The sequence below is a fragment of the Colius striatus genome, chromosome 5, assembly GCF_028858725.1.
Source record: "Colius striatus isolate bColStr4 chromosome 5, bColStr4.1.hap1, whole genome shotgun sequence".
In the NCBI taxonomy this organism is placed as follows: domain Eukaryota; kingdom Metazoa; phylum Chordata; class Aves; order Coliiformes; family Coliidae; genus Colius; species Colius striatus.
The window spans coordinates 3,593,959-3,738,137 of NC_084763.1; the positions used below are offsets into that span (position 1 = coordinate 3,593,959).

General features: G+C 43.6%; 1 protein-coding gene across 2 annotated transcripts; it reads right to left on the bottom strand.

The window, feature by feature from the left end:
* Positions 1–21,829: 21,829 nt before the first annotated feature.
* On the bottom strand, positions 21,830–92,264 carry STAC (SH3 and cysteine rich domain). Of its 2 annotated transcripts, XR_009818778.1 has the most exons (12): positions 92,012–92,264; positions 66,624–66,900; positions 46,279–46,379; positions 43,472–43,553; positions 41,649–41,764; positions 36,837–36,918; positions 31,839–31,903; positions 30,859–30,947; positions 28,891–28,942; positions 28,636–28,773; positions 23,918–24,846; positions 21,830–22,411 (listed from the first exon to the last, which is right to left on the bottom strand). XR_009818778.1 is itself a non-coding variant. In XM_061996657.1 (11 exons), the coding sequence occupies exons 1-11, from the start codon at positions 92,117–92,119 to the stop codon at positions 24,748–24,750; spliced, it is 1,209 nt and encodes a 402-aa protein (XP_061852641.1). In that variant the 5' UTR covers positions 92,120–92,264; the 3' UTR covers positions 21,830–24,747. The 2 variants fall into 2 exon arrangements, 1 of the variants encoding a protein (XP_061852641.1); XM_061996657.1 differs by having other exon boundaries at positions 21,830–24,846.
* Positions 92,265–144,179: the final 51,915 nt, after the last annotated feature.

Consider the following 144,179-nt stretch of genomic DNA (forward strand, 5'->3'; position numbering starts at 1 on the left):
GAGAGCAGAAAATTGCTCAGGTGACCGGGCTGCAGAACCAGAAGGGTATATGTCAATGTGCAACGACACTAACAAGACATTGCTCTAACACTGAGCCTCTGTTTCACCCTCCCAGCCTTTCTGCATGGTCATGTGTAGCATTTCTGTTTCACTTATTCCTACCAGAGACTCAAATCAGACGTGTTTTTGTCTTGCAAGGCATCTGAAACCCTTGGGAGACACTGAACAAGGAGCTTCTTGGAGCTGTCCAGAGGGATTATTGAGCCATTGAGTCCACAGCACATCGTGGAAACCAATATCCAGTGAAAATAGTGGAGAAGGAGCAATAAAAGGTTGGTAACTCTCAGTATTTCTTTTACTGGATCTACCAAATTCTGGGTTAAGACAAAAGAAGAAACAATCATATGGATTCAGAGAAAACTCCACATTTCCATCTGTTGCTGTGATTCACTACTCAAGCCTGTTTAAGAAGAGGATGTTTCTACACAGCACATATTAGATGCTCCAATAACGGATCAAACACAGCTGCGTCAGTGTGGTCCTTTGCCTGGGTGAAATAGTCCTGTCAAGATTAGCTCAGGGTGGTATCATTTCAACCCAGAGCCAGGATGAAGCTAGGAGATTACCTCCACGCTCCTTTACTGCATTGTAAGGCTGTTGTGTTTGGCTCCAAGCACCTTCAGGCTGTAACCTCTCTTCCCAGCCCTGCTTGACTAAAGCTGGGCCCTGCTTTGAGCAAGGAAAGGCTCTGTCATTACTGCAGCTGCCTGTTGATGCTGATGACATGAGTAGTTGATTCAGTAGATGGTATTGTGAGTGGCACTGAGGTTTTGTCTGCTTTCAGCATGCCATCCATCAGCTGAGCACTGCATAAGCAATGCCCTGACACTAAATTTAGAGTTGCTGAGGATTTTGTTTCGACAACTTCATTTGTTTGGATGGCTCACAGAAAACATGTGCTTTCTCTCCTGCCAAGAAAACAACCATTCTGGTGGTTTGTGAACCTACACCTCTTTGGGAGGGGGAAAGGGCAGGATTAGACTGTGTTCTTGGGCAGAAATCCACAGTAAACATGAGACAGATAGAGATCTGCTTGGTGGACCCTATAGATGTTTGCCTGGCCTGGGGCTATTCAGAAAGACATCTGCCTCTTGCTGACTTGACTTCAAGATGGCAGAAAAGCTTCTAAAAACTGCATAATGGAAATACATAGCACCAGGCTCTAGAGCTGCAGCTTGTGGAGCAAAAGAGAGAGCAGGACCAGAACATGAGAGTCTTTCTTGTGGCTTGGGAGGGCGTTGAACTGGGATCCTCTGTCTTAGGAAGAGAACACTCAAGTTTCTCAGTGACCAAGATGTTCAGCTTTCCCTGTCTCTTTCTTTCTTCATTTGCTTTCCTTTGTTTCAGTAAGAGATGAAGAACAATATAAAGCCCCAGGCAGGCAAAACCCTTACACAATATCATCTAGCTGCAAGTGCCTCTGACCTTAAGGGTTTGCCCTCTTCAGTTTGGTTTCCTGTGGATTCAGTGTGTGATCACACTCTTGGAGCTCATGTCTGTAGACCTACAAAGTCCTTGCCAAGATCAGTCATACCTGGCAGGGGTGTATCTGTCTCAAAGACTGCAAGATTCATGAAAGTAAGTGTCTGGGTGCAAGAGAGTGGTGCATCCACAGGCCAAAGGCTTGTTTTACACAGGCACCAGAGTCACCAAGGGAAAGAGACACTGGAAACCCTGCTTCTGGGAATTACTTTTAGAGAGGAATTGTCCCCATTTAGACAGGAGAGGGGATTTGCTAATAACATGCTGCTTTTCTTCTGCATTTATTGATAATACTGACTGCAGTAGTTTGTTTTGGTGTTGCAAGGTGGCAAAGATGAAAGCACACATTCACAGTGCTGTCCAAAACCAAACACTAATAGCAAGGCAAGCACAGGCTAAGGGAATGCACAGCTCTCTGCAAAGGCCAGTTGGGTTTAATGGAGAGTTCAGGTTGTGTTTTGTGTCTCCCAGGAGCACTTTCCAAAGGAGCTCATGAACTGAGATTTGTGTATCACTGGGATCAGCTAGAATTCAAAAGCTTGGCAGCACCTTCTTTTATCTGTCCATTCACCAACCAGCTAATTTTACTTGTTCATTAAAACATAAGGTGATTTACTGCACTGTGGGTTGGTCTCTCTTTGACCTTTCAGGTCCTCAAAGATCACTACCAGCCTCTCTGGATGACAGAGCTGAACCAGGGAGTGTATGAGGCTCCTGATGGCTGGTACTGCAGAGAGAGCAGTTGTGCATTAAACAGGAGATTAATGTGGGTTCCCATAATCTGGATCAACACACAAGAATGTAAAGCTGGCTTTCTCTCTGAATGCTTTGCACATTATGAGCTGTCATTACTTTCTCCATCTGCCTGAATGACCCTCATGGGACTTGCAGCTCCCCATCCCTCCTTCCTGCCCTTCCCCTGCTCCCTGGCCAAGCGTCAGTTCCCAGCATTGTGCCTACAATGAATGCTTGTTACAAGCACTCAGGCCCAGCACCAGGGTGTGAAGGTGAGGACAGAGGAGGTTGTGTTTCACCCTTGGCACAGGTGGCAGATGGGCTGTGCCTCTGATGCCGTGCCCTTGCTCCTGCCTCCCTGGGGAGATGCGATGCAGCGGGTGCTGGAGCAGCAGAGTAGCTGGGAACATTGACATGGCTCCAGGGATGTCTGATCCAGCTGAGGCCCAGGACCCACAGGGAGAGGGCAATGGGGAAATAAGCTATGACTCCAACAGCCCTCTGCAGCAGTTCAAAAGCAGCAGAGTTTCCTTTTCACACAGCTGCAGACACAATGTATGCCTTTGCTTTTGCTAATAGTGAAACAACCAGAGAAACAAACAAACATTGGAGGTTTTACTGTTTCACAGAATCACAGAATGGTGAGGGCTGGAAGGACCTTGCAGAGCTCATCCAGCTCAGTCCCCTGCTAAAGCAGGTTCCCCTAGATCAGGGGGGCACAGAAATGTGTCCAGGTGGGTCTTGAAGCCCTCCAAGGAAGGAGCCTCCACACTCTCCCTGGGCAGCCTGTGCCAGGGCTCCCTCACCCTCCTAAGCAAAGAAGTTTTAAGAAGTTTCCCAGTTGAAAACAATCCCATTTTCCATTGGAAGAACACATAATTCCTACAATTTTCAGGCAGTTGTGCTGCTGCCTGCTATTTCTGACTTTCTTCCCATGATGTGCTGTGCACCCTGAGGATGTGCTTTCATCAGCTCCTTAATGTAGGTGAGTACATCTCTGTAAATTACACAGCCTTCTTGCAATTTGCCTTTTGGAAGTGCTCTGTAGTCTTTTTTAACTTGTGTCCATCAGCTGAAAAACTCCCTTAAATCTTTGTCCAATAGGTGATAATGAAGAGAACACATTTTTATGCAGCATGGACCTTCTGACTGTGGCACAGCATATTCTCTTGCCTTCCAGTGTTCTTGCAGTACATTGAACTGTCAATCATCAGATGACCTGAAGAGACAAAGGAGCTGAAGAAGATTCTGGTGCTTGAGTGAAAATAGCTACTTTTAGCCAACAGAGCTCTAATAATATTTCGTATCCTAAGAAAGATTACTGCAAAATGTGCTTAATGGCAAACTAAACAGCGTGTTCTTCATCTGCATCTGGCAAAACTGATGTTTATTCAGAAGGTACAACCTTGCACCAGCCCTGCCTTTGCCTGAAGATGTGCAAGAGCCACTAAAGGGTTAGGCAGAAGGCTAACTGCAAGGAGAATATTTGTCGGTGTTGGCTAGCTGGTGGCTACTGAGGGCTGCAGAAATCAGCTGAGAGCTGCTACCTGTGGGTGGATATTTGGGCTTTGGTAACAACAGGAAACAGCCAGAAGCTGCCAGTGAAATGTTGAGATATGGCATGGATGTGCAAGGGGCAGATTTTCAGAGGTATAGTAACTGGACTGCATTTCCAAACACCAACCTGAAGACGGTCTTCACCTCTGAGCTACCCAAGAAGGGCTTCTGTGGAACTGAGTTTGACAGTGAGTGAGGCAAATGTGAAGTGTTGAAACATCACTAACTGGGTGGTTGTTCTCAGCTCAAGTAGCAGTCAAAGTGTCTTACCACTAGTTATGAAGACTCATCCCATGTCTTCTATCTCCTATTGGGAGCTACCTTGAAGCAGCCATGTTTCTGTCAAGGTCATCTGACCACAGAGCACTCCAGACCCCATCTCCTGATGGGCACAGCATTTCCTGGGCATCTGCAGGACCCAAAGAACTTCTGCATCCCATGCACCTTCTGTTAGCCTGAAGTCAGCCTGATGTCCTCTTGACAGGCTCTGGAGACAACTTTCAAGTCACACTGCAGATCTGGTCAGTAAAAAGGAAGATCAGTAGCTTCAGTCTCCAGGTATGTCAGTAATTACACCCATGAGACATTGTTTTTGTCTTCTCAAAGTGCCATGTAAAATGTTTCTCACTCCTGTGCAGTATTTAATACAAAACTCACTGTTTGTACCCATCTCAGTGACCCCTTCGATTCCCAGAGCTGAAATACATCTTGCTGCTCTGGAAATGCTTGTTGATGTCAGCACAATGTTTTTGTATTGCAGGATACCTCTGAAGGCCCAGGGCTGTGGAAAGTCTGATTTCTGTGTTAAAACAAGAAGTCACTGAACCAAGTGACGTGAGAGTGCACATGGTGTTCTGCAGGAGTGGAAACAGGGAAGGAGAGCATTAGCTCACGTTTTGTGTCTTGTAGAGAGCTCTGCCTGTGGTTTCCTTCTTGTTTCTCATGTACCTGACTCATCTGTAAGTATAAAGTTAATTACTGTCTTTATATGGCCAAGCCTCAGATCAATCTCTCTGTTCCAGACCCATCTGCTTGTGTCCAAATGAAATCTCAGCCTGCATGTCTGGCATTTCCTCATGATGTGTCATCTCCAGCTCTAGTTCAAGAAAGCTAAAACTCAGCTGTTCATCCTTCATCACAATGCTCAGCTGTTAATCAACAATCTCTCCCTCTTTTCGCACAGCTCTGCTGTTCACTAGATTGCCCATTTCTTATATTTTCCCAAACACTTTGGGGCTTCTGCTTGTCCTTTGCCTCCTCACGTTTAGGAGATACTTCTTAGGCATCCAGAAAAGTGAACTCTAAGCTTTCTGTTGAATACCCCAATAAAACCCTTTTATACTTGGAAGCCCCCCAGAAAATCCATTAAAAAGAAATCTAAACTATGGCAATCAAAGCAAAATCAGAGTGGCCCAGACACGAGTCCTCCATCTGAAATCTATCCTCCAGATCCCAGTATAGGTTTGATATTCAGCACCCTTCCCTTGGCTGGGCAAGGGACCTATGTAGCTGTATTAGATCTGTGTCATGTGGTGTTTTCCCTTGCACAGGGCTCTGTGGCTACAGCTACAATTTGCAAAGATCAGTGTTTTCTAATGCCTTGATTTGCTTGTTGCTGTTACCATGGTGCTTTTATTTCGCAGGCAAGGAGCACTCTTAACAAGTGCACTGAAGTCAAGCTGGAATTAACTCCTGCTTTCTCCCTGTTTCTTTTCCTGCTCTTCCAGTGGGTACATGTGGAAAGAGCCAGCCAAGAGTGTTCCTTCCAACATGATGGGAAGTTGCTGAAGCTGGAAAAGGAGCACATAGAATGGCTCTTGTCAAGACATCCTGCCCCCTATCTCCTGGGGGAAGAAGAAGGATGAACCTTCCTGCACTGACCCAATCTTGATGACTTGTGGTGATGGAGAGGGAAGGCACTGCAGAGGTTTCAAGAACCATGTCCATGAGGCACAGCAGAAAAGGTGTGAGGCTGACCTGGAAAGTGGAGAGGTGAGTGCTGACTCAGGCTGGGAGGTAGACATGAGCCCCTGGCAGCCTGGGGACATCAAACTGTCCCCATGTGGCTTTTGGGCTTGGGGTGGTTCATGAGTCTATGGAAAGGTAATTGGATGACTTGGTTAAGAAATCTCTTCCCTCACCACTCCAGGCTCCAGAGCATTTATCCTTTCCAAAGGTTATTTTACTAAAGTACATACCTAAATATTTCCCTGCCAGTGAACTATGACCTCCCCAGTTAAGGATCTCAATAAGATGTAATGTTGTCATGCTAGCAGAGCTAAAATACCCACTGGTAAGCACACTGCAGCAGGTCTAAATCCTGCACCAGATGTTTCTCAATGCTGTATCCTATTCCCAGGAGCTGCCATTTTCAGGAGCAATGGCTGTTGATGTTTCTTGGGTTTCAGCTTAATTAGAGCTACCAGGGAGAAAAATGTGGGTGGATCTGGTGTCCAGAGCTGATTTGCTTGTAAGTGTATGAGGTCTACGTGTGGTTTCAATGCCTGGTCACAGCTGGCCTGGGGTTGCTCTGACTCCTGCCAGCAGATAGGAATACCAGTTGATTTCAATAGGGTCACATCAGGTTCAAACTGTGCTGGGAACACTGGGGACTGAGTGCCCAGATGCACGGTGGCAACTGAGAGGGCAAACCCAACCTCTCTCCAAAGGCCTGAATCAGGCAATGGGACAGATTCAGGAGGATCAGAGAAACCTTCTTCTTGGCAGGGTCACTGCTGCAGGGGGTAACTGCTAGGAAGGAGGCCGGGAGGTACCAGGGATGTTTGATCTCCTTGCATCCTCATAAATGTCACCCAACCTCTTCTCTGCAGCCCAGGGTGGAGGTGTGGTGTAAACCCTTTCCTCCCCAGGGAAAGTGTAAGAATTGGGTCACACAAGGACCCTTCTTTGCATGCCCTTAGCCCTCCTGCCTTCCTCAAGCACCAGCTGCTGAGTACTGCTGTCATCAGTCCTCGCTCATGCAGGACAGGAGTCACTGGGCTCGCTGGATTGTCAGGTCCCAAAACGGCCATTCCCACCTTATGCTCTCTGCAATCATAGAATCACAGAATCTTTTCACCTGGAAGAGACTTTTGAGATCATTGAGCCCAGCCTTTGTCCTGCACAGTGAGTGATTCATGTGCTTTTGTCCTGAGCAGCATGTGTTGTTCCCATTAAGTGATATTTACTCTGTTTTCTAATCAACCTTCTAAATCAGCAATTGTTATTCATTTCTGTGTTTAATCCAATCAATCTTCTAAATTCACTTCTGTGATACCTTGCCACAATATCCCAGCTCAAAAAAACCCCCCATCTCTAGGCAGAGCCTGACCATACACTTCATCTCTTGGCTCTGTGCTGCTGATCGCTGTCATCATCCTGAATTCACAGCTGGTTGATTGAGTTTCTGTCTAGGTGACAGTGTTCACGTCCAAAGCAACTTGAACTAACTTAGAATCACAGAATGGCAGGGTTGGAAGGGACCTTTAGAGATCACATAGTCCAACCCCCCTGCAGAAGCAGGTTCCACCTAGATCAGGTCACATAGGAATGTTTCCAGGCGCATCTTGAAGCCCTCCAAGGAAGGAGGCTCCAAAACCCCTCTGGGCAGCCTGTGCCAGGGCTCCCTCACTGAAACACTGAAACAGTTTTTTCTTATGTTTAAATGGAACTTCTTGTGTTCCAGTTTCATCCCATCACCCCTTGTCTTGTTGCTAGATACAATAGAAAAAAGTGCTGCCCCAACCTCCTGACACCCACCCTTTAGGATATTTGTAGGTGTTAATGAGATCCCCCCTTAGTCTTCTCTTCTCCAGACTAAACAGTCCCAGCTTCATATGAAAGATGCTCCAGTCCCCTGATCATCTTGGTGTCCCTGCACTGGCCTCTCTCCAGCACTTCCCTGTCCCTCTTGAGCTGAGGAGCCCAGAACTGGACACTGGACTCCAGATGAGGCCTCACCAGGGCAGAGTAGAGGGGGAGCAGAACCTCCCTCAACCTGCTGCCCACACTCTTCTTGATGCCCCCAGGCTGCCATTGGCTTCTTGGCCACAAGGGCACATTGCTGGCTCATGGTCAGTTTATTATCAACCAGCACTCCCAGGTCTCTTTCTGCAGAGCTGCTCTCCAGCAGGTCACCCCCAGCCTGTGCTGGTGCACTTGAACTAACTTTTACAGTAAGCTTTTGTGACGTGGTATTAGATGCCTTGAAAAATCTCTGTGTATCATGGCTCTCTTGCCATCATCCATACAATATTTGATACCCTTATATCTACTCTACTCAGTGTCCCATTCCCCTGGTGTCTTCCTTCCTTTCCTTCCATTTCTTTTTGAGACCTGCTTCGTGGTTATTGTGAGTGTGGGATTCTTTCCCCCTCGGTCCTGCCTCCCTCATGTGTTTGTTAGACAGTGAACTAACGACGATGACACGTCTCAGTGTATTGACTCGGCTAATGAATATGTTAATAGAAATGATTACATATACAGAACACGTTGCTAAGTCAGCCCCACATCTTGTAACACAGCCCTTAATTATGTAAATAATCACCCCACAAATAGTCCTGTTGGGTTCAACAGCAGTACATTGGCAAGAGAGGATTTCTTGTTAAGCATTCAGAATTGGACCCAGTGCACAAAATAATGAGCCTGTATGATGGTAATGATGCCAGTCAAGGCAAAAACAGGGAGAGGTAGATGGTAGAGGAAAAAGAAAAGCTCAATATTTATCCCATTAATGGTTAGGACAAGTCTGAGTCTCAAAATGAGGGCAGGGATTGACAGCATTTTACATCCTTCTCCTTGGGGGATCAGCCTCAGGTTTTCTTGGTCATTAATTCAAATAGCAGCAGTATCTCAGCTTCTATTATGGATAAAGCCACAAAAATACTTACTGTACAGGCTCCTGTTGTCAGTGTTGTCCCTGTGATCAGATGTCTATTCCAATTCCACATACTTACTGCTATCAGAAGCCCCAAATGAACAGAGTAGATAACCCAAGCCTCCCGTTAAGAAGCCGACACTGCAGCCCTTTCCCTTGCCAATTTGGTTTTATTGATAGCAGTCTCCATTCTGCAGCCCCTTTTCTTGGGCAAGATTCTTCTGGGAGGATGGAGATGGACCAGAGAATGACAACCCTGTAGAGTTTTCTCTTTAAGGTTTCACTGGAGTGGGGGATTGTGAAGTTACGTGATCCTCAGTTAATTTGCTGGGTTCGTCAGTGTCAGTCTGTGAGTAATGTGGTCTGTCATCTAGCCAAGGTAATGAGCTCTATGTGCAGGGAATGAGGGCTAAACTTTGAAATCCATGCTTTAAGCAGAGTGCAGGGTCAGTGTGAAAAGGAGCTGTGAGGATAGATGATTTCACTGGACTTCATTACTTCAAACAGCACGGAATGAATCGATCTCTGGTGAGAAAGACAACACTTCAAATGGGGCAGCCTGACAGGATCCAGGGCTCAGATGGGGCAGAGCAAGTGGCTTGGCTTGTTTTCTTTTACATGCTTGGTTCTCAAATGCTTGGTTCTTCTTTCAGGTGAAGTTCTGGTATGCCTTTTAAAGTAAATCTTCTCCAGCCCTGTGGTTGATAAAGGACCTCATTGCCCTCTCCTGGTTTCTGCCCACCATTACTGAAGGTCAGTTCTTCCCTTCCAATGAGCCAAGTGACTGCACTGTGGTGGGGCATGGCTCACAGCCCTGGACAGACAAGGTTCCTTTTCCTATTGGACTTGCTTGGCTTCCTCTATAGAGCTTTTAAGGTCCAGCAGGAATAAGATCCATTGAACTGAGGATATAGGACACAGTGCTGTGGTTTGAAACCAGCAGCCATGATCATAGAAGCACAGAATGGTAGGGGTTGGAAGGGACCTTTAGAGATCATCTAGTCCAATGATGCTTGAGAAGAGTCAATGCAAAAGCTTTACCAGGATTTGGCCTGAGCTGAACAATATGAAATTGAAAGGAAGGACAGTTAGTAGGATTATTCCAATAATAATTAGGATTATTAGGAGCCCCATAGTAAAGAAATCAATTCACACTGTACCAGAGATTGGCTTTTTTAAATCAAGCTGGTTTTGGATAACCATGATCAAAATTGTATCGTCAAGCAAAAGGTATGAAACTGATCATGGTACAGGTAATTAATCTCAGAGCAATTTGTCTCTAGATGTTTTAAAGCACACAGGTTTTCTCAGAAGGAGAAGAGGCTGCTAAGGTTGTGCTCCTCAGCAGGGCAGGGAGCTTGGCTCCCTGAAAGGATCCAGGAAACCAGACACTTGGAAGTTTCAAGGCAAGTTGCTGGTTTGGAATCTTTTTCAATGTCTTGGTCATTTGAGACACCACTTTATCTCCCTTGCTTTTCTAATTTCCTCTGGTCTCTCTCCCTTTCTCTTACATAAAAGCGAAGGAAAAGGGTCACAAAGGGCCCCAGCTCAGGTTTTCCAGGAGGTGGGTTGGGTTAACAGGAGAAATGAAAGAGCTTGTGCCTTGTTCATCCTCTTGGTAAAGAGCTGAAAATTAAATCACACATGTTCTTTGTTTTCAATAGCCAGACCCGAAATGATCGATTTCCATCGTGCCTGGCTTGTTTACTGCTGCACACACCACAATGTGTGGGGATCATGTTGCAGCCAGACTTTTCCTTGACACAGATGCATATCCCACACTTGCTGCTTCTTTACAGTGGAGAGATGGATGATCAGCTTTTGATGAATGGAAGGATGTCTTGTATTTCATGTAACCCTAACCTGCAGAGAGATTCTGCTCTGGATTTCAACAGGCTGGTTATTATTGCTGGAGGCTGCCAAGACGGTTGTTTGCTGTCAGAGTGACATATTTGTTTGGCTCACAGTGACAAGGGTGTGACTGACAGGGATGTGACTCTCATGTTTGGAAGTATAAAGTCAAAGTTCGTTAGCAGCAGGTCACTAGGGACAGGAGACTGTGCTGTGGAGAGGTCTTGTGTGGCAATTCAAGGAAATAAGTGTTGATGAGAGATGTAAATAGTTAAAGGTCCAATGTATGGCCAATAGAATGAATGGAGAGCCTAAAGAAAAATCATGTGTTGTAGCTAAGATGATAAGTTGGTGATTAACTACTGCATGCCAGCATGCAAAATGTTTGCCATTTGTGTGCAAACTTGGTGAAAGGCTGTTAATGGTCATGGTCCAACTGATCTCTGATTCACAGGATCTCAACAGTGTAGTTTCTGCTGAAGTGTTTTTGTCGATGCCCCATGAAATAGCTTCTAATATCCAGTGGGCTCATTTGTGTTATCTCTTACAACAAAGAGTATTTATGTGCAGAAAAGCAATCACTGGCTTCCCTTCCCTGGGCTCAGCATGGCTTCATGGTCTGCAACAGTCATCCCTCCTCCCTTGTAAGATTGAAAACCAAAGTGCTGGAAGGTGGCTCCTAGCTGCCCGTGTCATAGTTTACAGCAGCTATGTCTGCAGATCAGAGAGGCAGTGTGGGTTTTTCCCCCCCTTTGCACAAATGACAATGAATTCCAGCTGCTAAGGAAAAGCAAGTCAATTCTGTATTTCTTGTTTGAATATTTAGCAACATGTCTGTGAATATAGACATCAGTGTAGGTATTGCAAACTGGGCTAACATGATGAAGGAGACACAAGGTATGGCAAGCATGGTAGCTCACAAGCACCTTTTTTTTTGGTCTCAGTTGAGTTTCAAAGCATTCTGTCACTGTGAACCTGAAAGGAAACATCAGTCATTTCAAACGCTTCAGATAAAAGTCTGGTCATGATGTCAGAAACGTGTGGGTGTTTCAGGGAACCAACACAATGCAAAGGACAGACACTAAACCACGTTTTTAAGTATGTGGGACCTGCTTCCCCACTCCCATATGTTTGGTAGATCAATATTAGCTCCTCTACAGTCAATAGAGCTCACTGATGTAAAACTGCTGTGTGCATGTTCTTAATGATTCATAGTTTTGAAGCGGGGCCAGTTCTATAATTCAACCCTCGCAAAGGCAAACAACCTCCTGCCAATCTGCCCTTTCTCCTCTCATCCTGTTATTTGTTAGGTATCTGTAGCCCATTCCCTGGCTTACTATGGTATTAATATGTGGTATAATTATTCATAGGCAGATCTGCTGATAAGAAATCGAATCCTCTGGTAAACAACTGACTGCTTTTTTTCCATTACATCAACAACAAAGTCAAATGGGGTACTAGAAAAAAAAGTAGAAGGACAGATTCCCAGGATCATGTTAAAAGATTCCATTGTTATGTAGAGGAGGGGGGAAAAAATCTGCTTTCAAAGCACTGATCAAGAATGTTCTGAGTCATGTCCAGCACACACCAGCATGCCTGGAACATACAGACTCATACAGTTGATCACTAAAGTCTGTCAACCTTTAAAGAAATGGATAAGACTTCATGGTGTAGTTCTTTTAAAGAACTACATTCTTCCAGAAGAATGTTCTTTTAAAGAACATTCTTCTGGAAGAATGAGGGTCATACTTCTTTGTGCCTGTTTTCTTCAACTGAAATGTTAAGGCAGTGGTGGCTCTGTTAGCACGGGTCAGCTGTGTGGTCATTGGGGTAGGATGCTGGTACTATCCAAACATTAGTGTCACTCACATTGTGGTTATTCAGGGCACAGGTAAGTAGCAGTGACAGAAACATGTGCCTGCACTTGGCCCACAGCCACTGCTATTCTTCTTCTCCCCTGCAGACCCACATCTGCCTGGGTCAGCAACTGGGGCTCTGAAACGGTGGCTACTCCTCCAGATGCAGTCACAGGGATGGCCACCAAGGGAACCTGCCTGAGCCTGCTGGCTTTTACTCCATAAAGGAAAAGAGAGAGAGAGCACAAGTGGTTATTGGATTAGTTTCTGGGGCTTCTCTCCCACACTGCTTTTGCAACTACTTGCTAGTGCTCATCATCCAGGAGAGTGGGTTTGAGGGAAGCTCTTTGCATGTTACAAGACACGCTGAGCTGGCGTGTGTCTGCACACAGGGCTGCTGCTCAGTGCTGTTTGCTCATACGCCAGTCACCTTGGTATGGGTGCAATCCTCACAGACAGAGCATGTGTGGTTTACATTATTGTGATTCCTCTGGTTCTGTTAGAATGACACCTCCATGACAGCAAAACCTTCTCCTCCTTCCCTCCCCAGTGGCTGGCTGACTACTAGCCAGTTTGGAGGGTTGAGATTGACTGTGATAAGACAATTGAAAACTCTGACTAATGTTGCAAACACTGGGGCAACACTTCTTGGAAAAGTAAGTATCATTTTTAAGGCTTAAAGTAATTTCTACTCCTTGTTCCTGGATAGCACATTTGCTCCTCTTTGTTCCTTTGAAGTGCACTCCAATAACTTAGTAATGAAAGGCCTCTAGTAGCTTCAGTGCAGGGTGAAGGTTATTTTCCAAGTGACCTGTCTGGGATTGAAACTCTGCCACTCTTCTGGTGTATGGTCCAGCTGGTCAGTTACCCTTGCTCCTCAAAACATGGCCTTAATTTCTGGTCTGAATTTGTCTCATTCATCTTTGGCTCCTTGGTGGTTTTTTATGTCTTGGCTGGATGAACTTGTCACTGATCTTGCTTTTGCTCTCTGAAAGTAATAACACCAGGTGAACAAATTGCACAGAGACCATCCTTTCGACGACCTTCTGAGTAACTACCTGGCTAGAAGTCATTTCTGATGTGTCTGACATCTTTTTTGATGACTTTTCCAGCACCAGGTTTTTCAGCACCTAAATTGCAGCTAGTTCTGTAACTAGTGTTTGTCTTCTCTGTGTTGCCCACACGGGTAATACAATCTCCCTTACACCAGGCCACTGTTTTCCTCTTTTATGTAACCTAGGAGATATAGATATAGATAGATATATATATATGTATGTATATGTATATATACACATATAATTAAATCCCCTAAAGCATCCTGCTGAAGCTTCTTTTGTGTTGAGTGGGGAACCTGTAGAGTTTATATCCTTCTTCAGTGAGTTTCAGAATGTGACTGCCCTGATCTGAAGGGCTGTGGTTTCTCTGTCTTAGAGGACAAGCGTCAATCCATCTGGAAGAGATCTTGCCTCTGCAGGTGCCAGCACACAGTGTGTGTGACTGAGTCAGTTTACAAGTGGTCACCACCTTGTGAGTAGCTTCTGCCATGACTTTCCAGAAAGATTAGAGCTGCATTTGTCTAGTGCTTAGCTGAAACCTCAGCATCAGCAGTTCTTAATGCAGCTCCTATTGTACTGAACATACTCTGAAAGCTCCTCTCTCACCATCCTGACAGTTCTAGGTCTTCCCTGGTATCTTCAGCATAAACTCCAGGCTCTGATGTGTAGAACATAAAAAAGGCAAGGACACCAAGGAAAAATCTACAGTGGATATTTATGCATTGTAATTTGTTCCATATTAATTCCTATTGGTTTCTCCTTTCTCTCTTGCTTTTAATATCAGCAACTACATCCTTTATTGGAGAGCAAAGGAGAGTATTTAAGGAGTTGTTTCCACTCATTGCACTAGAGTTCTTCTGCAGACAGCTACAGGGAGATGATGCTGTTTTTGGGATAGCATCCTTTTGTCCAGGAGGTATCACCTCACACAGAGCTGATTTGGAAGCTCTTTCTCCCTTACTGAAAGCCTGTATGGCATCACTCTCCCTCTGGCTGCAGCATCTCATAAAGTGGCTTGATATGAACATCACTGGATGCAGTATGTTTTCCTTTAAGGAATAGATATTCAGGCATTCAACTTAAACATGCAATTATTAATGACTGTGTTTCATTCATGCATCTCTTGGAATTTCAGGTTTTCTCACAAGTGTCCCTTCCTTCTCTCCCTCAGGAAAATAAAGGCCATTGCTGGTGTTATTCTGCTCCCAGGTATTTCAAGGGTGATCAGTGTTGATGTGCTCTGGACACTCTCGCAGAGAAAGGCACGATCTTTTCCTCTGGCTTTTCTGTGGTACTGGTTTAACAAAAGCTGTCTGTCAAGCAGGAGGGTGTGTGGGTGAGCCAACACAGATGACTTTCCTGGGCACATCTTTTCTCAGAAGTGTTTCAGCAGCTGACCTGTGACTGTGGCAGAACAAAAGGGCAGGTGGCATGCCCAGTGCAAGGCTGGCAAGGCTGAGAATCACAGACAACACACGAGCTGCAGGGATTTAAGTTTGCGATGCTGTGGCAATTTTGGCATGAAAGCTTCTTATCTCTTACAGTAACAGCAGATTATTTTCCTGATGGGAGGATGCTGATGTTCTGGAAAAGCCATTATGAAGTTATTGTCTTCTTTTAATTTGATTGAAAGCCATCTATGCTTTTATAACATCAGCCTCTACATCTTACTGCTGGGGAATAAAAGAGGCCTGATAATTAACTTACCTACATGTGTTTATCTGCAGAGCCAGAACAGCAGCGAGGCATTTTAGAGGCCTGTTCCTTCTCTTTGTTTTCTCATCTCTCTCCATCCCCTCTTTGTTTTCCTTCAAGTTGCCAAATTTGCCATCTCTTCTGTCCCCCAAAAGGAGCAGCAGAGGTGGGTAAAGCACGCACTGTGCTCTGCACGTGCGTTTGCAGGCGTGGAAGGGTATGAAATACTGCAAGGAGCACACAGTCTTTTCCTTAAACCAAAGCAGATCTTACACAGAGATTTTATGAGTTGTAAGCAGAGCTTGAAATCATGTGGCATCAAGAAAGACACCACCTCACACCACCACCTCGCTGTGCTGAGACCCAAACCTCAGGGCAGCTGCTGCAGTTGCCCATCCTTGTAGAGCTGGCTGGTGGCCCTGGGCTCTTTATCAGAGGTGAGGCTGGAAAATACACAAGTCTCTGACCTTCAGGTCCCATCATACATGGGCTGGGTGGCAGAAGGCCTCATGCTTCACTTCTTTTAATGATTTCACACTTCCTGTAGGATTCTAGGAAGATAAAGCTTGTCCACAGCCCACTACCAGGGGCTGGGTGGCAGGCCACAAATTTAGACTGAGGCATCTCATTTGTATGCTCCAGCCTTATTTGTCTATTGTATTATTTATTCCTGTGGCTTTCCCCCCCTTTAATCTCAGATTTCAGAGGCTCAATTTTCTCTAGCCATCACTCTGTGATGTGATGTAGCATGAGTCATGCCCCGTATTCTGAGCAGCAGTAGCATCGTACCAGCTAACATATCTGAATAAAACATCAGTGGTGGAAAGCTGAACCTGCCCCCTTGCAGCAGAGCTAGTTTCCAGTTCCCTGCTATGTGAGAATCTAGTTTTTGTGAGATTTATTCTGGTTTTTGAGGTGTATTTGGAATACAAGTGATTACAACAGCGTTGGTATCTTAAAAAGCAGCAGAGTAACTCTTCACCCAAGCCAGTAGGATTGTGACTAGTATAATGTCCACTAAATGACAGCCCAGTGTGTGAACTTTAATCACAGCTGCTCTGGGTGCCACTGGTCTTTCAGGACTTTGAGCCAATTCATGCACAAACCTTGCATTGCAGCTATGACTGGGAGCTTATGATCAACTCCTCCAGCTTCCTTGGGATTGACGCTTACAATCAACGTGGCTCTGCATGCTGCAGCTAGCAGCTGAACAGGAGACCTGTGCCATAAAACTATTGCTCCAGCTATTGAACTTTGCTCAGAAGGCATCCAGCTTTTATTAAAATCAGCCTGTTTTTCAGCAGGAAGGAGAAAGCCATAACTGGATGCTTCCCACGTGTGGCAGAGGGCTCAGCTGTCAGCTCCAGGAGGTGAACTTTGCTCTTTCATTTCACTGGCTACCACAACGTGCAGGGTACCTCTCTGAAACCTTTGTTCTTGTTTAATAAAGGTGAGAGAGATGACTGAGAAGCTGCTGATCTATATTGAAGCAGTTACTCCAGGACAATCATCTGTACCAAGAGGCCCTGACCTTTAGCAGTTTGACGTCAGGACTCACTAGGAAATAGACATTCTGAGCACACAGAAGCTGAAAACTTAGGCCTGGGTGCCTCTGCCTGAGATGAAACACAGAACTCTGATGGAACATGATGCTAGGGCTTTCTTGAGGTTCCTATTCCCCTCGATGGGTACAAGAGGATCCTCTCTCATGTGACATTCCCTCAGGGTGGTCAGCCTTCTGTCTTGGTGCAGGGCTGAGGAGCACTCCTCAGTTCATTCCCTGCCCTGACCCATGTCCCTCTTGGATGGGATGACACCTAGCCTGCCATTTCACACTCCAACCCCTGACTCCTTCAGTTTAAAGCCCTCTTAATCAAGTTGGCCAGCCTGTTCCCAAAGATACCAGTGCCCTTCTGAGATAGATGTATTCCATCCTGCCCTTGCAATCAAATACTCCTCTAACAGTCGTCTCCACCTCCCAGCAGAACCATCATGTCTATATCAGCAGTGTCCCCAGAGATTAACTGGGGAGAAAACTTTGTCACAGACACGTGATGCAGTCACTGTCTGAAGCACTCTTCCTCTGGAGCCTCACAGGCTGCCTGATGCTTGGCTCCTGCTTTGTCTGTGTAGGACTGACAAGGCTAATGTAATTAGGAGCAAAGGCAGAGTCAAAGGTTTCCAGGTGAGTAATTAAAACCAATAAATGAGCTGTGATTGCCACTAGAAACCTTTTTCTCCATCCATTTACTGCTGCTTCTTTTACCTTACAGCTCATTTTCTGCTTTCCATCTTTGTCAGCTAGGATTCCTCGCTCAATTTTTCTTAATACCAGTCCAAATCTGGTGCCTATCATCTCCCACTTTCTTTTGAATAGAGAATCTGTCCCCATCTTACTCATTTCAATTAATTGCCCTGCTTAAATGATCTCTTCCAATCCTTGCTAACCACAAGGCAACTCTTATCTGCCATCTTGATAGGTGATTAATGACTTTCCACTCCTGGAACCAGTGTGAAAGAGAAATAAGACAACTCAGAAAAGACTTTGCTCTTAACCTCAATCATTTCAGGAAGGAAGGGGAGAAGGCTAATAGATGTTTCAGTCTTCTTCAAGGGACATCAGCTCTGTTGGTGCCTGGTGTTAATTACCTGAGAACTATTTAAATGAGTGAACACAACTTGAAAAGCCAAAGTCTTTTTCTCCTGTCAAGTTAGGCTGATGGCAGAAACAAGATTTCTCCTGTGCCTGCTGACACTGTTAACACCTTCTCCCCTCACAATCCAAACAAGCCAAAGAACAAGAGCAACACATTTTGTGGGTGTCATTTTTAGACCTATCCACGTGTGTCCTGGGAGTTAAATCTGACTCAGTCTACAGCGATTTACAGAGCACCAGCTGCTGCCAGGCCTCTGTGCTATGGTAACACTTTGAGCTCTAGTGGTACAAGATCCTCAGAGCACTTTACAGTCTTACCTCACTTTGTCCCATGTTTAATGGGTTTTTATCACCCTTGTCTGCTTATTCTCAGCTCTCAGTAGCTTGGATGAACTCACATCCAAGCACCACACAGCTGTTATTACGCCCTTGCACGCTGGTCACAGCAACTTAAATTGATCTACAAGGTCTTCCCGGTTCTCTTCATCTTCCCTAGGGCAAAACCAAACACATCCTGCCTGTCTGAGTGATATTCTGTCACATCAGGCTTTATTGCATGTGCTTGACTGCAATTGTGGCTTTTAAAATGCCCCCAAGTCTCCCTGAGCCATTCCTACCTTGGTGAGAGCTGCCTCCATTCCCAGCACCACTTGAATCCCATCAGGTGAGCATCATCTGCACCCTCCTTCTTACCACAACCTCCAGCCTGTGGTTAAGTACCTTATTTCCCAGCCTGCAGGTGGGTAGAGAGTCATCACAGCTCTGCAGCTGTGTGCTGGGAAAGAGGGACTTGTGGTGTCATACAAACTTGGAGATTCTCAGGAAGCAGATAATCTTTGGCTCTGTTTTCAGCTCCTGCTGGGGCTCCCACTGTTTAAAGGCAGCTCTGATCATGGCTTTGGTAATACCTAGGGCACTTTGGTCTTAGTCATTCATTTTGTTTCAGGCTTTATGGAACGTGGCTAGGGAGGTATCATGTGGGCTGGTTAGCAGGTGTCACAAATAAAGCAATGAACCCTGAAAGCAACATCTGTCTCATCCCACTCAGGCTCTCAGATGATAATTACATCACCTGGTCTTATCTCATTAGCTCTGACAGCGACTCCTTCCCTTGCTCCCAAAGCAATGTGGGGAAGGCACCCCATCTGTGTTTCAATTTCCACTAAGCAGGTGATGAATTTTCATCTTCTGTGGAGATACTCAGAGAATGCATTATATGAGGCTCAGCTCCAGCTGCTTTGGTCTTTCCTTGACTTGTCTGAGCCCAAAGCTGCTTAAAAAAGGGTGAAGTACTACTCAGAAGAGAGCAATATCTTTGAAAACTGGCTATGAAAGTGGTATTGCTCTGAAGGGCCAAGGGATATCCCCCTGGCTTCTAAGTTAAAACATGCAAAGACTACTGCCTGCTTGCAAAAATGACTCTTTGGGGCTGAGGACAACCTGGCTTAGCCTGGAGCTGGAACCACCCCACAGGAACGTGAGTAGAAATCACCATTCCTCTTCCCACCACCCCCCATGGATGTAGCAGGCAGAGGAACTTGTTCACACAGATGCTAGTGTAGACAAGAGGATTCTTGGATGAAGGGGTGAGCACAGTGCTATCAGATGGAGAACCACAGGTCTGCTCCAGCATCTAATCCCTCAAATGATGTGTTATGTTAATTGGGTGTCTGGAGGCAGTGGAGAGACCATCGTGCAGAGAAAAAGAATCAGCCAGGAAAGGATCAGCCAGGATGTATTTTTGTGTTAATATATGATACATATATCTCTAGACACGATTGTAGTGAGTTCCTTGAGCCACTGAGGAGCTGGGGACACACATGCTGACCCAAAGCAGCCCTACTGTAGTTTTTCTGGGCCTCTCTTCTGGAGACCCTGCCAAGTGTTCATTCCCCAGGCACACAACCATTTTCTATATAAAGAATTGGGTTAAAAATAACTCTGGTGTACCTCTTAGATACAGATGTTCTTTTTAGCCATGGAAAACTCACTGTTGTGATGACATATGTTCCCACTGGGGGAAATATTTCTTCTCCTGCTCTAGCAAATGTTGTGTGCAAAATCTGGATGGTAACTTGGGACTACATTTTTAATGCAGTGTCTCAAACATGAAGTGAAACAGTTCTGTGTGTCTGACCCTAGTTGTAGTGAAGTACAGAAGGAGGATGTATGGGAACATCACTCACACTCTTCCTTCCTTTATATTTTAAGCAGAACCTGACATACTTGGTGCTTAATCACCCTTGTGCTTATTTCCCCTGCTGTAATGAGCCATTTGACAAGCAGAATAGAAAATACACACTTGGTTTTGCTTTCTGTTGTGTGTGAATAAGCACAGTAACACCCACCCAGGTCTGATAGCCCAAGTTAATGCTGCTTGCTCTGGTGCTTCACAGCATCTCAGAACATTGTCCAGAAGAAACACTGTGTAAGTAGAAAATGTACCTCACACAAGTCTACCTCTCTAGGCACACGGTAAGTGCATGCTGCTGTTTCTATCAGAACTTATGGACAGTCAGTGGTTTTGCAGGCAGGGCTATGCTAATAGCCTTCCTGTTCAGGGTTTGAAATGAAAATGACCTTATTGGGATGAGTTCTATGTGATAGTAAAGTTATGTTAGTATTTAAATGCAAAATGTTCTGTTTAAGAAGCCACCCTCATCCACCAGCCAGCAAAGAGACATCCATAGCAAGAAAAAGGGAGGGGAAAACATGCACCACTTTCTCCTTACCAATAATAACCATGAGCAGTGATTTCAGAGTGTAACAAGCACAAGACACGTGGCAGCCAGGTATACCTGTTAGAGATACTTTATACCTGTACATCCAGAAATTAAGGCTAGGTCCTCAGTAGGTCAGATGCACCGTCGTACTGAAGCACACTTTACTCTCTTTTCCTGGGGAAAGGTGAAAGCAAAACAACTCACCAGCTTGGTTGCAGACATTTGGAGTTAGATCAGACAAATCACATCATGTTTTTTTTTGGGGGGATTGCTAACATTGACTAGCCTTTTGAAAGATAACAACTGAACTCTAGTCCCCGTGACACTCAAGGCTCCTTTTTAGCGTGGATTTAAATGGGACAAGATTGATATGGCTTGCTGCATTTCAGTGTCCTTTAGGGAGAGGGAAAAAAAGAGAGTGCTCAATAAATCAGACTTGTCTGCACATATTTAGAATAAATGAGCTGGGTTCATTTCCCAAAGACATCTGTCTAGAGCCATTTTAGACAACTTACGTGGTCTCTGGTGGCTTCTTTAGAAGGTCGTGGCACTTCCAGACCTCCAAGGTCACCACTGCTAGCTCTGCGTAGGTTCCTCTGATGCCACTGGCTGCTATATTTAGTCTTGATTAATTCTCAATAAATAATTGCAAAAAGAAGCCTGTAAGCAATGCTAAAGATACTCAATGTTTGCAGGAATGAGTGTCTTAGTTCCCTGGAGCAATGAGTACACAGCTGCACTGCAGCATCTGTCTCCAAAGGAAGCCACAAAAGGGCCAGGTACAGAGAAAGATGATAATAACCTGAGGTACTGTGTTATCTAAGGATGGGAGGGGATCATGAGTCAGGCAGCTCATCCTCAACCCTCACTGATCAACTGTTCCTAGCACTTTTGAAAACACTGTGTAGCCAGTTTAATGCTGTGATGAGATGCTGAATGGTTTAAAATACACCCTGATCTGCCCTAAACAAGCATTTGGGATGGCCCCACCACAAAACTTCACTCCAAGTCTACACCTGCTCCATAGGCTGAAGAGGAACTGCTTTGGAAATGGTTTGCTAAATGCAGCAAAGGCAAGCGCTGTGGACTTTTAAATGGAAATGCTCAGTAGCATCTGTTGCTGATGGGTTTTAAGTGAACATTCTTCAAGGTGGATAGCTGAAAAATGATAGCCTGATGCAAAGAAGCCAAGAGACACACACTTGTGTTGTCCTCCCAACCATCGCATATAGTCTTTATTAAGCAGAATATTGTATTAGATCTGAACAGCACTGGTCTCCTAGGATTCATTTGCTCTGAATGCATGTCAGGTAAAGTCCATTTCCATCTTCTGTCTGACTCTTAACTGCTTGTTGACGCAGTATCTATTGTGAACTGCATATGATAGGGAAAAAAAACCCCAAATGATGGGCTACTTGTTTCAATTCAGAGTAAGGCATCCGAAATGAACTTGAGGAAAACCACCTTAATCCAGCAAAGTGCTTCAACTTGAAGCATGCAAATAGCCAACGAATCACATGCTTGAAGTAAGACACACGTATGTGCTCCCTGCTAAATCAGGCATAAATCACACATTACATGTCAAACAGCAGCAAAAGCCCAGTGGAAAGAGAAAAGAAAACCCCCCCACCACGGAGAAAAGGTAACCACGAAAGCTTTGGTTCAGAAGCAATGCTTTCTCTGATGTAATGCAGTCCACATGAAGTCTGCTTCGTTTTGACTCAGTCACTTTATTATTTATTGCTCAGTATCAAAAGGAATCAGACTGACATTGATTAAAGGCCATTGTGAGTCGTAGGTCATCTTCATATAACTCTTTGAATAGTACGATGCACATTGTAGGGATAAACTGAAACTGCAGAAGACTGAAATGGGAGGGAATCACAGTATGATGCACTTGTGTAAACAACAGCACATATGTATAGATCAATACAGATTTCCTTTGCCCACCCCTACAGGTCTGATCAAATGTAGCAAGGATGTTAAACTCTTAACAAACACTTGAGGTTTTGCCTTTGAATGGGTGAATAGAAACACGAAACCACCCCAACACTCATCAACCAGAGCAGGTCAGTGTGTCTCTACTGCTTCTCCTCCCGATCTTTAAGGCTTGTCAGAACCCTCTCTCCTCCCACTGAGTTTATTGGTTACTTAGGAAAATGAGCTGAGGGAATGTTTGTTGTTTGAACTGAAAGAAAAGATATAAACCCCACTTATAAAGGGATGATATTCCCACAGGAGATATGAAATCATCCACTTTTGACCATCCAGGAGGACACCTGACATTAATGATTGGTACAGACCGCTTGCATCATGAAGGGCCACGTTCCAGCAGTGGACACCCCTGCAACTCCCTCCCTCTGCAACTGATGAGAGCTGCAAAATGCATCTCTGTGAGGTCAAAGACTGATCTGCCCTGGGAGCTCCTGGTAGAGCTGCACTTGATTCCGTAAGGCTTTGAGTAGGATCAGCTATTCAAACAGGGCAGCCCAACCCTTGAGGCCAGGGCTGTGCCACACAGATTCAAGCTGACTCAGAATATGGAAGTGAGACTGGTAGCCGGCTTTTTAGAACTACTGGCAACTTTACAAAGGCCAATGCTAGCCTGGCGGCATGGGAATTTCTTGTTGCATTACTGGGATTTAGGCCATCAGTTTGGGGTTAAACCCAGTAAAGACTGGCACTCGGTCTCAGGCTGGTCAAATAAGGCATGAGTTCAGCAGGGAGCTTCTGGGTAGGACTTGATCTCTATGTCATAATACATGCTAAGCTGTATAAGTTGATTTGGTGCAATTACATCCAATTACATACTTGGAAACTAAGTCCCCTGTCTTTAAACATCATTAAGGCCCCTGCTCTACAGCAGGATTGGCACTGGCTGGCTCCTAGTAATTTGGTCAAGATCCACAAGGTCTCACAGTCAGCTCTCCAGGTACCAAAAGGTTGCTATGCCCACAGTTTGTTTGAAGATGGAGGCTCGCACGGAGCTGCCTGCGCAGCCTCACTAGGATGGAGCAGATTGACGGGATGCTGGCGGTGGTTTACGCCGAGGGGGAATTCGTGTCAGTGTGTTTGCTGCTGAGTCTGCACAAGTTTTATTTAGCAAATAAATAATAGACAGTGCCTTTGGTGTGTGAACACAATGCTAAGACACTTAGTGCCTTTCTGTCCCAAGTTCTGCATCTTGGCAATCACAGACTCCACCTGTAGGTGCAGCCTGCCCTGCCCTAGCGTTTTCAGTCTTCAGAGGGGTTAACTGTTTTCTTCTTTTGTATAAATAGGATTAATAGATATAAAATCTTGTTAAGTGCAATTGACACAGAAAAATATAAAAAGGTTTCAAAGCCTGGGCCTCTCTCCCAGCATCTCACCCCTTTTCTGTATCACCAAGTAAAAGTGCAGGAAACAAAGAGGGACGCTTCCAAGCAGGCTCGTGAATCAGAGGGCCGGCTGTTTTTGTGAGCTATGACAGCAGCCATCACACCCAACACAGGCTGAGAGCTTTTGCTCCTGTACAGAGACAAGAAAGGACACACACACACACACACAGAGGTTTGCCACTCCTTCATGTGGGAAGGCTGCACAGAAAGGGAAAGCTGCCACCTTCCAGGGCACAGTGCGTTTCTCCAACGTGGTGTCTCCAAACAGCTTTTTGTTTTCAATGAGACAAACACCAGGACTAAACGTTTAAACTGACCCGTTGACGCTGGGGACAAAGCTGTAGAACCACAGCCACACTTTACCACAAGCATTGGACTGTAGTACGAGGACTGTTTGAATGGCATTTTTCCCTCCCCCTCCCCCCTAAATACACACCTCAAACAACGAAGCAGTCCAACGGTTTTCTAAGACACAAGGAGAGGACGTGAGTTGAGTCCTTCAGAACAAGCTGTCTGTCTCCATCAGGGTTGGAACAGTCATCTTGCACCTTAGAAACCAGCCCAGGCTATTTGTTGTTGTCATCCTTTTCTCCCCCCTTACCTTATTCCCGTATCCAAGGGCCTCTCATTTCCCTAGCGCTTTTCTTTCAAACATCCCACTTAGTCTAAATGTCTTTTTTTTTTCCCCCCCTCCTCTAGTTGCAGTTTTCTATTTCCCTGAACATCTGCAAGACAGCCCATCTGGGTTGACACAGTGTGAGATGAGGCAGACAGGCATCGCCGACAAAAGGGCTCCTACTGCAGCGAGTGGGCTGTTGGCATCAGATGTTTTCCAGGACGTCTATGGGGACAAAGCCTTTCTTCTTCCCGCTGTATACTTTGATAAAGCCGTCGTGTTCCTTCTCAGAAGTCACACAAATCTGAGTGCAAAGAAGGGATGGGAAACAATAAACTCTTTGCCGTGATCAAAGGCACAAAACCACTCCAGGCTGTTTATCAGGTGGGTTAGATATCCCACTAGTTAAAAGTAGAAGAATCCCTTTCAGACTCTCTCTGCTTTGATGAGAAACTCAAAGTCATAGATTTAGAGAATTACCTTTCCCCTGCCTCCTTGAAATGCCACATATACATGAGAGACATTAAAATCATTAAGACTTTTGTGGTGGAGCAAAGATTTTGCAGCTCGAATGGTGAGTTCAGCCTAAGTGTAACGCTTGTGTTTTGGTTGTCTGTGTAGGAGAGGAATGGGTGTCCTCTTATCATTCCATGAGCTTGCTGGCTCCCTTAACAGTTGGCAGTGAAAAGAAACAGTGATGCCAAGGTGGGTCACTTGTGGCAGCTGACCTGCATGCAAGCATGTTCCCTTTGCATGGTTAAGGAGCCCAGGTACTTTTCAGGTGAGCAGTGGGTTCTGTTATTTACAGGTGCCTGGTTTGGATCTGAGCCCTAGATGGAGGCCATCGTGGTGAAACCATTTGGTCTTTAACAGCAGGACAAATATTACTTCATGGCAAAGGTTTGCATTTCCTGAAGACCTTTCAGGTATTTCCACTTTAGGGCCCTTCTGGTAATGGCCAAGCCACTTGAAAGCCAAGTGACACAGGAACTTTGAGCACTTGAGGACAGAGCCACACAAAAGGAAGAAGTGTTTTCAAACCTCTGTGCCAAAGTACTACACATTTCCCACTCATCAAACCAGGTTAAAAACCAGCCAGAAAACTGATGGTCCTACTGAGACCGACTCATTCATTTCCCATGATGTCAGTGCTGGGTCTTTAAAGCCCTCTGTCTGGGGTAACTCTCACACAGGCTCTGTCTGATAGGTATTTGCAGTGTTTAAAGGTTTCTAAAGTATTTCTAGCTAAATCCATTTCAGCATGACTGCTATGGATTGTATGGTGACACCCATGGCTGGGTTCTGGGCCATCCCGTCCTCCTGGTGTTACATACAGAAAACTTATAGTAGCAACACTGATGCTGCCAGAGAGAAATGAAAGGTCATAAGAAGGAGGGGAAGCTGCTTCTTATTTGCACCACCAGTATTTGGAAATGGTCAGGTGCAAGTAAAGGTTTGGAAAGCAAAGGAACTCACTGATTTTATTACTTAAACTACCTGCTTAACACGAAACTGGATCCCTGGGGCAGAACGACTGAGCACATCAACAGAGATGACAAGCCATTATAACAGCTTCCTGACTAAAGATGTCTGCAAGATCTCCAGCTTTCTCCATGGGCCAAAGAACAGTCAGATCTCCAGTCTGCACTGCTTGCTAGCCCTGCTGCATTTCTTGCTTAACCTCTGATGCTGTGCACAGCAGATTGGGATAATGGAGTGCTTTTCCCTGATGTCTTCTGCTGTCAGCAGAAGGCTTTGTGGACTAAAGAAAGATTCTAAAGTTTCTGAACACTATTTTGCTTTACCTTTAGAGTGAGAAATGATGGCAGTTTTGGATTTGGTTTTGGATTCTGCTGCTGGTTTGGGTGCTTCTTGAAATCAGTGGGATGCTGTGCTACAGCCATAACTTTAGATCTTCCCTGGGCATGAGGCCGTTCTGTAAGAACTTCTCTGACTCTACACACTAATACATTGATCTGAACCCTCCAGCTCCATCTAATACACTAAACCTTGCACGTACTGCTCCCCCTCCCCTCACAACTGCAATGTTTTTTTCCTCCTCCTCCCTAAGCAAAGGGATGTGGCGGGGCAGAGCGAGCTTGGCCACAATATGCTGCACTTTCCTCATCCTGTGTGTCTCAGGAGGTGTCCTGGGGCTGGGGCTACTGGAGTAAACCTCAGATAAGAAACATCTCAGGCTATTTCTCAGTGATCTTGAGAAGTAGCTGAAAGCAAGTGAAGCCACTTCCCCATTCTTTCAATCTCATAGTGTTTAAAGACCCGCCTGGACACGTTCCTATGCCACCTGATCTAGGCGACCCTGCTTCTGCAGGGGGGTTGGACTGGGTGATCTCTAAAGGTCCCTTCCAACCCTACCATTCTGTGATTCTATGATTCTAAAGAACCCCAAAACAAATAACTGTTAGATCATGCCTGTTGTCTGAGCTCATCAACATCTGCCCTGATGACTTCTCATCCGTCACTCAGCTCAGAGCAGATGGGAGGGATGAACAATTAGGAAATGATCCATTAAGCTGCACAGTCATTAATCCTCTCCAGCTCTTCTAAGTGTCATAGTTTGAATTTAGGCTCAAGTGGCAAATTCTTTCTGTCCAGCAGTGATTTTGAACTTGCTCTAATTTTCTGCAGCTGCCTTTTGCTTCTCTTCTCTCACCCGTATATTTAACCCATCTGTCAGCCATAGGCTGGTTCTGATAAGTAGGAATTTGGTTATGAGGACCCTAGAGTTTCCAGAGCTGTCCTGGAGCCTGCAGACAGTGCCAGGTCAAGAGGTCTGAAAGCTCAAGCCTTCTGTTTGTCTGTAAGAATGACAGCAGAGGAACACTGTGAGTTTCCACATCTGCTGCTGGCCACGCACTGACCTTCTTGCCTGTGCGAGTTTTGTGGATGGAAATGATAAGTAGGTCAGTTTTCAGACCCATTCAGCCCTAGTGGAAATGATGCTAAAAAGGTTTTATATCAAAACTTGCATGGCATTCTGTGAATGACTGGGGATAGCCATCCCTGTTCAGCAAGGCTGACATCAGTGACAACCAGAGATAGCTGGAAAAAGGCCCTTTTTTCCCCCTTTAAGCCTATCTGTGAAGGGCAGCAGCTATAGCTGGGGAGCACACAGAGAACTGACACATCACTTGCTGCCCTGGGTTTGTGTTTTAAGTGTTTCAGTCCCAATTCATAAGTCCCAGGGATGCAACTGATTTTCAAAGGCAGCTGAGTCATCCTCTTAGAAGTTCATCTCCTTTTAGAGTACCCCAGGATGAAAAATGTGGGGACATAAAGCAGTTCCTAGGCAGTGAAGTGAAAAGCCAGGTAGCAACAAATCATCCAGACTGATCAGACAAGGGGCTGCTGATGTCCCTGTGCCTAAAAGTCACCTTTTTAAAAGAGTTTGTGTGACTGGGTGTTGGGGTGGGAGGGACGTTTATCCCCTGAGCTGTTGTGCCAAGGGAACAGCAAAGCTATCTGCTCTGATTCAGAGGTTGTGGCCATCACAATAGAGGTGCTTTTGGTAAAACAAGGCTAGTTTACATCAGTGATGTGTAAACTATATCCAAAATGGATCTGTAGCACTGACCCTTATGGAAAGTCCACAGTTGAATGAGGCAGAGAGTTTCTGAGTGCCTGTCTTGATGCAGACGTCGTGGTTTGGGGTTGTTTCTATTGCACAAGGTCCTTCTGGTGTGTCAGCCACTCCCCCCCAATTTAGGATCATCAGCAAACTTGCTGTTCCCTCAGCAAGGTCAGTAATGAACATATTGAACAGTGCTGGTCCCAGCACCGACCCCTGAGGGACTCTGCTAGACACAGGCCTCCAGCTAGACCCTGCCCCATTGATCACCACTCTCTACCTTCTTCCCTTCAACCAGTTAACAATCCACTTCACTACCTGATCATCCAGCCTGTCAGACAGTGCATAATGTCTCAAGCACCTTTCTGAATGTCTGAGAGACTGAACATTTAGGTTCTGTTACAGGTATGCACTTGCACAAGACCAACACTGCTTTTAACTGCCTGCTAGGCACTATCACTGTACAAAATACACCTGGTGAGGATCTGGCACAGGGGAGCTTACCTGATTCTCTTTCAGAGTTATCTGCCCCTGTTCCTTGCAGCCAATGAATGTCCTGACACACCTGTAAATCTTCTCATCTTGTTGCACTCTTTGAACAAAGTTAGCAGGAAAAAATCCAGTTCTGTCATCAATTTTCCCCTGTGGAGAAAACAAATGGTCAGAAAGAAGGTTGTTAACACTGGTAGCTTCAATACAGGCTCAGTGTGGGCAATCACATACTTCTCCCTTTAGAAAGGAAACATAATTAGCATGTACCTTCCACCAGTCTTCATTGGAGTCTTCCAGCAGGGTGATCATATCCCCTGGCCTGCAATTAGAAGAGGAACAGTAGTCAAGATGGCTCTTACTTGTTATGCTGCATCAGCTTCCACAATTACTTTCTAACAGGAAGGTGGTCCTTTGTTAGTGATTTAATCTGAGCACTCACTGCAGGTAGACTCAACAAGGCAGCAAAGCTTTCCTCAATCATAATCTAGGAAGACACACTCTGTATGTTGGGGCTAGATCTTTGAGACAGCATCTGTAAACTGGAGTTCTTGCCTCCTGTTTAATGAGAAACTGTTTAAAACACAGTCTCTATTTGTTACAGGCATTACCTTGTTACTACAAGACATTTCACATTGTTGGGACACACCACTTCATCATCTGTGTTTTCAAGCTGTGATTGTAGAAGGAAGGCAGCAGGAAAACAGTTCTATTTACCTGACAAAGGCAATTAGTCAGCAGGGCTGTAATTCTGCCCAGGAATGTCTTTTTTCCATTTGAATGGGACATATTTACCTTTAGACTGTGTGGTGCAGGGTTGTAATTGGTAAGTATCAGCATCCAGCTGACTAGCTCCAAAGCAGAGCTAGGAGAATTTGTCTGGGAATGCCAACAGCAAAATGTGCCGAGCTGATTTTGTGCAGGTAGTTGAACAGTTATTTGACCTCCTTCTCCTCACTAGTGGCACTTTATTATGTAATTATAATAGCACTGTGTTGTAGAAAGTAAATGGCAGCCTGTTTCCAAACAGATTGACCTCAGAAAGCTCTGTCTGTTGGATAACAGGCGTTCCTTTGATCTGCTTAAAATTCATGGTTGACCCATAATTGTTCAGCTACCCTTGTGTTCCCTGTTAGGCTCACTGTACTGCTGAGGTATCAGCACAAGAGCCTGCAAACCCATCTGGAGCAGGTGACTGGATCCAGTTTAATGGGATCTTTCAGAGCACACATAGAAGATGTTGAACTGTTCAGGGTGCAGCGGTGAGCTGCTTTGATCACTTTCCAAGTGGTTCTCATTGCTGCTGACAACTGGAGAAACAGGCATTTGGTCTTCTGACACTGAGGGATCTGAGCTGGAGTTTTCCAGCTCTCACAGGCAGGCACTATCAATAAGGCAGCAGGATAGGCTTTTCCTCAAGTGCTCCTCAAGGAAGAATTTAATGTTGCTGAGGTGAGGAAACATGTAATTCCTGCCTTACATCCCACCCATTAGTTCCAGAGCAAGGAGAAGGCACAGATGAGACCAGGAAAAAAGCTCTTGGTGAAGGAGATACTGATGAGAAGGGCAGTTCTCTAAGTTCTGTGGTATGGGCATGATTATTTTGATGTAGTAGGGGATGACTTCAAGAGAGCTGACAATTTTCATGACAAGAGCTCTTAGCAAGATCATGCAAAACATGAGTCAAACGAATTGCACCAAAAGAAAAGATGTCCTTTCACTTCTGTGGGCTTGGATTGGAACTTACAGTGCTACCAACTAATGCAGAACTGAGCAAGTGTTACAAGTTATAACGAATGAGGGTATTTTGCAAAGCTTAGGATGGATCTTTCCCATGTGAAAACACTGCTGGACGTTGTTTTCTTTTCTCAGACGTAACCTGAGCGTGGGTGAAAATCAAACAGGACTGATAAAATGTTCAGCATTTGCATGAGGGCTGGTCCTAGTTGAAAACTTCTGGTTGAAAAACACAAAGCAACTGAAGACTGAGTATTTTCTAGCTGAGAGCCTTCTTGCTCCTGAAGTGTCATCGATGTATTGGACATTTTTTACCTGTTGTGCCCTTGACAACAAGGTTGGTCACCGGCTTTTAAACCATGGGAATGTCTTTGGATACCTCTATAAAGAATGTTTAGCAGGAATATCAGAATGAACCCTTCCTCCCTTGAAGTCACATAAAGCCTTATGACCCTCAGTTGATTCGACCCAAACAAACTAACAAGTATTTTGGGGCTTTACCTCATCTCCAAGTCTTCATTTTCTTGTGGTACAAATTTGTACAAGGCAACATAGGTGTTCATTTGCAACGTGCTTTTATAAAAGGGTCCCTTTCAAGGAAAAAAAAGAGAGAGACAGTTACAATATCTGTCCTGTACAGGGATTTGTTTCACTTTTTCTAGAGACTGAGGAAGCAGGGCCTGATCTTCCAAGAAATAAGCCAGGATCATCTCATACCTTTCCCACTTTGGAGGACTATGTCCTAGATACACTGGGAGCCACTAAGGCAGTAATGATCTTCATGTAGAACTAAGATTCTCTGAACCCCAAGGTCAAATCCCAGGCTTCCAAACAACACAAGCAGAAACCTGCACAAGTTGGTCTTTTGGGTGAGATCTTTAAAATGAGTCTGTCTTTTGCCCTCTTGTGACCCTTGTGAGCCCAGTGGTGTATTACAGGCATTGTATAAGGTGTGTATTACACAGTTCTCTTTAGGGATGGAGAGCTGCACAGTGCAAAGGTCCAACAAACAAGGGGGGAAAATCAATTTATTAAGCAGAAAGCTGCTTGTGTTGGGCTTTTGCTGGGCTTCCCAGAGAGAAGGCTGGGTACTCTTCTCCCCCGGTAACCTGGAGGGGAAAAAAAGCACCTCAAATAACCCCCAAATAATTTTCCAACCCCAAATTTGTGATCTTTAGATTACTGCAGTTCTGCTGTAACGACACTACCTCCACACTGGATCTTTTGTGCTCACAATATCAACTTGTAACAAACACAAGGGCGTAAAACAGACCATAATGTGTAAACCAAAGAGTCACCCAGCCCTTCATATTGCTTCCAACTGTGGCCAGTGGCCTGGAAAGAACATGACAGTCAGATATCAATGCTTCTCCTGAACAGTGCCCCAGAAGACCTGCTTGAGGTCCTCAGCTGTTCTAAACCACAAGGCTGTGATGTGGCTTCCCATTCCCATTGCACCCTCGCAGGGTCTGTGTCCATACCGGGGAATGTATGCTTTTTGGTTCTTCTCCAAAGTGTTCTGTGCCATTTTCAGAGTATGTAAACACTGAAACAAAGCAAACACATGACATTTCAGGAGTAGTTTAAGACTCTTCACCTCAGCAGGATCAGGGTTATTTTGTTAATCTCTTTCCCATTGACTTTCTTTCATCCCCTGGGTCCTTCTGAGCCCTTCTACACCCCCCAATAAAACCATGTGTTCCACTGGCACATGGCACAAAACAACCTCTCCTGAGTTTACAATTATAGCAAATAAACCATTGTGGTTGGATGAATACACACAAGTACAGGGCTGGGAATAGAACCTATGTCCCTTAATTGCATTAGTATCTAAAGTCCAGCCTTTTCCTCGTGCTGGATGCTGTATTTTCAAGTGTAGGACAAGCAGTATGTCTGCTTAAAGGCACCTGCAAAACCTGATGACCACATATGAGCAATATTGCAGGATGTTTGTCTCAGAACTCCTTCTTTCCCCTCTTTGACCCTCCATCTCTAAATGGATCTCTGTCTCCAGTAATCTCTGCCTGTGAGCTCTCTCTGGTTTTATAGGAGGTAATTGCTTTCAAGGCAGGATGGGTTGTCTGAGACATGGGGCTGTACGTGTGACAATTTGCTTGTAAGGTACCAAATCAGAAACTTACACAACAAGACAGTGGTCACAGCACCTGACAACCCCTGATGTCTAATCAGTTACCCTCTGGTGTAACTGCTTCATGAGTCAACTGATGCCTGTCCTAAGCGACCTCCCTAGAAAAACCACAGTGGCTTTATCACACTGACTGAATTCCCTCGTCACATTCTCTTTCTGAACGTGATTTTAACACCAGCTAGAACCACCAGCACCTCCCACCATTTGCCTCTGCAAGTGTTTTGAGCACAAGCTGCGTTTTGTAGTCTCTAACAACTTGGAAAGCTCCCAAATGGCAGTGAGTAGCAGGCTGATTGAATGCCTTTTCTTTTTGCTTCTCTGTGATACAATTACAGAAAGAAGGTGCCAGGGAACACCAAACTGCTGAATTCCTCCCTCCCTCTGCTCTTTCACTTGCTCTACACTGTAAATGACCACCAAACTCAGAGCCTTTGAAGTTTTATGAGTGAAATAGTAAGGTTCCTTCAGAATAAAGACTTGTACATGGGAATAATTCAGTGTTACAGCAGAGGAAAGACAGCTAAAATGACAGCCCCCGTGTGCATGGGACAGATTTTGTGCAAAGTGACATGCAATCCATCAGCACACACAAAAACACATTCTCTGATACAATGTAAGGTATTATTGTACTCACAAAGCCCAACCTGTGAAGGTGAAGACAGCACGTGAGCTGATAGCACTTAACCTGGAGCTGCCCCACACTTGTGTCCAGGTGGTCTGAGTGCAGCTGACTCACTGTGCTCCTCAAGTTCTGCTGTAGTCACCTTCTACTATGGGGATATAGGTCTATCTGACATATAAAGGGGTGTAAAACACTGCCCTTGCAATCTGGCAGCATTGAAGTGCGACTGAAATTACTATACTTTGGGGTTTTTTTTGTGTCCAGAGAAAAAGGAGTTAGAGATGCAGATAGAAAAAGTTCTGGTGCTTAATGGTTTGGGTAATCAGGGGCATTTTAAGACTTACAAAATGTCATTCACCAGATGAAGCATTTCAGCATCATTTCTGACAGTGATTTCTGCTCTCTGACAGTTGAGTTAATACTGGGCAGCCTCGTGAGCTGTGGGGCTGACCCAGCAGGTGGGAAAGGAGCTGGAGTGCATCCTTGTGTTTGCTGAGAAGCCCTCACCAAACCTGTGTGTTTGCAGGGAGAATATTCTGTATTTGACTCAGGGGAAAAGTGCTCCAATCCCTGTTGATAACAGGCTCATCCATGTCGCTTAAAGTATATTGTAGCTTGTGGGGCTTCTGTTGCAGACAGCAATTCACTGCAGTGAATGGGTATAACTGGCTTAGGGGAGCCTGAAGGGCTGCAAATTAGGTATGCCATCTTACAGTTGTAAACTAGGAAGCTTTGCCTCATAGTATGTAGGCCAGGGACTGAATGAAAGGATCCTCCCTTGAAGTCCTTGTCATAGGAGTCTCTGGGAGCAACTACATGGACACACATGTGCTGAGTCCTTTCAGCCTTCCATAGGTTCTGTCTTTTCTGCTGTTTCTCTTTAAGCAGAGTCTCAGGTGTACAATTTCCTAACATTTTATTTGGAGAAGAGAGGTTGTTAATGGGAAAAGAAAAGGAAAGAGGAAAAAAAGAACTGGAACGGACCTAATTTATCAAGGCATTAACATGGAAGTGCCTGCTAAAGTGGCAGCTGAGCAAAAAGAACCCACGAATCACCCTGTAACAACACTCTCAATGTACTTGGTTAAAATTGTAATCCCTGTTTAGCTGGATATTAGTAGGAGGCACTTGAACCTGGAGGCCACAGAGGTGTGTAAGTTCACATCTCCATACAGCAGAAATACAGGGGGGGAAAAAAAGGAGTGGGGATTTTTCATAGAATCATAGACTGGTAGGGTTGGAAGGGACCTTTAGAGATCATCCAGTCCAACCCCCCTGCAGAAGCAGGGTCACCTAGATCAGGTCACATAGGAACATGTCCAGGTGGGTGTTGGAGACCTCCAAGGAAGGAGCCTCCACAATCCCTCTGGGCAGCCTGTGCCAGGGCTCCCTCACTGAAACACTGAAAGGGTTTTTTCTTATGTTTAAGTGGAACTTTGTGTGTTCCAGCTTCAGCCCATCAGCCCTCGTCCTGTTGCTGGCTACTATAGAAAAGAGGGATGTCCCAACCTCCTGACACCCACCCTTTAGATATTTATAAATGTTAATAAGATCTCCCCTCAGTCTCCTCTTCTCCAGACTAAACAGCCCCAGGTCCCGCAGCCTTTCCTCATAAGGAAGATGCTCCAGTCCCCTGATCATCTTGGTGTCCCTGCACTGGCCTCTCTCCAGCACTTCCCTGTCCCTCTTGAGCTGAGGAGCCCAGAACTGGACACAGGACTCCAGATGAGGCCTCAGCAGGGCAGAGTAGAGGGGGAGCAGAACCTCCCTTGACCTGCTGCCCACACTCTTCTTGATGCCCCCAGGCTGCCATTGGCTTCTTGCCCACGAGGGCACATTGCTGGTTCATGTTGAGCTTATTATCAACCAGCACTCCCAGTTGTCTCTCTGCAGAGCTGCTCTCCAGCAGGTCACTCCCAGCCTGTGCTGGTGCATGGGGTTGTTCCTTCCCAGCTGCAGGACTCTGCCCTTGTCCTTGTTGAACCTCATGAGGTTCCTCTCTGCCCAACTCTCCAGCCGGTTGAGATCCTGCTGAATGGCAGCACAGCCTGTGGGGAATCAGCCAGTGCTCCCAGTTTGGTGCCATCAGTGAACTTGCTGAGGGTACACTCTGTCCCCTCATTTTTAGAGCCTGGAAAGGGTTCTACCATTTCCATAGCTTGTGCAAACAGAGCATGTGGTTTATTAAAAATCTACCAAGGGGAATTTTTTCTTTGAGTGACTGATGCATAATTTATACCCTGAGCCTCTGAAGGATGGACTGTAAAAAAGCCAGTGCTGATCAAAGGAATCATTAATGTGCCGTGGAAGTTATTGGGAGGCTTGACACACGCTGAGTTTTCAAACTAATCTCTTTGACTAGAGTTCCTTGAATGCCTCTCAGTGCATTCAATGAATGCAGATCTCAGAGAGGGGGGGAAAAAAGTGTTTCTTTGGGTTTCTGGAATGAAACTACTAACTGACAATGACACAAAAAGTTATGTTAAAACTCAGAAAGGGCCAAATTAATCTCAGGTGGGCAGGACTTGTGAAGCAGGCTGAGTTCTTTATCTTCAATCAGGTCAGATCAATGTGCACATCCAAGACAGACAACCTATAAAAGGTTGTCAGGACAAAGCAGAGAACATAGATGGGATGTTCATAAGATGAGAGGAAGGAAATGACTGAGGAGAGTGAGGAGAAGAGATAAGACCAGGAGAGGAGTAAGGAGGGAGCATTATATGGGAATGGGCAGCTGAAGCTGACATGTCGTCTTCAAGACCCGCCTGGACATGTTCCTGTGTGACCTGATCTAGGTGACCCTGCTTCTGCAGGGGGGTTGGACTAGATAATCTCTAAAGGTCCCTTCCAACCCTACCATTCTATGATTCTATGAACTGCTAGCAGCATGTAAGGAGCACTGGGGGTGCTCTGAAGAAGAGAGCTGTGCTCACTCTGATTTGTTTAGGTAGTGTACACCTCATGGGAGACTGAGCACTGCAGCCTCCAGGTGCTGCTACAGAAGTTGCTCTGTTGGTTTGGGCCTGAAGTTTTTCTTAGTGCTCCAAATCCCTTGGTACTTATTGCTTCCCTCATCAGGACTGAACTCCAGAACACAAACAGCATCCCTCCACGGCTGAGCTTTCATTACTAAGCTCTGGGTTGGTATTGATGGTCTTGATACATCATACCAATGCTGTTAAAACAACACTCCTGTACTGCAAAGCAGACAAAGCAATCGGGCCACTAATATTACTGGGCACATACTATAGTTGTACTGAGAAGCTGCAATTATAATCAGGATTCATTGTGTTGGATGTTTTACAGACATATGGCCATTAATGGTTTGTTTCCTGTCCCAAGGAGGTCATGGGGTACAGAGACATGGACACAAGTCACACATATAGAAGAGAAAGTGTTATTTTTGTTCTACTGTGCCAGTGTGGAAGTGATTAGCCTACAGTCATGTTCATAGGAGATAAGGAATGGATCTGAACCTTACCCAGTGTCAGATCTGGACACAATGAATGAAGAAAACAGGTGGCTTGGATTTCATCTGAATGGTAAAAAGCATCCTCCAAATACTTGCACCAACTACATGCCCCACTCACTCACCTCCTGCTTTGAGAACCAGAATGCTGCTAAAACATGGACAGGCCACAAAACCCCCATCTGGAACAGGTTGTACCCAGGCCTGAACACCTGAAGATGCCGTCTGGCAGCACTCACCGCTGTTGCTGCGTTTCCTGCTGATGTCAAGGGTGCCTGCAGAGCTATCACCTTCCTCAGGAACTTCTGCCAGGTCAGCTGTCTGCAGGGACAGAAAGAGCAAATCAGATGGCTTCAGCCAGGAAAAGTGAACAGTGAGGTGAAACAAGACCAAGAAGAGCCCTTGGGAAGGCAGTGCTTGGGTGCTATCAGAGCAGAGCAAGTTGCACTGATGGGATTGCAGCAAACATTGCATCTAGTGATGCACAACAAATGCCTCCTTCACAGGGAGCACTGAAAGCCCCAAAAGAACTCCCAACCAAGTTTACAGCCTAGACTCACTAAAGATTTCTGCAGCATAAGGTGAAAGTTAAGGAACAAAAGACTGTGTTAAACAACGTGGTTCTTTGTCTATAAATAGAAGGGGTTTGGGGGAATGTGAATCCTGAAAGTACATTAAATAGTGAGCTACCAAGGAGACTGGACATTAAACTATTGGCTACTAATTTATTAATGCTGAATATGTTATTCAGTAAAATAACTTTAGTGTAAGGGTGACCTTAATTCTGTTAGCATGCTCTGAAAGAGGCAGCTGGAGCGTGATGGAGCTGGTGAAGTCAGCCTTTAAATATCTGCCCTCACTTTCTTTTTAAACAGTCATCAGGCTGGTATGGTTAGGGAAAAATGAAACCCAAATGTTGTTGTTGGGATTACTCTGATTTCTTACTTTGTACCATATTAAAGTCAATCATGATTAGGGACCCATTGTTCTTGGGTGCAAGAGAATGTGGGATGGCAATCTCGAGCCTCAGAAGTACACTCTGCATAAGGCACCAGATTCCTTGGTTGGGTAGTCAGCTTCTCCATGCATAGCCTGACCCGTGACTTCTCTTGAGTAAAACATCTTTGATAACCATAAGAACCCCAAACATTGAACTTGAGACAGGTTCTCTCTCTGACCTGAAAAACCCTTATAGGCTCCTAAGCTTTGTTTATGTCTCGTGAAGAGGATTTGAAGACACGTGGAAGGGTTTAACTTCATTATTCTATGACGTTTCACAATTGCACTGTACACATGGCTCCATCCACTGCTTGCCAGACCTTTGCCCACGTTACAGGAGGAAAAGCCAAATGAGAATCATGCACTGCTTTTGTTCAGGGAGCACAAATCCTGAATGGCATTATAGATTTTTATATGTGTTTTTCAGTTGATCACAAATCTCCTTCTAAAAAGTATTTAGACAAGTTGACTTCCCTTAGCTAGCACTTTCCTAGCTACCTCTCAATACTAGCAGACTCATGAATAAAGAGGTCAAAAGTAGATTTATACCACAGGTATTTTGTGCTTATCTGGTTTCCCTTGCTATTTTAAGAGCCTTCTATTTTTCTGTGCTCTTATGCCTTGTTTTTAGCCTCAGCCTCTTGCAGCAGGTCTTGCAACCTGCACAAATGGGTCACTCTTGCATGAGAAAGCAGTGCAATAGCAATGCCAACGTGGAGCATATCTAGATGTGGAGCATATCTAGGGGTTTCTAGTTGATGGGTGGAAAAGGAAGAGACTGACTTTGTTGAAATAGTAAGTCCTGGTTATTTTCCAGCTCATTACTACAGTCTGAACAGGCTTAGCTTCATCACTGTTGATAAGCTTTATACTTGGCTTCTGCATTTTTCATATGGGATGGGCAGTGTCTCTTTGGTATATACCTGCTGCAAAACCCCCTGAAGTGACCTCAGTTACCTGTTAATGATTTTTCAGTCAAGAGCTATGCTCTATTAGAAATGGTGCTGGTACAAAGCTGCTTTTGAGAGGAGCTGATCCATGAAGAACCAACAAGAACTGGAATCACATTTGCATCACCTCAAGTGACTTTCTGTATAAATGTGGGCTGCAGAAGTACATTTTGGAAGGAAGCAGTAGGTAGTGAGTCTGGAGCATATGGCCACTTTCTTTTAAGAGAAATGCAGAATCTAGGCTGAAAAACCACAGTGGGTGCATCCACACTGCTCAGTCATCTTAAACATACCTTGGCTAGTTCAGAGCAAGATGGGTAGCTCTGCTCTGCACAGAGACAGTCCTGGAAGCTTCATGGCTCTAGAGGCAAGGCACTTTTCCTAGGCTAGTTACCTTCACTTTTAACTATCTTCAGCAGGAGCAACTCTGCTGCCCTGACCCTTTGACAGCTTGGACACTGCCTGAGAGGTGAAGTAGGACCCCAGGTGTCACCATGGCCCTGGTGTTCCTGGTTTGGTGACATGGCAGAACCTTGAAGCACTCTCTAGGTCCTGAGCTGCTTGGAACCTCCCAGCTACATTGCTGCTTCTGCCTTGAGAGGATCAGAGGAGCACAGAAGTGAGCACCACCAGGCAAAGATCTCAGTCCTTGTGCCTTAACTGTACGTGTGCTGCCACCTCACATGCTATGATGCATTTTTACCTGGGCTCTAAGGGCTCTGTGCCATATCCTTGCTCTGGTCACTGGTCAGGGCCTGCTGCTGGGTCACATATCACAGTTGTAAAGCTCCTTGACCCCATCATTTGGGTCAGGGTTGTGTTTGTCCTTGCTTTTCCTCCTTGTCTCAACACACAGAAGTTATGGTTTCACATGTCTGTCTGCTCAACTCTCTAATGCTTTCTATTTTCTGTATGCTGACACGTGTTCTAGTCTCTCTCAGCCTCAATACCCTGGAGAAATTCTGGTAATGAACCTGTGTTCCTCATTCTACACCCACACCCCACCTAGTTATGATCAGCTCCCTAGGGCAAGCTGACACAGCATGCATGAGCTCTGTGCTTGAGCTGTCATTCATAATTCAACAGAACTCTTTTATTGATTTAGAAAGCAGTAACTACATTTGTAGAGTTTCTGTCTCAGAGTAAACTAAATAATTGAAAGAAACAACTGTGGTCTCAATGTGCCAGGTGGTTGAGTCTCTTTGGGTTTTAAAAAAGGGATGGAAATCACCCAATCCCTTTTAAGGCACAGACAAGGGTGGATAGAGGACGTGCCCTTTAATAACTCCCTTGCAGATTTTGCTTGGTTCTTGTTTAAATTGGTCTCTCTTCTTTCCTGACACAAATGGGCTTCTGTTGAGAGGCCACTTGTACCACCTGAGGCTTCAGTTCAGCCCTGTGAGTGAGCATACATATAAGCCTACCAAGCATAAACAGATCCTAGCACAACCCTTACATTAAACATGTAAATATTTCCTCTGAAATGTTTTTCAGAGAAGAAATCTGTTCCTATTGAACTGGGTATGGATTTAGCAAAGGCAGGGCTAAGGGTGCTGTCCTTCCTCTTGCCTTCCTCTCTCTGGTTCTTCTGCTGTGGTCTGGAAGAAAGTGACTTTTATGATAGGAGGGAGTGAATGACAGAGATTAACACGAAGGTGAAGAATGAGCCTGGATACAGCAAGCTGAGCACACATCTGCCTGTATTTGGGTCTTAGAAAGAGGAGCCCAAATCTGTGACGCCTTCCTCTCGAGTCTACACTGGGCAGGGTTGGAGGTGCTAGTCATAGAGTCATAGAATCACAGAATGGTGGGGTTGGAAAGGACCTTTAGAGATCATCCAGTCCAACCCCCCTGCAGAAGCAGGGTCACCTAGATCAGGTCACATAGGAACATGTCCAGGTGGGTCTTGAAGCCCTCCAAGGAAGGAGCCTCCACACCCTCCCTGGGCAGCCTGTGCCAGGGCTCCCTCACCTCACACTGAAAGAGTTTTTTCTTATATTTAAGTGGAACTTTTTGTGTTCCAGCTTCATCCCATCACCCCTTGTCCTGTTGCTGGCTACTATAGAAAAGAGGGATGTCCCAACCTCCTGACACTCACCCTTTAGATATCTATAAATGTTAATAAGATCCCCCCTCAGTCTCCTCTTCTCCAGACTAAACAGCCCCAGTTCCCTCAGCCTTTCCTCATAAGGAAGATGCTCCAGTCCCCTGATCATCTTGGTGGCCCTGTGCTGGCCGCTCTCCAGCACTTCCCTGTCCCTCTTGAGCTGAGGAGCCCAGAACTGGACACAGGACTCCAGGTGAGGCCTCACCAGGGCAGAGTAGAGGGGGAGCAGAACCTCCCTTGCCCTGCTGCCCACACTCTTCTTGATGCCCCCAGGCTGCCATTGGCTTCTTGACCACGAGGGCACATTGCTGGCTCATGGTCAGTTTATTATCAACCAGCACTCCCAGGTCTCTCTCTGCAGAGCTGCTCTTCAGCAGTTTGACCCCCAGCCTGTCCTGGTGCAGGGGGTTGTTCCTCCCCAGCTGCAGGACTCTGCACTTGTCCTTGTTGAACCTCATGAGGTTCCTCTCTGCCCAACTCTCCAGCCGGTCGAGATCCGGCTGAATGGCAGCACAGCCTGTGGGGAATCAGCCAGTGCTCCCAGTTTGGTGCCAGCAGGGAACTTGCTGAGTCCCCTCATCTGTCCCCTCATCTTCATTGTTGATGAAGATGTTGAACAAGACTGGCCCCAGAATTGATCCCTGTGGAACTCCACTGGCCACAGGCCTCCAACTTGACTCTGAGTTGCTGCTGCATCAAGGCAAGTCCATTGCAGCAGCAGTGCCTTAATTTTGGCTGGGCTTATACATTTAATCTAGGCCCTGAGGAATCAAACCCATCTCTCTCACTAGCATGAAGGCTAAAAGCCCACCATCAGCAACAGGCAATACACATCTACTCCAGCATGGCAGTTATGTATCTGTGTTCCTCTGTTCTGGAGGTTACTTCTTCCACAGATGGAAACAGGAGTTTTGCCAGCTGTGATAAAACCTCCTGTGAATGACTGTCTGCTGCTACTCCAGAAAGAAAATGGAAGCAAGATGTGGGATACTCACAGAGTTTCTGTTGGGAGAGTCAGACCCACTTCCAGAACTGCCCTTCTTAGTTTTCTGAGCCAAGGAAGTCCCAAAGCGGAGAGTTTCATACACAGGGTCAACCTTATTTCCACAGGCTGCAACAGAGAGAGCAAAACATGCATCAGTCCCTTGAAGATCCTTGTGGCCATGTTCCTGGCTCCACTTGGGAGCCCCTAATAGCATGTTGGAATGTGTGCTCAGACACGAGTCGAGAGGCTATCTTGATGAAAAGTGTTTAACTTAGCAGAATTGGTCTTTGCTGGTGGTTTTCTGATGCCTCTTTGCTGCCATAAAGGTTGTGTCTTCATACAGATTGTGTCCCCAGCCATTGCCTCATCTCTCTTCATTTGCCACCCTCCTTCTCCCATCACCACTGATGCTGCCTACACTGTGTTAAGGAAGTACCAAGAGGCTTTAATCCATGTTTGCTGCTATTGACCTCTTGGATTGCTCTGAACAGAAGATGCTTGCAGGTAAACCCCCTGCATCTGAGCATCCCTGTGGTATGTGAGTGGGCCATCACCTTTATCCATCTAGGCTATATGCTCCTCCTTGGCTAATGTGGGTAAACAGGATGGCCTGGATCTTCCATGAAAGGTCCTGATCCCATGTGGGATCTGAAGGCAAGTGTGAGTAGGTACCTGCTGTTTGGGAACGTGCTCCAGGTTGCTCAGCTCACTCTAGGGGCAGCCAGAAATGCCACCACCTCCATTAGTGTATAACCACTCATTTCTCAGTCCCACTCTCCCTCAGAAGCACCCCCCAGAGTCATTTCCCACCGCAGAGAGATGGATGACTTCAACAGGCATGAGCAAATTCAGTCCCAATCCTCTTCTACACACTGTGTTTTCAGACCTCAGCCTCCCCTGTGGTACAAGGAAGTAGGCAGGGAGAACACAGTACATTTGCAGCAGTATGTAGAAGGACAGAAGCTTTGGCCAAAGTACTGAGAAAATGAAATGGAGGTTTGAGTTTTGATGAGAGCAAAGGCACATCTCATTTTTTACCCAGAGTTTGTTCAAAATGCTTCTGTTCTGACAAAATGGACAAGGTGTGTTTTACAATGACCAACTTAGATGAGATCCATGTAATTAACTCCTTTTTTCTTTAACTGATGGAAACACCAAAGTAAAATGTCCTCATACAACTTCATTCCAACCTGATTGTCTACTTTTGGCTTTTAATTCTTGCACTACCAGGCTCATCTGGTCAGAGTAGTGGTGGAGAGAAGCATTTTCCCTAATCAACTCAACTTCTCCATTTCAAAACGTTTCTTTTCAAGGGTTTGGTACTAAAGTGAGCAAAATCAGGTCTTTTAAACACTCCAACACTGTGTAGACACGGTCACTAAGGAAAAAGAAGAGGAAAGTGTGGATGAAAATGGGTAGGAACCTAGCAATGCTTCTCAAAAGCCACACCAGTGCTTTGCATGCCTCCTGTTGTTTTGATCTCTCTCTGTCTTTTATCTCCTCCTTCCCAGCTCAGACTTTCACCTCAATATTGCAGTTTCTTCCCTTTGAAGTTCCTACCTTGATCTCCAGTAGTTAATCTTATCAACAGAGTAATTGCTAAGAGCTTATATGTACATGGAGGTCTGGGTGATATGCACAATAAACACACCCTCTCCTCTTGCAGCTTTGTATCTTTGAAGTGGTCCTTTCCTGAGATGGCAGAAGGGCATCCAGTCACTGAAAGGAGCTGAAAGGCTGCTAGGAGGTAAATACCACGGCTGGAAATCTGCCCACTGTTGTTGCAGAGCACTGCCCAAAGGGAAACTGAACAGAAAAGCAATCAGAACCTACCAATAGGCATCACTTCCTTGATGCAGCCAAACTGTTCATGAATGAGCAGTGGTGAGCTGTAGTACCGTCGAAACCCCTTTGGCTGGAGGGAGAGAAAGCAAAAGCAAGTGAAGTGCATTGCTGCCAGGATTGAAACAGTAGAAATAACATCAGCTCTTTGCTGTGTCCAGGCTGGAAACCTGCCTCCTGTTGTCAAGTGACTGTGGGGTTCAGAGCTCAGGGCTTGATTTGGTTTTTCTCCCAGAAAGAAAGCAATTTCCCTTATTGAAGTGGAAGGAGGGGCTCATTTTCAGCTCCCCTTTTTCTTTTGTCTCAGACAACAGCAGCACTAATTAATTGCAGCAGACTGGTGAATCATTAGATCTGAGAAGTTTCTCTCTTCCCTCTCTTGTTACACAATATAAATTTGCATTGTTTTGCATTTGTGTGACTGCCCTTCCCCACTCCAGATCTTCCCACACGTTGAGCTTGTGAAACCCAAGGAATTCAGAGCCTTTCCATAGGTTTCTCGACGGTTTGCTGATGACTGACTGCAGCTTCTGCTGCTTTTTTCACTTCTTGAAGGTCAAAATACTCCTCAAATCATCAGCAGTAATCCCCTCAGGGTCCCTTTGCAGAGAAATGCACTATAACAACTCAAGCCAATAACAGTGCCCTATAGCACAGTCTTAGAAGGTTAAACATTTCCTATTACCCCTCTATTTGCTATCTCAGTTAGCAAATATCTCAAGCAAACTCTGAAGGTGCTGGCTCCTAGTGTTTGGAAATGCCCTTCAAGGTATTAAGAGAGTGACAGTTGGCCTCTCAGATTTGTGGTCTTTGAAGGCTCTGAGAACTTCCAGTCTGGGTGAGAAGTGGAAAAGCCTCCTGGAGATGTGTGTATTCCCCATATCTTATGTTCAGTATACCTCAAAAAACCATAGATGACTGGTTCTTTTGCTAATGATCTGCACTATAGATTGAGAAGGAGTGAGGGGCTGATACATTTGGATTCTTAGAGGAGTAGATTCTAGATTCTCCAGGCTTAGTTTGCCCTCAAACTAGATTCAGACCAAAACACGAGCTCACAAAGCTCCTGTGACTTCACCTGACAACCTTCTGCTGTAAATCTGGCCTCTACTTTTCTGCACTGCTAAACCAGTGACCACAAGAGCTGAGGCTGAAATCAAGAAATGTGTGAAGCAATTCATGTGATTTGATATTTGGCTTGTCCAGGACTTGCAATGAGTTTCATTCAGCTCTTCACAGAGCAACTGCTTAGATCAAAATGTCTCACCTATGGGTTAAATGCAAAGATTTGCCTCAGGTGTATAAACAACAATAGCTTTCATTGAATCCCCTTAGAGAGAAGATCTTTGCAGTGAAAGGTGTGTTTTCTAGCCCTTTTGAAGTCTATGCTTGCATTTTTTCCCATCACTTAACACAGTGAAACTGTTTTTAGCTCACACTTGCCTCAGGTGCCTTAAAGTTGCCCCAAATCAGAGACCATTTGAAACAGAAACACATCTATTCAGTTTTCGTGTTCCAAATGGTCATTTTTTCCAAGCTCTTTTTCCAGAAGTAACCAAAAGAACCATATTCCAATGAAAATCATCAAGTTGGGTTAGAGCTGTCTCAAACACAGTGTCCTGCCTCTGCCAATAGTAAGAATTTGGTGCTTGGAAGGTGAGCCAGGCACTAAGGTGCCGTGTCCATACAGAGGCAGGTCTCCTCCCAGCCTCTCCTACTGAGAGACTGCTTCAAACTCTGCAGTGTCTCACTGGAAAACATCCTTTGGGGTTTTATCTGGAGAGATATATGTTTTTTCTTCAAGCTCTACCAGTGGAAAAAAACAGTAAACCATAATCTGTTAAACTCCATTGAAATAGTATGACTAATTTATAATGGTCTTTGAGAGATTTACACTAAGGTAAACACAGTTCAAATCACAGAATCACTTTGGTTGGAAAAGACCTTGAAGATCATCAAGTCCAATGATTAACCTCACCCTGACCAGCCCAGCACTAACCCACAGCCCTCAGCACCTCAGCTCCACGGCTTTGGGATCCCTCCAGGGCTGGGAACTTCCCCAGCTCCCTGGGCAGCCTGGCACAGGGGTTGACACCCCTCTCAGGGACACAGTTCTGCCTCAGCTCCAATCTAAACCTCCCCTGGGGAAACTTGAGGCTGTTTCCTCCTGTCCTGTCACTTGTTACTTGGGAGAAGAGACTGACCTGCCCTGACCACAGCCTCCTGTCAGGGAGCTGCAGAGAGTGCTGCTGTGTCCCCTCAGCCTCCTCTTCTCCAGGCTCAACACCCCCATTCCCTCAGCCCCTCCCCAGCCCCTTGTGCTCCAGCCCCTTCCCCAGCTCTGTGCCCGGCTCTGGCCACGCTGCAGCCCCTCAGTGTCCCTGTGGCAGTGAGTGAGGGGCCCAGCACTGAGCACAGCCCTGGAGCTGCAGCCTCCCCAGGGCCCAGCACAGGGGACAATCCCTGCCCTGCTCCTGCTGCCACCCCACTGCTGATCCCAGCCAGGTTACTAATTCAAGGGGATTAGTTCTGTTATTTAGGTAACTGTATTCTCACATGCACAAAGCAGACCAGATTGCTGTTCCATTCCTGTTGAGGTTTCTGAGTGCTAGCAACTGCCCAAACTGATAACAGAGCATCACCCGGCTTTACTTCTCCTGCATCACTAGAGTGGCTCGGTGTCAGCTTTGTTGATGCACCAGCTAAATGCCAGCCAGGGGCCAGGGACAACAAAGCAAGTGGTTCCAGCAGAAGCTGGTGCCTCCTGCTGCAGGTGCTGCCCCGAGCTGCTCACTTACCAGCTTGCCCATGCAGCGCTGCTGCCCGATGCTGTCTGCACACTTGTGGTGGATGCTCATCTTACAGGCCTTGCAGCGCAGGCCGTGCTTCGCGTTTGTCCCTGGGGGATGGAAGGAAATCATTTAGTTAGACAGAAATCAATAGTTTCCATGCATTTAATGAATGACCTGAAAGAACTGCTGGGGAGGTCTGTTGCAGTAAATATTGACAGTGCTCTTCACCTTGCCTACTTTTTCGATGCACAGTTATGGACACATTTTCTTTACAGGCTTTTCTCCCCCAGGCTCTTACTGCCTTTAGATGTATGATGGATTACCCTGTACTATATGATAATCTCATTAGTGATGTCTCTGCCTCATGCATAGACATCAAGCAAATCCTCTTTGCTGTTTTGAAAGGGCTTGGCATGAGAGCCATGCATGGCTGAGGAGCAACCACCCTCTGGAGCTGCCCTGGGGAGCCAGGCCATCAATGGAGGACCAGATTTTGTGGGTGAGAGGTAGCTTCAGGGGTGTGTGAGAGGTAAGGGAGCTACAGGAGAAATTTTGCCTTACAGAAGTAGAATTCTCCCACCTGGGCAACAATAGTTCTACATTATCTTCAATGTGGACCTACTCTTAAAGAGCAGAGCCAAGTCTTTTTGCTTGCAAGCAGGAACAGTCACTCTTATTCATACACCCAAAAGAGCTCCGAAGCTATACAGAAGCAGTTAATCTGCAGCAAGTCTTTTATCTCCACAGGACTCTTTAAATGGAATGAGCAAACAAACGTGTCAGATCCTTACTATCTACTGTGAGGGTAAGAAACAAGGTAGTAAAAAAACCCCAAAAAGCTCTTGACATTTTAACCACCCCTTGTTAGTCAGACATGATAGGAATATTAGTCAGAAGGATCCTGCATCTGAAGGTGCTCATGCAGCTCTCTCTTATTTGAGTAGTCAACACTGTTGACTTCATTCAGTGAAAAGCTACATCTGACAGAAACACTTCAGGGAAGGGCTCATCAATTAGGTGACAAAACCTAAGCCCTGATGGGACTGCTTTCAGGGAAAGAAGTTCCTGAAGTGGCCACTTTCAAACCAGATAGAGGCAGGCAGGGGGAGCTGGGGGTGGCTGCAGAGAGCCAGGCTCAGATCATAGAATCACAGAATCATTTAGATTGGAAGAGACCTTTAAGATCAAGTCCAATCACTAACCTCACCCTGCTCAGCCCAGCACTACCCCATGGCCCTCAGCATCTCAGCTCCACGGCCCTGGGATCCCTCCAGGGCTGGGCACTCCCCCAGCTCCCTGGGCAGCCTGGCACAGGGGCTGACACCCCTCTCAGGAAAACAGTTCTGCCTCAGCTCCAATCTCAACCTCCCCTGGGGCAGCTTGAGCCTGTATCCTCTTGTCCTAAAAGATGTTTCACTGTGTGTTTCTTGTAGGACAGAGAACTGACATCCTCTGTGCTTTCCTCCTGAGACTGCTGGAGAGATGGGGAGTGAACAGGGTTGTGTGTGGGATGCACCCTCGGGACTTCCCTGGAGTGGAGTCAGTGCCTGTTCCCTGCCCAGCTCCTCTTGCCTGAGCCAACACACTGTGCTTCCCTGCTTCAGTATATGAAGACATGTAGTATCATTCCTGGGCTCCTTTTTTACCATTAAACACATGATTTACTGGAAGAGCACACCCTTGTTTGTGATTTACTAGAAGGACACATCCCTGTGTGTGTTTTCCCTGCGTGGTTGCACTCAGATTACTGTGCTGTGAGGATCCTTTCAGTTACAGCTTCTTTTCAATAACACATGCTTGAGGCAATATTGACTTCTGTGGCTTTGTGCTTTCATTGCTGATAATGAAATGCTGAATCACCTTTCCTCACATTGAGTAAACAGGACTCCCTCCATGTATTAGCATCATATATACAGGATGGAATGAAAGAAAGGAAAATGACATCATGCTTTGCCTACACAACACGTATTCAGTGTCAGTGCTTACGCTGGGTCTAATTCTCCTCTCACACTGATCTGTACTGGCATAACTAGCAAGTTACTCCTGAGATTCAGCTGAAAAGGCAGGCAAGTCACACAGTCCCTTCTGCTGCCTGGTTACGCTCTTCCAGCCATTTCAGTGTTAATATGGTGAGGTGGAAAGTCATCCTTACATGTTAGAAACATGTCATCACAGGATATACACATTTAACAACCTAACTGTGCATTGAAACACCATGCAAATGGTCTGTGCCATTCTCAGAAATCACCCCCCAGTTCCCTCAGGACAGAAATCTGCAGCCCTGTGAAAATGAGCAAAATAACCAACTCCAAATGAGCAGCACAGTATTGCTATTGCCTAATGCCATTTGTTAGCTGCAGGTGGGGAAGGAGGGGCTTCATAAAAAGGATTCCAGTCACACACCTGAGTCTCCAAGAAGCCTTTGCAAGTGAGAACTAAAGTCCATATAACTGCCCAAAGCCTCGCTCTTCAGTTCATTGCCATTTCTAACTACTTGGTTTACTGTGGGACTAGGCAGCTGGGAAACAATTTGCATGTATCTCCCTGCCTCCCGCTGAGGAATAACTAAAAGGCTTAAAGGAGCAGCACTTATTCTGTATTTACACTTAACTACCACGTCTCAAGCTCTGAAAAGTACATTTCCACACAGTTCCTTTTTTCCTCGGGATAATTCTTTCTCCTTCAGCTTCTGATCTCCATCACACTAAATCAAACCTCCTCAGAGAATCGAGGCTAAGCTACTTCAAAAACTACATGCCAGAGATTAGACAACTACATGTTGGCAATGCATCTCACCCCAAAGTTCCTGAGATTGAGACCTGAGGCACAGCCACAGCTCACATTACAGACAACTGATCCACGTTCGGTAGAGCTGGAAACGAGACCAGGGCTTGACCTGTTGCATCAGTTTTTGGCCTCTCATGTAAACAGTCTTGTTAGCTTTGCAGTTGCCTGAATAGGGCTGGTTTTGGAAGTCATCCTGGTAGCTTTGAAATGAGGAAAAAGCAGGCACAACATGGATCTTGCAGACAAGCTATATAAAGCTGTATGTGTCCTAGAGCTGTGCCTAAAGTAGTGGCACAAGATAGAGCAATGTACTGAAACATTATTTGCCAATAAATCCCCCCACAGAGCATGAGAAAGGGATGAATTTGGTCTGAACACACATTGAATAGTAGAAAATAAGTGGCATTAATTACTAAAAGTAAAAAGTTCTGACAATGACAACAACAACAACAATAACCACACCACCACAAGCATATTGGGGCAGGTCACTTGAGGGGGATCCGTATCATTTCACTTATCTGCCATATGGTACCAGGCTTGTTTGAAGTTGGAAGCCTCTCTGTGATATGCTTATTCTCACTGGGTTAAGCTTTCTGTAGGTTGAAACATGGGGAAGAGGAAGAAGAGAGGTCACATGTAAGATGGCCATAGCAGTGATCTCACAGAACTAGTGGAGTCTGGGATACTAAGACACTCATTTCAGAGGCTTCTGCTGAACACACCCTGATGACCTGCAAGTCTGACCATCAGTCTTATTTGCTTCCTGCTCTCCTAAATAGTGGGCAGCTTAATTACAGCCTACCATTTATTCCCATTGGCAGATATTCCCCCTCCATGGCAACCTTGAAACACAACTGGAAACTACTGGTATAAAATACCCACTGAAATGTCTTTGCTCACCTGGAACCATTTCAATTGGTTGTGGCTCAGAAACAGAGGAACTGAGAGCTTAGCAATTAAGCTATACTTGGAGTCCCCTAACTACTCTTTTTCCTCTGGTTTTGGTTTAAAGAATGAACAGACTAACAGATTTGATGGACTTTTCATTATTACCTTCAAAAGGTAATCATCCCTCCCACCTTCTTCTCCAAAGACCCTTACTATGGCTATTTAATCTAATAGTTAAATGCTGAGCATGCCAGAACAAATGTTCTGCTCAGTCACTTTCTGATTGCAATCCAGGGATGTGATTGACACTATTTTTAATTTAAGGCACACTGCTTCATTCTCTGAGCAGGGTGGACAGCATTCAGTGAATGGGCAGCTCTATTCAATACTTCTTGTTTCACTTTCATCCATCAGCATGTGTCCTTCAGCATCATCTTGAGTACCATAATAACATCATTCCAAACACAGGGTGATTAACAGCTTCCAGGGCTTTCCTATGGGCTCATTGTCTTTGCCTCTTGATGAGCACATGTGCCAAAACTTGGATGGCATCATAGAATCATAGAATGGTAGGGTTGGAAGGGACCTTTAGAGATCATCCAGTCCAACTCCCCTTCAGAAGCAGGTTCACCTAGGTCAGGTCTCATAGGAACATGTTCAGGTGGGTCTTGAAGCCCTCCAAGAAGTAGCCTCCACACCCTCCCTGGGCAGCCTGAGCCAGGGCTCCCTCAATAGGGAAATATGTTTTTCTTATGTTTAAATGGGACTTTTTGTGTTCCAGCTTCATCCCATCACCCCTTGTCCTGTTGCTGGCTACTATAGAAAAGAGGGATGTCCCAACCTCCTGACACCCACCATTTAGATATTTATAGATGTTAATAACGTCTCCCTCAGTCTCCTCTTCTCCAGACTAAACAGCCCCAGTTTCTGCAGCCTTTCCTCATAAAGAAGATGCTCCAGTCCCATGATCATCTTGGTGTCCCTGCCCTGGCCTCTCTCCAGCAGTTCCCTGTCCCTCTGGAGCTGAGGAGCCCAGAACTGGAAGGCTCCTATTTGAGAGACTCCTGGGTCAAATGACTACTGGTAGAATGGAAAGCACTGGACACATGTAGCTGACTCACAGCACCCATAGAGATGCTGTCAGTTTAGTAATGAAGTCCTCACAGGAATAAAAGGCACTCACACATGCATTTGCACATATGTCCTCTGTCTCTGATGCATGAACATATCCATTAATCACCTGACAGCCTGCAAAGGGCTGGCTGCTCCTCTTGCAAACGAAATAGCCAAAACTGACAAAAGAAACAGCATTTCACTGGAAGCAAATGAGGAAATTTCCTGCCAGGATACCTGAGGAACTCTTCAATGAACTTGCAAATGAGGTTCTGCCACAGTCATTTTTGTTTAGATACCAGCTAATGCATGCAGACAGCCGGCAGGGGAAGGACACATCGCTTCCAGAAGCAGGTCACGGTTAATAACACCTTGCTAGAAATACTCCACCACTGGGTCAGCTCCCATTTGAATATCTAAACTAGTGGCTAGGTTTTCTAGAGCAGCCATGGAGAAATGAATCTTAAACTGTTCTGATAAGCTGACCTCCAATAGTACCAAAAGGACAAACTCCATCGCTTCTGTAAGTCTAAGACTTTTTTGGAGGGAGGCTAAATGGAAAGAGGACATCCCAAAATAGGTGAATGGACAGATTTGAAGGCAGAAAGACACAGAGGAGATGGATTAGAACATGATTCCAAGTCTTCAGATCTGTCTCTCCTATAACAATAATGTAGCAACTGCTCTGCATTTCAGAAAAGTGACATTTATCCTAAGGAGTGCAAATGAGCATTATGCTTGTCATACACATGCAAAAGGAACCTTGGTCATCCTCTTGGCCAGCACAGCTGTGGACACACAGCCACAGAATCTCAAGGGTTGGAAGGGACCTCGAAAGCTCATCCAGTGCAACCCCCCTGCCAGAGCAGCACCACCTAGAGCAGGGCACACAGGGACTCATCCAGCTGGGTTGGAATATCTCCAGAGAAGGAGCCTCCACAGCCCATCTGGGCAGCCCCTTCTAGGTTTCAAGACTCAACATAAGATTAGTGCTAGAGATTGAGAATGAGCCCTACAGCAGCCTAGTGAAATCTGGAAGAAAACTGCAAATGTTGGTAACAACGTGATGCTGACTCTATAAAGACAACTATATCAGGCACTTATGCCACAGTAAAATAAACCCCCAACCCCAAACCCCTCAAAAGAGACAGAATAAAAAGATTCAGGCCTATAAAAGACAGGAAGAAAAAGGGAAAGAGAGACCATCATCTGCAGCCAATCCAGCAATGAGCCAACCACTATTTTTTATCGTTCCAGCTGAGGGGAAGGCACCAGTCAGAAAATGTTTTGATTTAAAACATTTATAAATAAATACACGTAAAATGACATATTTTCCATAGAACTTCAGCTTCTGCCGTGGGAGGCTGATAAAAATAATGAGTGCCTTGTCCCTTTCTCCCCAAGTGCATTTGCAATTGTCACCAGAAAGCTGTCTGCATGCCAGAATTTATGGGAAATGGAGACTTTTAAGCAAGCTGGGCCAGTAGCGTAGCAGTGAAGGGTTGAGGATGTCACCTTAGAAGGAGAAAGAGAAGTCCCTGGAATGGCACTGGTGCCCTGGCAGCAGTCTTGTGCAACCTTTTCTCCTGCCCCTTTCTTCATTTTTAATGCATTGTTTTACGTAAAAGCTCTGATGCTGAAGGGGAGACTATTTTAACCAGTCCCTCTATGGCTTATTTCCTGCCCCCACAGCCGGCTGCTGCTGGGCAAGCGCTCCCCAGCTCCTTCCCCTGCTCTGCTTCAGTTGAGAGCTGTGAGTGCATCAGAGAATGGCATTTTCTACACAGGACATCCATGCCTTTGAAGTTAAAAATCTTGAGCCTAATTCCACTCAATCATTAGGTTTGTAAGGATAAGCTGGGCATCCCTTTGTTTGCCCTTCGGCTTCCTTGGGTGCCTCCAGCCACCTCAGGAATTGCTCCCTTTCTCTGCTGGCACTCTCCTCCTTTTTCTTAACTGATGTTTGGGACTCTTGCCCCAGCTGATGTCCTGGTGGTGCAGATCATCAGCTAGTCGTCAGGAGAGCTATAAACCAAAGCCTGAACCCAGATTTCCCCAGCCACCCTAGATGTCTGAGCGCTGGAAGTCATTGCCGTCTGATGCCCGACCGATAATTCAAGCTGATGGACACCCATCTGCCCTGTGCATTGACTGACATATTCACCTCTCGTGAAATTACCACTATCAGCAATCCCCCCATTGCATTTTCCACTGTTAGATAAGGGACTGAATGGATTGTTCAAAAAAGTAATAGAAAGAGACATAACAATGTTGTGGGCTGCCGTGTGTCGTTCAGAACTGGCCCACAGATAAATGTATTACACAGTAGCTCTTGGCATTGTCATTTTGATGATTCAAAAGGATCAGTTTCTCTTTTTTTAAGGAGATGAATTTGCACTTTGTGGACACTGTTCTCTTTTGACCTTTTCTCATCTGAAAACTGTGCACCCTGTGCATGAATAACAGATGTGTGGGATGAAAAAGTTCAAAACACACACAGAAAACTGGGCAAAAATCTTATTTAGGCAGTTTTTCATGAATAGCAGCAGCATGGAGATTCACTTCAAAGGTTTTACTCTTTGGGTTTGTTTTTTTCACAGTTCAATCTGCCAGTTCAGAATGTGCAGAGTTGTGGGTAGGTTAAATCAATAGCTCCTTGGGATGGAGGCACATTGTACAGGGATGTCCAACAACGTGTAGGAGCTAGAGGAGGAACTCTTCCATTTGGGATCCAAGCTGCCAGATCTGGACCTGACACCTTCACTGGATGGAGTGTCCCTATTCTCCTGAGTCCACTTTGTGTCAGTCTAAACCAAATGAGGTGTGGGGAGACGCTAGGGCTTTATGTTCTGTGAAATAGGACTTGCTACCCAACCGTGGTACCTGTCCTGCCAAATGAATAACTGTCAGATGAATGTGGCACTGAGCAGTGTGGGTCTGTTCGAGTGCCTATCCCACCCAATCTCCCATTACAATATCCAATGTTTAAATAGCAGGAAAAGTTGCCTTACATGTAGGCAAGCTACAAAGCAGTGCATAAAATTAGAGCTGACTTTCTAGTGACATGGTTTTCTTTAGAAATGACATGCTGAGAAAAAGACTGAGGCAGTAATAGGCAGGGTTTTTTTTTTCAAGGCTGTTACAGAGAAGAAAAATATCCCTGCTAAAATAAAATCTTCTAACTTTATGGGTTTAAATCATACATATCAGCAAGAGGAAATCTACTCTGTACCTCCTTGACAAAGAACTTCCAACGCTGACTGAACCTTTTACTCTGTGGTTCAGGAGCAATGCAAATGCTCCTTTCCTGTCTTTTGGTGCAAAAGTGATTCTCGGTCTCAATGTCTGGTGATCAGAATTCCATGGGACTCACTGCCCTGTGCTGAAAAATTTGGCCACAAGGGGCTCTTGTTTTTTTTTGCAATGCACATTTCACATTTCCAGCAGCTTTGCTATAAATGTCTGTCCCTGAAAGGAAATATCCACCTCCATAACTTAAAATATCATCTCAGGTTTTTGACCATCTACATGTTAATCAAGATGCTGGAACGCCACGATAAACAAGCTAACAGCTAACTTTTGTTGAAAGAGGAAGACTCAGTCCTCTAAAACCCAAACATGATAAATCATACCCAATCTTCTTTGCTCTACACAAACTGATACTGATATCTTAATACCTACTCTTCTAGACTGTTTGTTATACAGTGTTCTAGACTGCTGAGGCTGTGTTGTTGAACTGAGTTGTGCTGCTGAGAAGGAGAATAGCTCAAAGAAGACATAGACTTGCCTATGGGAGGTGCTACTGAACTCCTCTAGACATGATGATGGTACCAGAGCTGAACAGCAGAAGCAAATATGGGGAAATTAAAGCTGCAGTGGCATCCCAAAGGAGCACAAGCAGACATCAATGGATGATCCTGGTCTCTGTAAGATTAGTAAACAAAGTGCAATCAGTAACTTTTCTGGAGCTGAAGGTGATGAAAGTCAGATTTCAAACAAGATTCCCACGGTGTCAGGCTCATTTTATTTGTACCTGTGTTCTTACATGTGTTGAAATGAATAGCCATCTAGTCACAGCCTTTTTCTATGTCTTGAGATGCTCTCAAAAACCAGTTTAACTTTATAAGGCAACTTGTATGTACCGAAACCTTCATTTTTCAGGAGCCTTGTGCCATTACAGAGGAGCTGGAAAGCAGAAAAACAATATCTGAACAAAAACTATGCTGCAAAATGAGAGGCAGGGCTCTGGGCTTGCTGAAAACGTGGGAAAGAGCTACAGTCTGCCCTCATCAGAGGGGTTTAATATCTTCTCTGGTCTGGTAGTAGATTTTTAACGTTGTCTATTGCTTACAGAGCTCCATCATCAATGGGTTGATGATGAGATGATGACGATGAGTGGCTGTCTATGTACCAGAAGATTAGGACAATTAATTAATACTATAGAAGGTTTAGTTAAAAAAACCCCAACCTTGATATGTAAATAGTTATTCCCTGTTTCAGACTTACTGAGGGTTTCTGTGTCTTTCCTCCTTTATCACATACGCTCCCTCACTGGCACAACCTCTCATTGTCCCTGCTCCTTGTTGGCACAGCCTGGCTTGGCAGCACCTGCAGTGATGGGCCTTGCAGGTGAAATGCTGACCTGTGACTTACCATGCCATCATTCCCCTCCCTTTTTCCCATTTGGAAAGCAGAGCCACAGAACAGAACAGCACATGTACCCGCTCAGGATCTGGCCACACAAAGACTTCTGCTCCAAAGCCATTTCCTCGCTTGGATCACATGTACCTGAGGGAGACTTCATCAGAAGCTACAGGTGTAAGTGACAGCATGATTTGCTCAGACTAGAGATGACTCAGAGCCCCAGTGGTAAGTAACTAGGCAGTTATACCAGTCTGATGGCATCAATTTTTTTGGGAAGTTGTTTTTACAGTTATTGCCTCTTTACAGAGTTTTTACAACCACAACTCACAACAAAATGCTCCATTTCTTTTCCACAGCAGTTCTGAAAACAGAAAATGAAATGCTGAAAGTGGAAGAACACAGAAACAAAACTTTTGAGCCCAAGCCTAAGGTTTTTTGCCCTAAATTTTCTTTTTTTTTCCAGAAATAGGGGTTTTTTTTGGGCAGAAAAACACTTCCATTTACTACTGTAGTCTGCTCAAAGAGGCCATTTCAGCTTTCACTGGTAGAAACTGAGGTAATTTAGTCCTTGACACATAGCAGTGCTGGCCTAAAGCACACCTTCCACATCAGAAGGAAAAGCAGCAGCTTCCACTCAGAAGAAAAGCTTCTGTTAAAAGATTGTGCAGAAGTTCCTGCAGCTCAGAAATGCAAAAACAGAGTATTATCTGTCTGGGGTCAATTTGGGAGCAAAAAACCATGGACACTAAGCTGAAATTTTACTTTAATTTGAAATATTTAAATCATTAACCCAACAATAACAAAAATCTGCTTGATAAGATTTTATCTGTCATCAGGAGTAATTCAATGGATCGCTCCCAATCTGTCCATGGTTAGAATGTGTTTGCATTGTGTGAGTTCCCCCAGGATTCAAATAGGAACAAACCAAGCCAACTCAAACCATAACTTTTCTCATCCTACACATGTGGTTTGCACCAGCATAACTATGAAGTTTTCTGTCTAAAAGCCTTTAACTAACTTGGCCCATAACTATGTTACCACTGTTACAGATAAGGAAACCCGCAAGGGTAGCAACAGACTTTGTAGCTACATCTGTCTGTCCTATACAATGATATAAACTGCAGCAAAGGTCTACCAAAAGCCATCAGATAACTTTCCTTTTAGCAGAATTATTGCCAGTGTAACAGGAGCTGTTGATGGGAAGTCACAGTTTGAGGAGGAGTGAAGCAAAACAAAAAGAGCAGGTCAGTGTGTGAGAAGGCACTGACACGCAGCTGGATGTCACTAAGAGAGACAAGTCAATATACAGATTCAGATTTAGGAGCTGTCATAGACAAAAAATAGCTGAAATTATGACTATGAACAGGCAGCTGCAGATAACTGTTGTCTCTGTACATGTGTGAATGTCTGAAATGGAAGTCCTCAACTCTCAGACAAGAATCTGCCTCTTGCAAGCTGCAACCTGTATAGGCAGCTTGGAAATCCTGCTAACACTTTGACTAAACACAAGCGGTGCATCTCAGATATTCCACTTGAAAGACAGGATACAAGCCTTCTAGTTCAGAGGGCAACCACCTGCTGTTCTTACACACATACACTGTTTAGACTGGAGAAACTGGGAGCTTGGTGTCCAGGAGACGTAGGGAGTGAAATGGTGGCAGCAAGGTAGGGAGTGTGAGAGAATCAGCAAGGGTAAAAGTTGTAATGTCACTGTTTTTGCTATAAAACCTAGTATCTGGATCCTCTCCACATCAGCATTTATCAGTTGTCTCACCCTCAATGAGAGCCCTGCAGCGGTTTTGATTCTTTGGTTAAGAAAAAGCCTAAATTTTCAGTTGGGGCATTTTGAAAGAGCATTTGTGAGAGACAGCCCCAAACTCCATCAACTAAGTGCTGAATTTTCTGGTGCTCTTCAGAAAAAAATCCCCTGTTTCAGCTAACAAAGAGTTTCTTGCCCTTGGAGAACACAACTAAGCATCTCAGTCTGCCAGAGCATGTTATCAGCTTGTTATGGAGAACACCTGCTCATCAGAGGCTGTTGCTCATCTGCTGTTCTCCCAGAGAAACCAACCTGGGTCCTTCCTTCTGGTGACATTTGAGACCTGTCATACTCAGTAGATGTTTATTCCACAGTTCATTTCCTTCATGGTAGCTACCATGGGGCTATGTTTTGGGTTTACACTGAAAAGAACATTGATAACACAGGGATGTGTTAGCTACTGCTGAGCGCTGCTTAAACAGCATCGAGACCTTTTCTGCTCCTCACCCTGCCCTGCCAGTAAATAGTCTGGGAGTGCACAAGTCTGGGAGGGGACACAGCTGACCTCAACTGACCCAAGGGATATTCCAGACATCATACTTAGCAATAAAAGTAGGGGGAAGGTTGGCCGGGAGTCTGCTGCTCAGGGACTGGCTGGTCAACAGTCTGTTGGTGGTGAGAAATGGTTCTCACTTGCATAATTTGTCTGTCTTGGGTTTTATTTCTTTATCTTTGGTGGAACAAAACAAAGCTGCACACAGCTGCCTCTCATTTCAAGCCCATTGATGATGGAGCTCTGTGAGCAACCTGCAAGGATAAAGATTCATCCTTGTGCTTCACAAAAGACCTGGGGCAGCACAAAGTCTGGACGGAGAGTTTCACGGGCCAGAGATGCAGGGATACAAATAACTGCTCTGCTTCTGAGAGCTGCAGCTAGCAGAACAGTTAATACAGGCACTGCAGAGAGACATTCCCTCATCAATACACCCAATCTCCATTTGGAAGGATCGTCCTGTCTGTTAAATCCATAGCCCCTCTTTTGTGATTGCTGAGGAAGGCAATCAGAAACATCCTGACTATGATGTGGTTCACATTGCCTCAGGGATTACACCAGCCATATGCCCTTTCCCCTCTTGACTGAGACAGTGCAGTTGTGGCAGAGAATGGGGAGGAAGACATAGCTACTTTGAGTTCTTTTCTTCCTTGCTCCCATCCCTTCTATTAAGCAGGGAATAATCTAATGGTCTAAACAAAAGTATTTCAAGATTTTCAGCATCACTGCCTGCATGCTATAAAGGAAATTGCAATGTAATCATCATTTTCAACTGCAGAGCATCTCTCCACCAGTCCAAGTCGGGGAGGGAATCCATGAGTGTGCAGCACCTTTCAGCATGCAAGCTTGACTTATGTCAAGGAGGAAAACAGCTCTAGACTGTGTGTACCTGGAAAAGAGGCAGTTTAGAGGAGATGATTGCTGAAGTTGTATTTACTTGCACTCACATTCTGAAAGCAGAAAGAGCATACAAGGCTTCATGTGAGCCAGAAGGGTCATTGCTCCCTGAGACATCCTCCTACGTCAAGGACAGCAACAAGCAACGGTGGGTAGGCATTTCCCTCTACAGGATGCTCCATTTCTTGTAAAGGCATTTCTGCTAATTGGCTCATTTTATGGCTTCTGCAACTCATAGTAAGGTGGAGCTCCTAATAATTTCTCTTCTAGATGAGGCTTCTGTCAGCTGTGTAATTATCCACATAACAGTGATACTCTGGCAGACGAAGACTATAAGGAGATAACGAATGTATTTACTAGAAGGTCATCTTCAAAGAAGATGCATTTAATTTGCTTATCTAAAACCACCCAGTGCCTCATATGAGCTCAAGGAAAGTACACAGCAGGACATAAACCCCCCAGACTTTGTGTTCTGATTCATCCCTAGCTCTTTCACAAACCTCACCATGACTTTCTTCACGAGGGGTGATGCCAGGAACAACAGCCACTGCTGAGGACAGTTGTTTTGTGTCTTGCAGTGTAGTTTCTGGTGAAAAATCACCTTGGCTAACATCACATAAAAAAAAAAAGCCTGATTGTAGATGTGCTGGACATTTTTAGTTTTCCATCTAATTAGGCAGCAAATGATGGTCAGCATCTTTAAAGTCTCTTTTCACTGAGGATTAACTGCAGTTTCATATTAATAGTGATTCCTCCCAAATTACAGTGGGCTTGAAAATGATCTAATAACAAATGTGAAACATGCTTGATGCTGTTCAAGGACAAATTGGAATTTAAAATATATCCCCACCCTCTTTTCTCAGCTAAGCAGTTCCTTGATTATCCAATTTACTGATAACACCCTCGCCTCATCTCAGAGGAAGAAGCCCTCTCAGAGGGTATACAGACTCAATATTTGCTTTAAAGTATGTTTCACTCATTATTACCAAAGAAAAATGTTCATTTAATGCAGAGATACCGTGTGGCCTTCTGTAGCTACTGTAATAAATATGGGGCTGTATGACTTGGATGCTTTTTGTCACCCTTATTAAAAATAGAGGCATACTGATGGAGTACACCTATACTGCATACACTGCAAGTGTTTCTAACTCTTTCCATCTGTTCTTGATGTATTTTAATAGACAAACTACCCACTTTCTGTAAATTTTGCAGAGTCCAGATGACATTATCTATACCTGACTAGTCCATAACTAACAGCTAAGTGCATACTGTACAGCTTGATTAATGTAGTACTTCACATTTCCAGAAGGCTCTTGTTTAGCTCTTCTTTCAAGACTGCTCTCAAAAGTGAGGAGGTCTATGCTTATGGAGAGTTAGGAAAGAAATCATAGAAGACGGGTTTGATTTCAGTCTAACAGATATCTTTAAGCTCTTGTTTTGCATCAGCTTTTTTGCAGAGGTGTATTAAAAATGACAGTCTATTTGTTTGCCCTGAACCCTAAGACAGCAGGTCAAAGATGACTGAAAGATTTCTCACTCACACTGATTCTCCAAGGTGCTAGAAAACCTACTTGCCCAGGGTTATTCAGCATCAATTGAAGCAAGAAGCTAAGTTTCCTAAATCCAGGAGTGGATTCATTGGAGGGAAGGAGAAGGGAGAGATAGTCTTTAGGCTATTTAATAAGCTATTTAATAACACACCTGGGACCTGTCACTGACAATGTTAGAGCACTGATCATTTTTCTCATGATCAAAACCAAAGGAGGCTGGATTCAGCAGCTTTTGAAAACCTCTTTCCACAGAGAAACTCCATGCCCTCTCACATGAATAATAAACAACATTCACACACACACTGTTTTATACTGTAATAGTCTATCACCTGAAAAATAGCCGTGGAAAGGGCACAGCTGTGAGTGCACAAGCTCACTGGAGAAGCAGACATGAAGCTGCCTCCACAAGCTGCTTCAGGGACACCTCCTCCTCACTGGTAGCTCTTTACTCCTTAACTGCAGGGCATAACTGCCATGCTGATGCAATGGCAATGTGAATGTGTCCCCCCAAAGTGATCTGGGCTGGGAGATGACAGAGAGACTGAGAAGAACTAATGAACACTGAATTAATAACCAACTTCTTTTATCCTGCAAGAAAAGCCTCAGTAAATAAAAATGCTGCTTTTTAACTTTCTGGTTTGCTTTGAAGAGCTCTGGAGGAGGCCACCAAACTCCCATAGCCTTGGAAACAAAGCTTCAGGTGCAGTTGTGCTTCCCAGGAGCACTTCTACTCTGTCTAGCTGACAGTTCATCTACCTGGATAACACTGAAAACAGGCAGGCTTGGCTGGAACCAGAATGCCTACTTAATGGAGGGAGGCAGCAGGCTTCAAAAACAGTCAAGAATATTCTTTGTGAGGGAGCTGATCAGACTGGAGGCAGAACATACTGTGTCATAGTTCCTGTGAAATTTTGCTATATTTAATAAACATCCACATCAATTGCAGTTACATAAAAACACTTCTTCAAACTACAGAGCTTTTCCTTTAGTTATTAGTTGCAGCTACTGACAGTCTATGAGAAGAGGTTCAGATGTGGGGACTAGCAAAAATGGGGGACCACAGCTTCAATCCAGATCTCTCTTTCCTTCTTTGCTACATTTCAAAAGCTGGATCAATGTATTAGCTTTGAGTCTAGCTTTATGGAGGGTGCTGCATTACAGCTTTGGGAGTAAAGGTGGTTGAAGGTTCCAATAGCCACAGCAGCACAGTGAAATAAAGAAATACAGGCTGCTTTTAAACGATGTGGCCAGAAAGAATTATTCATGGCACTTTGTTGGTTGTTTGGAACTCCAGGATGATTGGCTAAATCAGAACAGACAGTGGCACTGAGTCAATACTTGAGGGATAGCATGATTTTACTGCTTAAGCACTGCTGATTAGTAGGTTGGAAGTAAACTGGGATTTATCATTGAGTTTCTCTTTTTGCTTGCTTGTTTGTTTTCCACAAGTTTCTCTGACTGGAACCTAATTAGTTCCTTGAGAAGAGAGGTACTGAGTTAATAACTTCCAAGAGCTGCAAAGGTCTGGAGAATCTGCATCCAAAACAGAAACTCAATTGCCCCGAGACCAACTATAAATGCAGAGATCTCTGGTACCTAAGCCAGCAATGGCATCATCTAGTTTTTACCTGGTTTTGACTAGTATTGGACATTGCAGACCACAATTTCATCTGGCTTTCTCTAAGTTTATAGCCCTCTAGCACGGCTTTCCAGGAAAACATACCCCAAGCAGTATGCCAATGAAACTGGTCAAAACCCTGTGTCAGAGCTAAGGATAATGACGGGCTGAAACTGCTAATTACACTGTTCAAACACAAGGAAACGTACCCTGGTGCTGTTATAACCCAGCAGCTATTTCTTTGAAACGCAGCTTCAAGGGACTGACTTTCAAGCCTGCTATTTTTAAAAGCAAAGAGGCTTACGTTTTTGCTACACTACTTCTACTTGACTTAGATGGGAAAACGTTAATTGCACGGAATATGCCTGGAATGTGTGGAAAAGAACATTTTTTCCATGTGAGTCAGCACAGGAAACAAACTGCAAGCGAGTAAAATGTTGAGAAGTCTACAGATGGAGGGGTTTTTTTATCAACACACAGTGTTTTTTCAAGAGTGGAGTACTGACATCATGTTTTCTTCAGAAGTGTCACAGAGATGACTGATGACACACCAGAGACTGAAGAACAAGAACTTGCTTCTGATCAGTAAAGACTCTAATCTCATGCAACATTAATTTAATAGTTTCCATCTCAGCTCGTGCCAGGCAGTTTTACCTCCCCTTTTTGGACACTGCCAAAGTGTACCATACCCTTGCTAAACACAGAACATGGTAGATAACACAAAGCAAACTCAGAGATGTCCTGACTTGATTTTCCTTCTGTGGTGATGTGAAATAAACAAACCAGTGTCTTCTAGGTGATGATCTAGTGGTATATCCCACCAAATACTTTGATTTTCACAGTTTGCCCATGCTGGGGTTAGATAAAAACCACTAACAAGAATGGCAAATCAACAGGTTTCTAAGAGTCACATGGGGTTAGATAAAAACCACTAGCAAAAATGGCAAATCAACAGGTTTCTAAGAGTCACACTGTGAGAGGATGTACATGGGTGGATGCATTTAGGAATATACTAATGCACCATGGAGATGAAACCTCAGTCCTAAGCTAACCAGTGCCTGGAGCTCAGAGCAGCACAACAGTGATCTGCACAAAGGAGGACAGAGTCTGCTCCAACATGCTACTGATTTGCTCTGAAATGATGTAAATTATCACTGTTGACTTTGGTACTGCAACTTTGGATTGTATTGAAGGTGTTTGATGCTGCAAGAAAGATGGAACTGTAGAATTGTTTTGTTTGGAAAAGACCTTTAAGATCCAATGATTTGACCTAGCACTGCTGTCTCCACCACTAAACCATGTCCCTCAGCACCTCACCTGCATGTCTTTTTAAATACCTCCAGGGATGGTGACTCAGCCACTTCCCTGGGCAGCCTGCTCCAAGGCCTCATTGATGCAAAATGGAACCTCTGTGCACTCCTCAGAGCTTGATTGAATCTGAAATTTTCTCCCTTATTTCATTTTGCAGAAATCTACTGCTTCTCTACCAAATTTTCCTTCTGTTTACCAAGGTGCCCCAGTTTAGTACAGTTAGTAGGAACACTTCAACTCCTGTTTTCAGTGTGAGATATGAAGCACACTGTTAAGACTGTGTTTTCTTTCTTCAGATCAAACCAATAGACAGAGTTTCTTTTGAATACACTGCATGAAAAACATTTGACCGTGTAAGTGTGCATTGTGTTGGTCCTGGTAAACATCTTAATCTGAATGCTGAGAGCAGTCACTTGCATTTGGCCTTTATCATACGACTGTGCTTCTGTCAAATGAACAAACAGGCACATGTGCTGCATCCCCAAGGCAACATTTGGCTCATGGTGCCTAACAAGCAAAGGGAGATGATAATTTTGCTGTGAAAAGAACAGCACAGAGAGCTTCTGCTTTTGCCCAGAGTGTTCTGTTCACTCTGAAGCCACAGACAGGTTGTGCCACACTGGTGAGACTAAAGACTGTACTGCACGTTCATGCAAGGCACAGTTCATCATGTTGCCCTGTACCAAACAGAGCTGCTTAGTCCATAGATCAGAGAACCATTTAAGGCGAACCTGGAGTCATTCTTGGTGGCAAAACTGAAGCCATCTAAAGTCAAGCTGCGATTTTCCTGGACGCTTTCCCCCAGGCTTCAAAACATGTATCTGTCTTTGCCCTTACTCTCATCAATAAGGAATTTAAAGCCATAGGCTCATTACTTTCAAATGTTACTGCCTGTGGAAAGTGCAAATAGAGAGAACAGAACAAATAGGCTCCATGTTGCAAGGGGAAATTCAGATCCCCTGCACAGACGTGAACTTTCTTTTCACACTCTGTCTTTGGGAGCAGGCTTGATGTGATTTCCTGGAAAGCTGCCTGTTTTGCTTCACCATACCCATAGCCAACAGTTGCACAACTTATATGGATTAATTGATCTGCAAACGGTAACATCCATCCAGATCTTCCATGCTGCTTAAAATACAACGCGGTGAAAGCAGGCACGACTGCAATAAGGATCAAAGACGGAGCATTACAGGAATAGACACTTGTCTATGGGAATCAGAGCATCTAGACTCTAAGGCATTATAAGGTAATACTCTGAACATCTTTTCTGCCATACCTCCAAGCAAAGATGAGCTGGGGGAGGCCAGAGCAATTCACCTGACTCAGCCTGTTGCCAAACAAAACAGGTCGCATTAGCTTCTGCAGCAATTATGAAAGCCTTCTTTGTCTAATGAAGTGGCAAAGATAGAGAACAGAAAAGAGAAGCCCTCAGAGGACAAAAAGGAGCAGGGAAAGTTCAAAAGGCAGATGGGCTTAAAGCTGATGTTTTGAAGCTTACATCTAATGCTTCAGGACTTTCCAACCGCAAGCGGGACGCAGATTGCCCAGCAAAGGAGAAGGGCACGGGTGTTTATGAGCTGGAGTTACTCCCTGCAAAGTTTTGCTGCCAGCAACAATCCATCTTAAGCAGCAGTGTTTTGAAACAGTATTGCTGAGTTGTGCAGGTTTGTGATCACGCTAATCTCCACACAATTTTATGAGGAGCTGCCAGAAATGCAAAGGGCTTCTATTTGCATTGTATACGTTTGTGAAGCTAAGCTTTGATAGAATGTCCATCCAGGTTATAGAAGGAGACAAGTTCTGGGCCTGCTTCCATACATAAAGTTATTTCAACTAACTGCCTATCTTCCACACTTCCTTTCAATCTCTAGACTATGAACTTCCATAATATTGATGCTTTACTCCTCCCTTTGACTTGTTCTACTGCTGGAAAGTAGCACCAAAGATCTGGGATCAAAACTCCTCTGTTTCCCTGGATTCAGTAGAGCTGTGGTGCAGAGAGAATGAAATCAGGCCTCAGGTGTTTAATTCCTAACTTATAGAAACAGGATTGTCCTGTATCAGATTTCTTGTCCTGCAGACAGCTGCCCTTTTCAAAGAACAAGAGCTCCCTACAGGAATGAGGGACACTGAGCACACTGGTGAGGAAAAGGAGGCACCAATCCTGTCAGCTAATTTCAAGGACTTGCCACAGTGTTATCTGAGAGGCAGTGACCTCCATGCCAAGGCACATGAGCTTCTTGCAGTGGGCTAGACAAATTACAGGCAATAGTTTGTGCTTAAAGAACTATACCATACTGTGTGACTCGCTTTCACACTGATGCACCTCCACTGGGTTTATTGCTGGTCTACTATGCTGGAACAAACAAATGATAAGCAGCAAGGACACCAAATCATGTGCATAAGTTAGCCACAGCAATGTGAATTTCAAGCACCAGATTTCTGAATAGCACCTCCTGCAGCTTCCCACAGTGGTGACAGTGCATGTTCTACAACTCCAGGCACCTGCCAGCAATTCCACACTGCACTGAAAATTACCTAACAAGCAGGGCTCAGTGAAGAGTTGTTCTCTTCATACTGAAGAGACAAACGATTAGCTTTGTCCTCCCTGTTGGGTTTGTCAGTCAGTTCCTGACAGTAACTTACATACCCATGGACAGTTTCAGAGGAGACAGGCTGATAAAGTTTATGAGTGGCAGGGATCAAGTAGAAGACTCTGAAGAAAATCTGCAGTGTGATTTCAGCTGTTATTTGTCCTGTAAACCTGGTTTCCTAAAGCATGTGTTGTACTCCTTCTTGCCCCACTGTCAGCAATGATGAGAGGTAGCTGGAGGAGGAAGGCATGATTGCCACAGTGGATGGGGACTGGGGGCACTGCAGGATGTGGGGGCAGACACAAGGAGCCCAAGAGTTAGAATTAGTGCTGTGGAAAAAAGGATAGCAGACACACAGATGCAAGACTGGTTTCTGCTGTTTGTAGGGTAACATACAACAGAGTTTGTGCTTGGTGCTCAGTATAACCTCAACGAGAGAGCAATTTGACTGTGAAACCCACACATGTAATTTGTGATAACAGCTTGTGTCTACAAGGCAAAAGATGTGTCACTGGCCTGTGGCAGATGTGACATAAGTCCAGATCCTTTTTGCATGGATATTCTCAAGCAGAAACCTGGGCTCACGTTAAGTTATGGAAAGGGACACTCACACAGACTTAAACAGATCGTTTCTTACCAACAATCATGTGGTTGCAGACGTCGCAGAAGGTGGGTTTTTTGAAGATGTGCTCCTGGAAGATGTGAGCCTTGTTGTTTTCTGGCAGCTGCTGGGCTCTGGTGGGGGAGGACGTCTGGCTCTCTGAGCTGGGGAGCTGCCCGGTGCTTGTGCTGACCTCAGGCATCAAGTCTACTTGCAGTTTCACATCGCTATTAGTCCTCTGGAAGAAATTGTCTGCGCTTTTACTCCTCAAGCTTTTGGTCTTGAAGGAGAGGGACCGTTTCAGTTTCTGCAGCTGCAACAAAGAAGCCAGTTACAATTACTGCCTTTTCCTCTTGGACAGAAAAGCAAGGCTTCTGCTTCTGGGGTGTGCTGTTGATAAGTGAACCTGGGAGCCACTGGCACAACTTGAACTGCCTGAACAATAAAATTGACTTCAGAATTTAACCAGCAGAGCAAAGAAAACAGATCCCGAGCAGAAAACAAGCCACTCTGCGTATGCTTCCTGGTAGACAATGAATTTGACAGCCCTAATAAAGGCTTCTAGTGGTCTTTTCTTTTGGTTAATGCAGCAAAGAGATACTGCAGGGAGTTGTACACACTGGAGAATATATCCTTTGTATTCAAGCATGACAAACTTAGAGTATTATTCATCCTTGCATGGTCTTTAGCAGCTTGTAAAGCCATTTCAGGAACAGCTGTTAAATGGCAGTACAAGAGGACTAAGTTCAATAAATACATTGGATATACTTAGATGTCTTCACTTTGGCAGAAACAGAGATTCTATGCTTTTTTTTTCCCTGATAAATTCTTGTTTTCTTTTGCTTTTTTAAAATGAAAGCAGGCTAAGGAGCAGTAACAGCATCATTAACCAGCCAATTGATCATTAATGCACTAATTAATACTAGTTAACAGACATCCACACATATTCTTGTGTATCACATTGAGTATTGGTTGCCAGAATATCAACCACTACAATAAGGCATTATTAACTTCAAGTTATTCACTTGAACTCTTCACCTGTAAACTCTCTGGTACCTTATCAGTGCTCCTCCCACCCCTCCCTCCCTGTGTTTTATAGAAGGCTGAAAAGGGCATGAAGTGATGCACAGAAGCTATCAGGACACTGAGGTGCTGGAGAGGATCCAGAGGCTGGGCTACCAAGCCAGGAAAGGATTTGGAGCACATCTCCTATGAGGAAGGGCTGAGGGGTCTGGGGCTGTTGAGCCTGGAGAAAAGAAGGCTCAGGGCAGACCTTCTCGCTCTCTACAACTACCTGAGAGGAAGCTGTAGCGAGGTGAGGGTCAATCTGCTCCCCTTAGTAACAGGCAATAGAATAAGGGGAAACAGCCTCAAGCTGTACCAGGGGAGGTTCAGGCTGGATGGAGGAGGAATTTCTTTGCTGACAGAGTTGTCAGGCACTGGAAGGGGCTGCCCAGGGAGGTGCTGGAGTCACCATCCTTGGAGGGGTTTCAGAGCCAGGTGGATGTTGCACTGAGGGCAATGGGCTGGTGGGTGAAAGGGCTGGGACAAAGGCTGCACTCCAGGAGCTTAAAGGGCTCTTCCAGCTGAATTGACTCTTTTGTGGGCTTGTCAACTGCAAGACCCCCAAGCAGACCCCCAGTAAAGGGAAACCAGCTCTGCATCCTCTTCATGTGTGCTGTCTCTGAAGTGCAATACCTCCATGTCACCTCTCACTCAGCGTTATTCCAACCGCTGCAAAATCGTTTCAATCGCTGCTGCAATTCTCTGGGAGAATGTGACATAACAACTGAAATTTTCCATGCCCCTGAGGCTGTCTGTGGTAAGCAGAGGGAATGGTTTCTATCAGAAACTGTTTATGTTGGAAGCAGTGATAATTGGGAATCATAATTCACGCTAATATAAAGGGAAGGAGGTCACATACTTCCCAAAAAAGACCATGGCATTAGTCTGTCACACTGACTTAGTGGCTTCAGAGTGCTTGCTCTTCCTAGATTCTATTGCTCATCCACCCATTGTCTTTATGATGCAGCAAAAGCTGTCAGACAGGAGCCTCAAGGCATCTTGGGGGGCTGCCTCTGTTCCACCTTCAGCTTGTTCTTGGAGAAGGGAGATGCTCCAGTTCTCCAAGTTTCACAGTAAGCTTCATAAGTAAAATAATCAAGCAAAGAGTTGCCATTGCCTTTAGTTAATGGTGTTTGGGTTTGATACATGGAAGCAAACTGCATTCTGCTCCCTCTGCAGTGACTTTATGAGTATGGAGGGACCAGAGCCAGACACCCATCCTCCATGCACCAGTCACATCCACATCTCAGAGCCCTGGATCCAGATAAAGGAATCACTCATCTGTTTGCAAGAAACTCTCAGTGCCTGGAGAAATGTGTAAACAAGAGCAATTAAGTCTCATTAAATGCCAGCTACAAGGTAAAGAACAGTTTCTAGTTTCTGAAGCTCTTTCAGCTGAAGCTTAAGCCATGGACCAGCTGAGCCCAACACTGTTTCACTGCACAACAAAATGTGAGATCTTCCCTCTTCTGCTTGGATGTTGAAGTCAACATCTCCTGAAATCACTGAGGTTACTCAGTGCTGAGATTACTTCATCTCCCTAGTGACAGCCAGGAAACTCAACAATAATTCACCCCTTGCTCCCGAAATGCTTCTCACTGAAGACAGACCTAATTAGTGTAGCAAAACACAGAGAATTACAACACCACAAGGTGACTGAAATGGCATTCATTATTGATTTTCCATCCATTTCTACAGTGCCACATGAAGTTAATTAAATTTCAAAATGCTCCTTCTGCCACAGAAAGAGGAGTAAGCTGTGCAGCACACTATTTGTTCTGCTGTGGGATAACTGTCCTGCTGCTTTGCACAACAGACACGGTGCATTTTAAGGAGCTCTGCATTTACCACCCTCATCCTGTTCTCCTGTGCACAGTCACTTGCTTCTCAAGGGATGTACCAGCAGCCTTTCCTCTCTCAGGCAGAGAAGTCAAGCTATGTGTGTCCAAACAGATGTATACACACTAAGGTGAGCATGAAACTGCACACACTCTGTGCTCCTCCAACCACAGTGTTCAGAGCAGGAGACACATTCAACAACGAGCCGACCCAACTGCACTCACACATTTGGCAGGCATCTCTGTGCAAGCTAACAGCCCTCTCTGAGATTCCCTGAGCACTGTCCTGTGTCAATGTAGTGAAACAATTTCCAGACAGGGCATCCTTGCCATTATCCCAATGTAGATTTCACCCTCATTTACATTTAGGCTGTTTGGCTTGCATTTCACACCTGATACTCCAATGAAGGCCTACAGCTATTACATCCCAAATATGCTATAAGTGTACAGCAGTGACTAGGCAGAAAGACAGAGCAATAGAGGCAATGCTTAGCATTTTGCACAGCAAGTTCTATGCTTTGCAAAGCACTGGTAAAAGGTCTCTCTCACATCAATGCTTTACGCCCATCTTGCATAAACGAGACTACACGGGGCACTGGAAGTCTGACATCAGGTTGCAAAGTTTGAAATAGGGTACTGGAATGTGATTGATGGTTCAGGAAAAGTTAGCCCAAGCAAGGGCAAGGGCAGGTTATTGTACAGACAGCATAAACTGTAAAAGCTTAAGTGATGATCATGCTGCAGCCAAGTGAGCATCACTTCACTTGCTTAAATACCACCATCTCCTCATTTTGAAGCTTGCTGTGACCCAGCCCTATTATATCAGAAGCTTTTGAATGTAATTAAAAACAGGCATGTAACATAATGTTTGATTTTAATTTGCCATAAACTGGCTTAATGCACTTTTGATGCCTCTGGCTCTTAACAGAGCTATTACAGCATTCAACAGAGGCAGAAACCAGGTCTTTCAACAGCGAGCATGCAAATTGGACCATTTGTACTTTCTTTCTGCAAAGTGAATGACCCTAAAGTTAAACCTCAGGAAGAAAGGCTACCAAATTTTGGGAAAATCTGCAACTAGGGTTGTTCTACACTGAATACTTCAACTTTCCAGTGAAAAACCATACACTAGGACTGAAGAAAAACCTTAAACCAGCACAAAAAGGCTTTAAAAAACGTATTTGAGATAAATCTCGTAAAGCCTTTCACATTTTCTCCTCTGCAAGGAAGGCTACAAATTAGCCTTTATTTAAATAACATTCAAACAAAACACCCACAGGTTTTTGTAGACTTGTGAGAGCTTCACAGCACTGACAGACACTCCAGAAACACGAACCCTTGATTTCAAGTCCAGGATGCTCCTGTGAAAGCGGAGTCAGGGAGAAAAAGTTTGCCTCCAGTGAAAAGCATTTTATCAGTCACACAGACTCTCAGAGACTGCACATACTAACCCTGCAGGCAAGGTAGAGATAAGTGCAATAGCTCAGCCTCAGAGCTTGATTAACCTTTTCCTTCAGTATCTTCCAGCACAATCTCCATCTTCCTCCCAGTTACTGGACGTTCAAGCTTCAAGGGATCAGGAAGCTCTGATGCATCGCAGTGTATCAGCACCTCCTCCGTTCCTAATTCCCCTATACTTCCACTCTTTAGCTGCTATAACAAGAAAACAGGAGGCAGCAAAAGGCCAGCTACTGAAAAGCATTCCTAATGTTAACTAGGTGCCACTGCTTTTGATGTGAATCGAATTGCACCTGCCCTCACTGAGGCTTTATGCGACTTATCACTGGAAACACACAGCTCTTTTCTACAGGTTTGATTTAAGAGCTGCCCATGGAAGCAGGGAAAACATCAGTGATTTCAGCTGTTTTATAATCCTTAGCTTTGCAATTACAAAAGATAATCATCCACCCTGCAAAGGGCAATTTATTCAGACTCCTAACTGCTCCCTGATATCTAGAAATCCTTTCTCCCTTGTCTACATCAGCAGTCAGCACAGCTCAGTAAGAGCAGATCTGGAGAATGAAACAGGACCCAGAACACATACCATGTGCATTTCAGGACACAGACTACTCTGAACCAGAGCAGCCTGTGAGTTTTTGTGTGCATTAGGTGCCTACCTGGGGCACAAGCAAACCCCCAAGTGATGCAGCCTGTACTCTATGCACCATTACGAGGACCAAAGTGGGGTGAGCAGCAACAACTGGGAGATTTGCTTTGAAAACATGCTCCTAAATCAAAGTAAAATGCTAACATAGATGTCCTTATAGTCACCATTTCTCTAGCACAACTTCTTCATCACAGCTTGTCACCATTCAAAGCTTAATTCCCTCCACATCCTTACACACAAATGCTTCATTCCCCCTCCTGAAGCTCTCTCCTCAGTGATCTCAGAGTTAAGGATGGTTACTAGTGGCTGGAAGACAAACTGTTTATATATTGGATGGCTATAATTACATCAATAAATATGTAAATATTTATATGTTGGATGGCTGGAGGACAAATTAGCTATATACTATATTACATTATACTGCATTATATATCATATTATCTCATATCACATTAAGCTTCCTTGGGCCATCAGCTTTGGCATTCAGAGCAACCCTCACCCCATCTGCCCACATCAGCTTATTTCCCAAGATGCCTGTTCTTGTTCCCTTCTCAGCCACTGCTAACCATCCTTGTCAGCAGCAGAGGCTCCTGTGCAGCGTGGGGCCAACAGGGAGACTATTTTTATGCACTTCCACCCTTAACTATCTTTCAGGAGAAATGAACCAGGCTGATTAACTGTACTTTACTGACTCACCGTATAACCAAGCCCTCATTTTCAGACATCAGCTGTCTGATGGACTGCTACTGTGCAGCAATAAAAAACCCAATATTGCTTGCTTTTCTCTGTCTCTTTCTTTACACTGGTGTTAACAGAATCATTAGATGGATTGCAAGTAATACAGGGCATCACTGGAGCTGGAATGAGCCATTGAGCCAGTTTGATCCCTGCAGTTCTTGTAAAGTGTAGCTATTTTGTTTAACTATGCAGGCTAAAAATGCCTGGTCAGCAGATTCCACTCTGCTGCAAGACAAACATCCAATGCTCTGTAAGGAATCATTTCTTCTTAGAGCAGGTTTCCAAACTACCTGGCTTTCACATTGTTATAAAAGAAGGACTTAAACACATAGGGCTCAGAAGATGCTGTGTACATTCACCAGACAGCATATCAGGTATACAGGATATTAGCTATAGGGACTGAGAACAAAAGCCTTTCAAACAAAGGATGAATGGCATCTATTCTGGGTACAGTCCTTTTTTTTGTACTAGCCACCCTCAGAACATACTTCAGATGCTAACTAGAAGTGCTGAAGGATGTTACCAGGGTGTAATCCAGCCTGATGGCATTGCTGGGCTCCAGCTAGCTCTGCTGCTTAAGAGCAAGCAAGGAACCAGCTCCAAAAGAAGGACTTCTTTTGTTTTGTGAGCAGGAAGGCTGATAATTTCCTTCTCAAATGAAGGGATACAAAAGTAAGTGATATTTGAGCTCGGAGACGGGTGGGTTTTTTCCTGGATTTGGTTTCAAAATGCCCTGCTTTGTCATTTTAATGAGCAAAAATCAGATTATGACATGCCCAAAGCCAATATGCAATCTCATAAATAATACATGGTGGCCTGCTGATGAGAGAAGTACCGTGTCTTATGGCATTAACAGGATAAAAGGATACTTCAAACACTTGTATAGTCCATTGGCAAAGCCTTCCTGATAAAAAGTGTGAGCAAAGCCGATTCCTTCCCTACCTTCTTCTTTCTAAATAATAAATAGTACAAAACATTCTGCTAGTACAAATTGAATTAGCTAAACTGACTTCAACTGTAGCTGATTTATTCTACAATAGGAATCTGGCCCTATCATGTTTTTGTGCCTGCCCTAGTCAGCTTTCTTGGAAGCTCTATCCTTTTAATCCACAGCAAAAAGGGAGCGTTCTGCTACGTGCTATGTTTGTGTATCTTGCCAAACAGATTGCATAGCTGGCACTAGAACAAATATGTTTGTTATTGTTGCAAATAAATAACTAAACCTGTCTGCTTGAATACTCTATTGAACTAGTCAAAGGGGAGATGTTATTCATAATACCTAACAAGAGCATTGTTAGTGATTTATTGGGTACTTCCAGCTACTCTGGTTGGCTCTTTGTGCTCTGATTGTCAGATGCTTCTCCCTACCCTCTGCTGGGTTTGAAACCCACTCACCAATCCTCAAATCTATTTAGGATATAAACCTTTTTAAGCAGTGCTTTTTCTGTGATTTTGTTTCACATTTAGAGTCCTAACTACAAGGAAATGCTCTGATTGGCATGCCAGGGCACAACAGCAAAAGGGCCTGCGACAGCCTCAGGGCTGGAAAGCATGAAATCCAAAGAGATGCTCAGTTGTCACTCCTCCCACCAATGTCACTGTGAATCACACATTCCCAGGCCTCTCCTGATGTACTACATCTTTGGCAGCTGTGTGTTTGCATCTCTAGTTGGCAGCCCTCTACATTATCAAGGGGTACAGCCTACAGTGTGTTTGCTTAGCAGACCTGTTCATTCTGTACCACTGGGGTTCGGTTAAACCAAGCTGGGAGATTCATCTACTTCTCAACAATTGCTCCTGTGGCTGGTTAGAGATTATCCTACAGTTTTGGATATGTCTTCTAGTATTGCAAGGAGCCAGGATTGGCAAATATGTGAGAGAAACCAAGTGCTGAAAGTCTTAAGGCCTGAAAATACGACCAAGTCTCCCTGGTGCTCTGAATTCCTTCATATGTATCTTCAACATTCAGCTTAAAGGTGACAGGACAAAATAATGCAGTCTCAGAAATGTCTACTTAGTGTCAAGGCAGAAAAAGAGTAAACCCTGTGTTAGATATTCTGCAGTTGTGCCCTTGTATTACCTTCTCTGCCAAATATATTTCCACCTGAGCTTCAAAGAGTCACAGTCATTTAAACAGTTTAAACCAGCTTGTGAACAGGAGGAAACATGCAAAAATCAATATCACAATGGTAATAGCCATGGCAAACCCAGGGAATTTTGAGGCTTTTGTAACCAAAAAACTAAGTAAAATCTAAGGCAAAACCCTCAAATTTCCTATCTAACAGCATTTTTTGGGTGGTGTGTTTTTCAACAGCTCTGTTTTGGTGTATCCCTCTGTTTTCTTTTTACCAAGCTACACTAGAAACAGGAACCTAGAAAGAAAAGTGCATATCACATTCCTCTTCCTGAGAGATCCAGTTTCTATCAGTATTTCTTCAAACTTCCTGACGGGTTTGATTCAAGTTTAGGCTGGGGGAAAATTGTGGCAATGTCACTCAACCATGGTTTGTGTTCAGCCTGCTTCTATCCCAAAGGAAAAGCAGCAAATCTTTCTCAGATTCCCAGCCTTTCAGTCTAACAACTCACAAGATCTCTCTGAGCAGCTCCTCTCTTCCAAAGTGTATCATTCACTTTGTGAAAACCAGATTAACGTCCCCAAAGTCAGATCTACTGGGTTCTTTTTGTTGAGCTCGATGACAACTAATTCCTCCTCCTTTGAGAACATGTGCATAAATCAAAAGACATAACAAATCAAACCAAGCAACACTTCCAGCCATGACCAAAGCTTGTTGCTATATTGGGGTTGGAAAATGTTGTGTGCCTTTGATCTCCTCTCCTGCCTCACTTAGCAAAAGAAGAGCTGCTCCTTTGAGGAGCAAAGGGAAAGACTACAAATCCTGTATTTATATCCAGGATTATATTCCCCCTGCTGCTAAACAGCTGTTCCAACATGGGTGGCACCAGCTGGGGGAGATCTTTTGCAATTCAGGTTAGGAAAGACGGTTGGTAGAATAACCAACTGCAAACCTCTGCGTGGCTCCTGCATCTCATTCGTTACCTGGCAAATGAATTGTCTCCAGTCTTTCCTCCTGAAACCAACAGGAAAGCTTATGAAGAAAGCAAGAGAGGGTTAGGAATAGTGCTACTTCTTAAATTCCCTTGTACTTTCTGTTTAGAGATGGATACGTGTTTACAGCACCTTGTTGTGGGTGTCACCTCAGGCACCTGGTTGCTAAGCAGCCAGTCATCTCCATTCTTTGTCCCCATTAGAATGAGGTACATATGTAGTTATCTCTTCCCTCTTTGACATAAAAGGAATTTGGCATGTTATCTCCGTGGTCCCTTCTGGGAATCCCTTATTTTGCTGCTCTGTTTGGATATGTCTTTTCCATTTCAGCTTCTAAATGGAACAATAATTCCCCTTTGGTAACTCCCATTTCAGCAATTTGCTACTCTCTGCTGCTCTGCAAGTGGCACAATGAAGTTTGGAGATTAAAAGGCTGGATTGCAGAGTAATGGAAATCCAGGCAGCCCTGCTGAAGTGAAGGAAACCACATTGGTTATTGTGGAGAGTCAATAAGAATAGTAATGATAATAATGCTGATGCCTGAGTTCTGCTTCCTTTCCTTCTCATGAGTAACCTGCAAGTGAATATGTCTGTGAATGTAACGTTCATCACCCTGGATTATATCTCATGTCTGTCCATCTATAAAGCTGTTGATCTTATGAGAAGTTAAAGCTCAGCACAAGCCCCTTGTACCTCTCTTTTTTTCTTTGTCTTTTTTTAAACAGAGCTGCTTTATAACACTTTAAATGGTGATATGAAGCAAATATGGGGATACATCAGGCAGGGAGGCTGATACCAACCGAGGGCAAATTAACATCAGCAGCAGATCCCACACGCTGTAGAATCACATTTGCACCATCTTAAAACATAAAAGGAAGACCCAGATCTACTGGAAGCTGTTATAGTTAATCTTCTGTCAGTGCTTCCACTTCTATTTCTGGGGTTCCAAACTTAAGCTGTTAAAATTGCTTCACAATGAAAACATCTAAGTGCTCAACTCTACAACTAAGTTATTGTCACTGGGCCAAGCCTTAAGGTCTTTGCTTACTGCTAACTCCTGCTGACTGCAGCCACCGTGTTTCCAGAGTGAAGCTTTGGGGTTTGGCTGCCTTGTTGCTGGTTTTTTTTGCTTGGAAATTAATCTTTTTCTTTACTGTGCATTAAAAACAAAAGCTTTCTGCATGCAGCATGAAAAAACACCTCCCCACAGCTGGCTGACTTTATTCAATCCTCCTCAACTCACTCCTTTTTCTTTAAACCATCTCTGTCAATCTCTGCTCCTCCACAACTAAATATAGGTAGATCCAGGGGGACACTTATGCTGCTTGCTTCTGTTGTCTTTCCCAGACACTCATTTGATATTCATACTTTGTGTGAATTAATTCTGCCCAAACTTCTCCCTTAGTTACTGTGCTTTCACTCTGAGGTGATGTTACCTCATTTTCCTGTCAAAGAAAGAACCAGAAACACAGCGCCAGAATTTGGATGCTCCATGGATGCTCCATGGCCTGCAGACTTCAAAAAGTCCCCAAACATTGATGTTTTGGCTTGTTTGATCCCACAGGTTTCTGTATTCCCTTCTTTACTGCCTGTTCTCAAACAGATATTCAAATCCACACTTCACAACTTGTTTCCTTCTTTCCACTTTAAACCCTTCTCAGTGGGAGATGGGGTAGGAGCTTTTGCATTACAGAATATTAGCAGTTTGTTGCTTCACTTCTCATTTTCATTTCAGTTCCCTTCCCCTTCTTGGACATATTTTGCAATCTGGTAGCAACTTTACTACCTTCCACCTTCTTTTTATCCCTCCTGAAGGCTGACACTGTCCTATCCTATGAAAGCTGCTTCTTGCTGCCTATTCTGATAGCACAAACCCAACAAGACCTATATGGTCCTAGTGCAGAGCCATTTCACTCACCTGACACTGTATTGGCCTGAAGCCCTGGTTGAGAAGGTTGAGAAAAGCTAGTTAATACCTCTGGGCATCTCCACACTTCACCCCCTGAGTTTCCTTATCTCCTATTCCCAGTTCTAAGGGCCTACAACACAGCAGCTACCAGATACATGACAAATGGTGCTACCAGATACATGACAAATGCTGTGCCAAAGAACACTTTTTCTTATCTTGGTAACACATTCCTTGTTCTGTTCTGCATTCTTATCTTACTGTCTACCATAGCAGATACCTGTTTGTTTGCAGCTCTAGTTCAGAGATGGCAAGTCTTTCGTTAGAGCTCTTCTCCAAGTGCAACCCATGGCAAGCATTTATCCCTTCCAACACATCCACTCCAGTCATTTCCTAACTTTCCAAAAAGAACTTGCCAAATAATTTGGAGGAAAATTACTCCTGAAACACCAGCTTCCAAGGAACCCATCACTAGTGTAGAAAATGTTCATCTCAGTCTATCTTTTATCTTCTTGCTATCACACCTTAGTCACGCCCAGCAAAAACTGCATTCAGTGTCCTAGGTGAGAGAAGACCAACTGTCCACATGAAGAGCCCATTTAACTCGATGATGATGCTGTCTTACACATGACATGCAGTTATATGGCACTTTATGGAGATGTTTGAAGGCCTAAACATCGCTTCAAGAAGCTGACAATGTAAATACACGTATTTGAAGATGGTCATTTGTATCTTTGACTCTTTTTGCCTCAGGCTGATCCATTTCTTTTACATTTGTTTCCTAAACCTCCAAAGCTGCTGAACATCTCTAGCCAGCTATTGTTTCAAGACCGACACAGCAAAACAAAACCAGTTTATTTTTATCCTCAGCAGCTGCACAACTTTCCTCCTCAAATTACCTCTAGCAAATCTGCAAAATTAAAATGCCTGTCTGAGCTGCAAAAATCTGTTTTGATGGTGAGATACAGAGCTCTGTGCAAGAAGATAGTTACATACAGAACACCACAAACAGAAAAGGAGAGAAATTAAGACTAAAACTCTTTCTGAAGAGCCACAACTTTTCTTTTCCTCTTAAAAGAGATTTTTTTAGGTCCCTCAGAGTCCTCTGAAGTTCACTGTGGGTAATGAAAACCTGCACACAAACAGACAACAACAAACAAGTTTGTAATACTGTCATGAGGTCACAGAATCCATCAAGGATTGGAAGGGACCTCCAAAGCTCACCCAGTGCAACTCCTGTGCCAGAGCAGCACCACCTAGAGCAGGTCACACAGGGACTCATCCAGGTGAGTCTGAATGTCTCCAGAAAAGGAGCCTCCACAGCCCATCTGGGCAGCCCCTGCCAGTGCTCCCTCACCTCAACAGGGGGGAAGTTTTTCCCTGTGTTTCTTTGGAACCTCTTCTGTTCCAGCTTGTCCCCATTGTCCCTTGTCCTACCCTTGTCCATCCCTGAGCACAGCCTGGCTCCATCCTCCTGACATCCACCCTTTATGTATTTGTAACCATTCATGAGGTCACCCCTCAGTGTCCTCCAAACTAAACAGCTCCAGCTCCCTCAGCCTTTAATCAGAAGGGAGATGCTCCACTCCATCATCTTGATGGCCCTGGTTGTGCTCACCTCACCAATGAAGCATATCTAAGTGAGATTTTTGAGGTTAAGAAAGATCTGTTGGTATTGACATGACACCAACATATTAAATAGGAGTGAGGTATGGGATAGGAAAGTGAGGGCTCTTGAACCAGTAAAACTACAAAGCCCTGTTTGACAAAAACAGTACCAGTGACTTTTTACAGGAGCAGCATTTTGCAGCGGGCTGCAGGAGGGATTCAGGCAGGAGAGCAGAATGCAAGGAAGAAAAAAGGCAAGTTAGGGCAGAGAGTGTTTTAAAGAACATCAGTCCTGTGCGAGAGGGAAAATTTGCACGAGTGTCTCACTTTGCCTAGTTGATTCTACTGTCAGAGCAGGTGCCATCCTTGGTATAGACAGAGTAGCACTGACTTATAAGGAGTTTGACATGTTACAGCAGAAATCAGAGTTACTGCCCACTGCTGAGCTGAAGAGCAAGCACAGTGCTGACTTCTGAGACACATCCATTCTCTCCTGTCGGTTGCTGAGGTTTTGTAAGCAGTGGCTGTGAGTGTGACTGCACTGAAGGGATGGTAACTCATGGAAATGAGATTTTCTCTTTTTCTGGAACTCAGCACCTGGTAGTAAAGACCAAATGGCATTCCCTCTATTGCTACTGTATTTATTGCATTGTGTTCCCTGCAGTGCCAGGTTAGCTTCCTCATCTTGTTTAAAGATTGAGTGGCTACTTCTCATGTCCAGCATCTAGTTACACGTGAGCTCTCCTCAGAGGTAAACCATAGAATGGTAGGGGCTGGAAGGGACCTCCAGAGATCACCTAGTCCAACACCCTTGCAGAAGCAGGTTCACTCACCATGCTGGGAAGATTTTTGAGGCCTGACTGTCATTTTATTGAACCTTTGTGTAATGCTTTTTATTTATCCCATTCTAGCAGGACTCAAGTAGGTCTATTACAGCTGTTGGCATTCATTTTAGCTTTGATTATCTTGAAGGGATCATTTCTCCAGGGCTTCTTTTTTTCATGATGTCAGACAGGACCTTCTAAAAAAGGTGGTGTTTTTGTAGCACAGAATTGCAGCCCAGGGAGGTCTGTGGGAGCTCAAGCTGCTGGGGAAGCAGGAGCTCGCGAGCCCTCCGCTGGCAGTGCAGCTGAAAATGGATCTCCTGAGCTGCATTGGTCTTCAGCTGGAAAGGTGGAGATTAAGAAGGCAGAGAAAACTAAGAAGAGGGCTTGATTTCTTCTGCATATGGGAGGGTTTTCTGTTATCTCATTGCCTAGGTTTTGAATTTGTGTCTCATTTCCTGCCTATACATATAAAGAAAACATGAGGTTACATCATGAGATAAACAGGCACTCACAAACAAGGAACAGACCCTGTCATACAAGGCAATGTAAGGAAAACTGCAGGGTTTGCTTTTGCCCAAGTGTACTTATGGCATAATTGCCACCATCCAACACAGACCTCTGAAAGGTCTCTCCTTCAAACATCTGTTTTCTTAACAGCAATCTTGAAACTTGGCTAAGCTTGGAAACCTCAAAGGTTTTCCTCTAAAGACAGATCTTGCATTGGCTCATGGTATCAGAGAGCCTGGTCTTGGATTAAAGTGTTTAGGTGAGAATAGAACACAGAGGAGAGAAAGGGAAACATCACAAGGCAGAGAGGGAGTGGGTAAGGCAGCAAAGAACTGTTTGTATGGATCTTTAACTGCCTGGTGGATGAAGCCCATTTGTCGTTACAGCTAACTACAGGAGACAGACCTAACCTCTGCGAACTTGCCAAAGACTCCTGTGTGCCTGTACTTCATGAAACTGATACGTGAGTCATCTTGTGGCTCCAGTTTAATAGCAACACTTCACGTTTTGAAGCCTGGGCAGGCTCACCTTTCCCCCCCCCTCTTTTTGTCACAGGTGCATAACTTCCCATTAGAGGGCTGTCAGGAAAACAGCACTTCCACTTAGCAAAGGATTTCAAGGTTTGGATGATTTTATTCCATGTTGACATAAAAACCCCCATGACTGCAGCCTTTCAATATATCTCTGAGGATGCTGTGGGCAGAAGAGGGGGAAGTCAGACAAACTAACCTGCCAGGGGAACAGATGACTGGCTGGTTTTTGTAGACGAGGTTCAAGACCTCGGTCAGGCAGATTCACAGGGTTGTTCATCCTACTTATAGCCAAGCTTTTAACTCAGCTGTAGCTGCCTACAGCTGAGTCAATGGAGAAAGATTTCCCCTCAGAGAGGCTAATTTAGAGCACATAAGGCAGGCTGTTCCTCTAAATCACCTTTGATAAGACAATTTCAGTCTATGTTCCATTTATAACACAGGGAGATTGAACTACTAACTTAACCACCTAAAGTTGGTCTCTAATTACAGGCGAGGCTGGATGATTCGACCTAGGATGCATTTTTGTCCTCTTTTGCCTGGAAATTTCACTTGCAACCAGGGAAAGCTTCCTGACAGAAACTTCCACAGTTAACTGAACATTTCCTCAAAGCCAGGAGTTTGGACATAAAATAACCCTCACCCAACAAGCACAGGTTTCACTGCAAACGTCTGGCAAACCATTACAAGCCACTTGACGTTTATTTATCAATAATTCCTTAATTGGATAATTCAGATTGAAAGATGATGTGTGAACATAAGTGAGAAATGAGCTACATGCACTTAGCAAATAACACAAGTCTGTTCACTACGAGGCACAACAAAAACTCCATGTGCTGGATCCTCGAGCTGATTGCTAAGGGTTGATAACAGCAAGTGCATTTTAAAAATGCAGGTGGACCTGAACATCTTAACAACTGGATCCTCAGTTTAGTTGCACAGAAATCAGTGGCACCCTGCCAAGTTTACCATGTCACAGAATCTTAAGGGTTGGAAGGGACCTCAAAAGCTCATCCAGTGCAACCCCCTGCCAGAGCAGCACCACCTAGAGCAGGGCACACAGGGACTCATCCAGCTGGGTTGGAATGTCTCCAGAGAAGGAGCCTCCACAGCCCATCTGGGCAGCCCCTGCCAGTGCTCCCTCACCTCAACAGGGAAGAAGTTTTCCCTTGTGTTTTTTGGAACCTCTTCTGTTCCAGCTTGTCCCCGTTGGCCCTTGTCCTTTCATTGTCCATCCCTGAGCACAGCCTGGCTCCAGCCCCCTCACACCCACTCTTTATGTATTTGTAACCATTCATGAGGTCACCCCTCAGTCTCTTCTCCAAGCTAAAGAGCCCCAGCTCCCTCAGCCTTTCACCAGAAGGGAGATGCTTCACTTAGTTATCTCTGTGGCCCTGCACTGAACTCTGTCCAGCAGCACATTTTGCTTGGTGTATTTTGTTTACTTGTGAGGACAGAGATGCCCAGTCCAAGGCAATTTCTCACCCTGTGTATGCAAAGGCAAGTGAGGCTGGGTCAAGGTTTTCAGTCTCAGTGCAATCCCAAAACACTTTGGTTTTAAGAATCACTACCACAACACTTAAACCACCAGGGAAAGTGCTGGCAAACCAATACAGAACAGTACACCTATATATGATGTTTGAGGAGGTGACCATTAGGCATCAGGCCAGAAATCTGACTCTTGACCAACAAAGGTTGAGGCCATCCTTCACTATCATAGAATCACAGAATGGTACGGTTGGTGGGGACCTTTAGAGATCATCCAGTCCAACCCCCCTGCAGAAGCAGGGTCACCTAGATCAGGTCACAAAGGAACAAGTGGGTTTGGAAATCTCCCAAGAAGGAGCCTCCACACCCTCCCTGGGCAGCCTGTGCCAGGGCTCCCTCACCTCAACAGGGAAAGAGTTTTTCCTTATGTTTAAATGGAACTTTTTGTGTTCCAGCTTCTTTCCATCACCCCTTGTCCTGTCACTAGATACCACAGAAAAAAATCCATGAGCAATTACTGTGAAAACCAAATGAAGTTAAACATTGGGGTAATGGCATTGCAAGTTTGCCTCTAAGAGCACATTCAGTAGCTTTTGCTGTAACAACCTGTCAGGTTGACTCTGCTCTCTTAACCTCGACTGTGCCTCCATAGCAATCATTTCTTTGTCTTCACCTGCTGAATAAGCTAAGAGAAAAAAACCCATTTCAACTGCTGATTTTAATAGCTTTGTGAATACCAGTTGTTATAGTATTTTGCTCCTTTCTGAATTAAACCTAATCATCAGTTACTATAGGTCAGCTGCATTTTGCTGTTCTATTCAGGACACTAGGCTGCTGAAAATGACATTTATTAATAAAAGTAGTACGTGTGTAGCATTTGAATAAAGCTTTTAAATAGCACTCAGAAGTGGAGTGTGTTATGTGCACAGAAAAGAAAAGCATTCAAGTTGTTGCTGTTACTCACCCAAAGGACTCTGCAATTCCATATTCAACCTGGAGCCTCCTGCAGCTGGGAAACACTCCTCTCTCACAATTATTCATACTATGGCATTTTTAAGTCTCACCACTGCAGCCCCTAAAATGCAACACTTCTATCTGACAGTGCTTAGCAAACTGGTCTCATCAGTTAAAAACAGATCAGCTGAGAAACGCTGACCTGTCAATGGGAAAACTTCTGTGAGAGTCTATCACATTTGTGTCTGGCACTACAGACACGAGGCTTGTTTTTTTCTGTTAATAAATCAGATATGCAAGCCATTTGTTTTGTTTATCAAAGGCACAAGAAATCTACTTTTTAGACATGAGTTGTAAATATATTTTGCAGGGTTTCTGTTCAATTCCCTGACGAGGAGCACACATTATATCAGTTGGTCTACCGAATCAAGGGAGTTTCCTTGAGCAGAGGCATATGCCAAAGGAAAATAAGGTCAAGTTAATTCAGTACTTCTCATTTTCACAGCTGGTCATCTCTGCTGATGAACATGCAAAGTTTGCTTATGCTTCAGTCAGAATTATAGGCATTCACTTGCCTGGAAAAGACAGTTCTCATTTAACACTGAGTGACTCTTTGCCTATACAACTGGAAGATGTGTGAGACTTAACACTGGGTTAAGAATGGGCTTGTGGGAACACATCTAACAGGTTAGTACTCTGCCTCACAAATATGAGCCCCAATGAATCCAATATGCAGTCTTCTACCTAGCAAGGGGATACAGGAATAGCTCAGGTAGGCAATAGGAGAAATGCTCACCATACAAGGAATTACAGTTTCCTATCAGGTGATTATGATTTACTTCCATTTAAATTAAGTGTAAGGGAAAAATGAGCCTCTAAGGCATGTTTTGGATTTCAAGAGGATAGCCCTTGACGTGCTATGTTCCTTTGAAGACATTCCAAGCCTTCAGCACTCTCCCCAGAGATATATTTTAGATGACATCACACTATGGAGTGTGACACAGAAGGACCTAAGCTGAAGGGATAAAGGTCTGGAAAGCAGCACAGCTATGTTAGTGGGTCACTGCATCTGCTAACAAGTGCTGTCTCTCAGCAAGTATGCTATGCTGATGAACCCAGATGACCATGGGGTGTAGAACAGCCTTGACCTTTGCTAGCCTTGAGGTACCAGGTTAGAAACGTGCTTCATTGATAAACATGACTGATGAGAAATGGTCAGATACTTGGATGTGTAAGAGGCATAGAATGGCTTTGAAGCAAATCTGGAATATGAAATGAAAAGAAATAAGAAGGTTCTGTTGAATGTGTGCTCCTGGCAAGCTGCCTGAGAATACTTACCTCAAAGGAGGAAATTTCAAATAAGCAAAGAGTCCACAAAGAATTGTGGGGAGGGGAAATGAGAGAAGGAAAAAGAAACCCTAGGTGTGCAAATAAAACTTGCTTTCAAGCAATGTTCCTTAGGTCTAAGCATGTCAATTGTCAAGCAAAGCTGAGTGAATCCTTGCAAAAGGTATTTAAGGAAATGTCAGTGGATTGATTCAGGCTGGGGAAAGAAGAAACAGGCTCTAGTACAATAAGGATGGGATAAAAGGCTGGCTTAGAATTTCAAGACACACTTAATCTTACTTTCCTCCCAGAACAATGACCCTGGAGCAAAATAATAGGAAAGAGGTTGAAAAAATGGATGGTGTGATGTTAAAAGAAGGCAGCACAACGTGTCTGCTGAGGTGAAAGGCAGAGAAGAAACAAGTTCATCTCCATACCAAAAGTTTACTTTGGAAGTCTAGGAACAAGTTTTCATATCAAACTTTATCAAACTTGAAATAATGCAAAGCAAAATAGAAGTCTGTTTGAAGAGGCAGGAGAAGTGACCCCAGCTGCTTTGTAGGTCTGATCTCAACAGTGCTTGACAAAAACAAACAAGTACATCCTCATCAACCACTTTGTTTTGGATAAGATGGATCATTTTCTAGACAAATAAATTGTTTTAGGTCAAACACAGAGTTTGTCTACTTGGATGTCATTAAAATCATTGAATATGCTACCAAAAGGGAATCTCTGAGCCAAGGTTGGAAAGAAAGGAAATAGTGAAGAGATTGTATGGAAAGTTCACTGGGAGATGGTTACTGTTGGAAGGAGAAGTACAGCTTGAGGAAGGTCACTGGTGGAGTTCTTCACAAACCAACACTAGCTTAGTCTTAGAATCATAGAATGGTAGAGGTTTGAAGGGACCTTTAGAGATCATCCAGTCCAAACCCCCTGCAGAAGCAGCTTCACCTAGATCAGGTCTCATAGGAACGTGTCCAGGCAGGTCTTGAAGCCCTCCAAGGAAGGAGCCTCCACAACCCCCCTGGGAAGCCAGTCTTGCTCTTTGTATTTTCATTACTGGATTTGACACAAAGATTAGTCATGTCATCAGGCCATTTCCTTCTGACACAATGTTGGAAGCATTGTCAAAACTGAGGCAGCCTGGGGCTTGAGGAACAGAGTGATGGAAACGTGATGAAGTTCAGCTGTGGGAACAGACATTTGTGCACCTGACCAACTCACTCTAGGTGAGGACAGACAAGGGTACCCTAGACCCACTGGAAATTACAGAGAAATAGAATGGTGCCTTCAGGTTGACCAAAGGGTGATTAGGAGACACAGGTACCAGAAGCACAGGTTCTAGGAAAGCTAGTGAAGCACTAGTGGTGCTGTATGAGTTGACACAAATTCAGCCACTCTTTTTTAAGAACACTTATTCAAAACTGAAACAGGTGCACAGATCTGCTACTAGAACGAGATGAAGGATGGAGAGCTTATATCTGCCTGGCTTATTTAGTGTAGACAATAAAAGGCTAAGAATATGCATAAAAGGCTATTCTTACATGATGGAAACCTACACCAAGAAGGGAAGAGATGCTTAGGCTAACCCAATGTTATAGAATAGACTGGAATTAGAAGGTGGCAAAGGGCAGAGAGCATCTCTTAGCTGTTACAGAGCATCCAGGTGTTGGGAGAACCTTTAAAAGCAATGGTAAAAAGTTCAAAAGAGTGAACTGATCACACTTCTGTTTTGTCTTAGATATCTCAATGTGCCTAGGTGACCCTGCTTCTGCAGGTGGGTTGGACCAGATGATCTCTAAAGGTCCCTTCCAACCCCTATCATTCTGTGATTCTATGATACTGAACTGACATATGTATCAAAGTGGAGACAATACCAGAGTCTTTTAATCAGAAAAAGATTAAGAAAGAGAGAAGAGTCAAAATAAATGCTTAAGCAATTATTGGTAGGGTAGAGTATTACTTTTCTGCTCTGGATGAAATCTCCCTGTACATAAATCGTTCTGATACTTCATCAAAACACATACAAATACTTCAGCTCATTTCTTTCCCTTAGTCTTACCTTTACAATATGTACTCACCATTTGATGCAGAGGCATGGAGGTTAAGATTAAGAAGGGGAAATGGTTTTTTTCTTCCTCTTTCACAGGATTTTTAAAAGCTGTTTGGTATCTCTTTGAAGACTGCAGCAGCAGTTTACATACTGCACATTTACCACTGGTGTGGAGGGTGAAACACTAGCTGCACACCATACTCCCTGCCCTTTTGAAATATTAATTGATGAGCAACCATCTATGGAGCCTCATAAAGTATTAACTCTTTAAGTGGGGAGGATGTCTGCTTAACAGCATAGCACAAATCCTGCATGGCTTAGTTCCCACGCAATCCTATTGAAAGCCAAAGAGTTTCAAGCTGTTTACATTAGTTCAGTAGCCAACATTAACACCTGGTTTTGAAAACTCACATAAGCAATATTGCTCTATTGAACCAGCAGGACAGGGGAAGGTAAGTTCAGTTCTTGGCTGATGTGAGAATATACATAAATGAAGTCTACATCTTGAGCTTCAATGCTCAATCCATTGCTTGGCTTGCTACTTCCCAGCACTTCCCGTTTTAGGTACTGTATATCAGGTTAGTTAATATTTGAATGATTGTGCCACATCCCCTGAATTGCCATACCTGAACTTAAAGACAATGGTCTGCATTTCCCTGAATACTGGCCACTGGATACTCAGTACCTGGAAGCATCAGACTGAGACAGACACATTTAGTTTGTGAAATACATAATCCAGATGCTGTATTTATCTGGAAGCTCGGTTTCTCTCTTGTTTTTTCACCTATTTGACTCACTTAACTGACCTGGGTGGAGAAAATTTGATAAGCCCATGGATTTGTGGTTCAGAGGAAAACTTTGAAGCTATCACACCAAAGATGTGTGAGTGCAGTACACCACAATTACAGCTGGACTTTATAAGAAAGTCACTGGTAATAGGCAAAGCTGTGAAAACAGCCATCTGCTCTTCACAGATATCCAGTGATACCTACAAATAAGTAACTTATACGTGACAGATTGTCTCCAATGGCAGTGGCAGAGCTTGAAACCCCTTTCTGGGGTGTATGAGGGAGCCTGGAAGTTGTTTAACGTGCTTGAAGCTGTTTAAAGTGCTTGAAAAGAAACACTAATAGGTTGAAGATCCATGGTGCCATCCAGCTCTGCTCTAGCTCAAACATCGTAGATCCTCAGCCAAATGGTAAGGGAAGGTTCTAAGGTATACTCTATTGTCTATGAATACTCCCAGCCATTGTTCATAACACAGAGACAATGACTTGCCTCACACCTAAAGAAATCAGCAGATGAGTTCTTTCCTCTTCATATAGGAACGTCAGTTAAATGTAAGAGGCATAAACCAAGCAGGGTTAAGTGCCAACGATGCCAAAACATACATGAGCATTGCCAAGTGCAGGAATCTTTTCTGTAGGTACACACACCTTCAAATTTTAGTTTTCTTTACTAAATTCCCAGGTACCTTTTACAGAAGAGACATCAGAAATACGATCTCTGATTGCTACCACTAGGTTTCTGCTTATATTGCTAAGTTACTGACTGTACAAGCGTGCAGGGTGTCCTTAATCGCTCCCACCAGGAGGAAACTTTCCCTTAGGATTCATTAGCAAATGCCTTCCTCCCTTGCTGAGTTGTAAATGTACAGGTCTTTGGCAAACTGGCAATTTGCCTTCTTGGAAGCCAGATGTGAAAGGCCCAAACAGGTGGGAGCTATAACTACAAATGTATGAATGGAATAAAATTAGCAATTAGATGTGTTTGCATGGTACCCTCATAAAGTTATTCTCCCAGTAAACTTGAAGTATCCACTCGTGTCATACTTGGGTGTGAAGTAAATCTTTTCAAGAGCCAATAAATTAATTTAATAAATGATTCCCTTTTCAACATTCTCAACCATTAAAGCTAAAGGCTTTTTAGCACAGTAGCAGTGGTTGTAGTGCTGCAGGATGGCAGCGTGTTCGCTGCCTTTGGAACAATCTATTTGAAGTTCTGTTACTGAGACACTACACCTGAAGTACTATATGTAAAGTCCCTGAGGACATAATCCAAAAAGATACAGTCAGGTTATATAGCAACATATATAGAATCATAGAATTACAGAGTGGTAGGGGTTGGAAGGGACTTTAGAGATCATCCAGTCCAACCCCCCTGCAGAAGCAGGTTCACCTAGATCAGGTCACACAGGAACGTCTCCAGGTGGGTCTTGAAGCCCTCCTGAGAAGGAGCCTCCACACCCTCCCTGGGCAGCCTGTGCCAGGGCTCCCTCACCTCAGTAGGGAAAGGGTTTTTCCTTATGTTTAAATGGAACTTTTTGTGTTCCAGGTTCTTTCCATCACCCCTTGTCCTGTCACTAAAAACAGTCACGAAAAAAGTGCTGCCCCAACCTCCCGACATCCACCATTGAGATATTTGTAACTATTAATGAGATCCTCCCTCAGTCTCCTCTTCTCCAGACTAAACAGCCCCAGTTCCTGCAGCCTTTCCTCATAAGGAAGATGCTCCAGTCCCCTGATCATCTTGGTGGATCAGTGCTGGACTCTCTCCAGAGGTTCATGGCATCAGGGTCTAGTCTTTCAGCTTTCGGCATCTGAGTACACTCACCTGTAAATATGCTCCTAACCCATAGAAAAAGGTTGTGGGAGCCCTTAGCATTTATTAAGGGGTGAGCTGCTTTCCTGTGGCAGGAGTGTGTAACCAACACAGGAAATTCTCCTAAATTCCAGCTACTCGGTAGCAGCCTGAAGTTCTGACCAACTCACACCAGTCAGGAGCTGCAGGATCTCCTCCGTTTCATCTTCTGAGGAAGGTCTGGAGTGTGCTAGATAAAGCTCCTTTTTTCCCCCTGGACTTTGGGAGTGTGTGCCACAGCTGCCTATGATTTTACAGGGCTGGGAGCAAGCTTGCTGCACGAGTTCTACATTAGGTTTTCCAAATCGTTTTTCTGCTGCAATGTTTCCAAATGCATTCTGAAGGTTGCTATTATCCATGTTGCTTCTGTTCCTGTACTTGGAGTCACAATAGTGTTTTGCCACAGAAACATTGTGGGGTAATTAGATACTGCACAAACTGTTCTGCAGTGACTGCAGAAGATATGAACTCACCAACCTAAGCAACAGAGAGTACCTGAAGAAAGCTTAGCCCACTGTGAATGACAGGACAGCTCCCTCAGCAGAGGACAGGGATGAGAGCTTACCCACAGGCCCTTAGCATGCACTAACTCATGCCTTTGTCAAAATCTTTAGCTTTGGAGTACATCAGATCTCTGAGGAAATAAAACCAACCAGGCACAAATGACATCTTTATGAAATCACTGAGATTTTTTCCATCCTGATGTTTTAGTAGGGCCAAAGAAAGGAAAGTTTATCTCATTACCTCAGTGATCAGAAGGTTCTTTTGGTTCCATCTACTGCAATGACAACACAGCACGCTTTCTGATCCTGTTTGTAGTTCTAAACTCTAAGTACACAGATTAGATGTTTACTAAAAACATCTGTACTGAAGTACCAGCACCAAATGCAGAGTCACAGCTTTCTCCTGTTCCAGTGTATCGCTTCGAATGCTCACAAGACTGGAAAAATTGATGATGATAATGTTTGATTTTAAAGTATCCTGTAGCCTATCTGTTCTCTGGACAGATGTGGCTGATTGCTGTTGCCATCCTTGCAAGTGCATGGATGCACAATCAGCAAGGAGGATCCCGACATGCCAAGACACTTTGTCTCAGTTTAGGATTCATGCTGCTCAGTTTGTCTTGGGCACAGTGCTGTGTTACCCAGCAGGGAAGACTCTCAAACACCACTATAATGAAGTGCCTGAGCGTGTGAGCAGCACCCTAAACTCCATAACTACTTGCTCAGCACTGAGTGAGGGTCATTGCTGGAATTGTTATGTGGCTGGTGGGAGGCTCAGCCTCGCTGGGAGGTCCCAAAAGTAGCCGCAGCCTTCACTGCCCTGCCTGGTGGGTTGTGTGCTCCATGTGCTTCCAGCAATGACCCTCACTGCTGAACAGTTGTTCAGCAATTCCAGAGGAGTTGTCTTGGGAGGGATTTAGGGAGTGATCAACCAGATCCTTTCAGAGCATAGGGTTAGACCAATAAGCCATTTACTTTTCATTTCCCATTAAGCAGGAAGACTGCAGCAGTGTCCCAGTAGTGCTGAACGTGTAGAGTGAATAGTGTATGCTATTGCTGCTGGCAGAGCCTCTTTTCTTTTAAAGAGGCTGTTTTACATAGGAAATACCTCAGCTGTCCTCCTTGGAGTATAGCAGCTCATGAAGCAAAAGAACCAAATCCCAAAGCCCACGTCAGAACCCTGCCCACACAGACAGATCATTCTGACTCCCTCTCCAGAAACCTAGTTCTAACTGAGGAATAAAGTAGCAGTCTGCCTACATTAGAGCCAGGCAGCCACTGCCTTTAATCTCAGGCCAGCACAAGCCTTCCCTGTCAAGCAGCTGTTTTGCTCACACAGTACCTCCTAAGGCTCTACCCAGCCGTAAGCTCCCAGTGACAAGGACCTCCCTATTTTCACGTGTTTACGCAGCACACGGCATCACTATGAAGTTCACAGGAGGAGCTGTCAGATGCTATCGTGCTGCCAAGCAGGCAGTAAAAGCACATTATCCAGGTAAGCTACAGAGAATCATGCATTATGTAAGGTTACTACTTTTCTCCCTGGTTCCTCTCTATCTTCCACAAAACGTACTGGCAGGCCACCAAACTTTTCATATGCAAGTCAATTAAAAATTATGGGGCTGTGACATTGGAGCTAAAAGTTGCTTTTGGTGAGGTAAATGCAACCACTTATTGAAATTAATAAACAAAAGGCTATGGAAAAATAAAGAAATCCTTTTTCTGGGTGGTGTACATGAGGATTATTGTGCTAAAACTGTCACTTTGTGACTGCTGGCTCGTTAAACAGTACAAGTTCACTGATGGGTCTGCCAGAGAAGGTGAGGCAGGTGAAACACCCCAGACCCTCAGGTAAAATTGGAGAAAAATTCATCTTTCCAACCATGGACAAAATCCTTTCTGTGATCTGAGGTTTGGTGTGTAAATAGCTAACAACATCTATTGGCAACGAACCCCTCCTCAAGCCCCATCACTCCCCCAGGTCCTTACCGAAATCAGGACCAGAAAACACAACCAAAAATGCCCAAACCCAAACATCTCAAAAGACAGCTATTTTCCCAGTTCAGACTCCCGAGCTGCCCAGGTGACAGGGACAATTGAGAAGTAGAACTGTCAGAGCAAGGCACTGCAATCAGAGGTAGCTCATAGCACTCCACCACTGATCCTGGCACAGGGCTCCGAGTCAAAATCAAGGCAAAAAAAGATATCTCTTTTCAAAGCAAAGGAAGAATAATAAGAACAAAAAACATGTCTCAAACTCTGAGTACCTTTGATTCCTGGCTGGTAGTTGATGCTGGAGAGGGGGGCTGCTCCACTTCATTCTCTTTCTCCACACTATCCACGCTGACTTCAGCCGTGCTGCTCGGAGGAATCATTTTCCCTCTGGAACACTGCTACTATCAGGAAAAAAAGCTACAGAGCTTTCTTGCTTTTTTTCATTTAATGTCCTCTTTCTTCTCTGCTCTTCTTGAGCAAATCAACTCCAAGCACTTGGTTTCACTACATTTGCAAGACTAGAATTCTCTGGATTTCCTTCTCCCCCCACCCTTCTCCTCCTCCTCCTTCTCCTCTCCCTCCTTCCTCCCTCCCCTCTCCTGTGCAATTCTGCTGTGAGGGGGGTCAGCTACCGATGGCTCTGTAGGTCAGTTGTGTGCCTGCCTCTGTGTTCCCCCCTCTTCTCCTCCCTTCCCTCCGGAGGTGTGGAGCAGAGTCGTGACCGTCAGCCCCGCGATCGGAGGGGAGTGAGCCGGAGCAGAAAGCCGGAGCCACGCACACACACACACAGAGCACTGGAGGGAGGAGTTGTGTTTCTGATGCTGTGAATAGCTTTGGAGGAACATGTGCTGTCAGAGTAGTGAAAGAAAGTAATGTATGCATGTGCACACACACTGAGGGGCAGGCGGGGTGCTGGCGTGTGAGGCTGGGAAGCATTTTACCTTATAAGAGGCTGGGGAAGGAGTAGTTTGAAGTGCAGCTTTATATCCTTTAAAAGTCTTTTTCCTGAAGGAGGACTCTAGAAACAGAAGAGAAAAATGAATCTTAGCTTGCCTCAGAGAAGATGAAATTCCTAGCTACTCAGTGCCTCTAAAGCTCCCACCTTGCCTTACATCCCAAACTTGCAAGCCAGCCACAGGACGAGGTCAGGGGAGAGTCACCTGTGGATCCACGTGCTCTTTTTGCTCCCCTCTCAGGCAGGGAAGCCCAGCTCTGAGCCACGCACACGAAATCAGGGTCAGCCGGAGCTCCCGCTGCCTGCCGAGCACATCCTATACCTGTGGGTTGTCATAGTGATAACGCTGCATCGGGCAGCATCCGAGCAGACAGAGGCAGCCGTGGGGAAAGGAAGGAAGGAAGGGCAGAGCCTGCCGGCTTCCCCCGGTTGCCAGTCATTCCTGAGCATGCAGAGCCCGAAATCACGCTGGGGGCTGCAGTTAGCGCCGGCACAAGGTCAGCACGACTTTGCTGCCTGCCTCAGATTGCTTTATATTGTTCGACTTTTTTGCCTCTGATCTCAATCTGCTGCAAAGGTGACTGTCATCTCTCTTCCCCTGCTGAATCAAGGTCTGCATTGTGAAAGGCTGAATGGATGTGCTCCCCACCAGATAAATGCTTTGCAGGGCAGAGGCCACTCTGTATGGCTGGTGGAGATGCCTTTGAAAGAAAACAGGAGAAAGCAAAACATGCTTACAATAAGCAACACTTAGATCTTGGAAAGCCAAGGGAAAAAGATCCTGTCACTTAACTGATCTGTACTGGAGGTCCAGGTGTTTGGAGGATCTTATTAGTATTTACAAGTACCTAAATGGTGGGTGTCAGCAGGTTGGGGCAGCATTTTATCTAGCAACAGGACAAGGGGTAATGGGAACAGGCTGCCCAGCGAGGATGTGGACTCTCCTTCCTTGGAGGTCTTCAAGACCCACCTGGACATGTCCCTGTGTGACCTGATCTAGGTGGGACCTGCTTCTGCAAGGGGGTTGGATCAGATGCTCTCTAAAGATCCCTTCCAACCCTACCATTCTATGATTTGCTGAGGTCTGAGTTGCAGAAGAGCATCAGTACCTTGTAGTTAAGGAGAGTACCAGATTCCAGCCCCATCTCCTAGAATCAAAACTGCTACCTAGAGTTCCCTCCATCTCAAATAATCCATGTGAGAAAGTGAAGGCAAGTTTTTGTGCTAGGAGGTGGTTATATGAGTGAAACCCTCTCTGTTTTCTAAGTAACTCTGCAGAGGCCAGGAGAAGAAATCAAAACAGCTTTTCTTTGAACCCTCAGTGAATTTTCAGGACTGGCAGTTAGATGGAGAAAAAAGCTTTATTTCTTTGAACTAGAGCATATAAGATACTGAGATCTTTAGCAGACAATACCCACAAAGTGCTGCAATGCTATTTGTACAGCTACTTCAGAACAAAAGTGCATCTGAAGAGCTTGCCAGCAGAACCTATTATTTGGCCTGTAGTCACTAACATCATTACAGACATTGACACTGGTCGCTGTTGAGGCAGTGTCAGTGACAACTGAGACTGAAACAAGGAAATACAGAGCTCACAGCAGCAGATTTAGCAGGTAAGTAAATGAATTTATATCTAAAGGTTTGATTTCTCAAATACAGCAGCATCTTACACTCTCTTCAGAGCTGGAAGAATTCTCCAGCTACAAAAGCTCGTGTCTTCCCCTCAGCAAGTGTGATTTGGGCTTTGCTGTAAAATCACCCTTAGCAATGAGCAGGCAACTGGGCAGTGTCACAGTTTGGGACAATTAGGGCCACTGTGGGCAATGAAGAAGTTGGCAGAGTGACAGAGACTGAATATGCTTCAGCTCTGGGCAGTGGTGGATGGTCCTGGATGGTCCAGCCTGGCACAGCCAAGCCAGGGCCAGGAAATGGGGTCTGCCCCCTGTGAGGACCCAATGTTTGTCCAGTTCCCCAACAGTGTTGTGAACCAGTCTTTCTTTTTAAAAGAAGCTTAAAATCATCTGCAGGTGAACTGGAGGTTTCTAATCATCTTCCTGGAGTGGCTGGTTAACAGTTAACGCTCTACACGTTGTAAAATCCTGCACACGTTCTGTAAGAAGAGCCTGTAACGTCACGGCTGTGTAAGTGACTATCACACCACTCTCTACTCCTTTCTTTTGCTTGTTGTTTCACCAAATTAGTACTGACACCTGCTGCACTCCCTCTCTTCTCCCAATTACTCACTTGTCAACCACGACTGATCTGTCAAGTTTCTTGACAATTAGCTTGGGAAAGATGAGTCAAACCTAAAGTCCTACCCCAAAAAAGCAAAAAGGAATAGAAGCTGGGTTTCTTCTGTTTTGATTTCCTGGCTATTGAAAAATCCAATACTGAGTGTTAACAGAAGTGACTGACCAAATGAGATGAATCTACATCTCTCCCTCTCTCTCCCACGCTTCACTCCCCAGAAGCTGAGCTTGGGATTGCTGCCCATCTCCGAGAGATCGGAAATGTGAGCCCTGCAGCACAGCGCTAAACGAGAGGAAATGGAACAGATTCTCTAGTGAAGAGATGAGTGTAAGTTTTCTGGAGTGAGGAAAAGCAGTTTGGATGAATAAAACATGAGAGCCGATGCTCAGCCCGCAGCTGCAGTTGTTGCACCACATAAAGGGGCTTGAACATTGCCTGGAGTCACCGCTAAGCGTTCTCCTCCTGGATGGGCCAAGGGGGACTGCCTGAGTGCTATGCCTTGTCTGTCCTCCCTCCCATGTAAAGGTGACAGGGTGTGATGCAGAGCACTCCTCTGTGCTGGGGCTTCAGCTCTGGCTGTAGCCAGGACAACGTGAGCGTTCCAGAGGCTCCTGACACCAGTTATATACACGCTGCTGTACTGACAATTCGTACCTGCTGTAGAGCTCCACTGTGGCACAGTTAAGATGATGCAGGGGTTTTGGCTCATGTCATACTCTTTTTGCCTTCTGTTTTTCTGCTACAGGCATCCCTCTGAAATATTTGAGCACCTCTCTGCAAAAGAGGTACTTGAGTAGAGAGAGGTTTCACCAGAGATGAAATCAGTACTTAACAAAAGATGTTATGTCTGCTTACATCCCCATGTACCTACTACAGAAAAAGAAGTAAGGAGGAGAGAGGAAGCTTTAGGTGTCATTATTCACTGCCTGGTGAATAAACCATCTCATTCCCCTGAACAAAGAAGGTATAAGGAAGCATATAGGGATGACAGTACTGATAAATGACACTGGTTTGAACCGCTATGTACGACACTCTAGAAATACACAGAGCAGTGAGGAATCAGGCTAGTTGCACCAAAGCAGAGCCCTTGAAGGAAAGAGGAATTAGGTCTACTGAGAGTGCAACTTTGAAAGAGATACAGAGTGAGCACCACAGAAAAACCGTTAGAGACAGAAAAAAGCTGTAGCGTGGCACTTGCAGTGAAACCTCATCAGCTCTCCCCAGCTCGTGAGTGCTCCAGCTGAGAAACAGCAGCTCCACTTGTCAGCCAATTCAGTTTTGTCTTTGTGGAAACTGGCAAGTCTATATGCCTCTAGTGTCATTTGGGATGGGAGTTTTACTTTTGGTGTGGTGCATTTGGCCAGTTGTACTGGTGGACATCTCCATGAGGCTCTCCTCTGAAATACTCACTATCCCCACAGCTGGCTGCTAGACTGCAAGGATCAGATCATCGATCTAGAATATCTACCTGTGTTTCCAAGTAACAGGCTTGTGGGCACTTCTCACCAGCAAACATTGTGCCCAAAGAGAAAATGATATTAAAATAGCATCAGGTGGCTGGGATTCTTTTTGTTTATTGTCACACACCCCCTGTTTGCTTCCAGTACAAGGGATTCCAAGTACAAGCTTCCACAGCTGATTGAGCAGCTAGCACAGTAACAAACCTCCCCGGATCCTGCTCATCAAAATGCCATCTGAAGGCTACAACCACCAGCTCATGAAGCTGGAAGCACAAGCTAGACAATGCTCTGAAAGCATTCCCAGTACTAATGGGATTCTGGTGGTTTGCATTTTGACTGAAATGATCTGAAAGCAATTTTTAGAGTTAAAGTATTAAACCTTCTCCTGCTCCAGGGAGCGATTACACTGTAGCCAATGAGTAATGGTGGAGGGAGTAAAACCAACAGATTTGTGCTTGTACTTAAGCAGGGAGAAAAAACTGGAACCTCTGCCTGAGTATTAATTTCAAACCCCTCTTTCTCTGCAGCCACAGCAATGCCACGGGGAGTGATGCAGAGATCATGCTGCACCGTGGGCAGCTTGAACCTGCCTTTCAGAAAGATCATGATGAGGCTGAAACACGGCTATACTCAGGTATCTAGACCAGGAGAAAGAAGAATGCTGTATCCTCTTATGACAGTAAGAAATGCTTGAGAAGGGCAGAAGAGGATGTAATTATAAAAGATGGAATTTAGCCAAGATACAGCGTGGAATATGTTCAGTCTTACAAAAAGCATTGCAATACCTTTAAATAACCAGCGACAGTCCCGACCTGATTTTACATCTCTGCTGGCAACATGATTCCTTCTCACTTTTTATAGGAATGTGATATAAAAAGAAGAGGCCCGTGGAATCAGTGGCACCATTTCCTGTAACTCACAGATGCTCCTAGAAACTCCTGCCATTTAATAGCCATTTACTGACTTGATCCAATTATGGCTGTAGCAGGAATGGCCTGAACCTGTTCAGGGGGTTGCTGCAGTGGTGATTCAGCCATGCACTAAATCCTTTCAGGGTATCCATGCTCCAAATACATAAAGAGATAACAAAGATATGTTAATTAACATCATCCCCTCTTCACTCTTTTTGGACTCTAACCTCAGTTTCCTTCAACAGTCACTAAGACTCTTCCTGATAGCTCTCAGTACCACTCAGAAGGGTCTCATATAATCCTGTATCATAGGATATCCTATGTGCTATGATATAGCATCTCAATAAGCTCTATCTGCCTCTTTTTCTCAGCCTTTCCCAGGGTGGGGTGAAGGGAAACCCCCATAGGATTGTTACCTGGGATCATCTTCGTCTGTTTTCTGACAGGCTTTTGATAGGAGGCAGCTTTCCATCACCTCTTTCTTTCCTAGACCTTCCTTGACCTGAATTAGCCTTTTACAGGCGTGAGCTGGGTATTACAGCTCGCAGGGACTGATTGGATTTGCCTCCAGTTCCTGCTTTGTGCATTCACCCTGCTATGGAATGTCGTCATCATGAGCTGTTCCTGAAATGACGGTAGCGAAAATGCATTGAGAGCAAACTTTTGCTTAGGCTGTGAACAGAATCCCAAATAAGATCTGGCAAATGTTCCCAGCATAGCTGGTGCTGAACACAAGGATATGTATATGCATTTCCCTCCCCCCCCATACAGATATGTTATGGCTGTGCACCAATTTTTAAGAGGCTGTGCATGCACAATATTTCCTGTCTGAGGTAGTTACAGCGTGCCTGTCACTGTAATATTTAGGCACAAACATGCATGCTGAATGCAAAATGAGCCTCATTGTCAACTGCAAACCTGCAACAGTTACCCTATCATATTTTGCTTTGAAAGAAAAACAGGATTTGCTCACAGTGTGCCAATGACCTTTGTCAGGACTGAGGGGTTTTTCTACTGGCTGTGGTAGAACTCAGGCACAGCAAACCTTTTAAATGCCTTCAGACCCTATAGGATGAAAAGCTTTGTAGAAATAGCAGAAATTGTCATTATCAAGATTAACATTCCACTCTATCAGATTAGTGCATGTGTCAACTGGGATAGAAGCATATATGATGAGGGTTGCCTACAATTACATAACTTCTTATGATGATCTATTACAGCTCTCAAACAAGAATAAAGAAATGTTCAGCCTGTTATAAATCTGATGGGAAAGTGAATATCTTACAGCCTAAATATACTGGTTTTTTTCTTCCTTGAGTGTTAATAAGATGCAAAATTTGAAAGACATGGATGGTAGCTGGGTTACCTCTCTACATAGTTACCAGCTCAAAATCAAAATGGGTAGTAAAACTGAGCAAAAAATAAAGGCAAACCTTAAAAACACTGCAAGAGGTTATCTAGAATGATTTGTATTATTTAAGTAATAGAATGTCAGTGCAAGATGATGATAGGAAGATAAACCTGTCTTCTTAGGACAGTGATAGTCTTTACCACAAACCTACCAAATAGAATCAACACTTTTTTTAAAGGATTCAGGCCAATTTCCATAGGAAAAAAAAAAACCCAGATCTCTGTGTTAAGTTTACAAGCAGTTGATAAAACCCCTGAGCATTGTAGCTGAGAACCTTTCCATTTTCCTTTATAGAAATAACATGCATTTTTTAAGTGCTCCAGTGCATACAATTGATGATGCTTAAAGCAAGAGGAAGGAATGTGATCACTTACTTCCATTTGAGGTCTCAACACGGTGTATCCTGGAGTCACTGCTGCTTTTGTAAGTACATATGACTCCCTTTTATTGTTCAAGGGCGTCAAGCTCAGCTGCAAGACAAAATCATTTCACTTGCTAAGACAGTCAAGATTTTTAGAAGTATAAATGTCAGAAAAGAAGAGGAAAAACAAGAAAAATGAGGGGAAAGTTGTCCAAAGGTTGAGTGCTTTTGCCTTTCACCTTCATAACTACATCTCTTCTTTGTTGCATTTAAGACAAAAAACCAATCATTTAAGGTTTCCTTATGTTTGTCACATCACCTGCAGTAATACCGCTCTCTAATGGGCACTGTGCTAACTCAGAGTGCTTGAAGTGTCAGGCAGAAAGCAAATGCACATTGGACCCAGTAAGAGCTGTACTTCTGCTGTTTCCATGGAATGGGTTATCTTCAGATTCAAGTGCCTAATTACTGAGGTCTATGGTTTCAGAGTTCAAGCAAGCAAGGTACTGAAATGTAACAGGTCAAAAGGATTTTAATAACAGGTAATTAAAGTGACATGAATGCTCATTTAGCTACTATATCTCTGTATGCTTCTAAAAGGATGTTTTCCCTTTGTAGTCCATAATACTTCTGTGTCTTATTAGTCTCTTTGACTGGAGCATGAGGAAAGAGAAGACTACTGAGCAACAAGCATCAGGATGGCTGAAATCTGAAGGAAATGCAAGTTACAAATTGCTAGAGAGGGCTAATATTTGGAATGCTTGAATTCATCCAAAAGCAAAACTAAGAGAACTGAGCACAAGTGGCTGGACAGATGTAAATTCATCAGACTGACAATTAAAGACAGAATCAGTTTATGGCAGAAGGGATCACAGAATGATTGAGATTGGAAGGGACCTCTAGAGATCACCAAGTCAGAAACCTGCATGGTAAAGTGGGTTCCTCTTGATCAAGGGGCACAGGAATATGTCCAGGTGGGTTTGGAAAGGAGTCTCCACACATTACCTGGGCAGCCTGTGCCAGGATTCCCTCGCCACAACAGCAAAGAAGTTCTTCCTTATGTTCAAGTGGAACTTCTTGTGTTCCAGCTTTTGACTGTTACTCCTTGTCCCGTCACTAGTTTTGCTTTCTGTCTGGTCTTGGGTATCACAGTAAAACAGACAATCCTTTTATTGAAGTAAAACAAATAACCATTTAAAAAGTGGACATAGATTCATAGAATCATAGAATGGTAGGGTTGCAAGGGACCTCCAGAGATCATCTAGTCCAACCCCCCCGACATGTGTCTATTCAATTCCATTGGCACTGTAAATCTAACTTGCCCAACTATTGGCTACGTTCAAAGATTTTAGCATTAAAGTTTCCTCTTCTCTTTTCCCTTTATGCTCATTCTGGTGTGATCAACTCCTGCTTTTCTGCACTGATTATTAGAAACTGAAGGAAGAAATGTAGAAATATCTTTTTCCCTCCCCCAAAATTTAAAACCCCACAGTGACATTTTCATGACTGAAAGCTTAAACACATTGAAGTAAAAAAGTAGAAGCTAAAGAGTTGGGCTTATATATATATATATATATATATACACACACACACACAATACATGTTTATATGCTGCCAACTTACCACAGTAATCATAGAATGGTAGGGGTTGGAAGGGACCTTTAGAGATCATCCAGTCCAACCCCCCTGCAGAAGCAGGTTCATCTAGATCAAGTCACACAGGAACATGCCCAGGTGGGTCTTGAAGCCCTCCAAGGAAGGAGCCTCCACACCCTCCCTGGGCAGCCTGTGCCAGGGCTCCCTCACCTCACAGTGTTACAGTAATGGCTTCATATATTGTAACCACATGGAATGATACACAATACCAGGCAAAAATGCTCAGAAAAGGCAGGGGAAAGATCACTGCAGCAAGGACTCCACACATCCAAAGAAGTAGTGTAGAGAATGATATGATTTAGGAAGAGAAGTGTCTGCTGTGTATTTGTGTGACCCCCTCTAATGAGAGCTTTGTGTAGGACATCTAATTTTATCTTCCACATAGAAAAGAATGGGCAGAGCTGTGAGTGATATGCTTTAACTGCAGAGAGTTGCTAAAGGTTTTGTCTTTTTGGGGATATTTTTTGATCCCAGGGCACCCACTGGAGTTATAAGGGTGCTTGCAACACGTCTTAAAAGCCATTTCTCTGTGAACTGAAATACACTGTGCTCGGATCATCATGGCAGCCTTCCAAAATCACATCCACAGACGTGAAAGCTGCCTTCCTCTAATCTGGCCAGAAAAGTCAGACCATAATTGAGCACTTAGCTGAAAATCCTAAAACTGTTTCAGTCCAAAACAATTTAGGTCCTTGTAACTGTTATTTTTTTAACTGTTATTAAGCATCTAGAAAATTAATCCTAGATCCCACCCTTAGAAACAAACCTAAAAGTAACCTGGTGCTGCCTTTGCTCACCTCATATCCACATTTTTACTCTAAGATTGAAAGCTTTGGTCTGCTGAACCCAAACTTTATCTCGTCTAACTGCAAAAAAGTGCATTAAGTAGCATAAAATACATGATAATGAGCTGGTAGCAGGTTTTTCCCCCCAGTCCTTTATTGTTAGGTGCTGTTTGCTTAGCAGCTGATAAATAGACTATTACAAGAGACTTGGGGACAATTTTCCAAAAGACATGACATCAGTCCTGAACTTTGGTTAACACATGGCAGATAAAGCTAGTTTTTAGCTTAAAAAGAACACATCTCCCTCCCACCCAGAGGCACTTCTTGCAAATTACAGTGAAAGCTTCTGTGCTGATTCAAAGAAACATCCTCCCTGAGCAGTGCAGCTTTGCACATGAAGTTTCAGTCCTATTATTCTATTGACAAGGGGGAATCATTCACATTCTACTATGAAAAGAAGAAATATTTTGAAGGACAATTATCTTGAAGGGAAATTTTGAGGATGTAAGTGGAATCCTGGAACAACTGAAATCAGTGAAAGGTCTCAGGATTTCATCCCTGCAAACAAACCTACGTGGTTCCAGTTAAGCATGTCTGCTGCTATCTGTGGGAATAAAATGATCCTGAAAGAAACAGGCCATAGCAGTTATCTGGCAAACAGATCAGACAGTGCTATTACAGTCAGCATGCAAACCATTTTCCTTGTTAATTATAGGCGCCTAATGTCAGAGATCTCATTATCCAAGGAGAAAAAAACCCCAAATTCCTAAAAGAGTACATAACAGAATAAAAAAATGGAACACAGCCAAGCTTCTCTGAAGTTTTCACTCCTGACAGCATTAGCCTGAGAGGCTGGCATCAAGTTGGACTGCATTAACTGTGTTGTGAGTTTAAGTGATGTGAAAAAAGGAAGAAATAAACCTGGGAGGGAGGACATATTACTTTGAAATGTTTACCTCTTTCAAATGCTTCTTGCAGCAGATCATCCTGGCTGTATTTTTCTTTCTGTCACGGTGAGAGAAGCATCCCTGGAAACACAAAATTACTTTGTGAGGTAGTTTTACACCAGTATTAGTTTTACCACTGAGAAGACTGCTTACACGTTCCTAAAGGCATCAAGAACATCAACTATTTAAGGTCATCAATTGTGATTGATATACAAAACAGAAACATAGAATGGTGGGGGTTGGAAGGGACCTTTAGAGATCATCCAGTCCAACCCCCCTGCAGAAGCAGGGTCACCTAGATCAGGTCACACAGGAACGTGTCCAGGTGGGTCTTGAAGCCCTCCAAGGAAGGAGCCTCCACACCCTCCCTGGGCAGCCTGTGCCAGGGCTCCCTCACTCAAACACTCAAACAGTTTTTTGTTAGGTTTAAACGGAACTTTTTGTGTTCCAGCTTCATCCCATCACCCCTTGTCCTGTTGCTAGATATCGTCAAAAAAAGTGCTGCCCCAATGAAATTCCTTCCTGGAAACATAAATTTTCTCTGCCTAGGTGTTTGCTTTGTTTCACCTAATTCAAGAAATGAAACTTCTGCTTTAGGAGATCTTCTGATGACCAATATTACAAAGGTCCTTCCCATCTTCCCCCTAGAGCTGGGGACCACCTACTTCTCCAGGCTTCTTGGAAAGCACTGTCCAAATCAATGACAGGTTTGCATTTGGCAACTTTGGTCCTAAGTTTCTTGCTGAAACACATTGTCAGTCTCACAAGTCAGGATGCAATGAGACTGTGCTCTTCACACTTTTTTTTTGTCCTTTAAAGATTTATCACTCAGAAAGAAAGAAAGAAGTGGAGACAAAGGAGAATGGGAGGAAATGTCTAAGCATTGGGATGGCCCACGACTGGTTCCTGTTCAGCTGAGTTAAACAGCCACAGCTCAACTAAATTTAGGGAGCTGTTTTAGCTTACACAAATGGGTTTAGAAGCATGAAGTAGCATTGGAAAGCAGGTTCCACACGACCTAAGTTGCATCTGAAGCCACATATGGAAGTTTCATTTTTGGTAGCTCTTGTAGTTTTTATTTAGTTCAAGCCTAAAGTCTCCATACTCCACTTGCAACTTCTCTCCTACCAGAAGATAATATGAGCTGAGGGCAAATCTGTAGCAGAATGCAGCAAAAGGAGGAATATGTATTAACTTGACGTTACAGAAACTATATTAACTACATCACCTGGGACCACAGAACAGACACAAATTAATGGAATCATCGCTCTCATTTGGCAAGAGTCTCCCCATGAGGGAGCAACTCTGTGAAATATCAGTTACTATTTTAAATGACAAAGCCGAACCAATTCATCTTAGCTGTCAGACATTCCTACTCAGAAAGGACAATCCCTGTTTTTAGCACAAGTGTTCCTATTTTCTGGGTTTCTCTGTATGGTCTGTCTCACAAAGAAGTGTAACTATTCCAGCACACTTCAGCACAGTTTAAAAGCCACGTCCCTATTTCAGCCTCAAGGGTTCCTATTAATTCCCCTCCAAATGTTACACATTAGTTCAGGAAACAAGGATTTTCTGTTTAAATAGTCATTTTAATTATCAACTTGTATTCCACTATCAGTTCTCAACATGTAAAGTTAATATATGTTCCCCATAAGGATAGCTTTGCTATTGGGAGCTTATTTAACAAAGTTTGTTAGGGCTCTCCAACCAATTTCACTGGCTATTTTTTGTACTGATAGAATACTACTATGCTAGCATCTCTGTTGGGATTTACTGGCAGATGGAGATAAGCAGGGTTGTCAGCTTAGGCAGTGTTGGAAACAGCTGGATAGGTTTCCCCCAATGTGGAGGAGGCAAATTGCTGCTCGTTGAGAGCACTGCTGCTGTCTTGACCTTTAGTAAAGACTCATCACAGACCTGGTAGAGAGCCATCAACAGTAAGGCTTCTTGAGGGGACAGGTTCTGAATGTGTATGAGTATGTCCTTTTGAGCTCTGGCCTTGAAGTTCCCTTCTTCCCCAGGCTGGGAAGTATAGAGCATGGAGTGCTATATATATATATGTGTATGAGTGATTTGTCTCCACGAAACCTGTGTGCCTGTGTTCACACCACGTGGACTCAGGAGCCAACTGCAGACAGGTTTCAGAACGTATTTGGGAGAAAGCTGGAGTTGAGTCACTGATGAGCTGCCTCTCTAAATGGAGATGAGAAGAATAACTGCCCTGTTTAATAGAAATGAAAGCCCACACATGGCATTCATGGGCCATTTTAGCTGGTGCTAGGATAAAGGTCTGTCCTTTCATCCAGAGAGGAGTAGGTGGGTATTTTTCATAGAATCATGGAATCAATTCAATTGGAAAAGACCTTTGGAGTCATCAAACCCAACCACAAACCTAATGTTTCCAAGCCCACAAAGTAAATCAGCCATTTAAAGTATCCTATCAATGATTGTTGAGCCTTTCCTAAGCCCAGCTTTTCAGCTGCAATGCCTTAGTCACGTTGGGGTGAAGACATTAGGGTAATACTCTCTGAAGGGTAATAACTGTATCTACTTATTGAACACCAAACTTGTCTCCTAATTCCCTTACTTTTAGACCAGTGCAAAATATCCTTTCCAACTCATGCTCTACCTTGGCCTTCAGTTGCAATAACTGCATCATTCACCTTGTCTTTTCAGACAAATCTCTCCAGTGCTTCTCATTTATGGAATGGACAAAGCCTTTCAAAGCTGTGAATCATTAGAGCTTGTTCAAGCCACGTGAGCTCACACAAGGAGGAAGGGGTGTGCTTGTGAAGATGCTTTGCTTTCTTATCTGCTCCTTGTCTGAAGGGAGCCTTTTTCCAGGCAACTGCTCACGTGCAATGATCTTTCTATAAAGGGAGGGAATGCACTGGCTATACTGTGTTCAAATGAGCTTTTAATTCCAACTGTAACATTTGTCATGTATGTCAGCTGTACATTTGGATGCACATTTGAAATGGAAAATGAGTCAAATGTTGCAGCTGTATCAGCTGTCATACAAACCACAACATTTTGATGTTTGTTTTTAAGCCCTTAAGAATAAACAAAGGTAAAAGAGTAAGACTATTAAAAGCTAGGATCTTGACAAGATATGAAGGGTTTGGGTTTGCTTTTGCTGAGTCAGATCTGTGGATGGTGGAATTCACTGCAGTGTTTTCAAAGCCAATGGCAGCACTCAAAATTTGCACAGCAGAATATCAGGTTCTGAAACACATGCAATCAAAGCAAACTGCAAAGCACACCTGTGATTTGGATGTAAATCTGTCAGGTGGTTCATCTGTTCCAGAACAACAGTATTCCTGCAAACTTTGATTTACTTGACATTAACTGTGACATTAACTGTAACAGAAGTCAAATGCAGTAAAGCACCTGGTAGTTTTTCTAGGCTTCCAGACACTTAGAGCCATTTTCCTTACAGAGTCAACAAGAAAAAGAACATTTGCCCATCTTAAATTTAATCTTATTGCAACATTCCTGTGGCTGCTTGTCAAAGCCAAAGAATAACTTACAAACTGTAATGCAAGACTTACATTTTCTTTGTGGATAGGGCAATCCTCCATTTAGGAGAGAATTCAAAAGGGGAATCCCCCATTTAGGAGAGAATTCAACCTTTTTTTATATACACATCTGACTGCTACAAATGCTTTTCTGGGCATGGTGTGCTGTACTAACTGTTTTGATTACAAGAATTAAGAGCCAGTACAGAACAAACTCCTGGGCCATCAGTATGAACAAATCTCATGAATCTAAAAATCTCAAAGTTTGTGATTTAAAAGACATATCAACACCTGAATTCTGCTTCACACCATGCAGTCTCCTCCTCCTCTCCTCTGCTTCCCTCTGATTTTGCAGCCCAGGCAGCTCATTCCAGGTGCAACCCCATCCCATCTTCCTCATTGCTCCAGTGTAATTTATCAAACCTACCCTCCTCTCATGTTTTTTCATGATGCTGCTACTACAAAATCTATTTCTGATACAACGTTGGAAGCTGCATTTGTGAGGTCAATGGTCCTAAACAAATGTCTCAGCCCCTGGAGGAGAATTGAATGGGACCAATGAATTATGAAAGGGCTGCAAGAACTGAGGCCCAAAACTACATCTGTTGTAGCCTCACAGTGTCTGAAACAAGCACTGTCACAGAATCACACAGAACAGTAGGGGTTGGAAGGGACTTTCAGACATTATCTAGTCCAACCTCCTGTCTTCTCAGGTCTTTGTTTATACCCTCCACAATGCAGATTTAAAGCAATCTGGAATGGCCAAACTGCCTCTAAAAGGAAAACCAGATTAACCAGCCTGCACTAATTTGCAGGTACTGATGGTACTTACTTCACTCTTATGTGAAGATCCCTCCAAGTCCTTAATCTGTGAACTCTCCAGCTGTTTCTTTTCCTCTTGATGCAGCCACAACTTACAACTATGCCATCAGTGTACTGGTGGTACAGCTTACCAACAGCATACCAGCAGGACAGGTTTCACTTCTTCAGCAGTACGCTGATCATGAGTTTTTGCTTCTAGCTCACAAAGTCCCTCAGCAAAGGTTCATTTAACACAAGGAAAGAGCATTTACAAATACGGACACTGAGCCAAGCACATCTCTCAATCAGGTTGGGTGGGTGCTCTGAACCAATCAGCCTAATTAGACAGATGTGGTGAGGAGCTACTGTCCTCTCTAGAAACATCCAACCATGCAATAGAGCTGGCAACAGTAATCAGCCTTTTATCAGACACAAGATGCAAAACATCAGCACTGCAATTACCACCAAATGACACTCAGCTGCAGAGCCCTGTGTACCTGTGTGTGTGGCACTGGGGAGTTTCTAGGTGGTTGGGGAAGTGTGCTCCAGTAGCTAGGCTTACTGAGAACAATGAAGGATGGATATAAGTTGTAGCACAGCTAATTGAAAACTGTCAAAACTGTGAGATGTTAAAAAAAGAAAGCTCTAAAAAAAGGGGGGAATTATTTTGCTGCAGGTTTCTAAAGTTCTTTCTGCTTGAACACAAAAAGAATTGAACAAAACCTCTTTCTGCACACTTTTTTTTTGAATAATTATAGTTTCCACTCCTTACAGTTGTGACTATAATTTAAAAAACATTAATTGGAACACCACACAGAGCAGAAATGTCTGCAGTCACTGTCTGAAACAATAGCTTGAATGGATATGAATTACTTCATCTCCCTTAGCATATGATAACTCTGAAGAGAGATAATAATACTGTTACCACTTCACTATCATTCATTTCCTCTGAAATACCTAACTAAGGCACACATCTCACACACTTACACCCTCTCTCAGCATAAACTCACCCTGACTATATTCTGTGTAATCAAGCATGGACAGATACTCTCCTCCCAACCTTTTGGTTTCTTGGTGTTTCTTTGACAGAAATGTTTTCTTCTGGCAAAGAGTTTCTTCCCACTCCTCAAAAAGGGTTAGTTTCCACTGAAATACAGTCAAGAGAGCTCAAACATTTTTCTGAAGGTAAAGCTGACCAAATCTGAATTGGGAGAAGCAAGTTCCTTTCACATCCAGGTTTGCAGCATCCGTATTGCACTTCCCTCCTGCCATGCTGTTATCTCTCTCTGTTATCACACTTCATCTGAGACTCTAAAGACCCCAGAAACTGAGAGTCATTTCTGCAAGATAGCTGTAACCTTAACTAACCTTTCAGCTTGGCCTCAAACAGCCTTGAAACTCCTTCCAGATCTGGTTAACCTAGTTACAAGCTGCACCACGTGAGACAAAAGCCAGAAAACAGAGATGCTGGAAAACTTTTTCACCAGTTTGTTCCTTCTTTTTTTGTTTTCCCTGCCAGTGAAAGAAGGAACCAAAGTGTAAGACTTTGTTTTCTCCCACTTCAACTCCTTTTTTGACCTCAGTGATATTGTTGGGTCTTTTTTGCCCCCACTTACACATTCTTTCCTGTGCAGGTCTGGAAAGTAGTTCCCTCTGTCTAAATCTGTGTCACAGGCAGGATGAGCTGGTGTGAGATGAAGGCAGTGGAACTCCAAAGGCCTCCCACTGACTCCAATTAAAATTAGGGCCAGAAAGCAATTACTCTGTGACAGTATATATATATATATATCTTCAACCACCTGGGAAGGGTGGCATTGATAATGAGTTTTAATGCTCTTGACTAATTAGGAGGAGGAGAGTTAAGGCTAGTACTTTTGCTTGTTACAGGGATTCAAAACATGACAAAGGGAGAATGAGTAGTTTTAAAGCAAGGGAAGCTTCACTTTCAAACTCAAGGCAATTACACTTTTATCTGATGACTGCATGACAGATGGAAGGAAGAAGAAACAGCCCTAAGGAGCCTCAGCCTAAGGGGGCATAGAATCATAGAATGGTAGGGGTTGGAAGGGACCTTTAGAGATCATCCAGTCCAACCCCCCTGCAGAAGCAGGTCAACCCAGATCAGGCATCACAGATTTTGGAAAGCTGCATCTTCAAGAAAAATGAAACTCATCCCCATTGGTTCTGTTAGGAAAGGAGCCATCTAAACTGAAGCATTTCGTTAGAACCTCACTGCCATCCCATTACACCTTCCTTATGTGTTACTCTTGGGTAAATGCCAGCTAAAAACGTGTGTCTCTGGGGCCTGGACACTCTCCAAATTTCCTGGTGCTTTTGTTCCCTTTGTCATTAAGAATGAAGAAGTCCTTACGGTGAAACATCTCTGTTACTGTTGTCTGGATCACTGTGAATTGATTTAAAAGGGCTCATAACCCTACCCTTGATTGTCGTGTCTCTCTCCTTGCATTCCAGAGTGAGCTTGCCCAACGGGCCAGGAGAGTAGGCTCCAGCCTCCAGCTCCTCTTCTCAGTGACATCTGTATGAAAAACCAGATGCTCACACCTCTTCTCAAGGAGACTGGAGAAGGGTTAGAGAAAAGCTGCTCAGACAAATCCACCTGTACTACAGGGCTTGCTGGGAAACATCTTCCAAGGCTGCCACGCAGTGTCCTCTGCTGAATGAAACTGCCCTTTCCCACGTGGCATGGCTAGCTCTGCTCCAATTTACATGGCTGTTCTGCATTGTGTTCAGTTTGACTCACATGAGAGCTTGAGACAGGCATTAATAGACTTATCCTCACTAGGATGGATAGGAAGCTCCACTCTCATGGCAAGAAATATGAGACTATGTTATGCCTGTGGTTCATCAGAGCCTTTGTTTTAAACATCATTTCTCTGGCAGAGCGTCCAGAGGTGGAATATCCCCTACAGCTTCTTTAGATCATTGGTGAATTTGAGCAAGATGCATACTATAAAATCCTCCCTTCCTGCACTGTTCCAGATTTCTAGCCACTTAGCAACCACTCTTACCATGGCCAGATCATTAGAATTATGGAGTATTATGTGCTGTCTAGACAAACAAATGCCATAGATTTATATGGATGAACTGGTACTGTATGCTGTTTATTAACAAAATAACCTCTCCCCATGTGCTAATTATTTACTTTGCTGATGAAAAATATGCCAGAGTGATACCAACACAGAGCAGCCAGCACATAACATTTACACTAAACTTTGAGTCATTTCCATTACCATTGCAGCATTTAAGAATGGGAATCTTAGACACGACTACTACTCTCATTTATTTAGAGTATGACCAGAACAAGCTCAGTTGCTCTCAAGTGCCAGCATTTCCTTTAATCTATGGACAGGAGGATTAAAAGTGGTACTTATACATACTTCTCCCTCCTTTACCGCACAGTTAAGACAAACACTCATTTTCATCTATCAGGCAGAAGGAATGTATGTATATGTCACAGTAAAGTGGCACAAGCCTTTCTTTCCAGGGCTAACAGATGATGATGTTTTACAGATCATCCAGAAAGATGCATTCTCAAGTGCTATTATGCCTTTATACTGCCAACCACAAAGAGGACAACAACCTCAGCTACTCTTCTCGCTTGCAGACTTTTCCTCCCAGCAAGCAGCCAGCTGCGAGGTGTCAGCCAACAAGAGCAACCCCTGTATTTTAGGTGTTCAGGAACTATTCCTTCACTCTTACTCTCCTGAGGAGGGAAAATCCAGATAAGTGACAAGGCTCTTTTTCCAATGCCCACACAACAGCTCCATAGACAGGATGAGGAGAGCACTTCTAATGGAGAGAAAGAGATTGCGCTCTCACTGTCTGCGAGGAGACAGACACCAAGGCTCTGGCTCAAAAGCCACCATCTAGCTCACAGGCTCCTATGTGGAGTTGCACAAGCATGCCAGGATTCCTGCTGCTGTGGAAAGCCCTTTGATTAATTTCAGCCAAAGCTCAGCATGTTTCACCCACGCTGCCCTGCTGTGCACTGGCTGGAATTCCTGTATTGATAGTTCTGGCTGAAAAACAAATAGGAGAGAGAAAGAAGGCAACAGAACCTACAAATAATTTAAACAATACATTAAAAATCCTTTCAAAAATCAGAAAGATGGTGAACATAGGGAATGTGGATAAATTAAATGATGAACCTTTCTCTCTCAGGATAAAATTACCATGAATCTGAATTTTTGCTGGCATAACCTATTGTCTCTCATGCATTTTGTTCAGGAAGATACAAGGCTTTTAACTACTCCCCTGGGGTTTCAGCATATACACACTTTCCCCTTGGAGCACTAAGTCTGAGGGCACTACCCAAAATCTGGACAGCCCTTCTGCAGCCATCAGTCACGTGTACCCCACACACATGTACCCCACACACATGTACCTCACCCAGATGCTCTGGTTGAGACAGACCTACCCCAGAGTAACTGTGTATTACCTAAATATCTAATTGACTAAATTACAGTCCCAGATAGAAACACAAACATATTCACTGTGGAATCAGCTTCCATATGAACAGTACATCTGATAAATGCAGTATGCATTGGGTTCACTCTGACTCACTGTAGATGTGTGTGTGTGTGGATGGCAACTGGGGAGCCCTGGGCCAGTACATGCTTGCTATTCCACCATGAGAGAGTAGACAATGACAGTGCTGAGTAGGTGGTGCCTTTTTACATTACACACTGCAGTGTGGAAGATTTTATGATAAGATAGCAAAGCTACATCTATGCAGGAGGTATCTGCACCATGTCATTGCTTTAGTTCTAGTCTACCTGGCCTATTCTAGCTTGAGGCAAATGTTTCACTACAGATTTGACTCCATTTTGACATGCTTGCTTGCTTGCTGGGCTGTTCTTGCTGCTCAGTAATTCTCTCCAGACTAACAGACTTCTTAAAGCACTTCTGTGAGCATGTCTCTACAGAAAGGCTCCTGAAAAATGTCTGTTGGTACCAGCTATGAGAACTGAAGGCAAGGATGCTGAATGTGCCAGAGACTACAGAGAAACAGAACAAAGTCTCTAGCAAGACATGCAAGATGAACTGATTCTTTTATAGGGTTGGCATCATACCTATATAATGATACATGAGCAGTAGATGACTCGAGTCTGTAAAGAAAATGTGCAATCAAGGGGACTCTCAGGAAATTCTCCACAACATTAGACTGTTGTGTATCATGCTTGGAAATGAGTGAGTCATAATTTCCAGTCAGGATCAACACTTGCACAGCTTTTCCTTAACCTTGTAGCTCACTGACATCACCCTTCTGGCCTGTGATTCCAAGTGCAAATCTAATTCTATACCTTGGGGATGGCCTGTGCTAAAGTCTTGTCCTTCCAGAGATCTGTCCTACCACGCAGGCCAACCTCATTACTTTTGTGTTCACTGAGCACCAGTAACTGTTCAGCCCAAGCATCATGTTTGGAGAGAGAAGGGGACCTCGAAGACAAAATAAAAAGCTAGAAAGAGGAAGAGAGTGACTTTGCTATATGACAGGATTGACTGTTGCTCACTAGCAATAGGCAGTGACCCCTTTATGAACATGTTCCTGTGTGACCTGATCTAGGTGACCCTGCTTCTGCAGGGGGGTTGGACTAAATGATCTCTGAAGGTCCCTTCCAACCCCTACCATTCTATGATAGCTTTATACTGGAATAAGAAAACCTGAAGAAAAGCTTGTGTGCTCACTGTGCCTTTATGTACTCACAACTAAAAAGCATCACAAGCCACTGTAACCTCAAGGAGTTGCAAAGCACATCAAAGCAAGCCAGCCAGACACGCTGCCCTCCAATTAAACTGGAAGTGAAAATGCACTGACCCCAACATTTCCTTGGATTGCAAAAGAAGTTTGATTTAAATTCTGAAAAAGATAATACAGAGAAGCTGGAGACAAAGCCATTTAAACTTTCACTGCTACCAGAACACACAAGACTTGCATTTGTCTACTGGTGATGGGAAGAACTGGGTTTTCACCCAACGAATAGGACTATGGGTCTAAGAGCATTTGCAGGGCCCATCTCCAGGAACTAATGTCTGCAAATACAGGAGGATTTTTCACATTCTCTCTCCCCTTAACAAGACAAAGAATTTATCTTTTGTTTGTGTGATTGTTTTGAAAACTAGAGGATTCTCAACATCTTTCTCCTGGGGCGTTTGTGGTAGAACTTTAAGCATCCACACAATCCAGCTTCTGGAGCTCTTTTGAAACTCCAGTCCCTTAGCCTGGTGCCTAAATGCTTACTGGGAGTTCCATCAGTTTGCAAGATCTGCTCCAGAATGTGAGGACCACACAACCTCTTATTCAGATTTGATTCCCAAAGACAAATGGTATAAGGGCCACTGACCAAACCAGGCAGGAGATACAAACACTTTTAAAACTAATTAATAGTTAATTAAACAAACAAAATTGGAAAAAGTAAAACAGATGTTGTAGAAAACTCATTCCCTGCTTCTGGGGAGACTCTATAGGTATGACTCAGTCCTCTCTCTTCAACCTCCTTTTAAGTAGAAGCAGATTTTCCCGAAACTGTGTTTATAAGGAAGGTGACAGAGCTGTGACTTTGTCAGCAGAAGCCAATAGCAGCTGAGAGGAGTGTGGCAGATGAGCATGGCCCAAGTTTAGGCAAGAAGGAACTGGTGTGTGTCAGGCAAGACCATGGTGGTTAAACTCATCCACGGCTCTTTGACAGAAGCAAAACTGGCACCTATTTGAAACTATTAAGCCTGTCTAGATTGGGGTCTGCTGGTGAGGATAAGAAGAGAGAGGCAAGGCTGAGGATGTCAGCAGTCATGACCATGCAAAGAAGCTGAAGAGGCAAAGGGTGGTAAGGCCCAAGGTTTCTCAAGGCACGTGGTCAGCACAGTGCCCCAGGAGTGCCCAGCCCTGGCAGAGAGGAGTAGGGACCTTTCCTAGCAAGCTGCAGCCACGTTGTTCAAACTGGCTCCTACTGTCAGCACAACAGGGGTGAAGTACACTTAAAATACCCTCTGTGGACTCCCAGCATGTCAGGTGATGTGCTTGCATGACAGTTCCCAGAATTTCACAGCAGGCAGACAGTTGAGACATCCAGCCTTAAACTTGCTGCTGGGGACGTCTTTACAAGACTGTGTAGCCACAGCCACTACCATGAAATGTCAAAATGCTTTTCACTTCCACATATTCACAGCCAGAAGGATAAACAGCAAGGCCCCAGACAGGATCTTGTAGCAGTTTTATATTGTTTTATGCTAGCATGAATGCATGTTGGGTTTTTTATCTTTTTGTTGCTTTAAGGTGGCAGCTTGTTTCTAACTCAATTGATAAGGGAATTATGTGATGAATTCCTGGTATTGATTTTTTTTCTCCACCTTTATTAAGGTGGCCAAAACAATGTATTTACTGGCTTAAAACCACAAAAAGAAGATTGAAGAAACAGACTTGCTATTATAGCAAGTTTCATATCACTTCAGAATGAAGAACACCTTTCCAAAATGGCATTTCTTTTCCTGAGAAATAAAACATGTGAAAGAATTAATGGGAGCTCCTAGCCTAAAAAAAAAAGAGCTAAAACATTATATTCTTCCTTATAGCTGATTCCTTTTGGGAGAGATGGAAGTTATGTTTGCTTAAATGAAACAGGTTCAGCAAAGGCTGTCAGAACCTTCAAAGGTGAGAAGCTCAGGAGTCACTTCTATCAGGATGCATAGGGTTGGAATGGTAGGGTTGGAAGGGACCTTTAGAGATATTTCTCTGAAGGTCTTGCAGCTTTTTTTTTTTGGACAACTTTGACAAGTTCTCTGTGCCTAGTAAAATAGGTCATCTCATGAGTTTCTCAGACTCATCCTTCAAGTCTCAGACATAAAAGCAAGCCAGTCAGCTTTCCTTCTGCTATTTTACAAGTTGGGTACGAAGGCAAAAGTCCACAGGACTGTAGGAATAATTAATGAAAGTCTCAACACTTTGAAGCTATTTTTCAGCAGAGCACTTGGAAAAATGGAACTGCAGAAAAAACACTTGATTATTTGGAGGTTACTGACTGCAACCATAAACCAGACAAGCAGCAAACAAACCCTCATTTGGATGAGGTGCTGGAATATTTCCTCCTCCACTTCTCACTAGATTTAAAGAAACTTAAACTAAGGTTTTTTTGGAACTTAAAGCTACACTTCTCTTTCCTAAACCTCAGTTTTGTTTATCATTATCTAAAAGAGAAAGTGTTTTCACTTCCAAAATGCAGCAGGAAATACAAAGAGCAATGTTATGATAAGGCCTCCCATTTTCCCAAAGGAAATTCTCTTCTAAACTTAGTTCCCTGCTGGGACATTGTTTAGGTCATGCAGGGGTTGACTTTTCAGCTAGTAAACAATGTGGCTTGAAGACTTCTGCCTAAGCAGAAGTTGTCAAAGCCAGTTCAGCTGTCCTCATCTCACTTCATAGTTTGTTTTCCAGATTGCTTAATATTTCCTGAAAGGCTACCATCAGATATGTCAATCAAGTAGTCATTACACATGCAACTAAACCATACCTATTTCAGCAACCACACATTTATATCACCTCTATTAAAAGGCTTGGACTTTGCTGATTGCACATTCCCCAAGAGTTTACTGACACCTAACAGGTATTAGCACCCTGAGCCCTCTTCTAAGTGGAATATCATATCACATGTGAAAATTGTGTAATTATGGAAGAAAAAAACCACTTCTCCATGCACAGTAAGGTATTTATGAAGTATGCTTGCAGACAAATGCCCACACTTCACACTTGGTGCCCTTCAGAAAACGTGGAGGTGCCACTTAGGGGCATATCTAACATGCATTTTAAGAAGGTCTATGGAATACAAGGACAGAAAAAATCCACTCCTACAGAATCACAAGAAAAATTGCCCAAAACAACCTGCAAGTAACAATGTGAAAAAACAAAGCAGCTGATTAATAAAAGAGTTAGGAACAGGGTAGGTGGTCCCACTATGGCTGACAAGAGATGAAAAAGCATTAGGAAAATAAAATGGACAATTCATATGGAAGCATTTAATTTTATGATCTAAAGAAGAAGGGATAAACAGGATCACATACCCCTTTACAGCCTGCTCTGTGCTCTATGTCAAGCACACCACGATGAGTTCCTCCTGAGAAAAGCACGTACAAAGTGATGATTAACAAGGATGACATTTCCCTGCCTTTACCTGCAGTTCACTGATGAAGCTGAAGAACAGTAGTGTGTAGCAGAGATTCAAATGGTCTGCTGTGGCCTTGGGGCCTGTTGAGCCTCTTTGGCATAAATCATGGCACTTTCTGTAGCCAGGAGAGCTATTTTATTGAATCTGCCCATTAGAAGATGTCAACAATCTCATTAAAACTGACACCTCTAGGCTGCTGCTGATATTACCAATTCATGGAACCAGTGCAAACCAGCCTCTTTCTGGAGATGCAATTCCCTGTTTGTCTTAATTAGGGCAAATTATATGCTGCAGCTATGCCGGGCAGTGCCCAGCCATGCCTGAAATGCACATCCAAGTCACAGCCACCAGTGTTGTTACTGGTTGCATCTGCTGGGAGTTAAACAAGATCTGAACGCTTCCTGGGGGATGTGAGTGTCTCATCTTTGCTCTGCTCAACACTGGGAAAGACAGGAGGCTGAAGACTTGTATCTCCTAGGAGCAGCACAGCACAGCTTTGCAGTTCTACACCCTGAACCAGGGACAACATCTCATACAGCTTCACCAGAAGCTGCTCAAGGGTGGCTGTTGCCTTGGCTCTCTGTCTTGGGTTTGGAGTATTTCACCACACTGGAATCTCATTTCTACAAGCCTCAGGTCTACAGCTTTTTCAGTTATAAAATTAACTCTGACTGATCAGGACTATTGTTTTCCCCTGGTAGCACACCTCTGTGATTCAGAATCTGAAATGATTCATATAAAACACTCTGGAACATTCACAAGGGACTATTGTTGGAAATGGTTGAACACACAATCAATGCCAATAGCATCCTGAAGGGTGGTTCATGCAAAGGCATGATGACTGGCTGAGGGATCACAAGCAGATGAACCCACAGCTCTGCTGTAAGCCAGTGTGAGGAAATGTTCCTGCATGTATGTCCATTGGGCTGTTAATAAGAAACTGGAAGAGATGGTAAGCAGTGCTATGACTCATTAAGGCCATCAGTTTATGTTCTTCCCCATCTCTACAATTCCCCTGTAGCTTTTCATCATTATTTTTGTGTTTTATGACCAAACTGAAAAAAACCCACAAACCAAACCAAACAAACCCACCCCAGGGCTAGAGAACAGACGTGGCTTGGTGGGTTTTTTTTGCTTTGAAAGGATTTTTAAATGAAGCTCTCTCTGGGTAATTAATTCTCTCTGAACTGTTACCTAACTGGGTAATTAATTCTCTCTAAACTGTTACCTAACTAACAACTCGCACCAAACCCACTGGCAACCATGCTGCTGGAGCTGGAAAAGACCTCTTAGCAATAGAGAAGGAACAAGACTACTATTTCAAGAGCAAATGGTTCAACAGCCCTCCCAATGGATCAGTGCAGTGAGGTATGTTCAGTGCAACATCACTCCACTGGGCCCCAGGAAGACAAATTCTGCTTTCAAAAGGGAGAAACAAGAGCTTCTTTCTTAATTCCCCACAGCATGAACAAATTAATAGGGACAATAATAAGTGTAGGAGCACTCCTGCTTTTTTTTTCTTATCAACAGAAGAGAAATAGCTGTTGGCAGCATGAGAGAGAAGATCACTAATGTGTGAAGCAGCTTTCCTCTCCCTAGATTGAAAGGGAGCTTCTCAAACTCAAGGCTCCTGATTTTACAGTCATCTGTATGGTTTCCCCTGGGTAAGAAGTAGTTTAAAGTTACAGTATTTTTACCTTCTTTACTGGCAGTTGTGCAATGTTCAGTATCAAATGGCCAATACCTCCCCACAAAACCCTCTCAAGCAACCTACCTGAGCTTTACTATAACATTAGATATGAAACCAGTAACATCCAAGATTAGAAGGCAGCATAAAAGGGCAAATCATCATGAAGACTAAATCTTACTCTAAAGAAGAGAAGAATGAGGTGAATTTACTCTATGCTTCCTGGTATCAGGAAATGTATGTCAAGGAGAAAAGTCACAGAAAAAGGTCTAAAAGGCTCTGGTTTTCTGTGTAACAACAGTTTTGGAGTGGAGTGCTGTGTGTTTACATTCAGCTTCTGCTGCTAATCTTCTGAAGCCCCAGTCCTCAACATTTACATGTACTCATCATCTCATTTTCCATACGTATCTACCTTCTGTGTAGGAAAGCCATTCTCACCAGTCAGGACACATCTTTCTCCCCACATTAGGAGCTCCCTTCAGTGCAAAACAAGACTTTGTGGAAACACTGGTTCTTTTCCTTCTAGCCTGGGTCAGGACTCTTTTGACATTAGATAAACAGCAGTTTTACACTCCTGGTAACTGTAATTCTCTCACCCTGAGTTCAAGAGTTTGTGACACTCTGTCCACCTTCTATATTTAGATTCATAAAAGTAACATTTTTAGCTCAGAAAATATCATAACGCTTTCACATTCATATCTGTCCTTCCATCCTCAGAGGATTTCACCACTCTGCACTAGTACAAACAAAAGAGAAAGGCTTAGTTTCCCCTTGTATTTAGTCATGGGACAACGTCATTGTCTGGACTCTCTGTTTTCCTAGGAATCGTGGTTTGCAGTAAACAACTCAGCTGCTTTACCACTAATCCCATTGGGAACTTTGCTGCTGATTCCAGCACAAGAACAGTTCAACTTGTTATATCTAAATTTGATCTAATATGACTTAACTTTATCCCTATGTACTTTTTTCCTTCTACTCTATTGTCTTTTCTTGACCACTGGTCAAGTAGGTTGACATAAAGAAAGGCAAAAAGTATATATTATGGACTAGTCTGTCTTTTGCAAATGTCTAAGATACTGGACTTTAGACCCTTTATGACATACTGAATTTTGTCTAATGCAATCAAATGTTCTTTTTATCAGCTGAGTTGGAATACCAATAGTATTCCATCTAAGCAATACTATTTTGCAGTGATAAGACTGTATTTTAATTGTGGGCAAGAATTCTATATTACACTCTACTAAATATTTCCTGAGGTACATACACACTTTCTAGAAGTTTGGATCAAAACCTAACAGAGGATCAGAGAGGGTTAAATGAGAGCTCAGATAATTTATGCAACACTGATTTTCCTGTTTGTAAGTACCAGTTTGTTTGGTGATTGTGTGTTTTTCATCTGGCTGGCTGCTTAGCATATGACAAAGCACAGAATACATTATCTGAAGGTAGGGGGAAAAAGGTAATCACAAGAAGTGAAAGCCAGAGATTCTCAGATGCAATCTATCTAAAGATATATATTGTGCCTGGAAGAGAAAACTTATCTTACAAAAAGATAAAGCAAGAAGAAAGATAACGAAACAAGAGACATATTTAACCTGAAAGATATCAAGTAAAATCAAGCACAGGACAATATCCAAGACATGGAGTACAAAACCTATATGCAAAAGATAGAGAGGTGTGTATAGCATGAGGGATCTTTCTTAACCAAATGAGAAGGTTATTTATGGATCTCTTCTATGCATAATTCAAGTACATAACCTATTTTTACACACACACACACAGCTGGAAAAGTACCTGCAGAGAAACAAGCATAAGTTTTCTGCCTACTGTGTATTCTGTGTGACACAGGTGGTTCTTCCTAATCTAATATTTGATAGGAAGAGTACATAAGAGCAATTCCAACTTGCACTCAGTCTTCTGTGACTTGGGAGAGTTATAGTAGAGCTCACTGAATATTCACACCCAGCAAACCTTGATGCCCAAAAGGGACAACAGACTAATTTCCTGCTTATGGCTTCATAAGCTGTGATGATTATTTTCAATGGATGAGAGCTCACAAATGACAATGCTGTACAGTGGTGGTGAGACCCATCCTTGAAGGTGGGAAGAGATGTATTTTATTTGGTGCACTTGCCAAAGCTGTTCTGATTTACAACTATACTAAAAAACCTCACAAAATCCCAGTGCCTGTAGTAACTGAGACATCTCAAAAGAGATGTGTTTAGTGTTTTTCTAAGGAGAACTTAACTGGCAGCAGAGAAAAATCAGAAACAAGTTCATTCAAGTTGAGAACCCTGGCCCTATGAACATCACAGTAGGGAAACTACTGTAGAGGATCACTTTGAAAACAGTAAACTGCATTTATTTGTTACTCTTCTCAATGTTGGGAGGTTCTGCTCTCCCTCTGCTCTGCCCTGGTGAGGCCTCATCTGGAGTCCTGTGTCCAGTTCTGGGCTCCTCAGCTCAAGAGGGACAGAGAACTTCTGGAGAGAGTCTAGCACAGGGCCACCAAGATGATCAGGGGACTGGAACATCTTCCTTACGAGGAAAGGCTGTGGGACCTGGGATTGTTTACTCTGGGGGAGACAGAGGGGGGGATCTCATTAATAGTTACAAATATCTAAATAGTGGTTATCAGGAGGTTGGGGTATCTCTTTTTGCTGTTGTATCTAGTGACACGACAAGGGGTAATGCAAAGAAGCTGGAACACAAAAAGTTCTATTTAAATATAAGAAAAATCTACTTTACTGTGAGGTGAGGGAGACCTGGCCCAGGCTGCCCAGGGAAGGTGTGGAGTCTCCTTCTCTGGAGGTCTTCAAAACCTCCCTGGACACGTTCCTGTGTGACCTGATCTAGGTGGACCTGCTTGAGCAGGGGGGTTGGAGTGGATGATCTCTAAAGATCCCTTCCAACTCTGCCATTCTATGATTCTGTGTTTGATCTGAACTATAGACACACCAAAAAAGTTATACTAAAGGCAGAAAAACATGTGCTGTCAATTACTTTGTCAACACCTCAGCTCACAAGACCTGGTCTCCAGCAGATCTGCATCAGAAATGTAGGAATGTGCACAGATGCAGCTAACACAGAGTAAAGTCACCACCTCTCTCTCAGAGTAACATAAACTTGGTGCTCCTCTGCCACCCAGCTTGTCAGAAAAAGTACCACCATGCTTCTGGTAAGTTTGGTTGAGGTTTCCCAAAGGTATCAAAGGTCCCAGGGATAAGTGGAGGAGACTGATAGCCAGATTTTGGGATTGCCAACACTATATTGTCCTAGGAAATGCAGCAAAATGCTCTGGAAAATTGGTTGCTGACATCGGTTAATGGGGAAAGTATCAACTTGGGCATTACCGAGGCTATGTTTGTCCTCTGGGCCAAAGCTACAGGGGAGACAAGTCTTTCACAGCTCCAAATAAGAGTACCATCACAGGTCATTAAAGATCTTAGCTCAAATCCTGCTCAGTTAGCCAACAGGATGAGTGTCACACTATCATAAATGATGCAAAAAGATATCTTAGAAGCAGTTCTGGCAGCATCTGCTACTATCTCATTCTTAACTCTCTGTTTGGTAAGTGACAACATTTGTTAAATAAGTATTAGTTAGGAAAAGAGGGCAGAAAGTGGAGAACTAGTCAAATGCAGAACCACACAAAATTGCAGAATGGTGGGGTTGGAAGGGCCCTGCAGAGCTCATCCATCCCAGCCCCTGCTAGAGCAGGTTCCCCTCAATCAGGGGGCACAGGAACGTGTCCAGGTGGGTTTGGAAACCTCCCGAGAAGGAGCCTCCACACCCTCCCTGGGCAGCCTGGGCCAGGGCTCCCTCACCTCAGCACCAAAGGAGTTTCTCCTCATGTGCCAGTGGCACTGCCTGTGTTCCAGCTTGTTCCCTGTCCCTGGGCACCACAGAACACAGATTGGCCCCATCCTCTCAACTCCACCCCTTTAGGTATTTATAAGTGTTGATAAGAATCCCTCTCAGCCTTCTCTTCTCCAGGCTGAACAACCCCATGTCTTGCAGGTCCTCACAGAGATGTTCCAGTCCCCTGATCATCTTGGTGTCCCTGCACTGGCCTCTCTCCAGCAGTTCCCTGTCCCTCTGGAGGAATGAGCAGGGCCTCATCCTCCAGATGAGGCCTCACCAGAGTAGAGGAGAAGGAGAATCTTCCTCAACCAGCTGCCCACACATTCTTGATGCACTTAAATGCAAAAGGAAGAAAGTGTGCATTGGCCTTCAGAGAAGAGTGGTTAGAGAGAGGGCATCTCAGAGAGCAATAGCCGTACAGCTAAGAGTTTTGCAAAGATGCGTAGGACCTCACTATGCACTTGAATCCAAGTGCTTCTTCAAAACACTGTGTAATGCACTTGAACTGAGCAGAAGCAGCCAGACATAAGAAAAGAAGGCATGTTTTTCAGGGATATTGCAAATATGTGTGAAGGAAAAGAAATTCCTAATACTTAATATGCTCATACCCCCATCTTCATGCCATTCTGGGTGCTAATATAACAAAGTAGAAGAATTCATACACCAAGTGCTTAACCATTATTGGAGAATTCCTGACTCCCTACAAAACTATTTGGTAAAACCTCAATTAAAATGCATATCATTAAACTGTAATTAGATGAATTTCTTCCCATATTTTCCCAGTGCTTTCATGCAGGAAGCTGTAAACTAATATTTATAAAACACACTGTGGCTGTAATTAAAGAGATCACAGTGTTGGTAGAGAGAGGGGCTGAACGAGTTTACATCAAAGCATTCCTCTCAGAGCCTCTGTTAATTCAAGAGGCCAAGCTGATCATTGTTTTCCCATGTTTTTGAGCAAATCTGAAAATGCTAAGAAATAAGAGAAAGTCCCTCTCTTCCCCTTAAGCCTAAAATGGTGTAAATGGCAAAGATTTTGTTAGTTCTGTTAACAACAGATATTAGCTCCATTAACCATCAGTGTTTCCACTCAATGGTTTAAGTGAAACAAGCCCCCATTCCTGTGTGTGCACAATCTTTGGTACAATGCTTGATTTTGGCTCTTCTAGCACTGTCCAAAATTTGTGTACTTGTTTGTTGTTTAAGGGATTGAAAGGAAACCTCTCCATTGTTGTGCCCAGGTAGAGACTTTAGTCTTGGTTTCATGCAAAATAGTCAGCGTTTAACAGTACAAAGGGCAAAAAGGATCAGCTGGACCTGTGCTGCAATGTCATTCCATGAATGAGAAATATGTGGGAGAATCATAGACTCACAGAATGGTAGGGGTTGGAAGGGACCTTCAGAGATCATCCAGTTCAACCCCCCTGCAGAAGCAGGGTCACCTAGATCAGGTCTCATAGGAACGTGTCCAGCCAGGTCTTGAAGAGCTCCAAGAAAGGAGCCTCCACAACCCCTCTGGGCAGCCTGTGCCAGGGCTCCCTCAACTGAACAGTGAATATCTCCCCTCAGTCTCCTCTTCTCCAGACTAAACAGTCCCAGTTCCTGCAGCTTTTCCTCATAAGGAAGATGTTCCAGTCCCTTGATCATCTTGGTGGCCCTGTGCTAGACTCTCTCCAGAAGTTCTCTGTCCCTCTTGAGCTGAGGAGCCCAGAACTGGACACAGGACTCCAGATGAGGCCTCACCAGGGCAGAGTAGAGGGGGAGCAGAACCTCCCTTGACCTGCTGCCCACACTCTTCTTGATGCATCCCAGGCTGCCATTGGCTTCTTGGCCACGAGGGCACATTGCTGGCTCATGGTCAGTTTATTATCAATCAGCACTCCCAGGTCTCTCTCTGCAGAGCTGCTCTCCAGCAGTTTGACCCCAGCCTGTCCTGGTGCAGGGGGTTGTTCCTTCCCAGCTGCAGGACTCTGCACTTGTCCTTCTTGAACCTCATGAGGTTCCTCTCTGCCCAACTCTCAAGCTGGTCGAGATCCATCACCTCTGATAAAAACACCCACTTAAAATACCACATGGATAGTGTTTACTGCCATGAGCAACTGTGTTGCGTGCTATGAAGGTGAGGAAGGCTGCCTTAAAATCCTCAGTGTATGCTCACACACAGCATGGAGAAGATGCCAAGGGAACTGTTTGCCCTGATTCTCTGTAGGAGACAAGCTGAGGTTAGCAACTTGCAGATGAACTGTGGGAGTCACTTCCCAGAGCTGAAAGCTGAACCTAGTGGCATTTTAACTCTAGGTTAGAAGATGATCATTTTCTGCTTTCCATTGAAAAAGGAGCTGGGCATGTGGGTCACAGCCAGAATACAGAGGATCAGCTCCTCACTATCAAATACCCACACTGCAGGCTAAGCACTAATTCTTCCTGTTCTGTATCACATTCATCACGACCCCTTGGACTTGATATAACGGAGCTACAGTTGCAGAAATGTGCTATGCAAACAAGATGAGTAATTGCTTTAATATTCCCTTTTCGTGGACTTTTAAACTACTGAGGTCTCATTTGCTCAGTTCCAGGAAAAATACTGCTTTGCTTTTTGGTTTTTGAGGCACAACATTAGATTGTGTCCACAAGTGAGAACACGAGTTTTCTTCTTTGTTCTCATTTTCCTTAATGTGACATGAAGAAAAAAGCCCAACAAGACACCACATTTCAACTGACATACTTGTGGTTTGCTCTTTTCTGCCTGCCATGAAGAATGCTGTGAGTTTTAGTTTGTTCCCATTTTAGGGATATTACCAGTTGTAGTCTTCTCTCTGCACTTCAAATGGAGCACACTTTCTGGATCTAGAAAAGGCTCCACAAAATACCTTGATGTCTATTACAGTTTATATTTAGATTACTTGACTTGAACCAATGGGGAATTTTCTAATGCAATGACTTCTTGATTGAAAGTGTAGGTTGGGGAGTGGGAGGTGTCCAATCTTGTTCATTAAGAAGCAATGATTTTACATGAAGAAAGGGAATCACTGTGATTTGTGCCTCTTTAAGCTCAAATACTTCACTTCACCCAGTTCATCCAAAGGCATCAACTGCAAATCAGTTTGACAAAACGTTGCACTGAACCATCTCTCACATCACAGCATAGACTTAAGAAAAATGAGTTCAAGGTCTGGCTTTTTTCCCCCCTCGTGTTGCATTGACTAAGTGTGTAATTCTTTCAGAGTAAGGTTATGCAGTACTGTTTTTCCTCCAGCATAAATGATATATTATGTCCCAGCACCTGCCTGTTCCCGTCCTCCACCTCGTGTGCCACCAGCAGATCATGTTGTAACCTGCATCACTGGGATGATCAAGACTGTGACAACCATATGGGAAGCCTAATTTTAATCTGTGTTACCCAAAGTCTGCCTCACTACAGGGCAGTCAGAAAAGCAACTGGGGACCAGAGCATCTCTTTCTGGCTTTAGCCCCAAGTGCAACATGTCTTTAGATTGTGCCCGTGCCATGCACTCTGCAGCCATCTATCTAATGATTCACTGTACCCAAAGGGATGTATTTTGGGAGATGCATCCCGTGGAATGGATACTTCACATGGACAGAGATCCATAAGGACATCTCTAACTCTTAAGGACATTATAAGGACATTTTCGTAGCTCTTAAGGACTCATAAGGATTCCTTTGACTCATGCACACAAGGAAATGTACTGTAATAAGTTACCTCAGAATACTTTCAAAAGAATCAGTCTTTGAGAATGATAATTAGAACTGCTGAATCATTCCTAAATTGCCACAACTTTAGACAACTTTTACCTCACAGCTCTTCCATTTTTTCCACTTCCACTGGCTGACACAATACCCCATTCATTTCTGTGAGACAGAAATCCTTTGGGTTTTTAATTCCAGGTCATTAGAAGCCCAGGTACAGAACTATCTTATTCATCTTTGTGTAGTGCTTTCAAGTTAAATAAATACTCGAGATGAATAAGATAATTTTCCTAACGATCCAAATGAAAGAATTTTCCAAAGCAAATTCACATTTTCAAGGGATGGACTTATCATTTCAGTTCTGCTGTGGATAATTAGACTTTTCCAACCAAGAATGGGGTAGAGGAAGTTCCCTAGTGTGCAAAGACCTCTTTTTTTAAAAGCCAAACACCAGGTTGCATCAAAGACTTTTTGTTTTCCAACACGCTACTTGTAGCAAAACACACTTAGTCACAGGTCTTATCAGTTTGGAAAAGGTCACTGACAGAAGCATGAAACCAGATATTCTAATTCCTGTTTGCTTTTCTGAGCAGTCCAGCAAAACCAAGAGATTTGAAATATTGATTTGGTCAAGTCAAAGCTGCAAATTTTGGGTGAAGTAAAGATCTAAAAGGTTGTTCTTTTCTACTCCAGCTGCTGTTTGATGATCAGTTCACAGGGCTAATACATCCACTTCTAAGCACAGGATGATGATAGTCCACCAGAATAAATGAAAGAGGTGAATGGGAAACATTTGCCATGCTCACTGGCTGTGGGTAAATACCTGTGGTTCATGGTATTGCAAGACATTACTCTTACAATGGAAGAAGAAGAACAAGTTGAGTTTTCTACTGGGGATGTCCAAGAGATTATAGTTCCAGTCCTTTCTTTCCTGACTATGTTAGTCTAGAGGAAGAAGCCAGACTATAAATTTTCTTTGGCATACACAAGATTACAGCACTCATCAGGGTTTGACATAATGTGTCCCTAGGCATCAGGAGAAAATTTCAGAGAGGAGCAGCTATATTGCATTAGGAAAACTAATTACCAAAAGTACAATCTAATTAAGATAGGACATTTAGGACACAGCATCCCAAAGCTAGAATTGCTAGAGGACTCTAAGTAAAAGGCTGAAGGGAGAGTTTCTGGTGTATGGTATTGTATCTCATCCATAGCCCACATTAAACCAACACTGTTTTGCAACAATACTCTTGAGAAATCACTTCTCTGCATGTGGTCTCATATGCTATGCAATTTCATTATAGAACATAATAACTCTCAAATATATGTATGGAACATAATGTATGGGTTTCCATTTCTACATCCTGAGGACCTCTGTCCTTTTATTAAAGGTAATATAAGCCAGACTTGAGCAGGGATATAATAAAAATAGTCTGTGCAAAGCCAGTCTAAGCATATAAATAACAACACTTTGCAATTACTCTTTAATAGCCTACACAGAACTACCTCAATGGATCTTGGAATAAAAAAGAAATCAGAAATGAGACATTTTTAATGCTTAATCTGCAACAATTTATAAAGAGCTTGATGGTTCAGCTTTCCTAAAACTAACTCCCCTCAACAGTCTCCAGCTAGGCACCCAAGTCTTCAGAAACCTCGCTCTATATAAGCACTCACCCATCAAAACTGCACTTAGATAAATGAAAGCAGCAGGAAATTAAAGGTCCCACTATTTATCTCTTTTTTTTAAACTTCAGAGTAAGGAAAAGGTGAGAAGACATCAGATAACTTGTCCAAAATGCCCCTTCTGATAGTCTGTATTACAAGAAAGAACATAATGCAATGCTTCTCATCAAGTTGGAATCATTTGGTGAATAAGTGACTTAAAAGGCTAACAGGAACTGATATATTTAATGGAAAAGGCTTAAGGGCATGGATTCTAGCACTTGCAAGAAGATATACTTTTATTAATAGTATTGAATAAATTAACAAATGTAATTGCTTTTCATGACTAAACCAAGACATGACCAAAACACAGCAATCGCTGTTAGTCATTTAAAATGCACCTTAGAGTTTCGTTTGAAAGACAATTTAGAAATGTAGACCTGATCTAGGTGAACCTGCTTCTGCAGGGGGGTTGGGCTAGATGATCTCTAAAGGTTTCTTCCAACTCTTACCATTCGATGATTCTGTGACTGTTAGTAAATTCAAAGCCACAAAAATCATGGTCAGTTAGGTCTGCAATTCAAACAGCCATATCTCTTATCCACAGAAGCACCATCTTAACATGTTCCTAGTGAGAATATCAAAAGAAAGATATTTTTTTCCCAGCCTATTTATTTCAGCATGTCACCTTCCCTATCCTGTGATGCCCTGTACATTGTGGTTTGGTCTTGTAACAACTGGAAAACTTACTTTTGTTTTCAGTCAGCTCCTTACCAACTTGTGCCTGCCTCATCCTTCATGTCTGACTTCATACAAAGCAAGGAGGGATGTAACTTGTTGGCCTGAGCTGTTGGCTTTCACTGCTCATCTGGCAAGTAGAAAAGTAATTGTACTGTGTGCTTTCCCTCATTCTATGTCTGAAGGTTGGAAAGATTATCAGCCTATCAGTATAACCTTTTTATCCATCTCCACTGACTTCCCCAAAACTCTCACTGCCAAGGTTATAAGAAGGCAGAAATTAGTGCCCATTCCTCTCCTGTCTCTTCCCTATCCAGAAGTAAGCCATTATGAATATTAGGCTACAGCTGTGCTAAAGGCATTGTTATCAACCAAGCACATCTTTGCATCTTCAAACTCATCTTCATCTGTCTTGTATTTTCATTCTAAACTCTGGGGAGAAGATATTTCTAACTATTTATATAGCACAAGGTACCTTGAGATCCCAGCCACAATATCCTCTAATCATGAAATCTCTTCCTACACTTCAAATACCACCAACAGCAACTTTTACACAAGTGCTCAAAGTGTTTGAAATTTGGGTTTTCTGTGTCTTTCACAGCTATTCAGCAGCATAATGAAAACATAGGAAAAGAGAAAAGCAAATTAAGTACACCTGTCACAGAAACAGTTACAGAGAAGTGGGAGATCACACTAATAGGTGGCTATTGGCAGCAATGTCCTGTTAACTCTTCTGGCTGACTCCCAAAACAGATTTGTTGACACCTCTTGGAGATGCTGTTTGTGAACAAAAACCAGGCAAGAATCTTCTCTACTTGGATATTTCTTGTTTTCACTTCAATTTTGAAGTGAAAGGCATGTAAATGGAATTATTTATCATACTTTGCTAAATGGATCATGGAAATATGAAAGATTTTAGCAGTTGTAACTGAAGATGATTTTTTTCCAAGGGTTTAGCAGTCATTTACTTGCTAGAAAAGACAGAAAAGACTTCAGGAGAGATCATTGGGGTAGATACTGAATGAATCTTAAAAGATAGCCCTTATTTACAGGCTTAAATCAAAGCTTTATTCCTTTTGAAAAGCTTGCTATGGCCACTATGTTTCAAAGTTTTCATTCAAGATGAGCCCTTTAGCAAGTTCTCAGCCAATCCAGACATGATTCCCTGGATACAGAATGAGGATGATACAGGCAGAATAGTGGGGGGAAAAGCAATCTCCAAATATACAGCCAAGAGACATAAAAGCTGCTCTTTCTAAACAGTTTTCTAAATTGTTGTTGCTACCCATATTGATGCTACAACATCATTATGGCATCATTAAGAGATCCAGCACAAGACACAGAGAAACAGAGAAGCAAAGTCTTCTTTAAGGTATTTCCAGCAATTAGCAAAAGTGGCTAAAGAAAAAAGAAAGAAAGAAAAAAAAGAAGTGCAAAATAACTCTAAAATTATAAGCCTCTATTTTTATGAGCTGGAAAGTCTCCTTAAAGCTGTTGTAAGAATGCACTGAAATGATGAAGTCGTGAATAGGAGCTCCTAAATATTTCTGCTTCTACAGAGAGCCAGTTTGGAAGCAAAACTGTAAAATCCTTTAGTACTTATCCATCACTCCTGCAAGTTAAGGGAAGACCAGGAGCAATAAAAGGGCTAGATTTTAACTGACATCCATCTTCACAGATAAATGCAGCAACAGTGAAAGACTCAATGCACCACAGCTACAATAAGGTTTGACTCGTGAAAGTTTCTGAAGCAGCAGTGTCCTGGAGGAAGGATCCAAACACGCAGAAGGGCCAGAGAAGATGAGATACAAGAGAAAGAACCACCTCTCTTGGAATGGAATTGAAGGAAAGTGATTTCAGAGTAGCTCACAGCCCAGAGAAACACCTAATATGTGCCTCTGAAAGTTTCCAGAAAGCTGGCCTTGTACTCCTAGACACTATTCAAAGACCAACTGGATTATCAACTTTGATTCTTCTAAAGTATTTGTAGTTGACAATAAGCATTGCTACAGCTTCAAAATCACAGGCTGCAGCATGTTCTAACTCTACATTTGGTAAAGAAATGTTAGATAAGTTTCCCTAAATGGTCTCACTTCTAATGTAAAAGTAACCACGTTTCCTCATCTAAAGATGGCAGCATGGTGGCCATCAAAATAAGCTAGTAATTAGCCCAGTGAGTAACCAAAAGGCCTAAAAGGCATGGTGAAATGCTAATTGTTTGTGTACACTGGGTACTACTGGGAAATTAAGTGATCTAAAGACAGGATGTGATTTGAATTGGCAGAAGGTGAATGAATGGTAGCTGACATCAGCATTTTGTGTCAAGCATTTCTCATGTCATCCATTATTCTAATTAATGTCTTCCACGGGGTATATTCCAGCCTCTTTCTGAAAAATTCCTTGGATTTGTGAGAAGAGAGAGATCAGGATTAAGAACCACAGCAAATCCTCAATTTAATGGGGATTTTTTTGTTTATCTGCTTTTCTTGTTACAGTCATTGTAACAAAAGCCTATTAAAACACCTCCAATTTCCTCATGGAAGATGGATGGTAATTTCCCCCCATAGCTCACATACACAGAATGTTTCATGTAGCACTTCACATCTTGTCTCCAGAAAGAGAAATGTTTAAGGACAGAAGGTTTAAGGGCTCTATTTGCATTACCTATTTGCATTTGGAAAGCTTCAAGAAACCATCTCTGTGGTTCATCCTAATTGCAGGGCAAGAAGGTCTTAAAAATCCAGTGCTATGAGGCACAGATACACTAATGTTCATTTTAGAGCTACTTTTTTCATGAGTGGTACAAAAGTGGTACAGCTGGTGAGCAGTTGAATTCTCATTTAGATCTCATACAAATCATGGAAAGATGTCCATTGCCATTAACCAGGATCCAGATCAATCCTAGACCTGATTTTCCTCCTTACTTCTCAATGGTTACTGCACATTACACATTGCACCACAGCACAAGGCAGCATCCTTCTTCACCTAGCATGCTCATGCATTGCAATAGGTGTTTCCCAAGTCAAAAGTGAGAGCTCCTCAACACCCTGAACTGTCTTTCACTTGATTTACTTCCTTCCCTAACCAAATGAGCTGAAGAACAGATTTGCCCTCAGTATTTGTAGAGTAGCAGAGATAAATCCAGTCCTTTGCTGCAGCGTAGAACCCAAGTGCAATGTAAACCTGTGGTGAAATGGCCATCAGTGATCACCTTCTCCAGGTTACAGTGGCAAAGGAAGAAGTAGATGAGTATTAGCAGTTTGAAAGGGAGACAGGGAGTACTCTAGATAAAATGGTCACAAAATACATCTTTGAATTACAGTTCTTGATAGAGAAAGCCAGCCTCTTTTGATTATAGCTGCTATCATTTCACTCTGGTGAAAGCCACAGTCACACAGTTCCTTGCATCCAGGCACATGGATGCAGCTTCCTCTCAAGTTATTTTCTGTCTCCAACAGAGGTGAAGCTTTTGCCTGTTGTTAATGGCAAAGTTGTAAGAATCCTTAATGACATAAATGCAGTGTTTCTCAGAGGGCAAACCAGTTTAATCGTCATAGGATGACTCTAATTGCATGGCAGTGCTTTATTAGGGCTGAGTTCTGTTGTTGTGAAGCAGGAAATGGATTGCTGAAACCCACTGCTGAAATCCTAGCAAAAGGCTTTGGATGTTGTGGTTTTCCCATTTGGATACTTAAAAAAATCAGGCTTGTGTTTTTACTTTCATTTGTGTTCCCATGAATCGATCAGCTGGCTACAGAGTAGTCTGGGAAGTGGAAGAGAGTGTTGTCATGAAAGCCATTGCAAAAGGCTCAGCTTCTATAAACAAGCCCCTAAAAAGAACACGACTGTTTGGACCCTACTTCTCAACTTCTTACCCTTCAATCAACCTGCCAACTATTTTCCAGTTTGGCTCTGCATTCAAAGCATGGCACCAAGGTAGGATACACTCTTGGAAGACATCTGCAAGCAATATAGAAGCAGCTGGAGAGGAAAACACTAGAAGTACAGTGTGGCCATATCAGAGCCCTCCCCCTCTGCTTTTCCCCTTGGGGCCTGCAACAGCCTTAATGGTGCAGAGGAATTCCTCACGTCTATGGTGACACCAAGATCAATTGGGACTACGTCTCTATAGTATGGATTAATGCAGCTCTAACTCCTCCAGGAGCCAGGGCTGGCCTTGACATTTGGAACAACTTTCCAAAACTTCCCTCTAATACTCCTCTTCCCTAAGCCAAGGACAGAACAGCAATAGCATCTGTGCAAGTTCTTGTTGGGCTGCTGGTTTAATTCAGCAGTACCAAAGTTAAAGCTGCAACAAGGAGAGGATACAAGAGCTTCTGAATTGCAAAGCTGCATAATAAAAGCAACCATCAAACTGCAAGACTGAGAGCTCAGAACTTTCTACATCTAACTGAGGGGAAGAGCATAAAGTAAGAGACTGCAATCTAAAGTTAGAGAGGCTGCTACCTTGACCTGCAGTAGAGTGCCCTTTTCTATTTTTTCTTTGTCCTCCATTTAAAACTGGCACAAGAAGCCAGCAGAAAAATGATTAAGGGATTACTTCCAAGTTTCAGACTTCAGAGGATTTTTTTCTTCATAAATACCTTGAGTGGTGGGAGAGAATAATGAGAAGAGATTGAAACAATTAATAGACACATTAGCAAGCACACAGTATTTTCAGATCCCTGCTGAACCTGGATGCTTGTGCACAGATGCAACGTTTTATCAAATAAGGTGCTGTGTACTTCAGTCTCAAGTTACCCAATAAAAATAGGAAAGATAATTTCAGCTCCATCCACAGCACTGGGAGTTGGAAGGGGGGAGGAATGTGGAGGTGGGAAGGAATATCTGCAGAGTGGAAAAATTCAGAATTATTTGGAGGTGAGAGAAGAGGAGGAAAGGTTTATATAAAAGCTCTGCAGAAACTGCTGAAAGAACAGAAGACAGTGAATCCAGGACTGATCTCTAGGCAGCTTCTGTGAGAGTTCACTTGCAATGCTGTGTATGCCATGGACTGTACATAATCAATACAGTTCAACTGTGAACTTTGTGCTTACTTTGGAACACAGGGCTTTGCACACATACCCTCTTCACTCAGCTACCCTAGCCAGAATAAACAATGGAATTAGTAGGTCTATGGTAATGTGATTTAGATTTTGCAGGGGGGTTTGACTAGATGATCTCTGAAGGTCCCTTTCCAACCCCTACCATTCTATGGTTCTAAAGAGACTAGCAGGCACTTCATGCAGAGTTCAGCCAGCAGAACTGAGGTACATGACTAACAGCTGTGGATTCAGTCAGTAAAAATGATAGAAACAAAAGGCACAAATCCCTACATGGGAAAAAAAACGATTTTAGTCATTAATCTATATTAGAATAGCCAGGAAAGCTCTGGAATAAATGTTAATTGGCCTTAAAACTCATAGGTGAACACTTCCTCAGTATCAGAGTAACCAGCATTCAGCTTCCTTTAAACAGGGAATAAAATTAAACAAGTTTAACTTCAGCTATTTGGTTCATCAAGGAAAACTCCACAAAGAGGTATAATACAGTTCAGCTGTAATAGAGTCATATCCCATCTGAATTCTCTATAACAGATATAGGCAATCCAAAGACACAAGCCTAGACTTAGCCAAAAAACTCATTCAGGAGGAGAAATTCCTTCTCAAACAGATATACATATATATGGGCCCTCTATGCTAACAGTTTAAGAGCAATTTCCTCTCTTCAAATGAAAGTCTCTGACAAAATAACATATGTTGAATTATTACAAATTGTGAGCAAAGCAGATTTTCCTACACTTGATAGTCATACATTCGGTGAGACAAGTCTCTGTATCACACAATCTGTGTTTTCAGCAGAATCATCCTCAAGGCAGCCAAATATGTCAATGTGTGGGGTTTGAAGTCTTGGTTATAAACTACTCATACACACTGCAACGGATTTTAGCTCTTATCCAAAGGTTTCTCACCTATCTGTTCACATTGTTACCTGAGAACTCAATATTTCTTTCAGCACTGAGGTGGGACCTTCTGTGTCCGTGGGTAAATCAGTGGCCAGTCTAAGTCTAAATGCCATTTCTCCAGTGAACTAGAGATTTTGGCTAGCAATGGCTGTGTGAATGCCTCAGTCACTCAACTAAGCCAATGGGAATGTCTCAGAATCATAGAATGGTAGGGGTTGGAAGGAACTTTTAGAGATCATCTGGTCCAACCTATTTGCAGAAGCAGGTTCACCTAGATCAGGTTGTACAGGAACACATCCAGGTGGGTCTTTAAGACCTCCAAGAAAGGAGCCTCCACACCCTCCCTGGGCAGCCTGTGCCAGGGCTCCCTCACTGAAACAGGGAAACAGCTTTTTCTTATGTTTATATGGAACTTTTTGTGTTCCAGCTTCATCCCATCACCCCTTGTCCTGTTGCTAGACACCATTGAAAAAAGGGGTGCCCAGAAAACTAGAACCAGGTAGAGAGATTCAGAAACTTTGGTCTTGTCTGTTCTTCTTTAACATCTCATAAAATGTCCTAATTTCCTTATTGGAAAGCTTGTCTGCTGAGCTTACAGGTAACACTTGTGCCTTCACATTTCCCTCCTGCTATGTATTTGGGATATACCTGCAGGTGCTTCAGGTTCCCATGTATAAACATACATGTGGTCCCTTCCTCCTGACATCACCAATCTTAGGCTCAAAGGTCTCAGAGAGAGTACTGTATTTCTGTGAGGCTGAAGTTAAAGCTTTTAAGCATCTTATCTGCTGCAGGAGGAGACTGTGAGCCTGAACATCTCTCGTGCCCAAGCACTAACTGCTTATGGGCAACACTGCCTCCTCCTAAACACAAAGGAACAGAAAGGAATCCCTGCTTTCCCTTGGCTCCCAGATGTTTTCGTAATGCAACTACCTCCACAGCAACACTCTCACCCAGTAGCAGAGATTAAAAGCAAAGGCTGGTAGTTCTGGAAAAAGGTTGTGCAACAAAAGCAATTTCAGGGCAAAATGGGGTTTAAACAGAGCATCATCCTACAACTTCATTTATCTAATTCCTTTTCAGACTCTAGCCCCTGGTTATGCAACCCAATCAGCTGGCTGCAGGCACAAAACTGAAGCAGCACTCTCCTTCAATCGATGCTTTTCTCCCACTTCCCAGACAAAGCCTGCCAAGATGGGTGCCCAGCCACTCCACAGAGGCTTTCTGTGATGTGTCCCACAAAGTGCTTTGTTCAAGGACTGTGTAACATGACTCTGCCTGCTTTTGGGCTGCATGAACACAGCTGTCACAGGCGGAACGAAACGAAACGGTGACTCACGCTACATCCTTGATGTTGGAAATGTGTGGGTAGCATTTCATCGCTCTCCAAAAGCTATGATTTCACGTTATGTTTAAGTAAAGAAGGGCAAAGACTTCAGGAAATAGAAACCCTAAAGGATAGATGATGTATCAGGCACTGAAAAAGTTTTGGCAATATTTTACATGTGTCATCATCTGTCAGAGAAGTTCAGACAAACTTTCAGAAGAAAACCTGTATGCTACAGGAAAACAAAGTAAGGACTTAGAAACAAAAAGCACTGCTCTAGTCACTCCCCAGGCTGGATTTTCTTTGATAGGGTAGGAAGAAAAAACTCTGCACATGCAGAGGCTCAGGCTATATTTGTCATTGTCTCACACAGTCACATTAGTACAAAGTGGATATTAAGTACTACTGTTCTTGCAGAGTGGCATTCTCACATTTACCCTTGAAAACGAGAGCACTGGGTCCTACCAACAAGGAACTGTAAGCATGTAATTCATGGGATTAGAGACACAATAAAATTCTGCTTCTCCCCTGTCTTCTCTTTTCTTTTGCTATTCACCCCAGATATGTACCTTTGAAACTATTTCCTACTGAGACACATACAAACAAAAACGGTCTCAAAGCAGAAGCAATAGGTGCCAGAAATGCACTCACTGCACTACTTATACAGTGCAGCCCCTGCCTAGAAATACTTTGCTCTCACTGAGCCAATACACTTTTTTGAAGTTAAAGTCCTTCAATACACGATTCCTTACTGCAAGGGCTAGATGCAAGAGAATGGGATGTAAAGAATCACAGAATGGTAGAGGTTGGAAGGGCACTCCAGAGCTCACCCAGCCCAAACCTGCTGCTAAAGCATGTCCACCTAGATCAGGTCACACAGGAACATGTCCAGGCAGGTTTGAAAACCTCCTGAGAAGAAGCCTCCACACTCTTCCTGGGCAACCTGGGCCAGGGCTCCCTCACCTCAACAGTAAAGAAGTTTTTCCTTGTGTTTAAGTGGAACTTTTGGTGTTACAGTTTGTCTCCATTACCCCTTGTTCTGTCACTGGGCACTACAGAGCAAGGATTGATGCCATCCTCTTGACACACAGCCTTTAAGTACTTGTAAGTGTTAATGAGGTCTTCCCTTAGATTTCTCCAGGCCAAACAGCCCCAGGTCCCACAGCCTTTTTGTCCTCAGAAATATGTTCCAGTCCCCTCAGCATCCCGGCAGCCTTGTGCTGGGCTGTCTCCAGTGGTTTCCTGGCTTTCATGAGGTCTGAACCCAGAATGGGATCATGAAATCCAGAACAGGACACAGGACTCCAGATAAGGCTTCACCATGACAGAGTAGAGGGAGAGGAGAACCTCCCTCAACCTGCTGGCCACACTCACCTGTACTTGTGCATAGGGTTGTTCCTCCCCAAGTGCAGGACCCTGCGCTTGCCCTTGGTGAACCTCATGAGTTTGTTATCTGCTATTTGCTCAAGCAAAAGAGGTTTTGAAACCAGCATCTAGGCAAAAGAAAAATTCTGTTTATGGAACGCATTGGTGCCAAAAATCTTTTCCTCCTTAACCCCTGCAGGAAATAAGAGTAAGGAGGACAAATCCCTTTCTAGGAATGCTATAAGATGTGCATTGGGCACATAGTGACTGCTTTTTCTGTTGAAAAGCAAGGTAGAAGACATAGTGGTCAAGTTAGTAGTAACAGTAGCCACTGGGAAGCTTGATGAACACTTTCCTTATCAGATGCTTCAAAGTGCAATATCTGGCTGAGAGTCATCTTAATTTTTATCACTGTTCATTTGTTGTTGCTGCTGATTCCAAATCAGCATTACTCATTTCAGATAACATGCCAATGTAGAGGCAGGCTGTGGTAATCTGGGAAGTGTTAGCCAGCTGATACCCTGGAGGTGTTTGAAGGACTGGAATCAAATACTTCTAAGCATGATTTTGTACATCCATAAAGTCCCACTTCTTCCTAGCAGCCAATAGAAGAGTGAGTCAACAAAGAGAGTTTTCTTTTACATGTTCTTTGCACACTTCTCTCTGACTTGTGATACTGTCTCAGTGATCTGCTGTCATTCTGCTTCAATCCTCACCTCTCTGCCTTGTTGTTTCTTCAAGTACCAATGCAAAGCTTTAAGTGTTCTGGGATGCTATCATGTACAGGAATCATCCCCATATTTCAAATACTGACTGCACAGTTGGGGCAATTCCAAAGTGACATTGAGTTGTACAGAGCCTTTGAACTTGCCTCAACCTTGTAGCCAGTTTTGATGAGATCACCTCCAAAGGTCCCTTCCAATCTAAACTATTCTTCCAAAAACAAACCAACCACCAAAAAGCCCACCTCAAATCTCTAACCTTAAGTTTATCTAGCAGTGGAAAGTAGATACTTTCTTCTTACTGCTTTCTGCTTCTGCAAATAAATTGCTTAACCTAGAATTTTGGATACCTGGGTTTTTCCAAGGACCGAGGGACACAAGATGTGGATCTAGAAAGCAACCTAAATTCAGAGGGTAGGGTTTCATGAAGTCTGGCACCATTGTGTTGTATCTCATCAAGGATGGGTTTCTAGGGAAAACAGATTGTCGTTTGAAATGCATCAAGTTGGAGTCAACAGCTATCATACAATTCCCACCCCGTGCAAAGGGTCAGCAAGCAAAACGGTAACTTGGATCGTGAGTCTGCTGTGTCATCATCTCACTGACCCTTTTTGTGAGGTTAGAGGAGTGTCAGAGGAGGAAGCAAACCTGTAGCTGTGTCTTTGACAGTGTGGGATCTGAATTATGAGCAGACTTCCTAGCACATTGCTCTAAAATGTACTATTACTTGTTCTGACAGATGGAGAGTATCTGAGGGGATGTTTCAGTGGATATAATTAGATTTAATGGCCTATGATGAAGACAAAAGAAATATGGGGAAAATATCGGGGAAACTTTATTCTTTATTCAATACATTATAGCTTCCTAGAGCTCTTGAAGCTTTGCACTGGTACTTAAAGAAACAACAAAGCAGAGAGGTGAGGACTGAAGCAGAATGACAGTGAGTCACTGAGAAACACTAAATGAGGGAAGAAAGAGCTGGCATTCTGGTGCTGAGGGTATTTCTCCATGTTTTAAAAACTCTTTATTTAGATATCAGAGAAAGAACTTCTCTTGCCTTTCATCTTACTCTGTCTCAGGAAGAAAGACCCTGCTGACTGCACAGTGGAGATCCAGCCAATTAAAGAGTGTAAACCCATATGAAATCATTCTTTCTGCCTTACAGCTTCTACGTTCCATGCTGAAGGGAGTTTGGAGACAGACAGCAGGACTGCAATGCAGCTCTGGCAAAAAAAATATATGGAAGTGGTTTGCAAAGTAGCTGCTTCATGGTTCCAAAGGTTTTCTATTCCTCTTTCCCTCTCCCAAACCTGTAAAGTTTTTAATACAATTCCAGGAAGATCCTCTTCTTGACACAGAACCTATTAGCAGTGTATCAGCTCTCTGCTCCTTACAGCATGCTCCTGGGAGATATCTATATCTTAGGCTACACTGCAATATAAATCAGAGTGATGTATAGCACGGGAGAGAAGCCTGCTGCAGTCATGTGTGCAGCTAGTCAGGATTTTAGCACTGGCTTCTGTGGATTCACAGCATGCGTATGTCCTAAGCTAACCAAGATAGGAGCAAAGGGACTTAGGTAACTGTAAAACACGTCTCCATTTACTGCTGCACCATCTCATCCTCAGGATCATGTTAACAAGGCCTTTGGCCTGAGGTGGGTATCACGTGTTATATATCAAATTGATTTCTTCTCCTTTATGACTGTCAGAACTCCAGGCAAGTAGAAGTAACCCCTTCGGATAAGATGTGTGCAGCTTGCTTAGGAGTTGTCCTTCTGTACCTGACAATGATATATTTGCTTTAGAAGCTTCCACCTCACTTTTGCACATGCAAGATGAAAAGGTCTCTAGGAAAGTTTCACATCCTGAGTCTCTGATCATAGACAAGACACCAACAGTGACTGATTTGTATCATGCCAGCAAAACTTACAACTTCATTCTATCCTGTACAAACTGGTTAGTGCATGATCCCTAAGCATGGTGGCTAAAGACCCTTGCACCTGTGCTTTACTAATGCACACTCTCTAAGGAAGTGAAGAAGGCAGGTACTGTTCCTATTTTGAGTACAAGGTTGGACTAGATTACCTCATGAGGTCTCTTCCACTGGAGTGGTCCTAGGATTACCAAAACCCATTTTGAACTCGGCTTGCTTACAAATTCACAACAATTAGAGAGGTGTTTGCTTACTGTCCCCAAACAGAATGCAATTTATGAGTATCAGAATTCCATATGAAAATGGGATGAGGGAAGGAGGACAAAGTAAATTATGCTAGCAAAAACAGAAGACAAATATTGGTGTAATGTTATTGAGGAAAGTTACAAGCAACAAAAAAATGGCAGAAAGAAAAACTTAAAAGGTAAATTCAGTATCTACAGCTACCAAGTTATTCAGCCTATCTTAGGCCATATGATAGTGTCTCTCTTTCTTGCTCCTCATCCTCTTCTTTCTCCTCCTTCCCCTCTCCAGGTTATTTTCTTAAACGTAAGAAAATACCTAGTTAGCAAAGGAACTGGGAGCTCTCTAGAAAGAGAACATTTGGATAGGAACAAAGAGTTCAGTACCAATACAGTTTCTCTGTGGTAGTTCTTCAGATTACATGTATTAACTGAAACTTCTTGCTGCATGACATTATAGATGCTAAAAGCTGGCACAGGCTCAAGGTCTAAATGAAAAGGTTCAAGGAACAAAAATCAACGTGGAGCAATTAAGAAGATATATATTCACTAAATGAACCCCAGCTTTGTGTCAGAGCCCCAGGTTACTTGGAAGGTGAGAGAGTCTTTGAATGAAGTAGGGTGACATGCTTCCCTGATTCTTCTATACCTTCCTAAGAATCAGCTTCTGACCACTGTCAAAAGCTGTGTGAGGGGTTAGTTGGATCATTGCTCCAGAGACTGTGCTCATAGATGTGTTCTAGGAAAGTGCATTCTGATGGGAAATAAGAAACCAATCATCAACGTGACTGAACAGGTATATTGGGTAATTCTTTCCTGAAGAACATGCTTTGTCTTGCAACTTTACATTGATGGAGCAACCTGAATGGCACTCACTGATGATATTTAAGAGTACTGGAGCATTACATGAAAACTGCCATCCTAATGCAAACCATGTCCTACACTAGAGTCTCAGTATGTATTTGTGTAAATCCCTAAGACCCCCTGAAGTTTGTGTGTTGTGCTTATCCATACCTGTGAATGATTTGCCATGCTATCTCCAGTCTATGGAATGATCAGTGTAAAGGAGGGAAACTGCAATATTTCCATAGATAGTTTTTCTTCTATATTCATAGATACTCTGGGAGGAAAGGCCACATTCCACCTACCCACTGCAATCACTTGGTAAATCCTATAGAAGGCAGAGGAAAAAAAGAGCAAGAGCAATGAGTGCTGATGTTTCAAGTCCCTGGTTTAAAGAGAAATGGGAAAGTACCTACATCAAGCTGCACAAAACAGCTGCATGCTTCTGCTGGAATGTCTTTCAGGCAATAGGTGTATGTGAAAAAGGTATAAACTGTGGTTTGCATGGCACAAATTTCAGAGGAGAGTTATATAGATGATAAACGTGGCTGGCTGAATTGCAAGGGAGAAAGACTTTAACAGCAGGCTAACAGCAGGCTGGTATAGTGCAATGCTTCACAGGTGTGTGCTCTGGTCATTATACAATAATGGAAGCTGTTGCTATGGCACTCTAACCTTTTCATTTCAGCCCTAAAGAAAGACTGTCTCAAAGCAGAGAAATCAAAATCACTTAAGAAACAGAGAAGCTCATAATTTTTTATAAGTATTTAGCTTCTTAAAGATGCAGATAATGACTTCTGAAAATTCATAGTCAGTGTCATTCTGCATCCTTGACTACCCACCTTCAGTAAGCCTATAGGTAGCTTCAGCTGGTCTATAGGAATAGGCTCATAGTCTATAGGAATTGCCCATCTTCAGCTAGTCTAAATAAATAGGCTCAGCAACTCCCAGCAGCTGAGAGGATCCTTCCTTTCCACACCTATCCACTACTCTCACAAATTTGTTTGAAAATTTGACATAACCTTCAGTGCTCCAAGAAACAAATATACATAATTTGCCAAAAACCTCCACTCTTACAACAAAGGGGATTTCTACATAATGCACAGTGAAAACTCTGACATGTCCCATCTTCTCTCTTGAAGCTCAAAGACCAATAAAAAGAAAGCAGTAACCTGCCTTTTATTTTTGTGTTTTTAAATCCAACTTTAATATTTGGGCTACATTTAATCTGCATCCACAAGAGTGATGAATGCCAAGTGACTGAAAGAATGGAAAAATATGTATTAATTTTCCTCTGGAAGCCCTAGGATGATGATAGGCCTGTTTTCATCTTCACTCTTTAACTCACTCTAAAGAAAGGAAAGGAGCATTTCCTGCTTTACCTCTAAACTAAAATGAAGAGGCACACTTGTTTGGTAGAGGCTTTCAGCCGGTAAAAAACTCCCCTTGGTTTTATGAACTATGTTACAGTTTATCGTCACAATATCAGAGTGCTATTTTGTTCTTCAAAGTCCTCTGGGATAAGTTCACAGGGTGAGAAGTTCCATAAATATGCATGGGGCAGCAGTGTGCCTTCTGTTTCTAAATTGACTATATATTTCATTCAGAGCTCCAAACACTTTAGCCTCTACAGAGCTGGAAAGTATGGTGTGTTGCCCAACGAGATGCAATGAAAAGAAGATGCAATTCCAAGGTTGTTAGAAGAAAAACACAAACCTGCCTTGAATTAGACATATGAAAAAATGCAGAGATAACTTTGTTAAGAGTTTTCAAGTGAGTTTCCCAAGAAGATGAAATCTTGTCCATGGTGAGTATTTTCAATCACAGAAGGATAGGAGTAGTAACATGTTCCCATCATCATCCTCTTGGGTCCCTACATCAATTTATCCGTGCCTTGTGATGGAAGTCAGAAATAAAAACCATGAAAAGTCATTCTTTCTAAAGGAAAGACAGGGAAGGCACAGTCACTGACACATTCAACTATGATGAGAAGCAGTGAAGATACTGAGTTTGGGATGTATAAATTGATAGAATCAAGGAAACACTGAAATTTTGAGGAACGTACTTAGAAAAAGTATACTTTGGTGTGCCAAAGTGAGTGATACCTTTTTCTCTATAACTACAAACACAGCAGATGGGTATTACATTAGGCTGGCACTCTTGACAGTTCAGTGTCACTACAATGCATTACTAGCTGTAATAAACCTAAGCCATGTGACCATCTTACATTTAACAACTTACTATCACATTGGTCTGTTATATCCCAACTCACACCAAATGGTAGCCAAGCCATTGAACCAGCAATGTGCACTTGTGGCAAAGAAGGCCAATGACACTCTGGGGTGCATCAAGAATAATATGGCCAGCAGGTTAAAGGAGGTTGTCCTCCCTCTCTACTCTCCCCTGGTGAGGTCACATTTGGCGTACTGTGTCCAGTTCTGGGCTCCCCAGCTCAAGAGTGATAGAGAAGTTCTGAATAGCATCCCACACACGGCTACCAAGATGCTGAGGGGACTGGAACATCTCTATTATGAGGAAAGGCTGTAGGCCCTGAGGATGTTTAGCCTGGGGAAGACTTTCAAAATCTGTCCAGTTTCAGAAGGTTTGGTGTTTTAGAGGTTCTTTGCCATTGTCTTAACTTTTAATACAGTCAGTTATGGAAACAGGAAGGAGGAAAGGACAAAAGAAACACTAGATTGCAGATTTTTGTTGCATAGTTTGGCATGATAGAAGCATTTCATTCTGATTCCTGCAAAACAACCAAGTAAAAATGCATTTTAAATGTCATTAAGGAAAGTGTGTCTGTTTTGCAATCATCTCTACAGCAGGAACTCTGAAAGCGCTCAGATTGGAGCTCTTGTTCGTAACATTCTACATCAAGATTATAGTTAATGAAATCCTCCAGACTAATTGTGGCATGCTGGAGTTTCTAATTGTGAACAAACATAATAGTGAGAAGTTGTTAGAGCTGTTTGTCATTGATAGCTCTGAAAGCACCATACATTCATTAATTATGGACTAACGCAAGCTAATCTGCTTGATAACCTGCCCCGAACAAAATCAGAATGGCTTGCATAAACTTCAACTCCAAGGGAATAACTTAATATTTTATTTCCAAGACATTACCATAGTTTACAGACAGTCTTTTTGTGCTGTTACTAATTTTAGCAACTGCTGTGAGGGAAGAAGGCTTTAAACTATTAATCAGTTGAAATACGTGATGTACACAGCGGCGCTTGCTGAACGTAACTTGGAGTCTGAGAAAATACCACACAAGTGCTGAAGTGTTGGAATACTGAAAACAGAAAACTCTGGGGAAAAAAAACCCACAAGGATAAATTGTCACTGGCCATAGGGCCAGTTTCAGTTCCAACAGAGGTCCCAAGTTGTTGGACACCTCTGCATTGCCAAGTCTGTGAGCTTCACCAAAGCTCCCTACAGGCACCTGGACTCATCTGGTGGGTACAATAGAGGGCATATTGCAAAGTGCAAAGCAGGATGTTAAGCTTCCAGGTTCACTGAAGAACACAGTCAGTCACTCAGTAACTCCTTTCCCACATTATAATTGGCAGAGTTATCTCAACAGAAGAACATTTCATGTTTTTCAGTGGGTACACAGTGCAAGAACCCTGGATGTGGGAAGAACATTGAGCACCTAGCTCAGTCTTGGTTGCTTTGATTGGTTGTGTAAGGTGATACAAATAAATGGATGCAGGGTGATATGACTTGGAAGCAAAACTTAAAAAACTACTTCTTGTTTTTATAAGTCAGATACAAGCCTTACCCACACGCAGTATGGACCTAACTACAATTATCACTACAATGTCCCTGGCAGTGGAAGGTTAAAAACGATTTAGGGTATAAGGTTGTGGAATCTTTGTATGTGTATGGCTACAAGTGTGCTTGGGATTATACCACTGAGCAGAAGAAAACCCCAAACACGCAGCTAAACACCTCAGAGTTCTAAAACACAAGGCTTATAGAAAGGTCACTTTTGTATAATGCATGAGAATACTTACTTGTCCTGTTAGGAACTTACTGAAACTGATGAAATCTAACAACAAACTGTACATATATGCCCAGGTGACTGAAATGCAGGGAAAGATGTGTTCGCTTAACCAGGTCCTGAGGGTAGTCTTTTGCAAATT

What these genes read in the sequence shown, in the direction of transcription:
- STAC (XM_061996657.1), bottom strand. Translation starts at nt 92,119, where the DNA reads ATGATTCCTCCGAGCAGCACGGCTGAAGTCAGCGTGGATAGTGTGGAG. An exon ending in CTACCAGCCAGGAATCAAAG is followed by an intron (nt 66,901 to 92,011) that starts GTACTCAGAGTT and finishes TCTTTGTTGCAG; the next exon opens with CTGCAGAAACTGAAACGGTC. An exon ending in ACTCTCCCAACAGAAACTCT is followed by an intron (nt 36,919 to 41,648) that starts GTGAGTATCCCA and finishes CTGTCCCTGCAG; the next exon opens with ACAGCTGACCTGGCAGAAGT.